The 139,188-nt window shown below is 51.0% G+C and overlaps 6 protein-coding genes and 3 long non-coding RNA genes across 14 annotated transcripts; 5 read left to right on the top strand and 4 right to left on the bottom strand.

The window, feature by feature from the left end:
- Positions 1-8,621: 8,621 nt before the first annotated feature.
- LOC132416216 (uncharacterized) lies at positions 8,622-18,332 on the bottom strand. The gene is made up of 4 exons (XR_009517496.1): positions 18,301-18,332; positions 16,536-16,722; positions 15,484-15,571; positions 8,622-9,564 (listed from the first exon to the last, which is right to left on the bottom strand). It is a non-coding gene; the product is annotated as an uncharacterized lncRNA (long non-coding RNA).
- On the top strand, positions 12,558-26,300 carry ATP4A (ATPase H+/K+ transporting subunit alpha). Its single transcript, XM_059999347.1, has 21 exons — positions 12,558-12,725; positions 12,834-12,893; positions 13,779-13,982; positions 15,154-15,267; positions 15,506-15,758; positions 16,028-16,296; positions 16,992-17,190; positions 17,573-17,682; positions 17,769-17,903; positions 18,430-18,622; positions 19,679-19,854; positions 20,339-20,475; positions 20,563-20,713; positions 20,809-20,977; positions 21,069-21,223; positions 22,498-22,621; positions 23,088-23,233; positions 24,826-24,959; positions 25,378-25,479; positions 25,568-25,659; positions 25,873-26,300. The coding sequence occupies exons 1-21, from the start codon at positions 12,558-12,560 to the stop codon at positions 25,899-25,901; spliced, it is 3,120 nt and encodes a 1,039-aa protein (XP_059855330.1). The 3' UTR covers positions 25,902-26,300.
- A 2,910-nt stretch (positions 26,301-29,210) lies between these two features.
- Positions 29,211-31,033, bottom strand: TMEM147 (transmembrane protein 147). Its single transcript, XM_059999485.1, has 7 exons — positions 30,847-31,033; positions 30,697-30,766; positions 30,143-30,202; positions 29,921-30,057; positions 29,699-29,783; positions 29,487-29,608; positions 29,211-29,404 (listed from the first exon to the last, which is right to left on the bottom strand). The coding sequence occupies exons 1-7, from the start codon at positions 30,921-30,923 to the stop codon at positions 29,281-29,283; spliced, it is 675 nt and encodes a 224-aa protein (XP_059855468.1). The 5' UTR covers positions 30,924-31,033; the 3' UTR covers positions 29,211-29,280.
- A 79-nt stretch (positions 31,034-31,112) lies between these two features.
- On the top strand, positions 31,113-38,122 carry LOC132416214 (uncharacterized). Of its 2 annotated transcripts, XR_009517494.1 has the most exons (4): positions 31,113-31,246; positions 31,565-32,587; positions 34,541-34,679; positions 37,969-38,122. It is a non-coding gene; the product is annotated as an uncharacterized lncRNA (long non-coding RNA). The 2 variants fall into 2 exon arrangements; XR_009517493.1 differs by lacking the exon at positions 37,969-38,122 and having other exon boundaries at positions 34,541-36,832.
- Positions 31,258-40,913, bottom strand: GAPDHS (glyceraldehyde-3-phosphate dehydrogenase, spermatogenic). Its single transcript, XM_059999521.1, is given in 12 exon segments — positions 31,258-31,469; positions 31,562-31,660; positions 32,720-32,881; positions 33,042-33,193; positions 33,340-33,421; positions 33,828-33,946; positions 34,027-34,097; positions 34,100-34,119; positions 36,960-37,067; positions 37,245-37,340; positions 38,080-38,197; positions 40,766-40,913. Coding segments are annotated over 12 exon segments (1,167 nt in total). The 5' UTR covers positions 40,833-40,913; the 3' UTR covers positions 31,258-31,396.
- Positions 40,914-45,373: 4,460 nt separating this feature from the next.
- LOC132416151 (dermokine) lies at positions 45,374-67,697 on the top strand. 2 transcript variants are annotated; one of them, XM_059999431.1, is made up of 12 exons: positions 45,374-46,377; positions 47,801-47,866; positions 47,975-48,019; positions 56,126-56,185; positions 56,669-56,767; positions 59,934-59,981; positions 60,169-60,216; positions 62,975-63,031; positions 63,349-63,396; positions 65,572-65,643; positions 66,672-66,851; positions 67,390-67,697. In XM_059999431.1, exons 1-11 carry the CDS (start codon positions 45,451-45,453, stop codon positions 66,741-66,743), a joined length of 1,542 nt encoding a protein of 513 aa, XP_059855414.1. In that variant the 5' UTR covers positions 45,374-45,450; the 3' UTR covers positions 66,744-66,851; positions 67,390-67,697. The 2 variants fall into 2 exon arrangements, with proteins under 2 accessions (XP_059855414.1, XP_059855417.1); XM_059999434.1 differs by lacking the exons at positions 45,374-46,377; positions 47,801-47,866; positions 47,975-48,019 and adding an exon at positions 54,917-55,545.
- A 5,871-nt stretch (positions 67,698-73,568) lies between these two features.
- Positions 73,569-77,231, top strand: KRTDAP (keratinocyte differentiation associated protein). 2 transcript variants are annotated; one of them, XM_059999515.1, is made up of 6 exons: positions 73,569-73,694; positions 75,071-75,112; positions 75,209-75,250; positions 75,428-75,472; positions 76,343-76,390; positions 77,064-77,231. In XM_059999515.1, the coding sequence occupies exons 1-6, from the start codon at positions 73,608-73,610 to the stop codon at positions 77,100-77,102; spliced, it is 303 nt and encodes a 100-aa protein (XP_059855498.1). In that variant the 5' UTR covers positions 73,569-73,607; the 3' UTR covers positions 77,103-77,231. The 2 variants fall into 2 exon arrangements, with proteins under 2 accessions (XP_059855498.1, XP_059855497.1); XM_059999514.1 differs by lacking the exon at positions 75,209-75,250 and having other exon boundaries at positions 73,576-73,694.
- A 9,793-nt stretch (positions 77,232-87,024) lies between these two features.
- Positions 87,025-113,118, top strand: LOC132416213 (uncharacterized). Of its 3 annotated transcripts, none has more exons than XR_009517490.1 (4): positions 87,025-87,202; positions 109,705-109,906; positions 111,160-111,374; positions 112,806-113,118. It is a non-coding gene; the product is annotated as an uncharacterized lncRNA (long non-coding RNA). The 3 variants fall into 3 exon arrangements; XR_009517492.1 differs by lacking the exon at positions 87,025-87,202 and adding an exon at positions 104,476-104,606 and having other exon boundaries at positions 109,705-109,916; positions 111,235-111,374; XR_009517489.1 differs by lacking the exon at positions 87,025-87,202 and adding an exon at positions 104,476-104,606.
- FFAR2 (free fatty acid receptor 2) lies at positions 100,235-103,137 on the bottom strand. The gene is made up of 2 exons (XM_059999456.1): positions 103,042-103,137; positions 100,235-101,980 (listed from the first exon to the last, which is right to left on the bottom strand). The coding sequence occupies exon 2, from the start codon at positions 101,971-101,973 to the stop codon at positions 100,984-100,986; it is 990 nt and encodes a 329-aa protein (XP_059855439.1). The 5' UTR covers positions 101,974-101,980; positions 103,042-103,137; the 3' UTR covers positions 100,235-100,983.
- Positions 113,119-139,188: the final 26,070 nt, after the last annotated feature.

The following is a 139,188-nucleotide window of genomic DNA, read 5'->3' on the forward strand; positions in this document are numbered from 1 at the left end:
TGTTGCCAAATCTTGGCCCCCTATGCATTGATGCCGAATAAAAATACGGAGATAGAGGTTTGGAAGATAAGAAGTAGAGAGGCTTTTTATTTTCTTTGTCAGGCAAAGGGAAGACACAGTAGACTAGCACCTCAAGAACTGTCCCGCCCCCATCCTGGGGAATTACAGAGGGTCTTATAGGTGGAACTCGCAGTCCAGGGTAAGCGATAAGGATCAAAGTGGTGAAGGTCTTGCATTCTTCTTCTTCTTGCAATATTTTAAAACAGTCACTGCTGGCATCAGGCAGCCTGGTAATTGGGTCCGTTCATCCCTGGGTTACCGGCCTCCTGGCTCCTTTCTGAAATGTAAACAGGTACAAGGGGTGATTAGCTACAAGAGAATGCAGCGAGAGTAAATTCTGGGTGCAGGGTACAATTCTTATGGAATCAGAGAGTAATTAGCTTTGTTTAGCTTTGTGAAGGACAAGTCTAGCTACAAGTGTGTGTTAGTAGTAACAGCTAAAGAATAACCAAGATTACTTAACTCTTTCAGGCCTGTTTATGCTGTTTCCCCAGCCTGTTCATTGTTGCTTATTTTCCTTGTTTATCAGAAAAGTCTCATTTCTATTTTTGCTGCAACAGGTGCAGACAAAGGATTACAGAAGTGACGAGAGGGTTAGAGGGGTGCAGAGAGTAAGTAATCATCTAAAGCAGTGGTTCTCAAAGCCTGGTCCCTAGCCTGCAGTAGCAGCCTCACCCGGGAACTTGTTAGAAATGCACATTCTTGAACCCTGCCCCAGAGCTAAGGAATCAGCAACTCTGGGGATGGGGCTCAGCTTTCCGTTTCAGTAAGTCCTCCAGGTGACTCAGTTGTATGCTCAAGTTTTAGCATCCCTGGGCTAAAGTGACCATTTAATTTAACCTCCAAACTGAGCACTTTTTAGACTAAAAGGGGAGCGCTCAATAATTTGGTAGGACCAGGCTTAACTAACTGGATAGCACCCGCAAACCAGGATGGAGCACGTTATTGGAGAGCAGGAATGGGTTTAGGGAGACAGAAGAAACATTCAGTGTTTCTAAGTTACTTGGTGGGTGTTATAGGGCCAGTGGGAGTGTTATATGGAGCCATTGTGGTGTCACAGGGTCCGTTTTCCCGTAGTGGTGGCCAGGGTCATTGTGGGGCAAGTATTTCCAGCACCTTCCTGTTGGTGGGATTGATCCTGCGAGTCCCCGTTACTCAGCATCTGCTGACCTTTCTTGGTCCCTCTGTACACCCCACCCCCTCTGCTGGAGTCCATGGCTGCTGTGGCTGATGTCTGGGCCACAGAGTTCAAGGTCACTGTGATGCAGCCGGTCTACAAGACAGCCTTCAACATTCCTGTGAAGGACTACACGCTGCTGTCCATTTTTTCAGTTTTCTACTTCTTCCCACTGGGGATACCTGCCAGGGTTCTCCTGCTTGATGGGTGGGGATGAGCCATAGTTCTGCCTCTGCAGAACACCCCCAAGCCTGCCCCCTTTCCCCTTCCACGGGTGCCACAGGAGCTGGCCCCTGCCCAGCTCCCCCTCCTCTCTAGTACTAGCCCCAGCCCCTTCTCCATTCCACCCTCCCTGCTACCCTGGGATTTGTCCCGACCCTGTTCACCATCCTGCTGACCCTGCTTCTTCCCTCAGATCCCCGTGTGCCCCTTCCTGCCTGGTCCTGCCCAGGCCCCCTGCACCGTCTCACTCCATTGCTTCCTCCTCTCCTCCGCCTCATCCTTCCTCCCCTGATCCTGATCATGGGCTCCAGGTTCTCTCCAGGGGACCCTTCCTTTATTTTGCCCCTTTTTAGAAAAACATCAGGCTTTCTTCACCTCCACAGACATGGAAAGCAAACAGTTGGAAAACAAAGTCAGAGCAAAGAAAAATTCGAAGTTGGCCTTGGGCTTCAGCAACGTGGCCGTGATTCTAGGCCAGTTAGTGCTCCTGTTCATCTTTATGCCACAAGACAACTCAGAACACCTAGCGGAACCATGAGCCGGGAGACCTTTTTGGCATATGCCCCGTGCCCGTCATAGTACCAGGCCTTCTTGCTCCCCTGGGAACTTCTGGACTTGGATTTGGACAGTAGTACCCTGTCCCTGCCCCATGGAGGAAGTCTTCCCTCTGCCACCTCTTCTGGGAGCAGTCCACGTGATGCCTTCTGCGTGATTGTGTATGTGTATTTGTGTGGTTGGTATATGCCTTTACACGACCCCATGTACTAACAACTCCTATTAGTATCCTGGAGGCTTCATCCTTCATTCATTCAACAGGTTATTGCACACTTCCTGTGTGCTAGGCATTGGGCTAGGGCCACAGGAGTCAGTGCTGAACAGGACAGATGAGGCCATGGCTTCAGAAAATATATGTTATCTTGAGGGAAGTTAGAACATAAATAAGGAAATGCAACTTAACAAGGTTACTTCGGACCATCATAAATAATATAAAGGAGGCTGGAGGATGGGAGGGAGACACATATGATAACGCGTTCAGGAAAACCTCTTTTGGGGGTGTGTGAAAATTTATTGAAGTGTAGTTGATTCACAATGTTGTGTTAGTTTCTGGTGTTCAGCAAAGTGATTCAGTTATACAGATATATACATATAAGTATATATACTTTTTCATATTCTTTTCCATTATGGTTTATCACAGGATATTGAATATATTTCCCTGTGCTATACAGTAGGACCTTGTCGTTGATCCATATAATAGTTCACATCTGCTATTCCTAAACTCCCACTCCATAACTCCCCAACCCCTTGCCAATCACAAGTCTGTTCTCTGTGTCTGTGAGTCTGTTTCTGTTTCATAGATAAGTTCATTTGTGTCATATTTTCGATTCCACATATAAGTGATAGCATATGGTATTTGTCTTTCTCTTTCTGATTTACTTCACTTAGTATGATAATCTCTAGGTCCATCCATGTAGCTGCAATGGCATTATTTCATTATTTTTTATGGCTGAATAGTATTCCATTGTGTGTGTGTGTGTGTGTGTGTGTGTGTGTGTATATGTATATATATATATATATATATATATATATATATATATATATATATATATATATACTATCTCTTTTTTATCCATTCGTCTGTGGATGGACATTTAGGTTGTTTCCATGTCTTGGCTATTGTAAACAGTGCTGCTGTGAACACAGGGGTGCATGTATCTAGGAAAAGCCTCTCTTAAGAGGTGACACTTGAGCTGCGGCCTGCCTGAAGCATGAGAAGGAGAGGGCTATAGAATTACCAGGAGAAGAGAGAATCAAGCAGACAGAACACCAAGTGTAATCTTCCCGAGGTAAGAAAGAGTAGGAAAAGGGGAGAAGCCAGCAAGCCTGGAGGATAGCCACGGGAATATGTTAAGAAGTCATGGAGGATAGCCACAGGAATATGTTAAGAAGTCAGTGTGGAATGGTGAGCAGGAACATATCACCCAGTGCCATGAGGTCATGGTAGCCATGTTCACGGTGTGGAGTTTGGATCTGAAGTGTGAAGGGAATATTAACCAGGATATATTAGGAGATATTAGGAGATATTAACCAGGAAAGCACAAGATCTGACTCCTCTCTTAAAAGGTCCAGATTCCATGCCTGGAGGATGTAGAAGGTCACGGCAGAACGTTTTCCTCCCTAACGATTATGAATAAAAGAATAACTAAAAATTCATATTTTAAAGTCATCGAAGAACTATGGAACGTAAAGGGTAAAATCTCAAGAAGCTGAATTCCAGTGAATGAAGGATCCATCTTAAGTAAACAGAAATCAGACAGTTTTTCTCCTTTCTGGGGATTTTTGCCAAATGTTGGCATAGGTGGGTAAAGGGTTGGGCCTGTGACAGAGAGACTGTTCTGGGGAAAGAGAAATGAGAAAAGCTTTTTAAAGTCAAACGGGCTGGTGTGGCAGGTTGAAGGCTGGAGTGCACAGCCAAATGCACAGCTGAAAAATACAGGATCGGAAATTAAGTATTATTTTGCTGGGCTTAACAACATCCTGGATGCAGTAGAAAAGATCAATATATTCAAACCAATTTAATAGAAATTATCCAAACTGCAGCACAGAGAGGAAAAGGAAGCAAAAGGATCACACTGTCTGAGTGCTATCAGACACTCTCTAGTTGTCTTAACATAGTTGTAGTTGGAGTCCTATATGTAGCGGAGCTCTGGTACAGAACAGATTCAATATGTGAAAAGATAACGGCTGAACATTTTCTCTAAATCATGGAAAAATGTTAATCCAGAGATTCCAGAAGCTCAGAAAGGTCCAGAGAGAAAATCGTTAAAGCAGCTGTATCCATCAGGATTCTCCAGAGAACAGAATAGAGATGAGATAGAAAGATAGAGAGATAGAGAGAGAGAGAGAGGGAGGGGGAGGGCGAGAATGAGATTTATTTTAAGAAATTGGCTTATGTGATTGTGCGGGCTGGCAAATCTGAAATTTTAGAGTATACTGGCAGCCTGGAAATTCAAATAAGAGTTGACGTTGTCATCTTTACTCCGAAATGCATAGGGCAGGCCAGCAGCGTGGAAACTCAGGCAGGACTTCTGTGTTACAGTCTTGAGGCAGAATTCCAGGAAACCTCAGTTGTCCCTCTTAAGGCTTTAACAGATTGGAAGAGCCCCACCCACATTCTGAATGGTAATCTGTTTTACTCAACGTCAACTGATTGTAAATGTTAACCACAGATATGAACTACTGTCACAGTAACATCAAACAACTGGGCACCATAGCCTAGCCAAGTTGATACATAAAATTAACTAACCATCACAGCAGCCACAGAGAAAAGACGCCCTGAACTTCAAGGGAACAAAAAAAACCCCTAAAACGATCTTCTTTATTTTTCTGGTTTTATTGAGGTATAATTGACAAACAAAAGTGTAAGGTATTTAAAGTGTACAACGTGATGATTTGATATACATATGCATTGTGAAAGGATTCCCCCATCCATCACCTCACATATTTATTTACCTTTGTGTGTGTGTGGGAGGACATTTATATTTGACCCTCTTACCAAATTTCAGTTATACAGTATAGTGTTATCAACTAAGGATTATCTTCTAATCAGAAATAATTGAAACCAGGAGACATTAGAATGACATTTTCAAAGTACTGAAAGAAAAAAGCAACGCTGTTCCTCCGCTCTCATTCCTGATTGGCTGGAAAGACAAGAAGGAATACATAGCCTAGGAATTCATACCAGCCAGCTGCTCGTCCAGCCCTACCATCACTTTGTCCTCCTTTCATGATTGGCTGACATGCACAGGGTGTGTGTCCTGGACAGATCCGCCGTCCTGATTATGCTGGCCCTGCCCACCCCTCTGTTCTTTTTTACCAACTGGCTGACAGTTGGTATGGACTGGCTTACTTTCCTGATTAGGCTGATCCAGTCTCTCCTTTTTTTTTTTTTTTTAAGATTTATTATTTATTTATTTATTTATGGCTGCGTAGTGTCTTAGTTGCGGCACGTGGGATCTTTGTGCGCTAGTTGTGGCATCTGAGTTTTCTCTCCATAGTTGTGGTGAGGTTCCAGGGTGCGTGGGCTCTGTAGTTTGCGGCCAGCAGGCTCTCCAGTTGAGGCGCTGGAGCTCAGTAGTTGTGGCACGCGGGTTTAGTTGCCCCGAGGCATGTGGGATCTTAGTTCCCTGACCAGGGATTGAACCCGCATCCCCTGCATTGGAAGGCGGATTCTTTACCACTGGACCGCCAGGGAAGTCCCCAGTCCCACTTGTTGATTCTCCTCTTCTGATTGACTAGAAGTTGGAGGAAGTCTTATCAAAGATGTTGCATCTCCTCACCACCCCCTTCCGGAATTTTGGCTCCCAGTTTAGACAGTTAGATCAAGAGACCTGTATCCCTCATTTTGGCTTCTGAACCCCATTCTGAACTTTGCATACTTCTCTATCCAAGAATACCTTTTCTAACCCTATTTTCTCAACTTCCCTGTCAGGCATGGGGAGTGGGGAGTCGGCCTGCCCTAATCATAAAATGCAGCCTTGAGTTCTCACGGTTTCTATCAAACATCTGTGAGTTTTGCCTTTGACTCCTCCAGCCATGCCTTCATTCAGCAAATAGTGAACCACCTGCTGTGTGCCAGGTTCTGTGTTGGGTCCTGGGGGCTCTCAAAAACGCAAGACATTGCTGAACCAACCCTCCTTCATGAGGCTCCCTTATCCTTTGTCTCCTGAGCACCTACCCTCGCCCCTTTCCTGGTTCCCACAGCTCTCAGACTGTGCTTTCATCTTCTTTAATAGTGTGCTTCCCAGAGTTGTGTCCTGGCCCTGCCCTCCTCTCCTTGCCCCCCAATGGCCCCCCACCCCAGAATACAAGGACACGGGCAGGCAGGACCGTGACTGTTTTGCTCACTGCAAATCTCAGTGCTCAACAAAAAGTTTGGCATGTAGTAGGTGCTCGGTAAACACTCCATAAATCATTGAATGGAGGTTGGTTTTCATATGAGGCCTTTTTGTCAAATGGTGTCTGGTATGATTCTGTGTATCCGCAAGTCTGTGAGGACCCTCCAGCCAGGCTACCTGTGTTCAAATCCTGGCTCTGCCACTTACTAGCTGTGTGACCTTGGCCAAGTCATTTAACTTCTCTGCCCCTCAGTTTCTTCATAGTGAAACAGGAATAAAAACAGTACTTTCCTGATGAGGTTATTGTGAGGATGAAACGAGCTCACACGTATAGTCACTGAAGACAGGGCTGAGTGCGAAAGTTCTCAGTGAGTGTCAGCTGTTATCCTGGGTTTCCAGACACTGTGTCTGTGTGTGTCTGTCCCGCTGTTTTATGTTGGGGACTTGTGTCTTTGATGGACAAGGAACATTATCCCAAGGCAGGACCACGTGTCCATGTCAGTATTTGTGACTATGATGGCTGCTGCATACTGTTGAGTGTCCCAGGGACCCGAGATTTATTCATTCAACAAAAGTTTGTTGTGTGCCCACTATTTGCTATTCTAGGCACTGGGGATACATTAGTCAAAAAAACCAACCAACCAAACAAACAAACAAAAATAGGCATGAGGTGAGCCTGCCCTCATGGAGCTCACATTCTATCAGGAGGATTCAAAAAATACAGAAGAACCCAGATAAATAAGAAAAATTACATAAGTTAGAAGGTGATAAATGCTATTGGTGGGGGACAGTGGAGAAGGTGATGGAGATGGAGAGGGCAGGAGGGAGACCACGGGTTACAATTTTAATTAGGTTAGTCAAGGAGTCTCACTGGGAAGACAACAGTTGTGTAAAGACCCGATGGAGGGAGAGAGGGGGCTGTGCAGAATCTGGGGGAAGAGCATTCCAGGAAGAGGAAACAGCAAATACAAAGGCCAGGAGGCAGGATGCTGTTCACTGTGTCTGAGGCACAGCAGGGAGGCCAGTGTGGCTGGTGTGGACCTGGGGGTGGGGGAGGGTGGGAGGAGGTGAGGTCAGGGAGGAAACAGGGCAGCTCACCAGGACCTCGCGTCCCAATGTGAGGACCTGGCTTTTAGCTGGAGTGAGGTGGAGCCCCAGGAGGACTCTGAGCCAGGAGGGCCCTGGTCTGACTCAGGGGTTCACAGGCTCCTTCTGGCCTCATGTGGGGAGCAGACTGTAGGGGCGGGATGGGAGCAGGGAGACCAGGGAGGAGGCTGCTGCGAGAGCCCAGGCAGGAAGGGATGGAAGTGGAACCAGAGTGGGAGCAGAGAAGGGAGAGATGGTTGGATTCGGGATGTGATTTTAAGATCCCAGATAAGGAAGCCTGGCAACTTCCTGAGGACAGTTGACCTTTACACTTCTGGACAAAGGTGGGAAAGGAGCAGAACACAGGAGACCTGGCTGCCAGCTTAGCCAGGCTGGGGTGACCTTGCCCCTCACTCCTTGACCCACTGCCTGCTCCCCTGCCAGCTGGAAGAAGAAGGGGAAGCAAGGTGCCTGCCTACTGGACCCCTAGCATCAATCTTCCCAGGGTCTGGAGTGGGGGATGCAGGTGGGGGAAGGGTGACCTGCCCAGGAGGCGAAGGGCATTGCTGAGTCCACTATCTTATCAGAGACCAAACACAGACAGAAAATCAAGGTCACAATGAGTTCTTTCACTCAGCAAAGGCCAGCCTGGGCCGACTCTGGGCTGGGTGGTGCAGGCACAGAGTGGTGACTGAGGCATCCTGGATCCCATCCTCCAAGTCCAGCGGGGAGGTGAAATGTCACCAAATAGCGACAGCCCAGACTGGTCAGCTTGTGAAGGAGGAATTAAGGGTCAGAGTGGTCAGGGCTGGGAAAGGGAAGCCTAGGGGTCTGTGGGAGCTCACGGTGGGTACCTGACCCAGCCTGGCGGGTTGTCCCAGATTTCCTGGAGGAAGGGACATCTGTGCTGGAGCAGGAAAGACAAGAGGTAGTTGAACGTGGGGGGGACACAGGGCGAGTGTTTCAGTCAGAGGAAACTGCACGTGCCAAAGTCTTGAAACGATTTTTTTTTTTTTTTTTTTGGCCTCGCTGCGCGGCTTGAGGGATCTTAGTTCCCTGAGAAGGGATCGAACACGCGCCCTTGGCAATGAGAGCGAGGAGTCCTAACCACTGGACCGCCAGGGAGTTCCCTTGAAATGATCGTTTTGACAAGCGGACATCCTAAACCATGGAGGGGAAGTGGCACAGGGGAAGAAGGAGGGACAGCCAGGGGTCTGATTCCAGCAGGCCTTGTAGGACGCTGAGCCCCTAAGAGTGTTTGTGGTCACGATTCTAGGAAACTCTTGTTCAAATTCCCCTGAAAACCGACTCAAATGTTTGCCATCCATTTAATAGTCTGTCCTCTAACAGTCAGGAACATTTTTTCCAATTCTGACCATTAATTGTTCTCAAAAAATTCTCCATGATCCGTGTGCCCCAGGCTTAGAGAAATCTTGCTCCGTCGTGCTGAATGGATCGTGTCACGCTTGCGAGATTCTTGTGAGAAGTCTTTGCCCCCGAATGGTGCCGGCAGCTGCCCGTCCCCTCTCCACATGGCACAGTCCGCCCCGGCGCCGCTTCAAGTGCCAACGTTGGCGCACCTCCCGCTTTATCCAGATCCTGCCTGTGGGCAACCGCCTGTGTCCACTCCTGAGACAGGGTTACGGTTGCTTGGACACGCAATGAAGGAATAAATGCACAAGCAAAGATCCTCCAAAGACACAGAACTTGAAAGCTGTGTACCATCTGAAGGCTGTGTAATCAGGGGGGCTGAAAAAAAAAATTTAACTGGGCACTGACCAGTCAGAATGGATGAGGCCCTGAGGCTAGAGCAGGGTCAGGCTGGGCCGGGTGTGGAAGGTCTGGGGGCTCAGACGGAGGCTGTGTTTCCACTGTTTGAATCACCAGTCCAGCTGAGTGCCAACTGTGACTGTGTCAGTGTTTTTTGTTTTTTGCGGTACGCGGACCTCTCACTGTTGTGTCCTCTCCCGTTGCGGAGCACAGGCTCCGGACGCGCAGGCTCAGCGGCCATGGCTCACAGGCCTAGCCGCTCCGTGGCATGTGGGATCTTCCCGGACTGGGGCACGAACCCGTGTCCCCTGCATTGGCAGGCAGACTCCCAACCACTGCGCCACCAGGGAAGCCCTGTGTCAGTGTTTTGAATAGAAAATAAAGAGGTCATAGAACAGCCCTCTGGTCATTACCTCTTGATATCCCCCAAATGTCCACCCTGTTCCAAACTGCTTGAAGGCTCAAAAATAAAGCCCTCCCTGACATGATGCAGGACACACATCTTGGCCGTGCTTCTGCCAATCACGAGAAGCCACGGGCAAACTCAAACCGAGGGATATTATACAAAATAACGGAGATAGCTTCCAAAATGTCAAGGTCATGAAAGGCAAGGAAAGACTGGGGAAATGTCACAGATTGGAGGAGACTAAGGAGCCAGGACGCCGAAATGCAAAGTGTGGTCCTGGATAGGATCCTGGACCAAGAAAACGACAGGAGAGGAAAAAATGGGGAAATTCAAACAAATTCTCTAAGTTAGTTCATAATGTCATATCCATGTTAATTTCTTGAATTTGGTCATTGGACTGTGGTTATGTAAGAGAATGTCCTTATTCATAGAAGACACATGCCTAAGTATTTATGGATAAGCAAGCATCCTGTCTCTAACTTACTCTCAAATGATTCAGCCAAAATCTATCTATGTATCTATCTATATAGCACAGACATGGTCAAGTTGTTAAATTTAGGTGAAGGGTAGGCAGGAGTTCATTTTACCATCCCTGTAACTTGTAGGTCTAAAATATTTAATATAAAGCATTGAAAATTAACATAACAAAACTAAGAAATGAGAAAAACAAATGAGACAGGGACCAGAGAAGGAGAGTCCCTGAGTTTGACAGAGGTCTGCACAGTATCACAGGTCAGCCCTCTGCCTCCAGTGATGTTGCCTCGGTCTCTCCATCTGTGACTTAGGTTGTGGGCTTCCCTAGTCTGTGCAGGCATGACTGCATATCTGCCCCAGGCCCTGGACACAGTGAGAGGCACCAGATGAGTTCCCAATGACTGAGACTTCCTGAGGGCCTGGCCGGTGCTCCAAGTTTGCTAGTGAATGTTCCCAACCACTCGAAGAGATAAATCCTGTTTCAATCCAACAGTGACTATTGAGCAACTATTGTGTGTCTGAGAGCACTGTTCTGGGTGCTGTGTATACAGCAGCAAACACAACCAAGTCCTGGTCTTCCCTCTCATGGGACAAGATTGACACCAAACAAATGAGATACAATGTCAGGTTGGGATAAAGGGTGTGTGTAAACAGAGTGAGGGGATGGAGCCTGATGGGGATGCAGTATTATAACTGAGGACTCTCTGAAGAGGTGACATATGAGCTGAGACTTGGAGGTGAGCAAAAGCCATGCTGACATCTAAGGAAGAGGGTACCAGGCAGCAGGAACTGCAGGTGCAAAGGCCCTGGGGCAGGAATGACCTTGGCCTGTACAAAGCACAGCAAGGCCAGTGCCAATGGCTTGGCAGTAGAGACAGCTGGGGCAGGTGAGCTGGAGCCAGAGCTTGCAGGAATGATTTTGGAGTTTATTCTGAGTGAGAAGGGAAGCCCTTGGAGGGTTGTAAGCAGAGAAGTAACACAAGCTGTTTTACACATGTGACTCAGAGAGAGAAGCCCCCAGTGAACGAGTGGACTCATTGTAAGGGCAGTGAGTGTGACTTCAGCCCTGCCTCCTCTCTTGGGGTTTCCTGCAGCTGGGTGGTGGTGGGGAGAGGCTCGGGCTGCTCCCAGGTGACCTGCGCCAGAAGAGAAGGACATTGCCAAAGCAATTATCTTATCAGATCTACCCACACTTGCCCCTGGAGACACGTCCACCCTGTGAGGCCCAAGCATGAGAATATCAAGGACCTGCCATTCCACCAGGCCAGCCCCTCACGTCTGCCCATGGAGATCCCTGACTGGAGGGGTTTCGAGGGGGTTCCCAGACCTCAAACCTGGCACTAAGCACCAAGTTCAAAAAGTCCTTGCCCTACTCTGCACCGTGGTTTCCCCACCTGGGCAGGTTGGGGTGGGGACAGGGGAATGATTGAGGGCTGTGATGGCTGTAGCTGGAGTGGGGCATGCCTCTGGGGTCCTCTGAGCCTCAGTTTCCCCCTCTGCACAATGGGAATAATAGTGCTGCCTTCACAGGGGTTTCTTGCAAGGACCCATGAGAACACATATGTGAAGCACCTGGCACATGTTTGGCAGTGCTGCTGTGAAGTGTGAGTGTTTTCACTGATGGTACCATATGAGAGCCAGGCTCCGGGGTCAAACCTGGGCTGGAATCCTGTCCCTGATACTTAGTCATCGCAACCTTAGGCAAAGTCCTTGACCGCTCTGTGCCTCAGTTTCCCCATCTGTATAATGGGGGCTAATAAGAGAATGTAACTTTGCAGGGCTGTTGTGAGGAGCTAAGGAAGCATTCAAGCAAAGCACACAGGGCAGACCCAGCACTGAGCAAGTGCTCCCTGAACTGACAGCTATTACAGCGCCTGCTGTGAGCACCCCCCCCACCCCTCCTCCAGGTGTCTGGCGCGGCTTCGAAGAGGACACTCTGCAGCCAATCTGCCTGGTTCTGCGTCCTGCCTCCCACGTCCTAGCTTGGGGACATGGGCAAGTGACTTCACCCCTCCGTGCCTCCGTCTCCCCATCTGTAAGGGGAGAATGGCACTCACCTCAAAGGGTAGTTGTGAGGTTAATAAATTAATACGTGAAAGCCCTTAGCACAGTGCCAGGCACATAATGAGTACCATATGTTTGCTATTCCTCTTGTTAGTACAGCTATTCCCAGTGGTTCCCTGATCTCAGTGACAGGTTGCGATGGGGTCCGGGCAGGTAGAGCAGCCCAGTAGGGAATGCCCAAGCTGCCCGGGCCTGGAGGTCACCCCAAGGAGCCCCGTGATCAGCTGTAATCAGGTCCGCCCTGCTCCACCTCCTCTCTCCCTGGGTATATCAGGGCTGGTCCAGGTCCCAGGTTCCGTCTCCGGCAAAGGAGGGCGGCTGCACCGGGCACCATGGGGAAGGCAGTGAGTAGGGTCAGGGGTCGGGGGGTGGAGGTTGGAGGCAGGGGTTCCAGAGGGACCTGATGCCTTCCCCGTCTCCCAACCCCCAGGAGAATTACGAGCTGTACCAGGTAGAGCTGGGTCCTGGTCCCAGTGGGGACATGGCAGCCAAGATGAGCAAGAAGAAGGCGGGCAGTGGAGGGGGCAAGAGGAAGGAGAAGCTGGAGAACATGAAGAAGGAGATGGAGATTGTGAGCAGAGGCCCCAGGGGGCCTGGTGGGGTGGGGGGCGGGGTGGGGCTGGGCAAGGGGAGGGGTGGGGACCCGCGAGACAGTGAGTGTTGTGCCTCCTCCATGCAGAACGACCACCAGCTGTCAGTACCCGAGCTGGAACAGAAATACCGGACCAGTGCGACCAAGGTGAGCTGGGGCAGAGGGAGGGGTGGGTATAGGGAAGAGGAGCCGGGGGTTGGGGGCGCGGGGGATGGGGGGAGAGGGAGGGAGGGAGGGGGGAGAGGGAGGGGGAGAGAGAGGGAGGGGGAGAGGGAGAGTGTGGGGGAAGAGGGGGGAGAGAGAGAGAGAGAGGGAGGGAGAGAGGGAAGGGGAGAGAGAGAGGGGAAGAAAGAGAGAGAAGGGGAGAGAGAGAGAGAGAGAGGGAGGGAGAGAGGGAAGGGGAGAGAGAGGGGAAGAAAGAGAGAGAGAGAAGGGGAGAGAGAGAGAGAGAGAGAGAGAGGGAGGGAGGGAGGGAGAGAGAGGGAGGGAGGGAGGGGGAGAGAGAGAGGGAGAGGGAGAGAGAGAGTGTGGGGGGAGGGGGGAGAGAGAGAGAGAGGGAGGGAGAGAGGTGGGGGAGGGAGAGAGAGGGGAGAGGGAGGGAGAGAGAGAGGGAGGGAGGGGGAGAGAGAGAGGGAGGGGGAGAGGGAAGGGGAGAGAGAGAAGGGGAGAGAGAGAGGGGAAGAGAGAGAGAGAGAGAGAGAGAGAGAGAGAGAGAGGAGGGAGGGAGGGAGAGAGAGAGAAACACATTAGGAAGGGCCAAACAGACCAAACAGAGAGAGAAGATAAGAGAAGCAGATAAAAAGAGACAGAAGAGAGACAGAAACAGCAGGAAGAAAGACACTGAGAGAAAGGTGGGAGAGAAGAGAGACACAAAGAAGGGATGGGGAGAGGGGCGGCAACAAAGACGGAGAAAGAAAGGAAGAGGCGCAAGGCAAGGGGTGGGGCAGGGAGAGGGAGGCAGGGAAGGAGAGCTCTCATTGATGAGAGGAGAGTCCTTAGTGACCACCAAGACCCCACTCCTCCCGCCCCCAGGGCCTGTCTGCCAGCCTGGCCGCGGAGCTGCTGCTGCGGGACGGGCCCAATGCCCTGAGGCCGCCGCGGGGCACCCCCGAGTATGTCAAGTTCGCCCGGCAGCTGGCGGGCGGTCTGCAGTGCCTCATGTGGGTGGCCGCTGCCATCTGCCTCATTGCCTTTGCCATCCAGGCCAGCGAGGGCGACCTCACCACGGACGACAATGTGAGTGGCGGGTGCTGGGGCCAGACATGGGACACAGGGACCTGGGGGACAGAGGACATTGAGCATGGGACTCAGAACACAAATGACATATGATGGGGATATAGAGAGATGGAAAACATCTCTAAGACATGGGTCACGGGGGCCAAAGGACATTGGGATATGAGACAGACCAAAGGACATAGGTCACAGGGGACGCAGGAGAGACTGTGTCACAGAGATAGAGGACATAGGCAGGGATACAAAGACATAGACATGCAACACTTAAGATATGGGACTTGGGAAACAGAGGGCATGGGACAGGCCAAGGACAGAGGGCGCAGGGGACACTGGGACTCACACGTGGGCACAAGGGCATGGGGACACAAGAGATACAAGACTCAGGACACAGTACATGGAGAGACATAAGATATTAGACATGGGAGCACAGAGAAATAGAGAATAGTGAGATGGAGGACAAGAGGACATTGGATATATGACCGGGGTCAGGACAAGGGACATGGGGATGTAGGGACATGTGACATTGGACAGAGGCTTGAAAAGTCTTAGGACATGTGACACAGAATGGGGACTCAAGAGTACATAGACATGGGGAGACATCGGACATAGGCACCTGGAATTTGAGACATGGGACACTGGTCATGGAGGACACAGAAAGCGAAGCATGAGATCTGCAGCACACGTGGAAATGGGGATGTGAGGGCACAGGAACTGTTGGAATAGGGGACACAGAGGATGGCACACAGATGATGAAAACACAGAATATGAACCTTGGAACACAGGGAATTTAGGACACGGGAACATGGGACAGAGGACTGTGGGGAACGCAAGACTTGGGGGGCACAGGAAAATGGAACACATACCACCAAGGTGCATGGTGACATGGGGCACAAGTCATAGGGTATGGGGCCACAGAGCCAGAGGAAATGGGATGTATGGACACAGGGACATAAGACATAGAGAATACAGGGCAGTTGAATGTGGGATATGAAGAACATGGGGACAGGGACACAGGTCACAGGAAATAGTGCCTGAGGCTTCCTAGTAGAGTGGGGGAAAACCACGGAGGTGACCTTGGAGGAAAACTACCAGGGCACCAGAGAGCAGGCAGGTGGCCTCAGGCAGGGAGCTTCCAGCCCCGAGTCATAACCCAGCCCCTCTCCACCTCCGCCAGCTATACCTGGCCCTGGCCCTCATTGCTGTGGTTGTGGTCACTGGCTGCTTCGGTTACTATCAGGAGTTTAAGAGCACCAACATCATCGCCAGCTTCAAGAACCTCGTGCCCCAGGTGGGTCTCCAGCCCCTGGCCACTTGAGGTTCCAAGTCTCCACAGGGGCACTGGCAGTCTCCTGGCATCTCTCTGTGGCCCCTCCCATCAGGCCCAGCCCGGCCTTCATCCCTGGCCTCCATCTCTCCCCACAGGTCCTCACCTCTCCCCACTTTTCACCTCCCCACCTCCCCACTGCATGCAGCAACTTCTACCCCCATTCCCTACCCTGCTCACCTCTGGTGCTCTTGCCCCACAGCAAGCAACGGTGATCCGAGACGGGGACAAGTTCCAGATCAACGCAGATCAGCTGGTGGTGGGCGACCTGGTGGAGATGAAAGGTGGGGATCGAGTGCCAGCCGACATCCGCATCCTGCAGGCCCAGGGCTGCAAGGTGGACAACTCCTCGCTGACCGGAGAGTCTGAGCCGCAGACCCGCTCGCCCGAGTGCACGCACGAGAGCCCCCTGGAGACCCGCAACATCGCCTTCTTCTCCACCATGTGCCTTGAGGGTCCGTGAGGTCCCCACCCACCCGCCCAGCTGACCACGCTGCCTCCATTGCCCCCTTCTGCTTCCTTCCGAGACACACTGCCTCTCTACATCGCGTGACTGCCAACTCTTCGGGTCACACCGCCTCTCTAGCTCCCACTATTGCCACCCCTTCCCAGGTCACGCTGCCCCCGCTGCCTTCCACGACTGCCCCTCCTTTGGTTCACGCCACTGTGCGTGCCCCCAGTGCTGCCCACCCGGCGCTGAGTCACCCTCTTGGCCCCACTGCAGGCACCGCACAGGGCCTGGTGGTGAGCACCGGCGACCGCACCATCATCGGGCGCATCGCATCACTGGCCTCGGGAGTAGAAAATGAGAAGACACCCATCGCTATCGAAATTGAACATTTTGTGGACATCATCGCAGGCCTGGCCATCCTCTTCGGTGCCACATTTTTCATAGTGGCCATGTGCATTGGCTACACCTTCCTGCGGGCCATGGTGTTCTTCATGGCCATTGTGGTAGCCTATGTGCCTGAAGGGCTGCTGGCCACTGTCACAGTGAGTTGGGGAAGCAGAAGAGCGGTGCAGTGAGCTGAGAGGCCTGTCCATCTGTCTGTTCGTTCATCCGGGCTTCCCTCCATCCTCTCCCTATCTGTCCATCTATCCATTTTGCTCCCATCCACCCACCCACCTTCCCGTCATCCATCCTCCCCCATCCATCCTCACCCCAATCCATCCCCCCCATCCCCCCCCATCCCCATCTCTCCACTTATCCCATCCATTCAGGAAACACCCACCGGGGCTACTCTGGGCCATGTCCTGTGCCACACGCTGAGGACTCAGAGATGAACGGGCAGGGGCTTTGACAGGAGGCGGCTGAGGTCCAGTGTTGAAGGCTGTGGGTAGCCTTCAAGAGTCAGCACTCAGTCCAGGGCCAGCCCAAGGGGAGGCTCAGGAAATGTTAGTTTTCTCATTTTGATTGTGCTGTAAGAGAAATTATGGAATCTCAGCTAGGGCAGCTTAGAGCAGGGCCTGGCTACGTATATCTGGTGGACAGATTGGGGAGGCATCCCAAGTGGAAAGCACAGGCTGGACGAAAGCTTGGAGGCAAGAAAAAGCCTACTCTTTGCAGGGGGATGCTGCATAGGCAGTACTGTGGCTAGGGTAAAGGATCCCCGGTGCCGGGAGAGGAGGGACGTGGCACTGGGAGCAAGGCCTGGTCCCCAAGCCTGCATTTCTCACCCTTCCCCCAGGTCTGCCTGTCCCTGACAGCCAAGCGGCTGGCCAGCAAGAACTGTGTAGTCAAGAACTTGGAAGCAGTGGAGACACTGGGCTCCACGTCAGTGATCTGCTCTGACAAGACGGGGACCCTCACTCAGAACCGCATGACTGTGTCCCATCTGTGGTTCGACAACCACATCCACACTGCTGACACTACAGAAGACCAGTCAGGTGTGGGGGTGGGAGGAGACAGCAGCTGGGCAGGATCTGGTAGATGGTGGAGACCTAGTGGGGAGCTCTGCGGTTACTGAAGGGAGCCTGGGGAGGGCTTTGCATTAATGGAGAGGGGGCTCCATCTGATCAGGCGAAGGGCTGCGTCCTGGGTCTAGGGAGGGGACTAAGCTGCAAGTCTGTGAAGGGGCTTGGTACTTATTGGGTCTCATGGGAGACGATACTGAGTCTGGAGAGAAAACTCATACCCCAGGACCCAAACCCTGGGTTTGGGTCCCACCCAGGTCTGGGGCGGGGATCCAGTCCTGATTCCGGGGGGCGGGGCTCGGTTCTGGTATGGGAGAGCTCCTTCGCGGCCCCAGCCTGGATGCCTGACCTCCAGGGCAGACGTTTGACCAGTCCTCGGAGACGTGGCGGGCGTTGTGCCGCGTTCTCACCCTGTGTAATCGTGCTGCCTTCAAGTCGGGCCAGGACGCAGTGCCCGTGCCCAAGGTGAGAGCCGGGGCGCTCGGGGGAGGGGATCCCGGAAGCCTCCTGCTGCAGCCGGGAGCGCTCCTGACACCGGCCTGCGTTCCCAGCGCATCGTGATCGGGGACGCGTCGGAGACTGCGCTGCTCAAGTTCTCGGAGCTGACGCTGGGCAATGCCATGGGCTACCGCGAGCGCTTCCCCAAAGTCTGCGAGATCCCCTTCAACTCCACCAACAAGTTCCAGGTGTGTACCAGCCGCGGCCGGCCCCGCCCACGGTCCAGTCCCGCCCACAACAAGCCCTGCCCACTTCAGGCCCCACCCACATTCAGGACTGGCCTGCGGCTGGGCTTCACTCTCAGTCCCCTCCCTCTCCACAGCCAAACCCCACCCACATCTCCCGTCCCGCCCACCCACATCTCCCGTCCCGCCCACAGCCAAACCTCACCGAGGTCCCGGGCGTTCCACCCGCTCTCACTTGTCAGGCCCTTGGTGGGGAGAAGCTCCTAATCCAAATCCCGCTCCAGTCCAACTCCGACCCAAATTCTGCCCGTTCCCCACGCCCAGTCCCCTAACTAGGCCCCTAGGTCCGCCCCAACCCTCAGCCTCTACCAAGGACCTGCCCACCAAGCAAGCCCCTCACCCTCGGTCCCAGCCTGACCTTCCCAGAGCTATTCCGGCAGCGCTTGGGCGCCGTCAGCCCCGCCGTTCCCCAAGCCCCGCCCCTCCCTCTTGACCTCGCCCACAACACCGCCTCCTCCTCCTCCCACAGTTGTCCATCCACACCCTGGAGGACCCGCGCGACCCGAGGCACGTGCTTGTAATGAAGGGGGCCCCAGAGCGCGTGCTGGAGCGCTGTAGCTCCATCCTCATCAAGGGCCAGGAGCTGCCGCTGGATGAGCAATGGCGGGAGGCCTTCCAGACTGCCTACCTCAGCTTGGGAGGCCTGGGCGAACGCGTCCTGGGTAAGACCCCCAAGCCAGGGTAGAGGTTAAACCCGCGTGCGAGGAGGCGCTAGCACGGAGCCTGCCCGACCTTCCCGGCCCAGCCCTGACCCTGACCTTTCCCATCATTGCTTGACAGTTGACCTGCCCCAGTCTACACGCTCAACTTTGACTTTCCCTATCTCAGTCCTGAACCCTGTCCTCAATGCCTACCTTGACCCAACCTCTCCCAACCTGTTCTCACCTGGGTCTTACCTATCCTGACCCAACCTGTGATCCCTTGATTTTCCCCAGCTCTTGCCCCAGCTGATGACCTGCCCTTGCTTTCTTTCACCTCTGCCTTTCAGCGTACTCCTCTTGACCCTTTGACCTCCCCCCCCTCCCCGCCCGCCAATTTTTGTCTCGGTTCCTTAAACTTCCCTAACCCCTGCCTCAACTCCGGAAGGCACAAACCTGTGGTCCAATTTCTGGATCTTCCACTTTACTTGGTGTGTGACCTCTGGCAAGAAACGTCCCTTCTCTAAACCTGTTTCATCATTTGCAAGATGAGGATGCTAGTAGCCTCACAGAGCGGTTGTGGGGATGGATTCAGATACAGTTGTCCCTCAGTATCTATGGGGATTGGTTCCAGGACACCCACCACACTCCCCCACACCCTTACCCGACAGATACCAAAATCTGCAGATGTGCAAATCCCTTATGTAAAATGGTGGAGTATTTGCATATAACCTATGCACTTCCTTCCATATACTTAAAATCGTCTCTGGATTACTTATAATGGCTAATACAATGTAAATGCTATGTAAGTAGCTGTCAGTGTGTGGCAAATTCAAGTTTTACTTTTCGGAATATTCTGGAATTTTTTCCAGAATAGTTTTGATCCACAGTTGGTTAAGTCTGCAGATGTGGAACCTGTGGATACAGAGGGTTAGCTGTAATGTGAATGAAGGATTCAGCACAGGGTCAGGCATCCATAGGTGCTCGGTGCAAGGCACCTGGTGATTTTACTCATCACCTGGCCTTGCTATGAAAGGGTTCACCCAGGACTCCTCTCTGACTTCCCTGTTTTCTGGTCAGGCTTCTGCCAGCTCTACCTGAGTGAGAAGGACTACCCACATGGCTATGCCTTCAACGTGGAGGACATGAACTTTCCAACCAGTGGCCTGTGCTTTGCGGGACTCGTATCCATGATAGACCCACCCCGGGCCACCGTTCCTGATGCTGTGCTCAAGTGCCGCACAGCAGGCATCCGGGTATGCCCCTGGGGAGAGGACCAGGCAGGGGTGAGAACAGAGGATGGCAGTGTTTGGGGATGAGGGGCCCTGTGACAGAAACCCACCCGAAAGTGGCTTGAACCACAAAGGAATATATTGGTTCAAGAACTGAAAAGTTCTGGGGAATGAAGCTTCAGGTATAGCTGGATCCAGGAATTCAATGTCTTTAGGAACTTGCCTTTCTCCACGTCTCAGCTCTGCTTTTCTCTCTGCTGGCTTTATTCTCAAGCAGTTCTCCATTGTGGTGGACAAAGGTGACCACCCTCCAGCAGCTCCAACTAACGTCCCACCTGTTTAGCCACCCCATCGAAAAAAGAATGCCTCTCTGACAGTTGTACCAGATTGGGTCACATGTTCATCTCTGAACCAATCACTATGGCTGGGGCTGGGGGATGTCCACTGGGGAGGACAGGGAGAGTGGATTAATCTGAAGGGGTCAAGGGTCTGCTGGTTCCCCTTACAGGTGATCATGGTGACAGGTGACCACCCCATCACAGCCAAGGCCATTGCAGCCAGTGTGGGCATCATCTCAGAAGGCAGTGAGACAGTGGAGGACATCGCTTCCCGCCTCCGTGTGCCCGTGGAGCAGGTTAACCGGAAGTAAGCCCCCTTCAGCCTTCCTTATGGTTCTTCCCACACCCCACACAGACTGAGGCCCCAGCGATGCCCTCCCACCTCCCTCCCTAGGGATGCCCGCGCCTGTGTGATCAATGGCATGCAGCTGAAGGACATGGACCCATCAGAGCTGGTCGAGGCACTGCGTACCCACCCTGAGATGGTGTTTGCTCGTACCAGCCCCCAGCAGAAGCTGGTGATTGTGGAGAGCTGCCAGCGACTGGTGCGACCCTGCTGATGAAGGCAAGCACGTGGGCTTGGCTGGCCCTGGGCTGCCCTCTCACTGACCAACCTCCCACCTGTACCCACTGCCTGCAGGGTGCAATCGTGGCTGTGACGGGGGATGGTGTGAATGACTCCCCAGCCCTGAAGAAGGCAGACATTGGCGTGGCCATGGGCATTGCCGGCTCGGATGCCGCTAAAAATGCGGCCGACATGATCCTGCTGGATGACAACTTTGCCTCCATTGTGACAGGCGTGGAGCAGGGTCCGGGCTGGGTCAGAGATGGGGGCAGGCGGTGTGGGCACAGGAGGAAGTGGGCTCTGAGGAGACTGAGGTGCCTGCTGTACTCCCACAGGCCGACTGATCTTTGACAACCTGAAGAAGTCCATCGCCTACACACTGACCAAGAACATCCCTGAACTGACGCCGTACCTTATTTACATCACCGTCAGCGTGCCCCTGCCCCTCGGGTGCATCACCATCCTCTTCATAGAACTCTGTACCGACATCGTGAGTCTACATGATGCCCCAGTGCCCCCCACCCACATGGTGCCCAGAGACATATGCCCACAGACAGGTGTGAGGGACAAGAGACCACCAGGGAAAGTCTTGAACTCAGAGTGATACAGATGTGTGTATACCAGACAGCCAGATGTGGACACACAGGCAGGCAGGAAGGTAGCCACGGACAGAATTACAGACGGGGACACATAGGTGGACACTCAGATAGGCAAGGACAGATTCATGGACACACGTGGACTCAGATATGGACACTCAGACAAACAGAGATTTTACAGACACGGATATCTGGCCAAACTTGGATCACAGACAGACATCCCTCAACAGACATGGACAGATAAACAGCATCAGATAGACTCCAAGGCAGAGAGACAGAAAAGATCCTCAGGTCCAGCCACAAATGCAGCCAGGTGCACGGCCACGTCACATCTTTATTCAACAGCACTTACATAATGTCTGCTCTGGGCCAGGCACACATTAATTACTTAATTTTGTCCTCATAACTACTCTATGAGATGAGCTTTATTTCTTTATCATACCCATTTTACTGATGAGCTAACTGAGGCTTAGACAGCTTGAGCGGCTTGCCCCAGGTCACACAGCTAATAAGTGGCACAGCAGGGATTCAAGCCCAGGTATTCAGGTACCCCAGAACCTCTGCCCTCAGTCAGTACACTCTGCTGCCACTCTGTGTCCACAAACAGATGGGGTGGGGGACAGGGAGGAGGACACATGTACACAGAGAGACAGAAGAGATTCAGAGATAGAGAGTGACAAAGAGAGATATAGAGACAGGAACACAGAGACAAAAAAGCAGAGGCACAGTCACAGAGAAAGAGACTGGAGATGGGGACAAAGAAATGAAGAAAGTAAGGGACAGAAAGAGAGAAAGAGCGCGCAACAGGGAAACAGGCCAAGACCAGAGGACCCTAGAGAAGAAACAGACAGAGAGGAGGACAGAGAGGAGGGGGGCCAAGAAAGGCAGAGACAGAGAACACCCAGTAGCAGAGATAATGCAGATGCTCTGATGGAGGCGGACACCAAGACAGATGGGCACACACATGTGGACTGGATATGCTGACATTCCTGACAAGGGCCAGCTGGACCCAGGCTGTCCAGGCAGGTGTGGCTGTGTGGTCACCGTGGGTCCTGCCTCCTAACCTCACTTCTGTCCCTGCCCACTGCAGCGGGGAGGGGGGCTCCAGAGAGTCAGGGACAGGGGCCCAGGCAAGCCATCAACCCCAGTTCCTTCCACTCCTGGCCAGTTCCCCTCTGTGTCCCTGGCGTACGAGAAGGCCGAGAGTGACATCATGCACCTGCGTCCACGGAACCCGAAGCGTGACCGATTGGTCAACGAGCCCCTGGCTGCCTACTCCTACTTCCAGATCGGTGCGTGCCCCGGGGTGGGGCGTGGCTCCTCTGCAGGGCTGCTCGCCTGCCGTGGCGTCTCTAACGGGGGCTCTGCCTTGTTCTGGATCTTGGTGTCTGCATTTGACCCTGGATCTCTGTCATTCTCTGAGTCTGTGTCTGCACACAATGGTCTCTATGGTCCCCAGTGTCCCTTCTCTGTCCCAGGCCTCATTCTCCATGACCCTGTCTCTGGGTCACTGCCTCCTGTCTTTTTTGGGTTCTCTGGGTGTGTCTCTGTTCCTGCCTCTCTCTGTGTCCTGTCCCTTGTGTCCCTGTCAATCTCTCTTGGAGTCCTTGTCTCTGTCTGTCTCTCCATGTCTGTCACTGTGTTCTTGTCTGTCTCCATGCCACTGTTTCTGTGTTCCTGTCTCTGTGTGTGTGTCCCTGACCCTGTCTCTCTGTGTCTCCATCTGTGTCTCCCTGTGCCTCCTTGCCTCTCTCCCAGGTGCCATCCAGTCATTTGCTGGCTTCACTGACTACTTCACGGCCATGGCCCAGGAGGGCTGGTTCCCTTTGCTGTGTGTGGGGCTCCGGCCATACTGGGAGAACCACCACCTACAAGATCTGCAGGACAGCTATGGCCAGGAGTGGGTGAGCCCCTGCCCCATCCCATGAGTCCCGTGACTCATGGGATGCCACCTACCTTGAGTGTGGCCCACACTCATTCCTCCACGTGAGACTGAGCTCAGCCAGAGCCTCCCAGACACCCAGGCTCTCTGCCAGTTCTGGGGTGAGGGGCCTTTCCCACCACTGTCCTGAGCTCCGAACTCCTGCTTCTGATGACCCCAGCTGCACATGGGTCCTCTCTGCCCTGACAGCAACACATCGTCTCAGGTGTGGAGCCAGTACCACCCCCCCCCACCCCCCACCCCCATTCTGTTATTTTCCCCGCAGCATCACTTACACAGAGTATTTGCATGTGTGGCTGACTTCAGTGAAAGTCTGGAGCAGAGAGGCTAGATCTGGCTAGCGGGTGTGTTTAGTTTGCTCTACAGAGCGACAGATCAGGATATTCCCCTTAAACATTTACTGTCATGGTTAAGAATATAGATCTTAGGGCATCCCTGGTGGCGCAGTGGTTGAAAGTCCGCCTGCCGATGCGGGGGACACAGGTTCGTGCCCCAGTCCGGGAAGATCCCACATGCCGCGGAGCGGCTGGGCCCGTGAGCCATGGCTGCTGAGCCTGCGCGTTCGGAGCCTGTGCTCCGCAGCGGGAGAGGCCACAGCAGTGAGAGGCCCGTGTACCGCAAAAAAAAAAAAAAGAATATAGATCTTAGAGCCAAACTGCTTGGATTCATTGTCTGCCACTGCTCCTCACAGCTGTGTGACCCTGGGCAAGGTATTTTGCCTCTCTGTGCCTCAGTTTGCCCACCTCTAAAGTGGAGAGCATAATAATATACTGATATTATCTCAGTGATTTTCACCGCGGTGATTTTCACAGTGTGGTCCCCAGACCAGCAGCATTACCTGGGAACTTGTTTGAAATGTAGATTCTCAGTTTCCCCCTCAGACCTCTGGGATCAGAGACTCTGGGGGTGGGGCTTGTGTTTTAACTAGTTCTTCTGGGGATTCTGATGTATGTTGAAGTTTGAATACCACCAATCCACCTCTTAGGATTATTAGGAGGATTAAATGAGATAATACATGCGAAACACTTGGGACCTGGAGCATAGTAAGTGTTCCTTACACAATTAACTGGTATGTATAAAAATAGTGATACTGACGAAGTGGACTGAATAGCGGCTACCCCCTTTGAAAGGGCATGTGTCGTGTTCCTCAGAGGCCCATCTGGCCCACTTTGGTCATTTTTGCCATCTGCCCGGGTCCTGGAGTCACTGGACTTTGAAAATCCTGCCTCAGGATTCGAATTCTCTTTTCCCAGGTGCCTCCTTTCGGGTGCCCGGGACATTCTACATCACTCTTTTCATTATGAAAGCAACTGGCCTGGCCTACCGCTTGCCCAGGCAGTGACGGCCAAGCTGCACTAGGCCAGGCTTCTAGGCCCCGCACTCTGGGGCCCTGAAAACGTGGCAGATCCTGCATCTCTCCTCTGCCCCCACCCCAGCCTCTGACGCAAGGAAAGGAGTATTTAGGGGTTCGTGGCCCTAGGCCCCGCAGGCCCGGCTGCCTGCAGAGGCTCTCCGCCTGGGTTCAGGCTGCTCGTGTTCTCTCCTGGCCCACAGACGTTCGGGCAGCGCCTGTACCAGCAGTACACCTGTTACACCGTGTTCTTCATCAGCATCGAGATGTGCCAGATTGCCGACGTCCTCATCCGAAAGACACGCCGCCTCTCTGCCTTCCAGCAGGGCTTCTTCAGGTGTCCCCAGCTGGCCCCAGCCCCGCCCCCACCCTGCCCTCCGAGCCCTGGTTGCAACTCCCAGCAGGTCCTGACCAGGGCTTACTGCAGCCAGCAAACCCCAGCACTGGATGTGCTGATGTGCCGGTGCAGGTGCTAACGTTCCTTATCAATAGCTGGCCAATAGCTCCCACCTCATGCCTCTCAACTGGCCCGTCTATGTTTCATCAGCTAACGGGGTGATGCTGACAGAGTTGGTGTCCACTGCTGGAGAGGCGCGGGCCATGCCAGTGTTCGATGTTTAGAACATCTCCCTGCTGCCGCTATCTGACCTCCTCTGACCCAGTACCCTGATTCCCATCCGGTCCCCAACTCCTCATGGCCTATCTTTGTCCTGTGTCTGCCAGTCTGAGCCTCTCCCATCCTGCCCCACCTGCAGGAACAGGATCCTGGTGATCGCCATCGTGTTCCAGGTCTGCATCGGCTGCTTCCTGTGCTACTGCCCCGGAATGCCCAACATCTTCAACTTCATGCCCATTCGGTGAGGGGGTTGTGAGCTGCATCGGGGTGGGCCTGCAGGACACAGACCTGGGGGTAGCCTTGACCTTGCCATCTCGCCTGTGCCTCAGGTTCCAGTGGTGGCTGGTCCCCATGCCCTTTGGCCTCCTCATCTTCGTCTATGATGAGATCCGGAAACTTGGAGTTCGCTGCTGCCCAGGGAGTGAGTGTGGAGACTGGGGACCTGGGGATGGAGGGCTGAAACTTTCTCAGAGCAGCGGCCCTGACCTTTGATTTCCAGTACTTGACCTCCAAGCCCTTGACCCTCCATATCAAACCACCACTGAGCTATAACCTCTGAGCCCCTGGCTCCCCCCCACCCCAGCCCCGCCCCAAATCCCCCCAGCACTGAGTCTCCTTTCTCTCTCTCTCCCAGGCTGGTGGGACCAGGAACTCTACTATTAGAAGGACCGCTGTCTTCAAGTCATCTTCGAATCCACCACAGTAGGGGTGGGGGTGGGGGACACGTGGGACTCTCCGGACAGCCACCAAAACATCTGAGCAGTCAAGAGTTCCAGCCCCACCTGTGTCTGCTCTTGTGGCCCACGGCAACTCAACCTTGGGGAGTCCCTCCCCACTCCCCTTCCCCATCCACCCTCCCGGAGGAGCAGTCCCTAGGCCCAGTCCTCTGAGCTGGCCTCAGGGAAGCCCCCTCCTGAATGGTGGGGGGACTTTGAAGGGGAGTGGGAACGAGCAGCTCCCGTGACGTGGCTCTGTCCTTAGGACTCCAGGCCAGCAAGAGGGCTGCGTGGGGGGTCTTCTTTAAAAACACACTCATGTCTGCATGATAGCAATAAACCAGCTCACGTCCACTGTGTTTTTATTCAGTGCTGGGCATCGTCTTATTAAGTGTTTTTTCATGAGCACCTTTGATCTCCCACAGCCCTACAACTTAGGGGCTATTTGTTCCCGGCTGTATCTCCAGTTTCTAGAACACAGCCTGGCACATAGTAGGTACTCAGTAAACGCTGCTTCGGGGAGTGAATTCCCATCTCTTTGCCTAGGTTACAGCATTTCTAGGCGAGCTGGATGTGGCCACGGGCCCTCTCCAGAGAGGTGCCTTTAACCGCTCCACTAGCTGAACACCACCTCTGGGCTCTCCTTTCTCAGCACCCACTCTCCCTCTCTGGTCAGAATCCTTTCCACCTCAAGCATCCCCTCCCCCCTTCACAGGAGTTTCCTCTCTGATTCCACTTATGCCTTTGCAGCTGCAATGGGCACCCTATCACTGGTTAGTCCCAACCAACTCCTGGAGGCCACGTCACAGGTCCCCTCCTCACACCCCTCACCTGAAGTTAGCCCTCCAACTCCCCTGTTGGAGACTCCCCTGTCCACAGCACACACCCCCCCCACCTTTGCCACTGCTTTTCCCAGTCCCCTTTCTTGCCTCTCTTCCCCTTTCTTTGACGAGTCTCTCTGGCTGGACCGCAGGCTTCTCCTTCCTCATCGGCACAGTGCCCCCTTCCCCACTGGCCTCAGTTCTGTCTGCAGTGGTGCCCACATCTGTCTCCAGCTTGCCCCCAGCGTGTTCGAGGGGACCCACACTGGCCTCTGCATCATCCTCCAGACCTGATCCCACCCACTGTCCCATCATCGCAGCTCCTTCTCCCTGGGAAATGTAATGAGCCCTCGGGGAGCTTACAAACCCCAAACTTGGGTTACCCTGGGCTCCTTCACTCTTTCCTTTCTCACTGGTCATCTCCCTACTCCCCCCACCCCCACCCCACCTGGCCAAATAAGCTGGTCACCACCTGTCTACTCTGCTTCTAGCCACTCTCCTCCTACCCCTGCCGGCCCTGCCCTGGTCCAGGCCGGCCTTCTGCCTTGAGTCTCCCCATCCACCCAGCAGCCATGAGCTCTTCCTAAAGCCCAAACTGACTGTCCTTCGCCTGCCTAGAACTCTCCGTGGCTCCCCACTGCCCAGGCTCAGAGCCTTCTGTCATCTGGCCCCTGCTGACTTCTGCAGTCTCACAAGCCCCTGCCCCCCGAACTCATTCAACCAGCTCTTGCTTCACTGGAAAGGCCAGGCCCTCTCTGACTTCAAGGCCTTTACACGGGCCTTGATACCTGCTTTCTTCTCTGCTCCACTAACATCCTCTTGGTCTCAGCTCACACATCCTCTCCTCCAGGACAGACATAGCCCTCTTTTCCCATCACAGCCCTGATCACTGTAGTCTAGCGAATCAGGCCCACCAGTCCCACCAAGCTCCACCCATCACAGCCCTGATCCCTCTGGCCTGTGCTCCCTGATTGTCCCTGAGCCCCATGACAGCTGGGACTGTTTCACAGACAGGTGGCCACCAGTAAGGGGCCTGGATCAGAGTGCCTGCTCAGCAAATAGTTGTTTAACAGTCATTTCTGCAACCTTCACTGTCCCAATATGTGCAAAAGGCTACATGGGGCATAGGATGGCGGTCCGGGGAAAGCAATGCCACTGCATATCCACCGACGTGGGCTGGGGGAGCGCCCCATCTACTCCCTTTTCATATCAAACTCAGGGTGACCTCTCACCTCCCCACCCAAGACCCCTGTGGACCCTGTCTTGACTAGGAGCGATGAGGAGGAGGTGGGGCTAGATGGTGGTTGCCCCACCTTAGGGTAAATGCTCCCTCTGAAAACACCAAGACTCACAGCAGAGCTGAACAGAGCTGTGCTTGGTGCCTTCCTAGGCCCAGGGTCAAATAACATTATCACAGGACCTGGACAGCCTCGTGGAGGGAGGGAGGGGGCACCTGCCCTATCCCATGCCCTGGGGGATCCCACTGGGAACACCAGGACTGGGGAGCACCTTCCCAGGTGGGCAGGACTTGCATCCAGGTGCAGCTTAAGCATGACATTCAAAGCCCTGCTTCTAATCCATCCGCCTCAGGGATGGGGAGAGAAAGGGGCAGGAAGCTGGCCCTACTAGACCAGGGAAGGGCTGGGATGAGAAGGGTGGCATTCAGGACAACATGCAAATTGGTGGGCTCAACAGCTCTACTACTGGGCTGCAGCTGTCTCTGTACTCCACCCTAAGAAGACTCAGGCCAGGATTTAATCTGAGGATCTCAGGATCACAAAATAGGCCCTCAAGGGCAAAACCAACAGTCAAGTCACTGGACTGTTCCTGCGCAAGGAGGAGCCCCAGATGGCTGTAAGCAGGGAAGGGTGAGCTAGTAAGACTGAGGTTTCAGAGATCCCCTTGGCTGCCATATAAAAGGTGGATGGGGGGAATTTCCTGGCGGCGGTCCAGTGGTTAGGACTCCACACTCCCATTGCCGAGGGCCTGGGTTCGATCCCTGGTCAGGGAACTAAAATCCCACAAGCTGCGTGGTGTGCCCAAAAAAAAAAAAAAAAAAAAAAAGTGGATGGGGTTTGGTTTGGGGGCTGGGAACCTAGGAGGTGACCAGCCAGGGAAGGGCCATGTGGGAGAGGGCCAGGTTAAGGCTGTGAGGAGAAGCCCCCAAGAACCATCTCTTGGATTCTAGCTCCCCTCTATCACCTGTTCCCTGAGGGCCCTGGTCTCTGCCACTGCTTAAAGACTGTCTGCTTCAAGCCCTCAGTCAACTTGCGGAAAACAGGAAGCAAAGGAACTGGTCCAGGAACACAGGACAGATGAGTGCTGGCTTGTCTCCCAGCTTGTCTACCTGGCTCCAAAACAAGGGCCTCTGGGACCCAGGAGAGCACACTGTTGGTAGATAGTTCCAGACAGAGAGACAGAGGCAGAAACAACTTTCCAAATACTGTTTACTTCACTGAAACCTGGAGACAGGGAAAAGGTACGTGAAAGTCTGGGCCACCAAGCCTAGGAGTGCACGTTGACAACAGCAACATACAGGGCCAGGGTGCTGAGGGCCAGCAGCCCCGTCACCACTGCTCGGGCCAGAAGTGCTGTCCAGCTGCCCAGGGAACACAGGTGGACGAAGGTCCTGTGGGGAAACATCGCATTGAAGAAGGGAGAAGAGATAATCCAACCCATTTGGGCCCATCCTCGAGCCCCACCCAGCTCACTCCATGACGAAGGCCTTGTAGACGCTAAGGAACATCAGCAGGAGGACTGCTGGCCGGAAAGTGTGGTACAGGTCGTAGCGTGTTATCATCCACACCTGGGCAGATGCGACGATGTAATGGACCTGGAGGGAAGCGGGAAGTCAGGGCCAGGCCTCAGGAGGAGCAGAGTCACCAGCAAAAAGGCGCGTGTGTGGGAAAGCAGGACTGCGTACCAGACTGATGTTGGAGTCAATGCTCATCTGGATGTACTTCCAGTCAAACTCAATGCCCCGAGCTCCAACCCAGAGAGGGATGCAGCTGAAGAAGGCAAAGGGAAGGATTCTCCAGTACCCAGACACCCTCAGCACCCAGAATCTGAGCCCCCACCCTCCGGCACCCCCCTGGAACCCAGGTGTCCCTTCTCAGGAATCTGGGCTCCAGGCTGCTGCACACACCGGGACATAATGAGCTCGGCGGTGGCCCAGCCCAGGGCAGCAACCATGATCTTGTATTCCCCCTTGCCGGCATTCCGGGACATGACAAGGTTTAGGCCTATCAGGTCTGCCACATCCACGCTGGCCTTCATGAACTCCTGTGGGTCAGGTTGAGGCTTGAGTAAGCACAGGTGCCAGGGGGCCCCACTCCTGCAATCCCTCCCCCTCCCTTGCCCCACTCACCCCAATGAAGTCATAGATGCCGCCTTCCCAGGTGGGAAAGAAAGTGGCCAGGAACAGCATCTGAGACCAGAAAACAGAGAGGTCACCTCAAGGTGAGGGAGACCAACCACGTGGGTTTGGTGGGAAGTTAGTGTGTTATGTGGAGGGCAGTACACTGGGGTTCTGGGGGCCCATGAGGAGAGGGACCACCAGATGGCGGCAAGAAGGCAGGAGCAGGGGAGGTTGAGGGCAGGGGCTTGGAAGTCTGGGTTCTGTGGTGATCACAAGGGATCAGGGTCAGGTCTGAAGGTGCTGGGGCTGGTTACCCACCAGGGCAGTGGTAGCAGTGCCGGTGGGACCTTGGGGGTTAGTTAGAGGCTCTTAGCAGTATCCAAACCCTTCTTAGTCATACAATTGAATGTTCTCAATGTTACTAAAAGTGCTATACAAAAGTTGCTTGCGGACCTCTCCTCGGGCTCCAGCCCATCCAAGCCCGGCTCCTCCCCGGGAGGTCTGGGCGGGGTGGGCGGGGTGGAGGGGGCGAAGCCCTCGCGCGGCACAGCCGGCGCCCTTACCTTGCACAGCTGCACGAAGAGGTAGGTGACCCCGGCCTGGACGCACTTCCAGAAGGCGTTGTACTCGGACCTGCGGGAGCGGGCGGTGAGGGGTCGGCCCGGCCTGCGCCCCCCTGCCCCGCGGCCGCCCCGCAGCTGCCCCGCACTCACAGGCCGCTGCACTTGTAGGTGATGAAGTAGGGGAAGTAGGCCAGGGCGAAGCAGTTCCCGAAGTGGAACAGCGTCATGGCGCCTGCCGCCCGGCTCGCCGGAGCGCACCTCTCTGCCTCGGCTGCCTGGCGCCCGAGCCCGGGCCTGGCGCCCACCGGCCTCTGCCGCGGCGCGCGCGGCCTTCTGGGAGCCGGAGTCCGCGGCGCGGTGCGCTAACGTCACCAGGCTCCGCCGCGGTGCCCGGGCGACACGCGGGAGGCCGAGCCGGTTCCTGCGCGATCCCGACCCCGCGGGAGCCGCTCTGGGGGTCAGGGCGCGGGGCCTACCGAGCGCGTGCGGGGTGGGCCTGGATCCCGGACCCGACCCCGCTGTGACCGGCGCAGAGACACGGGGCGCAGCTGTGAGCCCTCAGGGTTTTTATTTCACCGTTGGCCCAGCGGCGCGGGCCCCTCGCGCGGGACGCCCTCTTTCTCCCGGGGGGTCGAGGGCGGGGACGGGAGAGACGGGTACCGGCCGGGAGCACTGGGAAACTGAGGCGGGCCAGCCTGCTTCACTTGTCTCGGCTGAACATGTAGCGGAGGAGGTCCACCACTCGGTGACTGTAGCCATATTCGTTGTCGTACCTGGGGAGGGAGGGATGGAGGGGATTCAGGGGATCCCTCCCGACCACCCCCAGCCTCCCTTCACGTTCTCTGACCCCTTTCTTCCCCCTTACCAGGAAATGAGCTTCACGAAGTTGTCGTTGAGCGTGATGCCACCCTTAGCATCAAAGATAGACAAATGAGTATCGCCAACAAAGTCCGTGGACACGACCCGGCCATCAGTATTTCAAAGATAAGCGTGGGTCGTAGAGCAGGGACCTCCAGGAGCTCAGGCTCGTGGGCACACTGTCATCCATTCATCTACAGTATCTGATGGAGCCGCCCTCTGTCCAGCTGCGGGGGACAGGGTATGAGGAAGACAAATGGGGGCTATTCAGGTAGGGGACTGGCCAAAGGATACAGACTGAAAACAGCCTCTGATGCTGCACCAACAGACATCTCTTCCGGGGAAAAATGCACGTGGAATGTGGCAGCGAGAGGCCCTCCCTGCGGGGAGGCAGTGAGTCTGGCTCTGGACGATTAGGAGGATCTGGTCAACTCCAGCCCTCAGCAGGGTCTCAGGTGGAAAGAACTGCAGCACAAAGGCCCTGGGGGTTTGGCCCTAGCATGGTGGAAGGCTACAGGAAGGTTTTCAGCTCTGGGGGTGATGTGATCTGATTTCTTTAAGAGATCCTGGCAGCTGTGTGAGGGTGGACCTTCAGGAGCTAAAGCAGGGAGACAGCACCAAGGTGGACGGACAGAACTGGCAGTACTGGGAGCAAAGAGATGTGATACCCATTCCTCACAGGGAAGGCATCTGGCTGTGGCCGGCCCCGAGCAAGTGTTGAGAAATGGGAGCCCTTGTCTTGTTCGCTAAGCATATATCGAGCACCTGCTATGTGCCAGGCCCTGGGAAGATGGCTGGAGCTATGGAAGTGAAAAACGAGGCCCAAAGTCTCTGCTGTCTTGGAGTGTACATGCTAGCAAGGCCCACAGTGACTGTGAAATGACACTTCAGGTAAGGAAAAGGGCCACAAAAAGAACATCTCTCTGAGATGAGAGGTTGAAGTAGCGACTTGGAGAAGGTGAGGACAGACTATGTGGCCACCTGAGGGAAAAGCTTTCCAGACCAAAGGGGCAGCAAGTGCAAAGACTCTGAGGTAGGGGAGAGCTGACCTTCCCAGCCCTGCAGTTCCTATCTTGATATGCTGCAAAAAGCTCCTTGGCAAGTGGAAAATCACGTTCCCTTCCCAGAGGGCTCTTCCCAGGGTCCCTTCTGCTCAGCCCCTACCTCATCCTCAGTGTAGGCAAGGATGCCGGCCGTGGGCCCCTTGGCTTCTGCTTTTATGGCCTCCTCGATGCCTGAGGACGGGGTAGGCTGGGCCAGGCGGCAGGTCAGGTCCACAGCAGACACGACTGGGGTTGGCACTCGGAACGCCATTCCAGTCAGCTTCCTGGAGAATCCCACATCGGGGGCGGGAGTCAGAACCCAGGGACTTCATCATTTCCCCCTTGTCTCTGCTTTCTGCTCAGGAGACACCTCCAGGATTGGGGGCTAGTCCAGTCCTCCTGGGTTGCACCCCCCACCCTTGTTGCAGCTTCATGCCCTCATACCCTTGGAGGTCTTGGATGACTTTGCCCACAGCCTTGGCAGCCCCTGTGGGGGCCGGGATGATGTTCTGGTGGGCACCCCGTCCGTCTCGCCAGGCCTTCTCCGATGGCCCGTCCACTGTCTTCTGGGTGGCAGTGTAGGAATGGACTGTGGTCTTGGGGAAGAAGAGGGCTGAGGTGAGGCCTTTTTGCCCCCAAGCTCCCACACCGCTTTTTCCCAGGCCCAGGGTGGTGACCCAGGGGTGGAGGCTGGCAGGGCTCCCAGCCGTGCCTCCTACCCCAGCCCCTCTCCGCACCTCACCATCAGCCCTTCCACAATCCCAAATCACTCATGGATGACCTTGGCGAGGGGGGCCAGGCAGTTGGTGGTGCAGGATGCATTGCTGAAATGGCCTGGGTGTGCAAGGCACTGTGAGGTAAGTCGCAGAGCCACCCTTCCACCCTTACCTCCTTTCAGGGTTTGCACCCAGGCTTGGTTTTGTGAAAAGTCAGGCTGGGGATGAGGGACCATTGGGGATGCCGTCAGACCGAACGAGGCACCAGAGGTGCAGCTGGGGGAAGCTCCCCAAGCACGTTCTCCAGAAGTCGTGCAGTTCTAACAGATGGTTTTAGGGTAACATTAACAAGATGGCTGTTAAGACTTTGGGGAGGAGAAGTGCATTGATGTGAAAAGAGCACCAGGGGCCGAGTGGGAGTGGGAGTGGGAGTGGGGAGGGTGAGTCGGATTCCTCCCCACCGCAGGCTGGCTTGTCCTCCAGGCACACACTTCAGAATGTTGCTGCCCATTGCCTGACAGTTTTCACGGAGCCGGGGTTATAGTCCTTTTCGTTCACCCCCATGACAAACATGGGTGCCTCTGGAGAGGGCGCGCAGATGACCACACGCAGGGCACCTGCCTCAATGTGGGCCTAGGGAAGGCTCACAGGTGTCATGAGGTGCTTCAAGTGCCACACCCCCTGGGCGGCCCTGGGCACCTGTCCCGACTTACTGTAGTTTCCTCTAAGGACAGGTGCACGCCTGTGGCCTCCACCACCACAAAGGGGCTCCCGACAGACTTCCGGGGATTTCGTTGGGCTGCTTGCTGTGGAGGGGCGGTAGCACCGTGAGTCAGTCTCTCGCCTTCATAGTCCGTGGCCTTCACCATTTGAAAGGCTGACCAGACACCTTCCTGCCTGGCCATCTGTTCCCCTCACCGCACACACCCCTAGCTGCCCCAGATGGGTCCGACCCTGCTGGCCTTTCCTCTCATCGCTAACCCCCCGAGTGGGCCACTTTTCTTGACTGTACCTGCTATGCCTGGGTACAAGCCGCCACCTCCCCAACTCAGGCCGCAAGCCCCGCCTGGGGGACCACCTAGACTACTCCCAGCCAGGTCAGGCCCTTACTACATATGCTGCCCAGGATGTAGACCCCAGGAGGGTGAGGCCTGCCCTACTGCTTCTGGCTTCAGCCCTGGCAGCTTCATCACAGCCCTCCTAGCCCTTCTTCTCTTGACTCCTCAGCTCCTGCAACAGGGATCCTGCTGCCAGAGGCCAGGCAAGTCCCTGAAAACACACAGCACATCCAGAGAGCAGCTCCCAGGGGTCTGAAGCCTTGAGGCGGCCCTGGGGCTAGCAGCGGCTAGTGGTTTATATTGGAAAGGTAAAGGAGATTTTCTGTTTCTTGTTTTATCAACATACATTTTCCACTCGATATCAAACATTCATGTGTGAAATATATTAAACATCTACTATTGCTGTTTTCTACTTGGCTTTAGCAAGCAAACAATACGTGGGTAAACTCTATACGAATCTTTTCCCTCAGCTTTTATCACAGCTGCAGTATTTGCTTTTGTGATTGTTAGTGTCTGTCTCATCTTCTAGAGCACTCCATGGCAGCAAGGCTGGGTCTGCTCCCTCCAGAGGGGTTCAGTCAATGTTTGTGTGTGGTTTCTTTTTATTAGCCATTCTACACATGTTTACTGAACACCTGCCATGTGCCTATGTGCTGAGTGCTTTACCTGTATTGAACTCCTTTAACCCTGATGACCTGAGGTAAGTACTGTTATTACTGGCATTTTTCAGAAGAGCCAGGACAGAACTGAAAAGAGTAGGGGCAGAGCTGCCTGGGAGCACAGGCAGGCTGGCCCTAGGGATGAATGAATGAGCAGCTTCCTCTCGTCTCCCTGGGCCACCACACATGGTTCTTCATGCTCCCTGGTCAAATGTCAGGTCACACTGCATCATCTGACCCAAGTAGCTCTTCTCTGATGCCCCCCTCATTTCCTGCCTTCCAAGCTGGGGGAAGGGCACTTCAACAAATTCCTTTGTAGCAGTTGTTGAGCGGGCATGGGGCAGAGACTCGGTGCCCCTGGAGACCCCAGCCCCTTCCCCTAGGCTGTCATGGGCCCTGCCCTCCTGCCCAGGGGCTTCTTTTGAGGATTCTGTTCATTCTTCAAGGAAGTACTGAGTCTGCCCCGGGCCAGGGCCTGCGCCTGCGGGTGCCAGAGCAGCAGGGGTGCCACAGGCTGACAGGGCCCTCCTTGCCAGGAGGCTGCGTGAGCCCTTCCTGGTGCTCCTCACACGCCTCTGGCCGTGCTCCCTGCTGTGGCTGTGGTGGATATGCTGAGGAAACAGGCTTGGGGAAGTTCATTGCCTTGCCCAGGGTCACCCAAGTGGAAAGGGTGGAGCGGGGCAAAGTACACACACAAGCAACGCAGCTCGTGCTGACGGCCTGGAGGATATCCGAGGATATCCGCAGTGGCGCAATGGAGAGCAGTGGGGAAGGGGGAAGACGCGCTGCAGTTGCCAGGGAAGGTGGCACCTGAGCGGGGCACACAGTGAGGGGGCGGCTGTGTGGGGACGGGGCAGCGCTGGGAAAATACCCCAGGTGGCAGCAACGATGGCGCCCAGGCTGAGGAAGGAAAGGACCCAGTGTGTCTGAGTAATGACTGCTCTGCTGGAATTTGGAATTGTTTTTGCTGTCATGATTTCAAATTTGGGTCAAGCAGCTTCTCCCATTCTCACTGACTCTCCAGTCCCCACCTCCACCCACCCCTGACCACCTGACCAGAAATAAACAGTGGGGCTGAGAGTGGACCTGCTGGGAGGAGTGCTGGGAAGGCTGCAGATCTTGCCTGGGGCTGGAGAGAGCTCACGAGTGTGCGTGTGCAAGCGTGTGTAAAATTGGAAATTGGAGGCAGCCACAGGGCCGGCAGTGGCTGATAATTTACATTAGAAAGATAAAGTAGGTTTACTGTTTCCCATTTTTATTTTTTTTGGTATTTTGAAAATGTATTTGAAGCTTATTAAACATCCAGTGTTATTGCTTTTGACTTACAGATTCTAAACATATCTTTCAGTGAAGGAGTATTTGTATCAGTGAGAGCTATGTGAAGTGGGTTTTAAGAAGAGCTGCTGGTGCAGGGTCCCGGGAGGTTGGTGGCCAGTGTCGCTGAGGTGACAAGGGAAGGCTGGGGAGCAGGGCATATAGTTGGTGGGAGGCCCCATCAGCAGCTGGGATTTTATTTGTGGGGTGATGGGAAGCCACTGGAGGGTTTAAGTGGGGGCGTAATCAGGTCCAGTTGATGTTTTGAAAAGGTCTCTGTGGCTCCTATGTAGGAACTGAGTGGGAGCAGTTGGCTAGATGGTGATGCCATTTCCTGGGCAGGGAGATGAATAGATTTGAGGGTTGAAGGATAATCAAGAGTTGAGTTTTAGACAGGTTGAGCGGATATGCCTGAGAGAAAACACGCACATGTGCGTTAAATAAAAAAGTATTTTGAGTACAGTGGGCCCCCTCTCCAAACCAGTACCCAGAGGCGTGTGCACACACAATTTGGGGGGTTATGAACCCCATGTGAGAGTCTGGAATCCCCTTCTAGTCACCTCTACATCCCCTGCATTAGTATATTGCAGGCTTGCATAAGACAGCCGCCCTTACCGCTGGAAGACGCTGATCTCATTGTTACCGACGGCCAGCCGTCCATTCCTGTATTCCACGCTCCCCTTGTATTGGCCGTGGGTGGAGTCATACTTAAACATGTACACCTGCAGGAGACAGAATGGCTCCTAGTCTTGGGCTGGACGGGGAGCAAGCATTGCCAGGGAGTCCCCACTTCAGTGACGGTTCCACATGGCAGCTGAGCGCCTTCCACAGAGCTCCCCTGAACCCCTTCCCCACCCTGGTCCCACTCTCCCCGGTCCTGCCCTTTGTCTGCTGCTCATCATGTATTCTGGGTCGATGAACGGATCGTTCACTGCTACCACCTTAACACCCTTCTCCATGCAGGCACGCCGCACCAGGCGACCAGTGCGTCCAAATCTGTCCAGGAACGAAAGCTGAGGGGGTTGCCTCAGAATCCTCAACCAGCACGCAGAGGAGGGGACGAGGGGGAAGGGGGTGACAGAGGAGAGTCCCACTCAAGGGGACTGGGTGGGGAAGAAGGCAGCCGTCCCTGTGTGGGCCAGTGTCTTGCCCAGATGACCTCACCAGCCTGTTCACTGCTTTCTGTGCTTCCTCTGACCATCTGTCCTCTACCCCTATTCCCAACCTTGTAGCTGGGTGGATCTTGTAGAACTTCGGGTCAGATTATATCTCTTGACCTGAAAACCTCCACCACTCTCTAACAGTAAAGCCAGGTCCAGACTCCTTACCACGGTCCGCCAGGCCCCTGCCAGCTTTCCGCTGCCCTCCCTCTTCTCCCTTGCTTGTGCCACCCCAGCCATGCTGAAATCCTGCCCGTCCTTATTACACTGAGCTGCCACCTACGCCCCACAGCCATTGCTTGCTGCACAGTTGTCACTCAGGCCTTACTCCAGTGTCACCTCCCAGAGGCCTTCCCTGAGTTCCCCGGCCTAACACTGCCCTCTTCAGTCTTACTGTACTTCCCACCGGAATGTGAGCTCTCTGAAGGTGGAGCCCTGTTTACCTTATCCCTGTGTTTTTCCAGGATGGGCAGAATGAAAGCATTGCTGAGACATGAAGAAATGCTCCAGTTAGTAACTGAGGAGAGGCCGGGCCCTAAAGCTTCAGGAATGGCTCAAGGGCCGGGGCGACTCACCCATTGATGCCAACAGTCAGCTCCCGAACCACAGAAACCTTCTTAGGTGCAGGAGGTGGAGGTGGTGGGACTTGCTCTTTGATTGGCTGGGGCTCCGGAGGGGGTGGTGCTCTGGTCACTGTTGGGAGTGGGGGAGGGGCAGTGAGCCGCACCATCACTGCGACAGAATGAGCCATCTTTGCCACCCAGAACCTGCTGCTGGCTCCTGGCCCTGAGTGGCCAACCATATAGCCCAGTGTTTCCTAAACCGACCTGATCAACAGAATGAGCAGGGGGTGGGCTTGTTTTAAAATATCCATGCCAGGGCCTCTTCCTTGGAGATTCTAACTCAGTGGGTATATATTTTTAACAATTGCTTGGGGGTGATAGTCTCTGTGCCTCAGTTTCCTCCTCTGTAAAATGGAGATGATAATAGTACTTCTCTCAGAGGGTCACTGTGAGGATTAAATGAGTGATACATGTAGTGCTTATGATAGAGTCTAGGAAACATTCCATGTACGTTAATATTTCAAAGATCATTTCCCAAACTTGCCTGATAATTGATCTAGTCCAGTGGTCCCCAAACTGTTCTGGTAAGAATCACCGGGAGGCTGATTCCTAGGGAAATCTGACTCTAGGTAGGATCCTGTTTCCAACAAGGTGATGCTTACCCTCAGAGAAGTTTAGGAAACACAGGTCTCTTGTAACATATGAAACAAATGGAAACCCATGTCAGCTTCTGCCTCTCCGGACACACAGATCTACACCCATGCTGCACTGGGAGCACCTGTGCTTGAAGCTATGCCACCTGAGCTACAGGTGAGGGCTTCAGGTAGGGAGGAGAAGCGTGGAGACAGCAGTCAGGGGCCTAGCTGGTAGAGAAAGCCGGGGGTCAGGCCTTGATGTCAGCTCTGGCTCAGCCACCTGCCAGCTGAGTTGTTTTGAGCAAGTTAATGAAACTCTGGCCTGTTTCTTGATGTCACATCTGACCCTCCACCTGGGGGCTACTGTAAGGACTCAGTGAGATCTCAAGGCCCAGGAGGTGCTGATTTTAATAGAGGGGAGAAAGTCTGACATGAAGTGTATTCGTGAGGAAAGGGAGAGGGAAGGGATTGGAGAGAGCCTGGAGGATGAAGGTAGGAGTTGCGCTTGGCACCAGAATCAAAGGCACCTTGGAGGGGGTGGGGTTAGGAGCTGGGGGTCAGCCGACCTGTCTCTCTCCCTGGTCTCTCCAGGCTGCCACAGGCCTTGTGGCGTGAGGCTGGGCTGTGCGTGTTTCCAGTAGCACTACAAGTTCATAAAGGTATTAGTCAGTGTTTACTGGTGGTTATTGGTGACCTTAAGAATGTTTGTATCCCTGGGGGTTCTGTTTCTGCTCTCATGAAAAGGGGAGATTTGTCCATATGGGTGAAGAGTGGGGATCTGAGCCCACTCAGTGACCTTTCAAAAGAAAACCCAGGTGGTCCTTCTCTCACAACTTCCCCCAGCCTTCCCTTCTCCCTTTGCTCCAGGGTGGGGTACATGGGCTGGAGGAGAGCTGCTGCGCTGGGAAGGAAGAGCCCGGAGGAGCTTCAGTGATGAAGCATCAGCCGGTAGGTGAAACACTGGATCGGGTGTGCTCTCTACCAATTACAACATCGCTCCCATTTCCCGGGTGCCGCCAAGGGCTAGGTGCGGTGCTGAGCTCTCCACATGCATCAGTTCACTGAGTCCTGTGAGGTATGTGCTATATACCCACTTTACAGTGGGGAAACCGAGGCCCGAGATCACTGAGCGAGTGATAAGCAGGGAGAGTTTTCAAGGCCCACAGCTGTTAACCTGCCTGCTGCTGCGTCTAGCAGGGTCTCCAGGACCCTGGAGCCCCGCCCAAACCCCGCCCCGCGTCGGCCGCGCCCACCCCTGCGTTGCTGAGGCCGCCGACTGCCTCGCCCGAGGCCAGGCAGGAGGCCGGGAGCGAATGGGGTGGCCCTCCGGAAGGCCTGGATTCGTCTGGCTGGAGCGTGGAGCGTGTGCGCGCACCTCTGGCCGGGGGAGGTAGGGCGAGCAGGGACTCCGAGTCCCAACTCCACTATTCCCGTGCTGAGACCCAGAAACGTGCTTTGTGTCCTCTTACATCTGGTGGCCGCTCTGTAAAATGGGGACACTAAACACTGAACTCAAAGGTGGTTGTGAGGCTTCACAGAGCGCACACCTGTAAAGTGCTCGGCACCTGGCGGGCTCAAGTGTCCTCGCTTTGTGCGATCCAGGGAGGACAAAGTCCACCGATCCCCAAGCGGCTCTTTCGCAGCAGCGTCAATTTTATGTGAAACCTCGCTCGCCCAGGTACTTCAACAACCAGCGGCTGTCCTAGAGGTGTCCCCTCGTAAACCCGGCTCCGGCCTCCCTCCTGGCCCCTGTTTCTACCCTTCCACCGCGCTATTGGTGCAAAACCCAACCTGGGGGCGGGAGTCTTCGTCCCCTCCACCATCGCCGTAGAAACCACTTTGCCGGCAAACCCGGTGGTGAGGAGGGTGGGGCTGGAGGGAGCAGGGGCAGCGGCTCCGGATGGAAGAGCCCCGGCAGGCAAGGCCACCCCCCGCATCTCCTGCCCGGCTCCCGGTGGACACTACTGGTGCGCCGCTCGCCGCCAGGTACTCAGACCCGGCTACAGGAGCTCCCCGACCGCCCTTTCCTCCCCTCCCCGGGGTCACTCCGCCGCCTCCCTCACCTGGGCAAGGCTGTCGCGGGAGCTGGACAACGGTGACATTGGTGAGGGTGACGTCGCGTTTCGACATGGCCTCCTAAGGTTTCATGGCCCAGCCAGCTGCCTCGGCACCCGCCGCGATGTTACTGCGAGACGGGGGCTCGGGGGCTGGAGGAGCTGGAGCGTCTTTCCGTGACGTCACAGTCCAGTGACGTCACAAGAGGAGGCGGCGCGAAGGCCCCCTCCCAGTTGAGACCTGTGGCCGTGTACCACCGTTCCAAGCCCACCCCTGGCGTCTAGAATGGAATCCAACATTTTACACTGGTCTTCAAAGCCCTTGCTCTGCTGTCTTCTTTCTTCTTTCTTCTCCTTGGGCACACCGGCTCCATGCCGGTCTGGACCCTCTTCTGGAATTACCCTAGCTATTTCTTTGTGCCTGGAAGTCCTACCCAGGTCTTCCCTTGGCTGCCTCTTGGTTTCCCTCAGGTGCCGCCCTTTGAGAGGCCCTCCTAACTCCACATCTAAAGTTCTCTCCTTTCTCAGTCGCTATCTGCCATCAACCCCACTCCCTCCGTCTGCCCGTCGTCCGGGAAGCCTTGTCTGACTTCCCATCCTGGGTTAAATATTGCAATGTGCATAACTGCTCTAGGGTTACACTCTTTACTTTCCACGCAGCATATGTCTCTCTAAAAATCATCCAGTTTATTCGTTAGCTTGCCAATTGTATTTGCCCACTAGAGAGTGCTTGTCTGCCTCCCTCACTATTTTTTTTTAGAAAATCAGTTTTTGTTTTTTAATTAATTATTTTAATTTATTCATTTTAATTTATTTTTGGCTGCATTGGGTCTTCGTTGCTGCGCATGGGCTTTCTCTAGTTGCATCGAGCGGGGGCTACTCATTCTGGTGGCTTGTTGCAGAGCACAGGCTCTAAGCACGTGGGCTTCAGTAGTTGTGGTGCACGGGCTCAGTTGCTCCGTGGCACGTGGGATCTTCCTGGACCAGGGCTCAAACCCATGTACCCTGCATTGGCAGGCAGATTCTTAACCACTGCACCACCAGGGAAGCCCATGCCTTCCTCACTTTTATACCTGTTGACTAGAAGAATGTTTGGCACTTGAAAGGTACTCCCTCAATAACTAGTACCAGAATGAATGAATAAATGTCACCTCCTGAGGTTTCTTCTTCTTTTTTTTTTTTCGGTACGCGGGCCTCTCACTGTTGTGGCCTCTCCCGTTGCGGAGCACAGGCTCCGGACGCGCAGGCTCAGTGGCCATGGCTCACGGGCCCAGCCGCTCTGCGGCATGTGGGATCTTCCCGGACTGGGGCACAAACCCGTGTGCCCTGCATCGGCAGGCGGACTCTCAACCACTGCGCCACCAGGGAAGCCCCTGAGGTTTCTTCTGGTCTCCAATCTTAGAGCAACCCCCGAGTCCTATCCTCTCACAGCACTCTGTTCTCTTCCTTATGGTTTTTCATGTAGTTTTCCAGGATCAAGTTACTGACTTACTTGTTCATTGTCTCCCTGTTGGGCCCTCTTTTCTGTTTTGTTCACCACTGGTCCTCCAGCTCCTAGAACTGTGCCTGACACAAAACAGGCTTTCAGTAAACATTAGCGGAAGAACAAATAGACAGACGGCTCCCATCCCCCAAAGCATGGGAGGTGGGGGCTTGCTTGCGTATCTGTGACACACAGGCAGGCACCTTCCCCTGCAGGGCCAGTTGGCACACAGCTGTGACCAAGATTTAGGGGCTGTGGGATTTAGGCCAGGAAGGAGTCATCATTCCGGAGAGAGGTGTGGAAGCAAGAAGGGGCAGAATGACATAACCTCTTCTTTCGCCAGACCTCCATGAGAACTGAGTTTGCTAAGCACCTGCCATGGCACAGAGTAAGGGTGAAGCGCTCCTGCTTGGATGGCCCGGGAAAGGTGGAACTGAAAATGAATTGAGTTTACAGCGGGGGAGATTTCAATGAACCAAGACCGAAAAAAACAGAACAAAGGGGGACAAATTTAACATGTATAATCAAGATGGGGGAAAAGCGTACACAAATAAAACCCGGACTGAAAAGGGACCAATTTGGTACGGCTTTACAAGAATAGATATGAAAAGCTAGATGCAATTAAAATTGTCTTAGAAAATATGAGAGATCAAAACTGGTACAAAAAGAAATGGCAAATCTGAGTAGGCCAATAACAAGAGTTAAGATGTATCTTCCCAAAGGCTGATTCAGATCCCGATGATTTTATGGGCAAGATTTGCTGAAGCACGGGGAAAGAAATATTTGCCGTTCTGCAGGACCTGCTGCAGAGCCGAAGCAGAGCTGGGAAGCCAAGTAGCAGCTCCTGTGCTGAGAGGCTGTGGGTAGGGCACGCGCTCTGAGGCCCCGTGGAGCGGCAAGCACACCGTGTATGAGCACATCGCATATTGCGTGCTTTGTGGGCGCTGCGGTAGCTCAGCTACTGAAACCTCCTCTATTCGCTCTAGGAAACAGCACAGCCACGTTACTAAAACCAGCAGAGAAAGGACAACTCCGGGCTAATCTCATGTACGGAGATAGATGCCAAAGTCCTGAATCAAATAGTGGCAAATGGGAATGAGGCACTGAGGAGAGGGACGGAGGCTGACAGAAGATGGTAGGGTGGGGCAGAGAGAGAGGTGGAAAAGAGACATGGAGTACGTTTCGAAGGAAAAATCCCACCTCTCAATCTCGGGGCGGATTAGAATTCTGAAGCTCACCCTTCCCTACCCAGCAATCTCCTGGCATGGGAAACTCCCTCATTCAGGTGCTGGACAAGGGCAGGAAAGTCACACCTAAGGTTGCCCAGAGATTTGACTTTGTCCCTGGACCGTGAAACTGGGAACAGATTTGGCGAGCTCAAGCTTGGAGAGGTGGCACAGTTAGTCACCCTCTGTAGACAGAACCTAGAGATGGCAGAAGCTTCTGGGTCTCTGGGTCTGGGAGGTGGTTCTGGGTGGAGCCAAGTGTCCAGGATCTAGGATGGAACCTTGGGTCCTCCAAGGGGAGTGGGCCTTGTCACCCTTGTTTGAGCAAAGTCTGAAAGCATGTGCAGCTTCTCGTCACACCTGGGCACCCACACATATAACTCTGCTGACCCCACTTGCTCACACCCTACACATTCCTTTGTGCCTGGCCTTTCCACCAGCGATCCCACCACCACCCCCTCTCCCAGGCTCTCCTCTTGGCACCCAAACCAAATATCTTTTACCCCTGCACCCAACTGTACCCACCCACTGGCCCCTATCCTTCTGGTCTCAGGCTCCCTCTGAACTAGCTCGACAGACCTACCAACGACAGACCTACCAACCACCCCCTGCCCTTCCCTCCGATGTCCCTCTCCACACCTAGGCCACACTCTCAGCTGTTTCACTCTCCAACCCTTGCCAATATGTCAACACTTGAGGCTTCAGCTGGGACTTAGGAGGCCTCAGGGGGAGGAGGGCAGGAGGGATGAGCTCCTGGCCCTCAGCCCAGCTTCTGGCTGACAGTCTTCTGCTGCCCTGGGTCTTCAGCCCCTCCCCACGACTGCCTCAACTGGCTTTTCAGGAGACACTGCGTCCTGCCCCTGCTCATGGCAGTCAGCCCCCTGCCCTTGCCCAAGGGCTGGGAGGTAGGACAAGAATGTGATCCTGGCTCCAAAACCTGCAACCCTCAACAAGGGACCTTGTGCTGCTCTGGGGCTACAGGCAACCTTCCCTCCAGCACCCTCTGAGACTCAGGCTCAGGCCTGGACTTTCTTCCCCTGGCATCTTCTAATCCATCCATTTGTTCAAATGTTTACTGAACCCCAGGCAATGTTCTTGAAGCTGGGGACGTGACAATGATCAATACAGAAAAAGGCCCTCTGGAAGTTTACTATCTGATAGGTGAGACAGACAATAAAATAATTTCAGATCGTGGTAGGAGCTATAAAAACTAAAGGATGATATTACAGAGTATAGCTGTGGGACGGCCAGGGAAGGGTCTTTTTGGGAAGGTGACATTTGAGCCAAGAAGAGAGTGAGGAGGAAACCACCTTGTGAAGATCTGACTTCTGCATTCCAGGCAGAGACAACAGCAAGTGCAAAGGCCATGAGGCAGGAATGAGCTTGGTGTGTTTGAGGACCAGGGAGAAGACCCGTGAGGCCGGAGCATAAGAAGTGTGGGCGTTGGGGGTCAACAAGAACAACAAACAACAAGAACAAGGTCTGATGATTCCCTCAACTCCCCGGGGTTGCTCCCCACCCCCTGACTGTGCCTCCCACCCTTCCAAAATCTTGCTGCTGGGGAAACTGGATCCTTAGGTCCCCGGAGAGGAGTGAAGATGCTGAAGAACCAGGCCTGGGTCCCAGGGATGGAGGGTGCCTGAAGGTGCAGTTGGGAGAAAGGAGGCCTGGACAGTGGGTGAGGAATAGAAAGGGGAAGTGATTGGAAGGGCAGACATCTGGGCTCCGGGGTGGAGGGCCTGAGCTGGGCAAGGAGCAAAGATGCCATGTGAGTCTTCTCCATTTATGACTCACCTACTCTTCCTCCTCCTCTTCATTGCTCAACCCCAAATCTCCCTGGGAATTACCTCACTGACTGGAGATCAAGTCAGTGCCTCACAGGGTAATTGAGTCATGAGGGGTGGAGCAGAGGAAAGGAAGCAGAGGATAAATAGTAGCTTTGCCTCCCTGGCCCCTCTCTGCATCCTCCCCACTTCCCCAACAATATGCATCTTGCCAGTTTGCTCAGCTCCTGCTTCCTCTTGCTGCTGCTGGGACCTTTGCCTGGATGGGCGGCCGGTGCTGACCCCGTTAAGAAGGTCACTGAAGGGATCAGCAAAGGGCTGAGCAATACAGAGAGAGAGGTGGGCAAGGCCCTGGAAGGCATCAATAATGGAATCCCTCAAGCTGGAAGGGAGAAAGATTTTAGTGGACTCAACAGTGTGGGGAGCCAGGCCGGTAAGGAGCTGGACAAGGGCGTCCAGGGGCTCAACCACAACTTGGACAAGGTAACCCATGGAATCAACAGTGTCGCCGGACAAGCAGGAAAGGGAGCAGAGAAGTTTGTCCCTGGGGTCAACAGTGCTACTGGACAGGTTGAGAAGGAGGCAAACAAAGTGATTCAGGGGGTCCACGATGGGGTCAACCAGGCAGGAAATGAGGCAAGTAGGTTTGGCCAGGGGGTCCACCATGCTGGGAAAGAGGGAGAAAAAATAGTCCAGGGGGTCCATCATGGAGGTAATCATAATGGAGAGGAGGTGGGAAAGTTTGGTCAGGGGGTCAGCCACGCTGCAGGGCAGGCTGGGAAAGAGGGAGAAAAAATAGTCCAAGGGGGGCATCATGGAGTTAATCAGGCTGGAAAGGAGGTGGGAAAGTTTGGTCAGGGGGTCAGCCACGCTGCAGGGCAGGCTGGGAAAGAGGGAGAAAAAATAGTCCAAGAGGGGCATCATGGAGTTAATCAGGCTGGAAAGGAGGTGGGAAAGTTTGGTCAGGGGGTCAGCCACGCTGCTGGTCAGGCTGGAAAGGAAGTGGAGAAACTTGGCCAAGGTGTCCCCCACGCTGCTGGTGAGGCCGGGAAGGAGGAGGACGGATTGCATCAGACGGTTCATGATGGGACCAACCAAGCCGGCAAGGAAGCCAACCAGCTGCTGAATGTAGGTGAACAGGGGTGGGGAAATGGGGAGAAGGGTGTTGGGGAGGGAGAGGTTAAACCCTTGGGACATTTGGGGCGCCCAGGTCCCTATCATTTGGTGAAAGAAGCTTGGGCAGCTCTGTAACCGTGTCCTCCTTCTCCCTTACAAAGGAGCTGGTGGTCAGCTGGTCAGAAGGATTAAGCCATCTTATCTGCAAAGCCCTGTATCAGAGAATGGGAATGGGACCCAGCCCCACCTTCAGGGGCTGCCTCCTAGTTAAGGAGATCTAAAGGGAGGGACGTGAAGCCTCTCCTGGGGAACAGGAAGCGGTGACTGAGGCCAAGGTCTATCACGGTGCGAAGAGAATGAGTGTTGAGAAAAGCCAGAGCATCAGCTGGAGCTTGAGGAATAGCTTTGGGAGAAAAGCCCTGTTCTGTTTAATGTTCATAACAAGCCTGTGAGGTAGGCGGGCTGAGGACTCCCTGATTCTCAGGTAAGGAAACAGAGGCTCAGCGAGGCTTAAGGGATTTGCCAAGGTCATGTGGCTAGCACACAGCTCTGGAGAATCACAAGTCGGAGTTCCTTCTCTTCCTCCCCACCGCCCCACCAGAGGAGGCCTTCTGGAGGATGTCTGATCCCCACTTACATAGGGGGAATAGATACCGGAGCCCAGGAGAGGCAAGCAGAAGCACGCACAGCGTAACAGGCTCCAAGGAGGAACAGGAGAAGGCTGACTCCCGCCTGCCCCAGGTCCCCACTCCCCAGTCTCCACGAGGACTCTTTGGGACACCGTCTTGAGGACTGGCCCAGGCCTCAAAGCCCATAGCTACAGGGGCTACCAGCCACGGAACCAGAGAGGCGTGGGGTGGGGAGGAAGAAACTATGTAGAAAGTGTGCAGGGTGAAGAAGGGGCTCTGAGTTAGATGCCAGGATTCACCAAATAGGGACCGAGAGAGGGCTGTTTGTTTGGGGATTTGAGGCCGGCAGCAGCAGTGCAGCAGGGGAGACACTGCTGAGTGGGGAGAGGATTAAGGACAGGGATCCCCGAGTTAGGGATCAGGTTAGCGTGTGTGTAGAAGGGGGAGCTTTGAAGTCAGGGCTGGGGTTATACTATGGTCCTGGTATTTGCGTGGCTTCTCTGGGTTCCCTTTCCAGTTGGGCCCCTTCTCAGTGACTGAGAACATCTCATTAACTGAAAGAAAAGGGAATTGAGGGAAGACTAAGCAGTAGGGGCAGACGTTCTTCCTGGCTTCTCCTCCCATCTCTCACAGAATTCCCACAGCAACATGGGTTTCCTTTCTGGACAGTGAGGGGCAGGGGGTTAGCCTATGCCTTCTGCCCCAGCCCCGGTCGCCCTAGGGGAAGCTGGCCACTGGGGAAAAGGAACTTGGGAGACCCTTAGGGTCTGGGGGGGGTGTAATGACAGCCTGGGCTTCATCCACAGGGCAGTCCTCAAGGCAGATTCACTCACCAGAACGGAGGGGCTGCAACCACAACCTTAACATCTGGAGTAAGTCTCGCGAGCACAGGGTGGGTGGGGGGCGGTGGCGTGGAGGCTCTCCTAGGAGGGCTGGTGCGACAGATGCTGGGGACTAACCTTCTTGTCCTTGAATTTCAGGCTTTGGTCAACAAGCCCTTCATTGACCTTTCAGTTCTGTGGAAGGTGAGTGCCCACGTGGTTTCTACTTCCTACTTGGGACATGCTCTTACATCCTCTTCCCGTTGCCTGTTCACTGGCAATTGCACTGTGGACAGACACTCAGCCTCTGCAGACACCATCCAACCCATTTTCCAGCTCTGGTTTTCCTTTCCTCACTGCTCTTTGCCCTTCACATCCTGCTTTCATCTTTCGGGCCCTTTCCGTTCCCACTGAGGCACAAAAGTCCTGTGTACATCTCGGAGCCAGGAAGGGAGGGGCTGCTGAAACCCTCCCCTCTGTGTGCCTGTCCCCTCTCCGAGGCATCTCCTCTCAGACTCCCTCCCTGTTCTGTGCATCCCTCCGCTGCTCTGTCCCTGCTGCCTTGTAGCAACGTGCTGGGTGGCGGGAACCTGTAGCTCTGTCCTCTCCCTGGTTGACAGCAACCTACCTGCCCCGCCAGCCCAGGAGAAAGGTTCCTGTGGGATGCTGGTCCTCCCTCTGGGCCCAAAGGAAAGTCCTAGCTCTTCTCTTTGCATTTAGTACATTCAGATGCCTGAGCCTGGGGCAAAAGGGTGAGGGTGTGTAACAGCCCTAAGACTTGCCAGGAACCCAAAGGCACACCCTTGTTTGTTCCCGGGCTGTGGAGGTGGCAGGGGATCCTCTCAGGCAAAACACACAAGGCTTCTCTGTCCCTACAGAGGCCCCTGGCACCTCTGCCTGGGAGGACCGTCTCCCTATTCTTCCTGAATCTAGGTGCCGCCTTCCGTATGTTCTTCCCCAGAACATAAGCAATTCCGGAGCTAGAGTAGTCAGTCTCCCTCCCATCTCTCTAGGGTGCATGAGAGTAGAGTTCTTGCGACTGTGTGCCCTGCATCCACCCCCTCTCTCCTCTCTTCCAGAGCCTCACCAACATCATTCTCTAAACTGACGAACTGGCCTTGTTGAACAGACTGACATTCCTGTTGTCATATCAGCTGAAATGACCCGAAGAAACCGGGGGGAAGTAGGAGGATAGATTTCTGGAGTCCCTTAAGGGGCTGTACTGAGATTTGTGGATAATACAACACACTGTACTCTCATCATGGTTCACTGTGCTCCCTCAGGAGGGATTCGTGGAGGGGAGGCTTGTCTTTTCTCCTCTTGCTTCTTCACCGGAGACGCTGGGGGGTCCGATGCACAGGATGGGTTGAGCTGGAGATTTCAGGCTGATCCGATGGAAGAGGGCCATCACAGGGACGAGCCATGCTTCACTGGTGCAAAATTCATGCTCAGCACGGGGAGGAAATTCGTGCAGGGGAAGCCCCTCCAGGCCAGTAGCGGGGGCAGAAGCACCGGGAAAAAGTGGCAGGAACCTTGGTGAAGCCCAAGGGGGTAGCATCCTCATTCGGGAGTGTGGCACCAAAGGGATATCAATAGTCACTTGTGTGTATTGTGCAATCAGGGCATGCGAGGCTCCCTGCGCTTTACCTGCATGACCTCACCGAATCCTCCCAACCACCCAGTTAGGTAAGAGGTGCTGCTATTGTCCCACGTTATAGAAAATCCCATGGAGGCTCACGCAAGTTAAGAAACGTGACTAAGGACACACAATAAGTGGAGGGAGAAACAGCCTAAGAGCTACCGAGGACATTCTGAAAACGAAGAGGCCTCTCTCCTGTTTAGTATCAGTAAGGAGGAGACTCAGAGAATAGGAGAGAGGAAAGACTTACATGTGGGAGGTCCTCTCTTGGGGACAAGGGCCAAAGGCTCAGGGGGGAAGCCACTCTGATGACAGGAGGCCTCTTTACAAGGACAGGAATAGTGACACAGAAGGCCCGGCTCAAAGCCCGGACCAGTAATGATAGCAACCACTACATCCTGAGCACTTCGTAGCTTCCAGGTACTGTGTGAAGGGCTGTTCCTACTCTGTAACCATTTAAGCCTCCCACAACCCGAAGGCAGAAGTTCCCTTATGATCCCCATTGTATGGATGAGGAAACTAAGGCTCAGAGGGGCCAGGGCACTTGCCGGGGGCAACCCAGGAGAAAGCAGCAGGCCTGTCTATTGCCAGAACCTGACCTTGCACGGTCACCTGTAACGTCTCTAGAACACTTGCCAAGCACGTGCCTGAGCGCTAGAGACCTACATTCCAGTCAGAACCGTGCGCCTGTAGGCCGCATCCTTCCCCTCCAGGGGCCACCATTTCCTCCCATATAAAGGGGGGTGGGTGTCTGCAGGAGAGGACTGCAAACATGGCTTCCAGCTCCAAAATTCCATCAACCGTGGGACCAGAAATAAGAGACAGTGTTCTTGCCCTTTGGGGAATTTACAGGCTTCGTGGGGAGATGAGGTGTATAAACAGAACATGAAAACAAATACAAAGCGGTGCATCACTAAGGACTAAATGCCACAGCAGGGAGGGGAGGGGCCTGACGTGCACAGTAAAGGTGGCGCTCCTGGCGCTTTATGTTCTCCTTGTTTTTCCTTATCTGTAGAATACCACCATTTTTTTTTAAGTTTTGTTTTTTAATTTATTTTTTACTTTTTTTTTTTTTATTTTTGGCTGCTCTGTGTGGCTTGCGGGGTCTTAGTTCCCTGACCAGGAATTGAACCCGTGCCCCCTGCAGTGGAAGCACTGAGTCCTAACCACTGGACCGCCAGGGAAGTCCCCAGAATACCACCATTTTAATCACATGTGTTGCTTCTCTCCCCTGGCAATATTTTACTGCAAAGATGAAAGAATTTTATAGTGGCTACCTGCATACCCGCCACTTAGATTCCACCCCTAGCACATGACTACGCTTGCTTTATCGCGCTTCCACTCATCACACACCTAGCCATCTAGCCACGTACCGATACATTTTGGATGTATTTCCTAGTAAATCGCAGACCTTTGTTTCATGCATTTCAAGAAGCAGAAGTGTTCATTCCTACCACACATTTCCTGAAGGTCTACTCTGTGCTGGACGTCTTTGCACCTGGACTGGAGGAGTCCCTTCTGAGAAGGGAATTCTTCTTTCAGAAAGTAAAAGCTTTCATTGATTTTATTGTATGCCCATTTTCTTGCTTGGTTGGGGGTCCGGGAAGTGCCAAAGAGATATAGGATAATGAGTATGCGCTGGAGGTCAATCCTGGGAGGCTTCTGGAAGAGAAGAGCTGAGCCAGGACTTAAAGGTGAAAGCGGCATGGCTCAGTCCTGCCTTGAGGCCTGGTGGGCTGCTTCCTCTGCTAAGAGCGTCCTCCCTGCCTCTATGCCTCTGTGTGCCCCACCTCCCCGAACCTCACCCAACCTGAACCTAGGGACGCCTCTGTTACTCTCTCGTGGCATGCTGATACCGGTCTTCACAGTGCTGTGACAAGCTGTAATTATATACTTACCTGTTTCATGTCCATTCTCCCCCTAGACTAAGAGGTTCCAGAGGAGGGGTCGAGGCCGGGTACACTTGTCTGGCAACTAGTAGAGGGGAGCCTATTGGCCTGAGCGGACTTGGGAAAGGCCTTGGAATGAGGGTGAGCAAGGACCTGTCACCTGGGCCAGACAGGGAGAGCCAGGCGAGGGCATGAGAGGGAGAGGGCAGTTTCTGCAGTTGTGCAAGAACAGGGAGAGGAGTCTGGGCGGGACCCTCACAGCCATCTTTTATTGGGTGTTCACTCTGGGCTAAGCACTTACAGACATGATTCATTCACCCTCACGACCTCCCTCGAGGTAGGTCCCACGATTATCCCCTTAGACATGGTGAAGCCGAGGCTCAGAGAAGGGAGAGAGTTGAGGGAGGCCACGCAGCTAGTAAGCACTGATGGCCAGTTCCTCGTCCAGAGCAACTACCTGCTGGGGACCTCTGCTGGAGGGGCGGCAGGCTTCCCCCGTGACCCTGGGGTGGGGGAGGGGCTACTTCAAAATAAGTCCCCTTTACCAAGTTCAATCTGACCCCTTTACCTGGGTCAGATTCTGACAGCTCCATTTTTTTTTAACCATTTTAATTAATTAATTAATTAATTTTTGGCTGCGTTGGGTCTTTGTTGCTGTGCACGGGCTTTCTCTAGTTGCGGCGAGCAGTGGCTACTCTTCGCTGCGGTGCGCGGGCTTCTCATTGCGGTGGCTTCTCTTGTTGCGGAGCACGGGCTCCAGGCGCGTGGGCTTCAGTAGTTGTGGCACGTGGGCTCAGTAGTTGTGGCGCACGGGCTTAGTTGCTCCACGGCGTGTGGGATCTTCCTGGACCAGGGCTCAAACCCGTGTGCCCTGCAATGGCAGGCGGATTCTTAACCACTGTGCCACCAGGGAAGCCCAGACAGCTCCATTTTACCATGATCTTGTATATGATTTTGTATGTTTGTTTAACAGCTCTAGGCCTCAGTTACCTTATCTGTAACATGGGAATAATATTTATCTCTCGAGGTTATAGTGAGGACTACGTGAGATCATGCATGTGAAAGCACCTAGTCTTCTGTTTGGTTCACAACAGGTATTTAATAAATACGCCTTAAGACTGATTTGAGGTGACCCCTCAGGTCCAGGGATGTCTGAGGGTAGTTTTTCCCAGAAGGTAGAACATGGGACTGCTGGTGGCATGGGAGAATTTAGGTGGTTCGTGAGGATGGCTTTGAATAAGTCTGAATCACACAGTGAGAAATTTACTCTTTTCTTAATTCTCTTTGAAGCTTTCTGACTAGGTAAAGAGGAAGACTCCATTTCTGTGCTGGTGTGCCTGGAACACCTCTCTCATACTTGCTAATCTCCCTTTTTAACAAAGAGGGTACAGGAGCTGCCGCCAGCTATAGTGTAATACGATTGTTTGCTTCTCACTTTGTTTTTCTGGTTCTTTCTATATATGGGCCAGTGAGCCTGGCTTTCCACTTAAGAGTGGTGATATAAAGTATTCTCTTAAAATATACTTAAGAAAGTAAGCTGGCTTAAAGAAAAATATTAGTAACAGAGAAGGGAGAGGGCAGCTCTACACCATGGTGAGGGTGTCCCGCGAAGGAAGTGTGGGAAGGAGTCCTGGAGTCAGTGAGCACACACACCACCTCCTGCCCTGTGGTCCTGCCCCGCGGGAATGGGAAGCAGCAGGCTCAGGGGGCTGGGATGTCCATCACCAGCCCCGGAGGCCCCAGATTTCCTCCTGCTCTCTGCCCCTTACATGGCCCCGGAGCAAAATCCAAACTAATTCTGTCCAGGGAAGAATGAGGGCGTCGAAAAGCAGGGGAAGGTCTGAGACACGGAGATGACAGAATACGCTGGAAGCCAGGCTCAGGAATGAGACAGGCTGGGCTTAGCTTTGCCTCTACCGCATACTCACCATGTCCCCTCTGAGCCCCAAGTTCTCGGTCCCTAAATGTGGTGTCTGCTTCTCCACTCCCAGGAACCCCAGGTCCTCCCACTTGGCACTGCCTTGGGTCACTGGGACTGGGACCCATCGCCGAGTCATCCCATGGGGAGGCAACAGGCTCTGGAGTCAGGGAGGCCATGGGCCCCGGGGTGGGGGATGCTCTCGCCCGTGGGGTTGAGGAAGCGGCCCACGCTCTTGGAAACACTGGGAGTGAGGCTGGCAGACAGGCTGAGAATAAGACCGATTCTCCCAGGGCTGTCTGAGCCTTAAAGTGCCTAGTCCGGTGCTGGGCACATAGAAAGCCCTGGATAAACTGCAGCTACAACGATGATGATGATTTTTATTGTTATTACCCCCACCACTATTATCATCATTAAAGAGTCAGCGATGGAATAATAAGGAGCTAGGAAGGAGCAGCGGAGGACAGACAGGGATTGTGTTTACATCGTGAGAGGTGATGGGTGTTACAAGTTGGGGTGAAGGTGTTGGGGTGGAGAGAGAGACTGACGGAGAGACGCTGAGAAAGGTGGATAGAAACCGGCCCCTCCTAACTCGGCGATGAGTCCCAGCGATACAAGGCAGTGCCAAGTGGGAGGACCTGGGGTTCCTGGGAGTGGAGAAGCAGCCTCGCTCGCTGAGCAGCGATGAGACCTCGGGAGGCTGCCCGAGTTCTGCATCCTGAGCTGGGCCCAGGGGAGAGGGCCACTGGCTGACCCGGGGCTCCTGCCCCTGTGCTGACCCCTCCTCCCTTGCCAGTGCCACTCTGGCCCCTCTGGGAGGGCTGGGGGCAGCAGTGGGGTGCGCTGGTGTAGTCCCAGCCCTCGCGGCAGGCCGTGAGCTCACACACGTGCCCCCACCAGGCCCGGTAAACAGGATGGGTGCCTGGGTCAGCAGCTCCCTCCCTAGGTCTTCCTCGCCCCCTCATTCCTTGGGGGTGGCCCGCCTGCCCAGCTCCCCAGCTCCACCCAGCTTTCTCAGCTCAGAGCAGCCGGGATGCTAACTGAGGCGCCCCGATGACCCCTCTCAGGGTCGTAGCCACTTCCTTCCCCGACAGATGCCTGGCGTCCCCACTGAGGGCGGTCTCCTGGGTCCCAGGCTCTCTGTGGCTGGAAGGTGTGGACGTGTGAGGCAGTCACCTTTAGGTGGCAGTATGGGAGGGGAGAGAGATGGGAGAGACAAAGGCCGATGGAAACGGAGAGGAAGGCTGAGGAAGGGCACCTGCAGCGGCAGGTGGCGTCCTGCCATTCTGGCGTCCCCGACCCAGGCTGGCTTACACCTAGGGTGGGTCCTATCCCGCTGGGTTCCCTACCCTCGCCCCCCTGATGAGGTCCTGCCTGATTCCTCTCTCCTAAGTCCCCCCCCCCCACACCACCTCTAGAAGACACTACCAGCCTATCACCTCAGATGCGACCTCCTACCCTGCGCCCCAGACTCCTGGGGTTGGGAAATGGGAACACTTTGGCACCGGTCTCATCCCATTTCCCCCTCCCTCCCTGATGCACGGGCTCCCTCTCTGTTTCGACACAGGCTCTCAGGCTCACAATTACAGCTCACCTATGGGTGGCTGGGCCTGAGTCACTGTGGGGAGGGACTCTGGGCTGCCCAGCCCTGCCACCTTCTTCCAAGCTACAGTATAAGGAGTAGCAGCGGGGACAAGGGCTGTGGGAAAACAGGAACATCTGGGAAAGGAGAGAGAAGACTGCAGACCTAGAGGAAGGGAGAACGAGAAGTCAGAAGGAAGGAGAGAAGGGAGGAGGGCACGCAGACCCAGGGAAAGAGAAAGGGCAAGCGAGTAAACTTGGGTGGGAAGAAGACACTCAGGAGAGAAGGAACGAGGCAGAGATGAAGCTACAGGGGTGTCTGGCCTGCCTCCTGCTGGCCCTGTGCCTGGGCAGTGGGGAGGCTTGCCTACTGCTGAGTGGAGGGGAGAGCTCTGGAGCAGGGGCCATGGAGACCACTGGACACGGGGCGGGAGAGGCCATTGGACAAGAAGTGGGAGAGGCCATCAAGCACGGAGTCGGGGAGGCCACTGGCGGAGGGGATGGAGAGGCAGCGGGTTCTGGAGTTAAGGAGACCATGGGCCCCGGCGTGGGGGATGCTCTCGCCCGTGGGGTTGAGGAAGCGGCCCATGCTCTTGGAAACACTGGGAGTGAGGCTGGCAGACAGGCTGAGAATGTCATTCAGCACGGAGTGGACGCTGCCCACAGCTCCTCGCAGGGGATGCCTGGCGGCAACGGTGCTTTGGTGAGTGGCTGGAAGCCGGGTGTGGAAATGGGAGGCTGCGGGCAGCTGGGTTGAGAGTCCTGGGAAGCAGTTAATAGGAGGAAGGGCTCCCTTATTGGTGGCTGTCTGGGCCAGTTTCCTTCTACGTTAGGCATCCCTCCCCCACCACCGTGAGGTCTCTCTCCACCTGCTTCTCCCTGTCGCTTCTCTATCTGAGTTGCTCTGCCTGTCCTACCCCATCCCAGAGGGAGGTGGCCACACACACTCAGTGCGGCCACGTTGTTCTTGCAGGGAATCAATGGGCAGCCTCCATCTGGAGGCCATGGCTCCTCTGGCTCTCCAGGCAATCCTGGAGGTCCAGGGATTCCCTGGGACCAGGTGTATTCTGGAGGCTCAGGTGGCAGCTTTGGGACCAACTCTCGGGGAGGCTCCTGGGGCCACGAAGGCTATGGAGGGGCGTTCAACCTAGGCACCAACACTCAGGTACATCAGGACATCACCCTGGCCCTGATGCCTGCCACCTCCCTCCCTTCAAGCCCACACTTTTGGCGTTTCCCCCGTGTCCTTCCCGATCCCATGCTCAGTCTCACCCTCCCTGCAGGCAGATGTGGCCCAACCTCCTTATGGCTCAAGGAGAAGCAGCGACAACCCAAATGCAGAGGTAAGAGGAAGAGTCGGAGAAGAAGAGGTGTCTGGATGCGTGTGATAGAAAGTGGGAGAGACGAAGAGGAAAGAAAGATGGGCAGGGGAGAGGTTGAGGGAAGAGGCAGGTCGGACAGGGGAGAGAGAGGTGTGGGGAGGAGACTTGGAAGAGTGAGATGGGCGTGGAAGAGAGATGCGATGGGAAAGAAGGCCAAGCCAGGGAAGCAGGAGAGCCTGGCCTGTGGGGATGGCTTTGACTGGAGCCTCAAACCTCACCCGTCCCCTTCCCTCTGCAATGCACCAACCGCCCACCATCTGGCTCAGGTGGAAGCTCTAGCAACTCTGGGGTAAGAGGACAGGACAACCTGGGGCATTCTGCAGAAGTTCTGCTCCTCTCAGACTGGGCGGGAAATAGTCCTGAGCAAGGGAGGCCGGGGAGGGAGGAAAGCAATCTTGGTGTCCTCATCTTTAGACCTCACTCTGGTCTCTTCCTGACCCTCAGGGAAGCAGCAGTGATGGCAGGAACAGCGGTGGCAGCATCAGTGGCGGCAGCAGCGGCGGCAGCAACAGCAGCAGCGGTGGCAGTTCTGAGCTCCACTGGGTAAGTTCTCCTTTGTTGAAGGCAGAGGTTGGGCCCCTGGTGGTCCCTGCTGAGGAAACCCACTCCGAGGTCTTCCCGAAAGCTGCCAGCCCCAGGGTAGATGGCGTCACCGGAGTTGTCATCCTGGGCTCCCTCAGCTTCTGTTCCCCACCTTCCCAGCCTCACCAGGAAGTGTGGCTGAAATGTGCCCTCTAATTTCCAGAAGAGGTGCCCTGCCTACGGTGCTCACTCTAGCCCCTTGTCATCCACTCCCTGATGCCGGGGATGCCCTGTCTCCCGTCTGATCTCTAGTTCTGCAGGCGTGTCCACTTGGCGAATTGGACTAGAGCTGGGGTAGTGGATGGAGCAAGAGAGGTGGGCACAGGGAAACATGACACTTGTTTGGGAAGCTCCCAGGAGGATTGGGGCAGAACCGCACGTGGAAACTTAAGGACATTTACAGAGCTGAGGTGTGGACGCTAACAAATACAGTGTCCCTACTTGAGGGGTGAGAGGGCCAGGAGGGGACCAGTACCTGGCAGCCGGATTGGGGTGGAACTCCCATCAGGGGTCCTGCTGAGAGGGGGCACAGCTGACTTCCTTGGGGATCTGGGCAAGGCCTCAGGCAAGAGGAGGGTCTCAGGCAAGAAAAAGCCAGGTGTTAATTTACTGCTCCCTGTACTACCTGCTTCCCCTCCCCCCACCTACAACTGACCCTTCGAAAACTCTAGAAATTTTGATCAAGGCGGTTACTCCCAGGTAAGGATTCTAGGGGTCCCTTCCCCTTTCTAGGTTCCAGGAGAGGGTGAGGGGTGAGGAGAGGCAGGAGGAGGGCCGAAGGAGCCCCAGGGTGCCAGGGTCACGGCTCTTATGAAGTTGGTCTCCAGTGGTTTTTCCACCCCTGGCATGAAGTGGAGGTTGGACGGCAGCAGCTCAGAATCCCCCAATTACCCCACATCTCCAAATACACGTGGCCACACCTACCCTTCTCCGTGCCCCGAATAACTTCCCTCTGTGACTGACCGGCTGAAGATGGGACAGTGTGGAGCTTGGGCAGGGCGTTAAAATATCATAGTGCCTATTATGGGATGACTTCCTATTTTGGGAATGATTTGGGCCCTTCCAAGCCCTTTGGAGACCCCACATGGACTCTCGCTTTCCCTTGCTGGGATACAATACCAGCTCCTCCTTGGGTAGCAGGGGTGGAAGTGGTGGGAACAAACCCGAGGTGAGCGTCTGGCGAAGGCGTGTCTGTGCAGATCTGCCCCGAACGGTGGGAAGGAAAACAAGAGGCGTTGAGGGATGGGCGGGGAACGGGCTGACTGCCGCCGGATCGGCGGAACCGGGCCAGCCACGGAGTTAAAATGCTGCAGTCTGGGGACTGGACTAGGTGTCTTCGTGGGACATGAGAGTTTCTCTTTCTCTCTCCCACTGTGCGATAACCCACGCAGTGAAGTCCACGTGTCCGGGGAATCCGGGGGCAGGTGAGAGGCGAACTTGCAGTGACGGCAGCTCATCACCGCAGCTGTGTGCCCTCCTCAAGGCAACTCCGCTCCGGCCCCCCCTCCTAAGGCTAGCTCTGGTTACAATCTAGAGGGAAGAAACCAAACACATGCTCCTGAAAAGACTAACCAGCTCCGAAGTAATAATTAATTGCAGATCCTTACACGATATACCTCACTTTATACCACAGATGGGGCTGTGAAAAATCGTATGAAAACCAATCCTTCTAGAAACATGATTGTTTCAAACGTCCTATACCCTGCGGGTAAACAGTATTCGGGTGACTTCTTTGAAGGACTTTGGAAACAGTGTTTCGAGAGTGTACATGGAAACAGTGTTTCGAGAGCGTACATGGAGACTGTTTCGAGAGCGTACATTTCCCTCCTAGTTATTCTGGAAATCTGCCTCTCCTTCAGCAACTGCTGTGCTGACAGAGGAAGTGTTGGCTAAGGCTCACAGGAATCACCTAGAGGTCTTGTGAAAATACAGGTTCGCATTCAGCAGGGCTGGGGTGGGGCTGAGATTCTGGTTTCTAACAGGCATCCTGGAGAGGCTGCCAGGCCGTGCCCCGGGGTTGAGTGGGGCCCACGGGGTGAGGAGCACGCCTAACGGGGAGGAGGAGGCGAGGGGTGGTGATGCCACCCTGGAAGGCTCTCGGGAGAGCTCCTTGCATATCAGGGATACTAACCTTTCCTGGGTAGACAGGTTTTAAGGAACCCTCTCCCAGTTCGTAATTCTATTTCTAGTTTTATACTACGAAAGTCTTCAATATATCGCGAGGTGGAAAAACAGACAAAAATGACAGAATCATCAAGGGGATATTTTTTTAAACCATATTTAAGAAGGCAGGGTTGACAAGTGGAAAGGCAGTGAACTTTGATTCAGAAGATGGGGGTTCAAACGCCAGCTGCGTTACCTGTCATCTGTGTGTCATCAGGCAAGTTGATTAACCTCTCTGAGCCCAGGCTCCCTCTTGGGTAAAATGGGGACAGCAAAGCCTAACTTGTTCACCCCCCTCAGTTACTGCAGCGCTTTCTGCATCATAATCACATCAGCGTGGTTCAGAGTCCCAACACTGGAGTCTGACACGGAGACAGATGCTGAGAAAAGCTGTTGGACAGCCCTACGTTTCAGTTTCTCCATCTGTACAGTGGAGGCATCTCCACGTGGGAAAGTGGCGGGTGGAGGCGCAGTGCCCCGCGCACAGTGGGACTACATATTGGCTACTAGCAGTGTTTGGGGGGGGCAGGGCATGGGGGGGAGCACGAATATGGATATGATTCGAGGGACTGGGTGGGGTTATTCTGCTGAGCAAGTAGCGAGTCAGTCCAGGAAGGCTTTCTGGAGGTGGGGCTCTTAGGTACTGTGTTGAGAAGAGGAGAAGGTGGCTTGACCAGAGGCGGAGAAGGGTGGGCCAGGAGTGGGATGATAGGTGGCAAGTACGACAGGATGTAGAGCCTTGACCATCAGCTCCCTTTTCCCCACCCAGGGGCAAGGGTCTAGCGGGGGAGGGGAAGCTGTCAATAGAACCAACATCTTGGTGAATGAGGACGTCACTCCTCCTTGGGCTGGGACCGTGGTGTCAAGCAACCCCTGCCTCCGCCCGACACCCACATCTCCTGCCCCTGCCTCGTGCTCACAGCGTGGGTCCTTACTCTCATCCCATTTCTCATCCGTCCCTTAGAACTCTCAGCTGTTTCCTGGGCTCTTCGGCTTGGACACTTTCTGGAAGGTGAGTTCGACAAGAGTGCTCTGCTCGCTCTCCTTTGCAAAATCAAACCTCTGTCCCTTGGTCCCACAGGCTGAAGTCTTCTTTCTATAATGACTGTCAGCAGTGGCCCTTGACCTCTTTTGTCCTGGGGCCCTGAGCCAATTACATGATGACCCAATTTGGTCATTCTCCTTCTTTTTCTCTGCAGAATTTAAAATCCAAGCTGGGTTTCATGAACTGGGACACCATCAGCAAGGTAAGGGCTGGAAGGCCGTTCATTCTGATCTTTGTGGGAGAAGGGATATAGAGAAGAAAGCTAAACCCTTGCTTGGTGAGCCAGGGAGCAATGAGGATGGTCACGAAGACAGCATTCCAGCCAGTGCTTTAAAAAGAAAAGATGAGGGGCTTCCCTGGTGGCGCAGTGGTTGAGAGTCTGCTGGCCTGATGCAGGAAACACGGGTTTGTGCCCCGGTCTGGGAAGATCCCACATGCCGCGGAGCTGCTAGATCCGTGAGCCATGGCCGCTGAGCCTGTACGTCTGGAACCTGTGCTCCGCACAGAAGAAACAACAACAGTGAGAGGCCTGCGTACCGCATAAAAAATAATATAAAATAAAATAAAAGCGTACTGCAAAAAGAAAAGATGAAAACAAGGAGGAAGGACAGCAGAGACCTGAAAAGAGAGGGGGAACTTGCAAGCAGCTGGGAGTGGGGGGACGAGGAGGCAATGGGCCTCTTTCATGTCTCAACATGCAGACCCGAACTGGTCTGAACCTCAGTGTCCCCTTTGACACCAGAAGGTTAAGGGGAGAGTCAGTAGGCCTAATCCTCAGGGGCCAGACGCAGAGGTAGGGGACGGACCGAATCATCAGGCGAAGCTAAAAGACCACCTGAGGACTGACGCCCAGAGAGATGGGAAAAGGAAGCGAACACGCCGAGAGCCTGGCGATGTCGTGAGTCCGGGCCCTGCACATATGCAATGTTAGGAGTCGCTTGGGGCCCAGAACCTGCTTCTCCTTCCTCCCCGCCCACCCCTTCCTCCTGCAGCGGAAGCCCTGGCCAGGCTGATTTGACACCAGAATAGCAGAGGTACCTCCAGAGCAGAGGGTGTGGACTGAGAGAGGAGGTGAAGGACAAACAAACAATGCAGATACCAAAGGCAGAAGCTGCAATCTGCGGCCCACTGACTGTTTGATTCATTTTTAAAGAACAGTATGGCAACACCGGGCCCCTGTTGGTCAGACTCCCACCGCCCACCACAGTTCTGCTAGCCACCCGCCTGGCTCCTGTGAGCAGTGTAGTTTCTGACCCTTCACGTAAAAGAAGGCAGACTTGGACCCCTGCCCTCCAGAACTTGTGAGGGAGGGGGTTGGTGCCAGGTGGGGAGGCAAAGGAACAGCCCTCAGGAACGTCACTTTCTGGCAGTAAGGTGGGGAGTGAAAGACAGGAGATGCAGAAGCTCCCAGCTACAGCGGAGTCCTGTTTTGGATGCACAAAGTAGACTGTTTTGTTCTGTTTCGTAAAGAACTGTCTCTGGTAGGGGTGAGACGCCCTACCATGGACCACGGGGAGCCCAGGCCCCTGAGCATGGGGCACTTAGGGTCTGATGGGAGAACCAGGGCACACACAGATACTTCCCAGAGGGCCAGAGGACTGACAGCCAAACGTTTTTGCACATCCAGGGGGGCAGTAAGGGGAGTGCTTGCAGTCAGGCGGCATTCATTTGGGGTGGCTCCCCCGAGGATCGGATCTCCTAGGGAAGGGGCAGCACAGAGGTGGGCAGAGAAGAGGATGGAGCATCCCCAGCTCCTTCACGGCGGAGGGAGGGGCGACGAGGCAGCCGAGGACTTCAGCCAGGGTGAGGAGTAAGGAGGGGGGACCAAACGTTCCTGGCAAGTATGGGGGCGGGGTGGGTTTCAAGCCCAAGCTGGACTCTCTGGATTTGCCCCGATGACAGCCGTGGGCCAAAAGGTCCCTGCGGATTTCCGGAGCCGGGGTCCAATCTACCCTTGGCTAGGTCCACGAGTCCCTGAATTCCTAGTCATTGACCTCCCGCTTAGGACTTATTTCTTTGCTCAGGACCAGAGGAGTTTTCACACCCCGTGACCTCCAGATGGATGGGGGCCCCACCCATTCTCTTTTTAAAAAAATTTTTATTTAATTTTAATTTTAATTTTTGGCTGCGTTGAGTCTTCGTTGCTGCACGTGGGCTTTTCTCTAGTTGCGGAGAGCGGGGGCTACTCTTCGTTGCTGTGCGCAGGCTTCTCATTGCGGTAGCTTCTCTTGTTGCAGAGCACGGGCTCTAGGTGCGCGGGCTTCAGTAGTTGTGGCACGCGGGCTCAGTAGTTGTGGCTCGTGGGCTCTAGAGCACAGGCTCAGTAGTTGTGGCGCACAGGCTTAGTTGCTCCGTGGCATGTGGGATCTTCCCGGACCAGGGCTCGAACCCATGTCCCCTGCATTGGCAGACGGATTCTTAACCACTGCGCCACCAGGGAAGTCCCCCTGACCAGGGAAGCCACTGTCTCCCCACTAATCTCAACTCTGGTCCTTGAAATAAATATCAGCTCTCCCACACTCCTGGTGTCTCCTCCTTTCTTACATCTCCACTGTTGTTCCAGGAGGGGTTAGGAAGGGGAGACTTCAGCCCTACAGCTTTGGGAGATGGGCTGGAGGTGGCGTGACAGGTGCAAAGGTGGGCATGTCAGGGGCAGGTTCTGGTCCTGAGGTTTTGCCACAGCTGTGTTCTGCCTGAGGCCGGGGGGTAAACGGGGCTAGAGAAGAATGGTGTCGTGTGCTGTGTATGTGGCGGAGGGGTGGTCAGTGGCTCCAGAGACCTAGCTTCTCTCTCCTTGTTTCCAGAAACAGTTTTCTGGTGTCCCTAAAGACACCCAGCTCCCCCTGGACCTTAGTCACAGTGAATCCTGTAGGCTGAGGAATGGTGGTCGCAGGAGCAGAGGGGCTTAGGTGAGCAGGGGTCAGACTCCCTGCTCACCTGTTCCCCACTTTCATCCACAGAACCAAATCCCAGACCTCAGAACTCGCATCTTCCTCTACTTCTGTCGACTCTGGGAGGTAGGAGAATTCTCCGTCTTTGAAGAACTGAGGATCCTGGTCATCCTGTCCCTTTCCCCTCCCTCCCTCAAGGCAGCTACCCCTCCCTCCAGCCTACTTGTCACAAAATTCCCCCTCTTCTCACTTTTGAGATAGGTAATCTCAGCCAAGTCTTATCACCAATGCCACCAGAAATGCTGACACCCTCAGTCTCCGGTAGGCTTATCTTTATCTAACCCCAAACTACACCCAGCGCCAAACTTTCCCAACCAGCTGCCCCCCTCCACCCTTGGAATTCTCTTTCCTCATGGCCCACTCATCTCTCCTTCTCCCTCCAGAAGTTCAAACAAAGCACTCCTTTCTTGAACTGGAAAGCAATTACTGAGGTAAGGGCAGTGGGACCCCTCATTTCAGGGTCGGGAAGCTCAGCTCTGAGGACGTGGGGTTCTGGGCCCTGGGCAGTGGCTTGCAGGTTCTGTTCCGGTTCCTCCCCATCCCTGCTGAGGGGGGGTGCCTTGCTCCCTTCCCACTTTCCCCCCTTCCCACTTTCCTCCCTCTGCGCAACGCCTCACCAGTGGAGGTGGGATGGGAGAGGGAAGCTGTGAGTCACTGAAGAAGGAGCAGAGTGGGAGGTCCTCCCTGGGATAAAAGCCGAGGTCCAGGGTTAGGGCCTCCACAGGCACAAGATCATGAAGCCAGCCACTGTCTCCGCCTGCTGCTGTTCCGGCTGGGCGTGGCCTGGCTTGGGGGAAGCCACAGCTGCCGTGAGCAGGTGGAGGGGACCATGGGGTGGGGAAGAGGGAGGGACCTGGGACTGGGGCCAACTCTCAGAGCTGGAAAGGGGTCACTAAGGAGGAAAGTTGAAGGGCGGCGGGAGGGCAGTGTGCATGGGGGGAGGACGGAGGGTCATGGTCGAGTGCAGGCAGCTGCAGGGGGTCTGATTATCTGGGTTCTGGGAAGGATGGGCAGGGCCTCTGGGTCCTGTCAAAGGCCACACGTCCATTCCGCATGGCCAGTGGCCTTCGGGAATCAGGACGCTTGGGCACTGAGGCAAGGGCTGCCCACTCACTTGTCCATGTGGGCACGTGAGGCTGGACAGATGGGGCCACATTGTCTGATTTTTCAAGAAAAGCTAGAAATCTGGTTTTCAACTAATTTAATTTAAACATGTGGACCAAGCAAAAAATGTCTGGAGGCCTACGGTCTACCAGTTTGTGCCCACGGTGTAAGGCCTAATAGTGGGGTTGGAATTCAGGTATGGGTAAGGCAGAGAGTTAAGCCAGACTTGGGAAGAACATTCTGACCCTGAGAGAGAGAGAGAGAGAGAGAGAGAGAGAGAGAGAGAGAGAGAGAGTGTGTGTGTGTGTGTGTGTGTGTGTGCGTGTGTGTTTCTAGTAGAGAAGTGACAATGGCAGGAACTAAACTTCCCTCCTACTGAGGAGATCTTCCTCTTGCCTCGATCGGGGCAGGGGAGGTGGCCAGCGCACCTGCAGTGCTTCTTAACGGGGCTCCATCTCCTTTCTTGTATTTCTCCCCTTCCTTTCTCTCCTTTGACCCAGAGCTAACCTAACGTACTCCACTTCGCCTCTATGAATAACAGACCATCCTTCCAAGGACCGTATAGAGAACAGCATTTGGGAACAGGGATTAAAAGGCCTGTGAGGGGAGCGGGGTTTGCTGCAGGCAGAAGGCGGGCTGGGGCTGAGGTGCCCAGCTCTGCCCCGGGAGCTTGTGCGGGTACCGCTCATTTGTTATTCTAGCTCCGGCTCCAGGTGCCTGGGTGGCGGAGGTGTTGCCAACCCGTTCTCTACCCTGGCTGCCCAATGCTGAGTGTAGAGATCTGTCCTGTGTCTATCTGGGCCATCAGTTTCCTCCAGGCCTTCTCTGTAGGCAGCGCTTATCACAGACCGCTGAGAGGGGTGGGGTGGGCTGGGCGGGGTGCTGGGGCTCTAAAGGGAGGGCAGAGCCTGGGTGGTGGGATGCTGGAGCCTCGAGAGTCCAGCAAGGCCTGAAGCACCACGGAGCCACCCTCACCGTGGCGCCCTCTCCCTTTGCATCCGTGCGTCATCGGACCAGAGGAGGGTAGGCGCTGCTGGTCAGGTGAGCCCCTCCCTCAGGAGGCCCTAGAAGGTCCCTGGTTCCTCTCAGCCTTGCTCCCGGGTCTGGCCAATCTGCAGTTCTCTCTCCCCATGCCCCCCGTTCTGTAATTTTCTCAGCCTGGCACAGGATGCCAAGATGTGGCAGCTGTAACTTCTAAGGTAACTGCCACACGACCACCTGATTCAGACTTCACTTCTTTCCTTGGTCTCCTCGCCTCACCTCCCCAGGGACACTTGAGGAGCTGGGAGAGGTGGAGAGGGACGAGAGAGGCAGGGCCATCTGGGCTGGGACCATAAAGCGAGGTGAGGGCGTGGGCTCTGGCTCAAGGAGATTCTGTAGAAGAAAACACATGACACAAGGAGGGGAGGAGGCAGGGGCTTTGAGAAAGGTCCAGCCAGGGCCGGGATGTGGGAGCAAAATGCCTTCATCCCTTCTCTCCCGCCCCCTGCTTCCTTCCGCAGAACTACGATTATAACCAGCAGAAATACCCTACTGCCAGTGGGGGGCAGCACTCAGCCCAGATCCCCACTAAGGTAAGGCTTGCAACCTTCCTGACTCCCACTGCACGGGGTCTGCCTGGGGGTGACAGGGGAGGCCTTCACTGCCAAGGTCCTCTGGGTAGGCTAGCTGAGGCTGAATCCTGTTCACTTTGATAGTCATGTCTCCCCACCCCTGTGCAGGGGGACTCCAGCTCCCTGAGAGCAGTTTGGAAGAGAAGGGTAGAAGGTTCACACCCACTCACTCAGAAAAGGTTCTAGGGGAGCCGTGGGTGCATCGCCTGCCATGGAGAAAACTGGGACCCAAATCCTCTCAGTGAGGAATATAAGGCTCAAAAAAGAAAAAAAAAAATCACACGACACACGGCAAAACAGACAGACAGGTTTCCTTGGTCTGCTGACCTTTCTTGGGGAGAGGAGGCCAGCCCAGAGACTCTTGGTTGGTGGGAAAATAAATGCTTCCTTTCACAAAGGAGATAACAGGAAAAACAATGTGACGATTTTGTTTTATACGGGTGCAAAGAAAACAATCTGATAAATTCAGTAAATGAATGTGCTACATACTAATTAGGCTGGTTAGAAACGCACAAACAGGCAGTATTATCCCTCCATCTCTCAGAGTAATAAAGGGAGAGAAGTCCTCTCCCTCCCCTCTCCTTGGGGAGAGGACTTCTACTGAGAGATCAGAAACTAGCTGCTGACTGAAAGGAGGTGAAGGTGTAGTTAACACTACCTGTGGGTATCCACTTCTGCCCATTGCTCGTGGCCAATTTCTATCCCCCTAGCAGGCAGAGGGAGGGCAGAGGGAGACCTACCTTTCCTCTTTTCACCCCCCTTGGTCAGTGTGTGCTCAGGGACCATATTCAATATCATCTTGGGTAAAATGCGCTCAGGGTGAGATATCTGCTGTGGCTGAAGGGCCACAATCAGACCAAAGGACATTTGGGGTGATCCTGACCTGAGCCTGTCCCCGCCATGGGCCCCTCCTGAGCCCTAAGGACATGGTCGAGAACAGAGAGGGCACGGAGGTCCTCACCTCACCTCCTCTGATCTTCTCTTTACAGTGCGGAGTCACGGTTTCTTCCTCGGTAAGTACTGGGGCAGAGAAAATCCGGCTGGCGAGAGAAGGGGTCTGAGGCCAGAGGGTGTGCCGGGGACGGCGCTCTGTCCACTCAGACATTCTCCTCGTCCTGCAGGCTTCCCAGGCGCGACCTGACCTGCTGCAGTGGGTGAAGTTTTGGTAGGTGAGTGTCAGTGAGCTGTGCAAGGCTGCAGCCAGGAGCTGAGGCCCGCCGCCCCGGGGGTGGGTGGGGGGAGGGAGGGCTGGGGGCTTGGCCCTCCTTTTGCTCTGGGTGGACACACTAAAGGTATTAAGGAGGAGACCCCAGCGTGGGGTGTGGAGAAAAGCTCATGAGAAGATGACCTAGAACACTCGGAACACCCTCTGAGTGCTGGGTGGTGGCCTGACAGAGGCAGGGCCAGAGAACAGCAAGGCAGGCTCGGTTAAGCAGTGGGAACAGGATAGGCATTGTAGGGCGGGGGCGGGGGGGACTGTAGTGAGGGGAACCTTTCGGGTTTAAAGGCTCAGAGGCAGAAAGACGCGAGTCGCCGGTGGGGAAGAGGTAATATTTGCTTTAGGGAGGAGTGAAAGTGAGGGGACCGCAGGTGACATAGGCAGGACACGAGGGAACTGTGGGCGCAGAAGTTGGGTGAGAGGATGCCTGGTTTCAGCAGCTCTAGGAGTGGCCGTGTTCTACCATTTTCTCTTTTCTTGTCTTCTAGAAAATCACTTCCAACTGCGACTGAAGCCCTGAAAACCACCAGTCATCAAGGGACCTGACTGTGCCCCTCCCCCAGCTCTTGGTATGGGTGCTAACACCTGCTTTTTCTAGGTTGGGTACCTATCTGTCTATCCCTTGTTTCCTCCCACCCACTGTGGTGTCTCCTTGACCGTCAGCCTCAGTGGATACACCAGCCATTGCTTCACCTGCTCCATTTTGTGACCTGAAGTTACCGTGACAGAAATTCAGGAGGCGCGTCCTACTTTAGAGTTTCTCTGTGGAAATAAAACATGAGTCTTGTTTCCCTAAGACTTTGGCAATTTTTTTTTTTTTTTTTTTTTTTTTGTGGTACCCGGGCCTCTCACCATTGTGGCCTCTCCCGTTGCGGAGTACAGGCTCCGGATGCGCAGGCTCAGCAGCCATGGCTCACGGGCCCAGCCGCTCCGCGGCATGTGGGATCTTCCCGGACCGGGGCATGAACCCGTGTCCCCTGCATCGGCAGGCGGACTCTCAACCACTGTGCCACCAGGGAAGCCCAACTTTGGCAAATTTTATTCTTTAATGCTACACTGATGGCCTGGATCAGGGAGGAGGGAAGAGGGAGGTTCAGGGGCAGGTAACTCGCCTTCTTCCTGAGAGGGGTATACAGGATGGGCCGAGAGAGAGAAGACTGGGACGTCCTGATGAGAAGTAGTGGATCTCACCGAGCCTGGGTTTCTCCATCTGTGAAAAATCATCTTTGCCCAATTTACATGTGACTAGCAGGCTTACTGCACTTGGAGCAGTCACGGATGTTCCGCTGGCCTGAAAAAGCCACAGGGGAGCTACTGAAATCAGGAGGTGGGAGTTAAGGGGCTCTTCCAAGAGAGGAGACCCATCCTGGAGGGTCAGGGCAGGGCAGAAGGAAGTGCGAAGGAAGAGTGTGGGACCGGCAGAATAAGCCGCAGCCTCAGCCCCGTGCACACGCCAAGGTGTGGACAAGGGTGAGTCTGGGTTGATGTGTTTAGGAAGCTGGGGGGAGTGGCGAGTCCCCAGTCCCTCGTCACATGCCGTAGAGGCTCTCCAGGAGACAGAGGGGTGGTGAAAAACTTCTACTCCATTCATGCACCAGGGAAACAGCCAGAAGCTGGGGCTCAGGCTGAGCCCGGGCTGATCACCAGCGGAGGAGCCCTGGGCACGGGGCGGGGAGTCTGTGCTTAGCGTCTCTGAGCAAAGTCCCGCCAAGCCCACACAGTGAGCCTAAACGAAGGGGCCCCACCGCTCTCTGACACCTCGGAGGTCCTTGACCGCCTCTGGCGGACCCAGGAAATGAAAGGAGGACGGGAAGCACCCTGCCAGCTTCAGTGACGCCCTCAGAGATTGCAAGTTCCCCGAGGGCACGACCGCTGTCTGCCTCGATCACTGTTGCGTTCCCGGGGCTTAGCACAGGGGCTGGCACAGGGTGGGCCTCAAACGGTTGATGAATAAATGAAAGGAGTCGGGCCCCAAAAGGACTTGGGGGAACCAATTTGATGTGCATCCTCTTCTCACTTCTGTCCTTAAACTGCGGCTCCTGCCTTCTGTTCACCTTGGGTTTCACCTGGGAAGGGAGGGCCTTGCACTACCTCCTCGCAGCCACAGGGAAGAGAGCGCGGTCCGTCCCGGGGCCTGAGGCTCAGTCCTTCCCGCTGACTGACAGCGGGCTTCCTGGGGTGTGGGGTGAGGGCTACAGACTGCTGGACCTCGGGTCTCCACGTGCCGGTCCCTGAGGGACTGAGGGAGAAGCTGAAGGGGTCAACATTGTTTCTGGACTTGGGGCGTGCCTGGTCCAAAAGGCTGAAAGCCACCCTCTGAAGTTTAAAGCACAGGCTAAGGCCCTCAGGTGTGAAGGACTCTCATAAAACGGCAGCCTCCCCTTTGTCCTGCCGGAGCCTCTGAAGCAGCTTCACGGCGGAGCCTCCGACGTTCGATTTTCCCCTAACGTCCATTGTCCCACGGCAGCCGGGGAGTTTCCCCTGCTCAGAATCCCCCACGAGCTCCATTAGTTGTAGAGTAACATCCCCTCGGCGTGGCTCCGCACCGTTCACCTCTGCTTCCAATGTCAACCTGGACCTGCTGGGAAAGGCTCCCGAGGAACACCACTGCTACCTGTCCCTGGAACCCGAGATCTTCAGAAGGTTGAAACTTTAACGACTTTTGGTCTAAATTCAAAACCCCAAGCCAGCTGAACCGAGGACACCTACCCAATCGCTCTCACGTCACCTTGTTTTATTTTCTTCACAGACCTTGTCATGTTCTCGAAATGATCTTGTTTCCTAATTTTTTGTGAGGTTATAATCTGTCTCTCTTTAACTGGAACACAAGCTTCACAGGACAGGTACCCTGTCCATCTCGTATCCTCGGCACCAGGAGTCAAAATGGCTGCATAATAAATATCTGGGTTAGAGGATGGAAGGAGAGATCAGAATTAAGGGGGCTCAATCCAGGAGGTCTTCCTGGGAGAAGTTTAAGCAAAGCATGCACAGGGCAGAGGGTGGGCGGTGAAGGAAGAAACCAGACCTGCTGGGCAACGTGATTGCTTTCTTGGGTGTGACCCTAACCCTGGCAGAGGGAGAAAAGGACGGGACAGGGATGCCCTGGGCTCTGCCCCCCAGTAGCCCACACCCCAGCCCCCTTTCTCTCCAATGATTCTAGGCTTTTCCCCTAGATATTCGCCAAGACCCTGAGGCCCCAGTGTGCATCCCTTCAAAACCCCGTTCCCTCCCTGAACCCAGGAGGCTGGCTCCCAGCCCCTAGGTGTGTCTGTAATGTAGCAACAAGGCTGGGCCTGGCCTCCTACCCACATTCAAGTTCTGGCAGATTTGGGGTGGGGTGGGCGAAGGCCTGTGGGAAAACAGGGGTTTATTGGTATTCTCGGAGTGGGAACTAGATCAAGCAGACTTGGAGGTGGGGTGACGCAGAGCCAGGTTCTGTGCCTCTGTCCGACTCCACTAACCCTCTGTGATGCAGCCGACGCTGAATCCCAGGTAGATTCTCCTGCCACCCGTTACTCCAACCGCTGGGACCCTCTGCCAGTGAGGATCCCCCTACCCTCTCTCCCCCAGCCTGCCCCACCGTTGGACACTGCACACTCGGGGAACACAAACTCACTGAGGCAGTTTAGGTGGGGGAAGGGGAGGGAACTGGGAGAGAGACACCAGACTCTAGATTAGCATTTACAGCAGAAATCATGTAAGGCCAAAATTACCCTTGAAAATGCCAAATGGAGATCGATCATAAGTCTAGCCCGGCCAGTTCTTTTCCTCCAGAAAAAGAACAGCATTCCTTTGGTTGTGCACATGAAGGAGTAGGCGTGTAGTTAGTGGCATTATATAAAAGAACCCATCTTTAAACACTAGAACTTCACACACTAGAGCTAGAAGACTGTCTTTTAAACACACACTTGCTGTGACAAGATGCTCATACTATAAGAGGCATCTGGAATCTGAGTCAATCGCAGGTTCACCCTGAGACGTATGCTCATTGAGTACCATCCATCTCTCAGTTCTCGGTTTTCATTTGGCAAGAGCATAGCTTAACCCACTGAAACGAATGCATGTCTGCTCGGAGCTGCCACCTGTGGCTGTGCAGGCTGCACACCACAAAAGGATACCTGGTCGAGAGGACAAAAGGGGGCTACCTGCAGCCTTGCTCCCCGACTCTCAGGGCATGGGTCTCATTCATACAGGGCGCCAGGTGGGCTGGCCGAGGCCCTGGGTAGGACACAGTACGGCAAAGGGGCAGTACAGGTGCAGCCTCTGGAACTCTGGGGTTCTAACACTGGCCTTGCCACGCCCTGGCTGTGTGACCTAGGGTGAGTTATTTAACCTCTATGTGCTGTGGTTCCCCTGCCTACAGAATGTGGATAACTGTTAGTACCTGTCTCACAGAAGCACTGTGATATTTCAGTGAGATCATGCATTTAGAATACCTAGCACAAGGCCTGCCCCAGAGAACGACATCAATAAATTGGCTAACGTTATTATTAGCCGCATTAGCATGAGGAGGAACAAGGGAAACAGGGAAATGAATTTGTTGGAAAAGTAAGCTGGAGCCCAGCGGATGACGGCGTTGGGCTCCTCTGTTGCTCTGGAGTTACCCGGGCTGCAGTGCTCCTCCACTAGCAGGTCTGATTGGACTTCATCACCGAATATCAGCTCTCCTTTGTTGATCCTTCATTCTGCTCATGCTTCATTCAACTTCGTTCACAGTTGACGCTATGCCGACAGAACGGCGGTGAATGAGCTCTTTCAGTCCCTGTTAATGAATTGGTGAGAATTCATTACACATAAAAACTTGTGTCCTCCAGAAAAACCTTTTGGGGAGGCGCTCCACCCATCTGTCACTTTCTCACTCGTCCCCTCTAGGAACACCAGCCTTGTGTGACGTCTGCGTGACACGGTCATCTGTGCTTAGCGAGTTTTCCTCAAGCACCGTCTCCTCAGGTAGCTCTGCGAAAGGGGACGTACCGTTAGAAAAACGGAGGAGGCTTCCTGAGGCCGAAGAGGGGCGGGATGCCGGGGACTGGGGAGTGGGGGCAGGAGGAGAATCGAACTGAAGTACCAGGTTCTGGGGCTCATGAAGACTGTTGGCGGATAAGCCCAGCCCGCTACGCCTCCAGGCCTGTTATCTCTGTGTATTGCATCAGGACGGGGTAAAGAGCCCACGCTGAAATGAGGTGTTGCTTTGTCCTGGCAGCACCTGTCTGTGTTCCAGCACCTCCCTTTTACACCAGGAGCCGGTTGGGCCACCTGAGCCTCAGTTGTGGAGAACGTTACTCGATTAGGATGTTCTGTCACTTTGAGGTGATACAACTGTCAAGCTGGGGGAGTCGGGTGGGGAGCAGAATCAGCTCAACGAAATGGTGTGGGTGCTCAAAGTTCAGGACCTAGAGCCCAACTGGGTAGCTCTAAGACCTATTTTTGCTCTTTTGTGTTTCTCTATTCTTTCTTTCTTTTTTTCTTTTTTTTTAATTTTTGGCTGCGTTGGGTCTTCATTGCTGCACAGGCTTTCTCTAGTTGCGGCACATGGGCTCAGCAGTTGTGGTTTGGGGGCTCTAGAGCTCAGGCTCAGTAGTTGCGATGCACGGGCTTAGTTGCTCTGCGACACGTGGGATCTTCCCTGACCAGGGATCGAACCCGTGTCCCTTGCGTTGGCAGGCGGATTCTTAACCACTGCACCACCAGGGAAGTCCCTGTGTTTCTCTATTCCTTGCCTTCTTAGCTCAAGACAGTTACCTCTCTGAAGACCCAAGAGTGTAAGATGGGCAGCTGGATAATGGGTCCGGCCCCAAAGGAAGAAAGCACAACTTGGTGGAAGGATGCTTGAATTCTAAGATATCCAACCTAGCGTATGCTGAATCCACCTCCACTGTGTAAAGGCATGGTGCTAGGGCATGGTGATGTATAGGTGATTAAGACATAGTTCCTGACCTCAAGAACTTGATATTCTAAGAGGGAAGAACACAAGTTACTCTAGGTACAATGCCAGAGAGATACAAATGAATTGCTATGGCAATTACGAGAAGGGAAAAGTTTGGGAAGGGGGATGACAGATGATGGGAGACATCTGGGAAGCTTAATCCAGGATGGATGTTGGGTTCTGAGAACAAGAGATGAGAGAAGGGCATTTTAGGCATAAGGGGTAGCATGGGCAGCTGCTTGGAGGAGGAAAAAGAGGGATATCTTTGGTAAGGAGTCCAGTTTGGCCAGAATGTGAAGTATGTGCAAAGGGAATGAAAGAAGGAAAAGTTAGAAGGGTGGATTGAGGTCAGAGTATGGAAGGCCTTCAATGCCAGTATAGGGAGTTTAGACAGAATTGGATAGGGTGGGAAAAAGCCGGAATTATAAGAGAGGAACGAAGAGATATAAGGCAAAGTGACAAAGACAAAAGGAGAGGTTGCTTGGGTGCCATGGCCAGTCTCTGGGAGGGACAGGTCCAACCTGTCTCCATCTCAGCTCCATTGGCATGAAGAACCCCATTGCCAGCCTACCTTCCAAGTGCCCAGGGCAGAATGTGAATTGAGAAATCCAAGGCAAGTGGGAAACAGTCCACACCTCCCCTTCCCAGAGCCCCAGGGGTGGGCGACAGGATCTGGGGGTGAGTCAGTAGGGTGGGGACCCCAGTTCTGTTCAGATCTGCCTCCCTGGGAATATAAAGGGCAAGCCTTGCCTTGCCTCAGAACACCCCAAACTTGACACCATGAAGATCCCAGTTCTTGCTGCTGTGGTTCTCCTCTCTCTCCTGGCGCTCCACTCTGCTCAGGGGGCTACCCTGGGCAGTTCTGAGGTGAGCACGTCACCTGGGTTCTCTTTCTCTTATACCTGTTAGCTGACTCAATTGGTCACTGGATAAGTGGCTCTTATCTTTGGCTATTACCAGGGGCTGAATGAGAAGCTGGGGCTCTGAGGAAGGGAAGAAAGGAGGAAGGAGACAAAGCTTTCCTGGGAAGGGGCAGAGAGGCTTATATTTCTGGAAAGGGTGGTAAAGTGTGGGGTAGAGGCTGGACATCCTGAGAGGAGACAGGGGCTGAAGTTGGTCGTCTGGGTTCAGCCCCACATCTGTTTTGTTTGTATCCCTGGGAATGGCTCTCAGGTGGCTAGAAGCGCCCTGCTACCTCTGGAGCTTAGGCCATACCAAGAATCCTTAGGAGTCAGTCTCCAGCCAGGAAAAATCCTGAGGTCCCTCTCTCCCCACCTTATCGCACTGTGAGGGGGATGGGGGAATGCGCATGTCGGATTTGCAAGTCTACGATAGGGGTCACAGACTCCACTGCTTAGGATCCCAGCAAGTGATGTCCGTGCGCAAGAGGGCTGGTGGGGCCTCAGGGGAGGTGGAATGAATTTGCCCAACCTGGAAGGGGACAGTCTCTATGCCATCTGACTGCTGCTAAGTGGGAAAATGTGCCCAGTGTGGCCGGAGTTTAAAAATTTTCAAGAGAAACTGGAAATCGGATTTCTGAATTCTTACTAATTAAAAACCTTTAATTCAAATTAAAAAACAAACAAGCCAAATTGTGATGAGATCTAAACATTTGGGTCTAGGCTGTAGGCTACCTGTTTGTGACCTCTGTTGTGGGAAGGAAGAAATGAGGGGCAATGAGGCTGGGCAGCTAAGGTCGGGATGGCAACAGATCGGAGGCACTGAAGTACGGGGGTGGGAGGTGGGCTTCCAGCTGGAGCAGGGAGACGGAGACTCAGACTCTGGTGGCAATTCAAGCCACAAAGCAAACCCACCTCCAGAAGTAAAGGCAGACAGGGCACCTCAGAAACTTGGCCCCCACCTGCCTTCCAATCTCCTGTGCCCAGCTCCGTGGGCTGAGCGTGGGTGTCTCGGGAACACCCCGAGTCCACAGCAGAACTGCACTAGCTCGTTTTTCTTGGGAGGAATCCTCCTTCTCCGCCCTCTCCTCCTGCTGCCGACGGTGGATGCAGGCCTGGGCTCCGACTTCTCTATCTCCCCCGTGCCACTCTCCCATCCCTTCTCGACATGTGTACATCTGTCAATCATCCGCCACACTGGGACAGAGTGGGTTAACGGAGGCGCCATGGTGGAGAATGGGACTGGCCTGTGGAGGGGAGCAGAGCTGGCAGAGAGGGTTTGGGGAAGGGGATTTGCCATCATGTGATCGATCATTTGTCTCCTTTCTCCCCTTCGCTTTCCAGGAAGGAATCACCATTGGTAATAATGTGGCAGGAATCAAGGAGGTAAACCACCTGTTTTCCCACCATCTGACTACGAGTTCGTCCCCCATCTGTTCATGTTCCTAAATAACTTTCTGAACACCCTGCTGCTTTGCCTAGACGGCTTATGCCCAGTTTCCGAACACTGAAAAGTCGCGACCTGTAAGTTTAATTCTTTAATTCGGCCCCCATATATATCCAAATCCTAAAGGAGATCGAGGCCTGAGTAGAGAGCTTGCAGAGCTGTCATGGTCCTTCACCTTTCCCAGAGGGCTAGGGGCTAAGCTCTGTCCTTCCCTGGAACTGATTCTCTTCTGGTCTCTTTCTCTCTCTGCAAAGGTTCTTAAGGGTAATGAATTCCTGAACTGGAAGGCCCTCTTCGAGGTAAGCAATTGGGCGCCCTTTTTCTCCTGACGGTTGGTCCGGGTAGTGGCAACGCATTCTAGTCTAGCCCTTTTGGTTCTTTCCTGGGAGGGAGTAACTGTCCCACTTAGATGCTGCCCAACTGAAGAAAACTTCCCGGGGAGGCTGTCGTGGCCAGACCTTATTTTCCTAACGTGGCCCACAAAGACAATCTCTGAAAAGGAAAAACTTAATCAGTCAAGAGTTTATTCGAATTCCCTCATCCTCCAGGAAGACACTGAGGCTCTAAGTTGGGTGACTTACCCAAGCTTAGAAGGCTAAGTCAGTGGTAGCGCTGGAATTAGAGCCTGTAGTGCGTGACCCGCACATACTCGCTACATGCCCTCTTGCAAATGTCTTAACTTCTCTGAGCCACGGTTTCCTCATCTGTGATGTGGAGACAATGACAGTACCAACATCAAAAGACTGCTATGGGGCTTCCCTGGTGGTGCAGTGGTTGAGAGTCTGCCTGCCGATGCAGGGGACACAGGTTCGCGTCCCGGTCCGGGAAGATCCCACATGCCGCAGAGCGGCTGGGCCCGTGAGCCATGGCCGCTGAGCCTGTGCGTCCAGAGCCTGTGCTCCGCAACGGGAGAGGCCACAACAGTGAGAGGCCCGCGTACCGCAAAAAAAAAAAAAAAAAAAAAAGACTGCTGTGAAGACCAAATGAAATCATGCCCATAAAGCAGTCAGTATAAGGCAGGCACAGAAGAAGTGCTCAGGAAATGTTAATGCTTACTGTAATTATAAAACAATGACACCGTCACCGCTACAGAGTCTTCAGCAAGCGCTTACTGATCCATGCTCACCTGACCTGTAACACATCACTCTCATTCTCTTTTTCTGTTTTAGTCTGTCAAAAGGAGACTTCCTTTCGTCAACTGGGATGCTTTTCCTAAGGTAAGAGGCAGTGGGCATTAGGATAGAAAGGAGGCTGGGGGTGAGGGAAAAAGCAGAGGATCTCAGTGGGAGAGTGGGGAAAGTGAAAGGAGGATAAAGCTTCTTCTGATCAAAGCTAAGTAAATCACACAGAGAAACACATATATCATATGATATCACTTATATGTGGGATCTAAGAAAAGGCTACAAGTGAACTTACCTACAAAACAGAAATAGAGTTACAGATGTAGAAAATAAACTTATGGTTACCTGGGGTGGGGGTAAAGGTGCGGAGGGATAAATTGGAAGATTGGGATTGACATATACATACTCACTACTATATATAAAATAGATAACTAATTCAGACCTACTGTGGAGCACAGGGAACTCTACTCAATACTCTGTAATGGCCTATATGGGAAAAGAATCTAAAAAAGAGTGGGTATATGTATATGTATAACAGATTCACTTTGCTGAAACTAACACAACATTGTAAATCAACTATACTCCAATAAAGATTAAGAAAAACAAAGCTAAGGGAAATCGCAACTACTATAACTCAGAGGAGAACAGGAGCTTAGACTGGGGCAGAGATTCCTTTCCACCAGGGCGCCACCCTATCCTGGGCTTTCTTAGGACTCTGGCTCCCCGCCCCCAAGGGTCTCCAAACTGACCGTACCCTCTCTCCCCACAGCTGAGAGGAATGATGGGTAAAGCTGCGGATGCCCAATGACCAGCCCCTTCGAGACCCAGCACTGCTGATACCACTGAAAGAGGGGGCCAGTGTGGGATCTGATCACCATCCTATCTATGATCACTCTTTGCTGCCTCAGTAACTCCAATAAAATGTTTTCCAAACAAACGGCTCCCGTATCTGCATCTCTGCCCTTATCCTACTGGGCTCTAGAAAGGAATTAAGATGGAGTGAGCTCCAAGGCTGATAGGCAGAAATCTTGACTTCTGAGAGGGTAGGAAGTAGTGAGACAGGAGAAAGTGGGAAGGGCAGGTATATCAAGCCGGCAAGAGACCCCTTGTGTCTTAGCACCTTAGTACTAGTTGATATCCTTGAGAAGCATGAAGCGGTGAGTGGTTTGGTAACATCCTCAAGGAAGCAATCCTGCCCCCTGAACTCCTGGCACCCTCCCCGACGTGCCTTCTGGGAACCTGACTCCTCTGATGGTGGCAATTCGGTATAACAGAGCTATCTGGAATCCAAGCCTCAGGACCCAGCTTAAATCATAAGAGTTCATCTGAAATCCTGTTTTTAAAATTAAGTAGGTTATAAATAAAGAAAACTGGTGGTGTGACCCTGGGTCTTTCTAAGCCTCCTTTCTTTATCTGTGAAATGAGTGTGGAAATAAACAAGAATGATAATAACTACCTTGAAGTTTTGTTATGAAAGTCAAATGAGATAAGGTATATACAGCCCTTTGCACAGGGCCAGGCATAGAGTAGGTGCTCAACAATTGCTTGTTTTCTCCACTAACCGCTCCCCTCCCCCAGAGCTACCACTCATTATTCACTCACTCACTCACTCACTCACCAATCCATCCATCCATCCATCCATCCATCCATCCATCCATCCATTTACTGAAAAGGTCTAGAAATGTGGAATGGATTCAGTTTCAGTTCCTGCAGGTGTACTCTGTATGGAATCTGTGTACTCTGTGTGCCTGCTCTGTGTACTTAAAATGTTGAATTAGTTGGGATTTTTTCTGGTTTCTCTTGAAAACTGGGAAAATGAAAAAACAAGGGACCCGCGATTGGCTTAAATCCAAGTAATAGCTGCCCTCTTTACCTAGGACGTGGTCTCCAGATCAGCAAAGTTCCACTTGTCAAGTTTCATTTATTTAATTGTCTTTTGGCTCTTACAAGCAACTGAATTTGCGAATTATGGTCTGTAGCTTACTTGAAGTGGTAGACTACATAGGGAAATTAAACTTGTGTAGGGGGAGGAAAAACTTCCTTCTACCCTCTTAAATGCTGCAGCTGGCCTAATAATTAAACTGACATGAGACAGATTAACAGGAGAAAAGCAAACAAATTTAATTTTTTTTTTTTTTTTTTTTTTACATACACACAGGTGTCTTCACAGAAGGAAAATGGAGACCCAAAGAAGTTGTTAGGTCCAAAAGCCTGTAAGGTGCATACCTTTTTACAAAAAGAATGATAAATTGTGGGGATGTGACAAAGCAAAGGCCCTTGGACTAGGGGCAATAAATCGTGGCTCAGTGACTAGGAAGTATGTGAGGGAAACTAATGGAAGATAAGGGTTATTTTAGTAAGTTTGCTTATACAGACCGGAGTCAACTCCCAGTCTCTGATGATAAGAATGTCCTTCTCTTCCTGGTACAGGGAGGGCACCTTTCTCAAGGAAAAATTTACATCCTGCTCTTAGATAGAAAGGGGGAGAGCCCTTCCTGTATCTGCTGTTTCACAAGTGTCTTCAGCTCAAAATGATCAGTAATCAATAATTAAAGAAGAATATTTTGGGGTGGCATGTTCTGAATCCCTTCACTTGGTTCCAGCTTTCAAGGAGCTTAAAGTCTAGATGAATAAGACATGTAAATGTTGTTTATACCCGTCCTTCTAGTTAACTTACAACAAGAGACACACACACACTAATGAGAAGCAACTTATAAATGAGCTCATTAATGGAAAAGAAAAAAATGGAAAGTGGTCAAATGTCACAATCAATTAAAATATTTTGCAAAGACTGAGTGCTCATAAACTGGGTGATAGGAAATGGAGTAGAGGAAGAAGGAGGGGAAGTCCTTAAGCTACATTTATTGAGTGGCTAGGTTTTAGGGGAGGACACAAGTCATCACAGAGAAGGCAAGAGTACCTTTGAGATAAAGCAGTTCTCAAAGTGTAGTCCTGGCATCAGCAGCAACAGAACCACCGGAGAATTTCCGAGAAGCAGAAATTCTTGGGCTCTACCCCAGATCTACTAAATCAGAAACTGGGCGCGGGGCCCAGCAGTCCATGTCTTAACAAGCTCTCTAGGTGAGGCTAACGGCTGGAGAACCACCAAGAAAGGAAAGCAAGAGAATGATTAATGCAAAATTCAGGATAGTGGTTACCTCGTAGGTGGAGAGACCATCATGTGACAGGGAAGGGGCACAGGGAGGCGGATGGAAGTGACAGAAGGCTTCTATTATTAATGTTTTAATTTTTTCCTTAAACATATCAGAGGGGAGGAAAAAATATCTTTTCCTTCTACCCTTCGAGGTTCTTGGCTCGGTCTCTGTGACGAAAGACAGGTTAACAGGAGAAAAGCATATAAATTTATCTAGTATAAGTCTCACGTGACATGGGAGCAATCGTAAGTAAATGAAGACCCGAAGAAGCAGTCAAACCTGTATGTTTTTGTGCTAGTTTTTTTTTTTTTTTTTTTTTTCGGTACTCGGGCCTCTCAGCGCTGTAGCCTCTCCCGTTGCGGAGCACAGGCTCCGGACGCGCGAGCGCAGCCGCTCCGCGGCACACGGGATCCCCCCCGGGACCCCCCCCCCCCGGACCGGGGCACAAACCCACGCCCCCTGCATCGGCAGGCGGACTCCCAACCACTGCGCCACCAGGGAAGCCCTTGTGCTAGCTTTGATGGAGAGTGGGAAGTCATGGGAAAACGTGACAGGACAAAAGGGATATGAGCTCAGTGTAGGAAACTGGGGAAACTTAGCAAGGTGTGTTCACTAAGATTCCTCTTGGGGCGTCCCTCTATCTTCGAGACAAGGATGATCCTTTCCCCTGGGTAGAGGGAGGGCACTTCTCACATGAGGGTCTTATGACTTGCTTCTAGGGAACGTCAGTGAGTCCTTCCTGCACCTATTTTCTCGAATTCCTTCAGCTTGAAATATTCAATATGCTGAGGCACCATATTTTGGGGTAGGGTGTCCTGAACCCCGCCAATACACATTTTATACATACTTATGTATGCAGCGTTCCACACCAATATGTGACCAAAACAAGAAAATGGCTTTGAGTAATTTGTGAGTGCTGGGGGGATGCAGAGTAAAGAAACAGCTGGAGTCTAGGAAGACCGGAAACTGGAGGAAAAGAACTTGCAGACATGCTTGTGTAAGTGGGTAACGGATGCACTCTAGATCAAGTGAAACTGACAAAAATGTACCAACATGGGTGAGATAATTCAGAGGATTCAAAGAACAGAAGACAAGATACCTGTTCTCTCTGGGGAATGTGTAGGATGAGAAAGAAGCCAAGAAGTAGCCATACTTCACTCTACACTTTATAAAAACAACCAATGCATTCTGTGTGGACATTATGCCACTCATTAAATAGGATGTAGAGATATATGTTGAAATATGGAACAATCTCGAAGATATAGTAGAATGAAAAAGAAAAGGGGGCAGAGCAATGTGAATAGTATATTAGAAAAAAAGATGGTGCAAATGTATGCTCTTATATGCGTAAAGTATCTCTAGAGTAAAACTCAGGAAGTAACAGTGATCACCTCTGGGGACTGACGTACTCGCACTCTGTGCCCTTTTGGATTTTATGAAAAAAATACTTTTTACCATGTGTACATATTCAAAAGGATAAAGTAAAAAAACAAAACCTTAATAAAACAAACACACCAAAAAACCTTCTACATTTTAAGGTGTCAGGGCCTAGCCCGTGAACTGGTCCTGCGTAGACACTTCTTACTGAGTGAATGATACGGATTTCCCATACGTTTACCACACCCTTCTGCTGCTCAGAGTGTGGTCCTTGGACCAGAAGAATTAGCACCAGTTGGGCTTGTGAGAAAGCAGAATCTCAGCCCACCCCAGAGCCAATGAATCAGAATATGCATTTTTATTTTTATTTATTTATTTTTTGCAGTATGCGGGCCTCTCACTGTTGCGGCCTCTCCCATTGCGGAGCACAGGCTCTGGACGCGCAGGCTCAGTGGCCATGGCTGACAGGCCCAACCGCTCCGCGGCATGTGGGATCTTCCCGGACCGGGGCACGAACCCGTGTCCCCTGCATCGGCAGTCGGACTCTCAACCACTGCGCCACCAGGGAAGCCCCAGAATATGCATTTTAACAAGACCCCTCCCCCCCCCCCCCGCCCACCCCCATAGGATTCAAATGCACAGTGAAGTTTGAGAAATACTGACTGCCTGAGGCATTATGTTAAGTGCGGTGCAGAATGCCTTCAAGGAGCTTCTGATCCAGCTGCAGTTAAAGGAAGTGCATAGGTAGAAAGCGCGGGATACAACTAGAAAAGGTGCATTTAGATTCGGCAGAAGGGAGAAATTCTTTTGGAGTCAGGGTAAAAAAAACTAAGGGAGGGACTTCTCTGGCGGTCCAGTGGTGAAGACTCTGCGCTTCCACTGCAGGGGGCGTGGGTTCATCCCTGGTCAGGGAACTAAGATCCCACATGCTGTGCTGCGCGGCCAAAAGAAAACGAACAAACAAAAGCCCTCCAAAAACTAGGGGAAGTAACCTTTGAGCTGGGCATTGAAGAATATTTGAAAAATATTTTTTAAAAAAGTGTACTTTTGTTCTTTTGGAGCAAGGGGGAGGATGGTGGAGGGTCCCCCCAGCAGGCAGAGCAGAAATGCAGAACTGGTAGTGCAGCATACTGAATTGGGGACATTGTAATTCAGCCTGGCTACGGGGTAGGGGCTGAAGGCTGGAAATGCAGGTTGGGTCTGATGATGGAGGGCCATGGATACAAGGCTGAGAAATTTCCACCCCATCCCGCGGTCAGTGAAGAGATTCCTGCGGGTGGTAACAATCACAGCAACAATAGCCACTCTTACTTGGTTCTTATCACAAGCCAGGCTTCATGCCAAGTGCTTTGCATGTATTATCTCAGTTGGTCCACATAACAACGCTATTAGGTTGGCACCAATATCCCCATCTCACAAGTGAAGAAACCGAATCTCAGAGAGATGAAGTACTTTGTTTAGGCTCACACAGCCTAAACAGAGCCAGAACTAAGCCCGCATGGACCTAGGACATTACCCCCACTTTAACTGGAGTTGTACAACATTCATTTGCTTTATAAACTGGGGTTCTATATAAGATTTTGCTGGACAAAATGCTTCCATTTCATAAAAAAGTTTGGACATCACTGCTGAGAATGATGGGCAGCTGCTGAAGGCATTTAAGGCATTATAGCCTGGTGGTTAGAACACAAGTTTTCAAATCAGTCAGATCTGGTTTCAGATTCTGTTCCTACCACTTTACTAGCTATGTGACCTCTGGGTGACCACGCTGTTGGGGCCTCAGTTTTATCATCTGTAAAGTGGGAATAATATCAATACTTTATAGGAGTTAAGAAACACTCAATAAATGTTAACCTAACATTCATATTAACAAAGGGTAGCTGTTATTAGTACTCTCTGTAACTCCAATCAGATCATGACCCAGATAGATTCACACTGAGAGAGCTAATATTCACAACTGCATGCATTTGCTCTCTCCTAACAGATGAGGAAACTGAAGCTCAGACAGGTGAAGTGACTTTCCCAAGGGCATCCGGAGAGGAAGCAGCTGAGCCAGGTTTTGAACCCAGGTTCTGTTAGACTCCAAAGCCTTAGAGCTTTTAATAATTCTAATTTCCTGTCCATAACACACAAAAAGAGCGCCTACCATGTGTAAGATATTGTGTTAGTACTTTACATTTGTGATCTTATTTAATTCTTACAACTTTATGAAGTCAGTACTATAATCAAGTCTGTCTTATACAAAGGAAAATAAAACTCAAAGGGGCAAATCATGGCTCGGTTTAACTTTCTGTCAATGAAGTTTCTCGTCAAATTTCTGAATGATAAAACCAGGACTGAAGTACAGAGTTGTGCCTACGTGCACCCCAGCAAGCGCCATCCAAGGGATACACTGGAAACTTGCAAAATATGCAAAGAGGCAGGTACCCGGATTCCCACAGCAGCAATGCTTGCAATAGCTCAATGGTGGAAACCACCTGTATGTCCATCAACAAGAGAATGGATAAATAAAATGTGGTATGTCCATCTGGTGGAATGGTAGATATCCAGCAGTGAAAATGAGATAGAGTTACATGTATCAACCAGGCTGAGGTTAAAAAATGTTAATTGAAAAATGCAAGTTGCAAAATAGTACCTGCAGTGTGAAACCATTAATACGAAGCCTAAAAACATGCAAAGCGATGCTATGTGTTTATGGGTACATCTACCTGCCGTAAAAGTGTAAATACCAGTGGGAAGGATTTTCACTAACTTGAGGATTGTGTTCCCTCTGGGAATGGAAGAAAATAGGTTCAAGAAAGGTACAATCAGGCTTCAGCTCTATCTATAACGTTTTAGTTTTTAAAACAAGTCTGAAGCAAATAGGTCAAAATGTTAAGATGGATAAAGCTGAGGGATATGTACGCCAGGCTTTGTGAATGTGGTTTCCCCTATTTTTATGTATGTTTGAAATATTTCATGTTAAAATATTTTAAAGCAACAACAATAAAGACACCTTAATTTCAACCTGCCCAAAGCCCTTCAGCCATGAAGGGGTTCTGTGGCTGACACCACACTCCTCACGCCACCTCCTAAGTACAGTGGGTCCTGAGAGCCTGGTTTGCTTCGTTACAAACGCCCACGACACTGGCACTGTGGAGGCAGCCCAAGAACTTCGACAGAGGAAATGTCCTCAGATGTTTCTGAGAAGTGAACACAACGTGGCACCCTTGACAACTATCATGCTATTAAGACCTCCCACTGCATTTCCCAACGCCCAACAGATAAACCTACAGCAGAATTCCTGGGTGCTCCTCTCTAAAGCCAACGACAACCCAAACAAACAAAAAGCCCCCAGTCCTCTCCCACTAACAGGCCCCTCCCATTCCTCATATGAACCTGAGTCTCCCAGACCGGGGACTGGAGTACTGGTCCTCAGTGCCTCCTACTGCAGCTGACCTCTTTCACAACTGCCGTCCCACCAGACCCTCCATCACCCGTGGATACACAGTCACCTCCCAGGAGCCCTGAAAGCTCCTTCTTTTACGTTAAATCAGATCATGCCGTCTTTCCACTCTTGACGCTCCGATGATTTCCCGTTACTTTCAGAATAAACCCTACCAACTTTACGATGGGCCTCTTCTCCTATCTCCCCGACTTCCCTGCTCACTCTGGTCCAGGCACCCAGCCTCTCTGGGGCTCCTCCAACAGGCCCAGCTTGCCCCCTCCCTACATGACTCATTCCTCACTGCCCTTGCTGCCTCACTTCATTCAGTTCTCTTGAGATGACAGCTCCTCTGTGAGACCTTTGCAATCTGACCACACTACCTAAAGAATCACCTGCCCTCGTGATCCTCTAATTCTGCTTGATTTCTTGTTATAGCATTTATCGCTACCAGAAACATCTCTACTAACTTGTTATCTTTAGGGTCCTCAAGAGCTGCACCCTCCAGTGCAGCTATCCACTGTCCACATGTGGCCATGGAGCAGTTGAAACGGGACTCGTCCTAATTGAGATATGGGGCAACTGTAAAACATGTACAAAAAAGAGTATACGTATCTCACGAGTATTTTTGTATTACATGTTGGAATAACATTTTGGATATATTGGGTTACAGAAAAGATATTAAAATTTACGTCACTGGTCTTTTCTTACTTTTATCAAAATCTGGCTATTAGAAACTTTTAAATTACATATACGGCTCACATTCTGTATTTTAGATAGAGCTAATCTAGAAGAAGATCAGTGCTATGAAGATAGGAACTCTTTTGCTGCCCACTGTATCCCTAGCACACAGTGCCTGGCACACAGTAGGCACTCAATAAACACTTGTGAATTGAATGAAGGACCAATCCCCTCGTCCATGCCTAAGCTTACATGCACAATCAAATACCGTTCTTTCACTCCCCCTCCTACAGGCGAGGAGCCCTACCTTAAAATTCCCCAGCGCCTCTCATGTGATTCTCTGCATTCCTGATACAATGTGTCCTCACGGGGTCACTGTGATCATCTCAACCAGAAACCCTCCCCCACCATGACAGACCTCACTCCCTACATACAGCACCCTCATCACTCATTCTCAGCGTAGCATCAGGAATCAACGTCCATCTAGCATTGGTGACCTGATGAAAAGGTCCCTCAAGACTTCTGATGATCACAGATCCCCCTTACGGCTTATGGCCACGATAGCCCTCCTCACTAATTCCCAACAGAACCTCTGGGGCTCCTCCCCTAAGGAAGTAGGAACCAGAAAACTAATTTTGACTCCCTAAATTATCTCCAAATCAGATTATTCAGAGTTACAAAGGCAGGCTGGCTGGATTGAGACACCAAGGTCTCATTCACCATACAACTTAAAAACTGTGTCCTGGCAACTCCCTGGCAGTCCAGTGGTTTGGACTCCGCGTTCTCATTGCTGAGGGCCGGGTCGGGGAACTAATATAATCCCACACGCCACGTGGTGTGGCCAAAAAAAAAAAAAATTGTATCCCTTTACCAGGCCACCTTGTTATTTCTTATCAATCAAATCGTCTGCACCATGATATTGCCCTGGATATATTTTTGTATAATTCATTCAGTGTAAACCTTTGCGACATGGCACGATATTTGTAACACGTTTTACCTTGGCTTTGATTCATTTCTCAATATACCGCAGAGAAACCTCCCAAGGTCTCTCCTGACCTGAGAGAAGCCCCGTCCAGCTCCCTGCCCAGGAATAAATCCTCCTCCCCTTGAGCCCCAAACTTATTTCCATCTTTTAAAATTGATTACATGTTGAGATAATATACTTTGAACATGTTGGGTTAAATAAAATATATTAACGTTAATTTTATGTTTCTTTTTACTTCTTATAATGTAGCTATTAAAAAATTAAAAATGACTTACATTGTATTTCCACTGGAGAGTGCCAGGGTTGATAGAAGGATACAATGCAAAGCTCTTAGCCCAGTGACTGACACATAATAAATATCTGATAAATTCTCTAAATGCATTTTTTACAGGTTGCTTCCACGTGAAAAGTTTTTTTGCTGTTTATTGAGGATGCAGCCATGAAAAAATTTGAACTGCCCTGTGGCGCTCAGCTCTAACTGGGGAGACACACAATAGGTAAGTGAACACAGAACAAGGCACTTTCAGATCATGATAAATACTCTCTGAAAACGAAACAAAACGGGCAGCGGAACAGCAAGAATTGGCAGTGTCTCTTTAATTAAGGTATCAGGGAGGTCTCTATGAGCTGGTAACATTTGAGCTGAGACGTGGATGACTAACAAAGTAGCTGGCCCTAAAAGGCTTGGGGGCAGGGGTTCCAGGCATGGGGAAGAGACTCTGTAAAAGCCTTGAAGTAAGAATGAAGCTTCTATAATTGAGGAACGGAAAAGAGCTCTTGTGCTCAGGAAAAAGTTAGTAGGAAATGAGCCTGCAGAGGTGGAGGTGTGGTGGCAGGCTGCTCATAAGGGCCCAGTAGGCTGTGGTCATTGATATTTGAAGTGTGACAGCGAACTTTTGTAGCCATGTCCACCCAGTTCTTGCAGAGAATGAAGCCCTAACACTCTAAGGCATCCATTGCATGTCATGAATTAGGTCATCCCCTATTGTATTAGCAAGAGAATGGTACTAGCCAGTATCATCCTTTGGAAAATTGAGTAAACAGTCACTCATTCCATTCTCTGCAGGGCTTAGTTCTCTCCCAAGACCCTGAGAAAGGCTGCATGAGAGGATATTTAGCAAGAGATTTGAAAAAAGATCACTCTGACTACAGCGTACTGAGTGGAGGGCGTAGGGGCCAAGAGGCAGGAATGGAAGCACGGCGATCTGTGAGGAGTCCTCCACTGTGGCTCAGATGAGAGATGGCAGTGCCTTCCACTGGTACTGCAGCTCGTTAGTGAGAAATGAGTATGTATTTTGGAAGCTGGAACCAACTGGACCCAATGCATTAGACATGGAGAGGAAAAGGAGAGAGAGAGAGGAAGGAGTCAAGGATAACTACTGAGTTTTTGGTTTAAGCAACTGGGTGGATGCCAGTGCCATGAATGGTGATTTGGATTCTAGTTCTGCTGGGGGACCCAGGGCAGATAAGTGACTTACTCTCTGCTGAGTCTCAGTTTTCTCATCTGTAAAATGGGGGTTGCCATGGAGGTTTGATGAGATCATGCACGGAAAGCACAGGTCTGGCACATGGTAAGCACTTAAACTGCTGTTATTATCATCGTGATCATTCTTGTACAATTAGCACACTGCAGCAGTTAAAAGCAAGGGCTTTGAAACCAGTCGGACCTCAGTTGAGTCCCTGCATTGTTATGTGACCTTGGCAAGGTCAATTCATATCTCTGAGCCTTAGGTTCTTCTTCTGTAAAGGGGATTAACAGCAATATCCTCCCCTCAGATCCAGTTGTGAGGATTCAGTGAGTCCTGAATATGAAATGCTTAGCACTGGGCATAGTACATAGTAATTGCTCAGTAAACAGGGCCTAAGTGCTAGAGTAATTTGACTTTTCTTCTGTGTGTGTTTGGGGGCAGAATTATTACTTAAAATAAGCCTTTTTTAAAAAAACATCTTTATTGGTAAAATAAGTATATATATATATTTTTTTTAAAGGGAACTTTATTTTTATTTATTTATTTATTTTTGGCTGCATTGGGTCTTCATTGTTGCGTGCAGGCTTTCTCTAGTTGCGGCAAGCGGCGGCTACTCTTCATTGTGGTGCGCGGGCTTCTCATTGAGGTGGCTTCTCTTGTTGCGGAGCATGGGCTCTAGCCGTGCAGGCTTCAGTAGTTGTGGCATGCGGGCTCAGTAGTTGTGGCTCACGGGCTCTAGAGTGCAGGCTCAGTAGTTGTGGCGCGTGGGCTTAGTTGCTCCACGGCATGTGGGATCTTCCCGGACCAGGGCTCGAACCCGTGTCCCCTGCACTGACAGGCGGATCCTTAACCACTGCGCCACCAGAGAAGCCCTAAGCCTTTATATTTTTATTATGAAAAATATGTGCTCACTGGGAAAATGCAAACAGTACAGAATTATGTAAAGTAGCAGGTGAGAGCTGACCTACCTCTCCTTCCCCTAACTCCGTAAGTAACCACTGTTGGCTGCTGCATAGCCTTTCCCGATTTCTCTCTCCCTCTCTCTCTCCACCCCCCCGTCACACATACACACCTGTGTGCATGCACGTTCCCCTCTTCTTCTGGAAGCAGAATAAAACGATGGCTGAGAGCTCAGCCTCCAGAGTAACACAGACCCAGGTTCTAGTCCTACTGCTGCCACTTTAATTGCCATGAGATATTGGGCAAGTGATTAACAGTCAATCTAAGATTCAGGTTCCCTTTTTGTAAAAAGAAAGGCCATGGCAGTACCGACGTTGTGGTTTGGTAAGGAATAGTGTGTGCACAGGGATTAGCACTATGACTGCGTGTATGAAGGTCTCGGACACTTAGCTGCTACTATTATATACATAATGGATCATACTGTTTACTGTATGCTTTTATGCAACTCTTTTTTCTTTCCTGTTTTTTTTACACTTTAGAAAGTTTTAATTCCTAGCTTTTTAATGCTCTTTTGCAATCCTTTCTTCCTTCCTTCCTTCCTTCCTTCCTTCCTTTCTTTCTTCCTTCCTTCCTTCCTTCCTTCCTTTCTTTCTTTCTTTCTTCCTTCCTTCCTTTCTTTCTTTCTTTCTTTCTTTCTTTCTTTCTTTCTTTCTTTCTTTCTTTCTTTCTTCCTTCCTTCCTTCCTTCCTTCCTTCCTTCCTTCCTTCCTTTCCTCACTGTAGAAAGTTTTAATTTCCCTTTTTTTAATTGAGGCAAAATTGGTACACAAACTTCAGGTGTATACTATTATAATTTGACATCTGTATGCACTACAAAGTGATCACCACCACAGGTCTAGTCACCATGTATCGCCACACGGTTGATCTTGCGTCTGTTTTTGTAGCTAAGATGTCTTGAGCCTCTTTCCACACCACGACTCATCAAGATTCGATGCAGGGTTAAGGAGTTGGACCCCTTGTCATCTCCTCATCCCTAAGTTTCTGCTTCTGAGAGATTCCTGGCTGCATGTGAGTAACAGAGGCCACAGCCTCTGCGGTGTCCGGGCCTCCCAGGATTCGGAGGCAGGTAGTAACCTTGTCTACCCAGGAGGTGGCAGGCAGAGTCCAAGGGAGGACATCAAGTAGCGCAAGGAGAGTGTGGGGCCCTCACAGCCTTTCACCCCTGTGGTCTGTACCCTTGCAACTTGCTGTGGCTTCTGAAGTTGAACCTTGTCTTCTGCGAGGGGGTCACGGCCCCTACTTTCACTTTTCCTTGGGGCACCTCAGGCAGACTTCAGATGGTCCAGAGACCAAGCTAGTCTTAGATCCCAATATACTGATGTCATCGTTTTATAGAACCTGCTGTCTTGAGTATTTTGTAACTGGCTTTATGATTGTAATATGTTTTTTTATTTTCATCTTCCCCCCATGCCCCTGCCACTGCCGTCCTTTTTTGGAGAGCGTCTACTAGTTTTGGTAGATGGTTATTTTCGTCCCAGCTCTCTCCCACCATACACGTACTGCTCTTTCGTTCTGGGACTTATTCCCTCTTCTTCAATGATCTAAGCTCCCTCCTAGTACCAATCTCTTCTCTATGCTCTATTAATTCAAACAGTCCTACTTTTCTTCTTTTTCTGCTCCAACCGTGTCACAAAACTCAGACATCCTCTTTCATCCTCTTTGCTCAAAGGTCCTTGGATTACTTACCCACGTCTGTACCAGTTTTCCTCTTTGTGAGAGAGCTTGTCTTGGATTCTTGAGGACCATTTCCTTGAGAGGTGATAAACCTTTAAAGTCTTATTTGCAGAGGAAGTCATGGGAGGGGTCAGACAAATGACAGTGGCATGGGATGAAAGGTCAGGAACAAGGTTGGTGATTTCTTTGGCGCAGGACAGGTCTTGGCAAGGGTCATAACTGTATTAGGGCCAAGAATAATTTGTTTCCTATCTGGCCCATGGGCTGCTGTCAGGATCAAATGAGATAAGAGTCTGAAACCACTTTGTAACATGTGAAGCATCTGATAACCTGTTAGGTATCATCAGTCCACAAAATCACCCACATCCCACCCACGCTGTGGCAGGAAGAGCGTAAGATGGAAAGTCAAGAGACCTGGGTCTGCTATCCACTCGTTGAGAGTGCGGAGCAGGCTTCCTGCTCCAGCAGATTGGTTCAGTCATTTGTTGAACACCTGCCTGTGTCATGGATGGTTCTGCGTGCTGGGGACGCACAGGTGAACAAATAAGACAGGTTATCCTGAAACCCACATTCAAGAGGGGGAGACAGTCAATAAACAAGTAAACAAACAAATAACAATAATAAAGAAGAAATACTTGAGGCTAACGATGGTAGATTGAATACCCGTGTCTCCTTTGGGTCCCTTCTGAAATCGTACCATAATGACAGTAAAGAGATCTTTCTGAGAGGCACTAGGCCCATAAGGACGGGGAGAAGAAAAGAGGATACGATGCCACCAAAATTTTGGAAGCCCATGAGTGAGTGGTAACTGGTAACTGACTTGGCAGACCTATGAGAGTTGGATCTCAAGCCAGTTGTAGGAAAAACCAAGACTCAACCCAGTTTCTACTGCAGGGCCCACAGAGAGCTCACGAACTGGTGGCAAGAGGTACCTCTGGAAACGGGGGTGAAGTGCAAGCTAACATAAGGGAGAGTGGTTGAAAGTTTATTTGGAAAGAGCCCCCAGAGCTCTTCCCCAGCTTCCTGATGCAAGGCAACTGCTCCTCATCTAGGAAAAGACTGGAGTTTTATTCTCTGGGGCGGAGAACACAGAGGGTTTTTGGAATGTGGGACACCAGACACACTAGGAAGAGGGAGCAATGTAATGTACATCAGAGATTAAAGGAATGCTACATGTTGAGACCTTCCAGCTGTCTTTTCCATGTGGCTCCTAAATTTCTGGCAGTCCAACTTTCACCCTCCAGGCGGGAGATGAGAAGAATCTTTTCTGGGAACTTTGGTCAGCTCAAGAGGAAGACCCCTAAGCATTGACATGGGAGGTTCCCCAACTAAATGACCCAGCTGAAGCCTAACTCATGGGCTCACAGCTTCCATTCCTTATTTAATACCTATGGCAGGCAGCCTCCAAGACAGCCCCAGCGATCCCACCTCCTTGTATTCACCCACTTGTATAATTCACTCCCCCTTTCAAAATGGGCTGAGTGGGAATTCCCTAGTGGTCCAGTGGCTAAGACTTGGCGCTTTCACTGCCATGGACCTGAGTTTGATCTCTGGTCAGGGAACTAAGATCCTGCAAGGGGCAATGTGCCGCCAAAAAAAAAAATGGGCTGTGAAAAAGTGATGGAAGATCACTTTGAAGATTAGGTTTTTAAAGACTGCCTTCCTTCTTGTCGTCTCTTGCTTTCTTGCTCTGGTGGAAGCCAGCTGCCCCGCAGAGAGGCCCACACGGTAAGGAACTGAGAGAGGCCTCCAGCCCATAGCCAGCAAGGAACTGAGGCCCTCAGTTCAGAAGCCCTCAAGGAACTTAATTCTGCCAACAACCATATTTTTATGTGAACATTTTCAAATATGATAACAAGCAGATGGAGGGCTTCCCTGGTGGCGCAGTGGTTGAGAGTCCGCCTGCCGATGCAGCGGACGCGGGTTCGTGCCCCGGTCCGGGAGGACCCCACGTGCCGCGGAGCGGCTGGGCCCGTGAGCTATGGCCGCTGAGCCTGCGCGTCCGGAGCCTGTGCGGGAGAGGCCACAACGGTGAGAGGCCCGCGTGCCGCAAAAGGAAAAAAAAAAAAAAAAAAGCAGATGGAATAGTACAATAGAATCTTAACCATCACCCAGATTCAACATTTATGGAGATTTTGCCATATTTTCATTCCTCTTTTTCCCTTTTCTGACTTTAAAGCAAACCCTAGACACCATGTCATATTATTTTTATATACTTTGCATATATCTCAAAAAAGTATTATTCTCCTTCCTTCTTTTCAAGATGAGCAGACAATCAAGGATTCGCAGATGTCTGATGACAACTTCTGACCTAAAGAACAGAGGCCAGGGGACTTTCCTGATGGTCCAGTGGTTAGGAATCCACCTTCCAATGCAGGGGACGCAGGTTTGATCCCTGGTGGGGGAAGTAAGATCCCACATGCTGCAGGGCAACTAAGCCTACGCACCACAACTAGAGAAAAGCCCATGCACGGCGGCGAGGAACCTGCGCACCATGGCAGAGACCCACTGCAGCCAAAAAAAAAAAAAAAAGTAGAAGCCAGTACCTAAAAAAGTAACTTGGAACAGGGAGATGAAAATTCCTTAAAGAGATAAGAGCGGATATTATAACCATGAAACAAAGTCAAGAATAAAAGAGAGTACGTGGATATGAAAGGTGATAGCAAAAAGGAAAAATTAAACAGAAGGGCTGGAAGATAAACTTGAGGAAATCTCACAGGAAGTAGAGCAAAAAGATGAAATGATGGAATATGGTAGAGAAGGAAAAATTAGTGGGTCAGGCTAGGAGGTCCCATGTCTCCCAAATAATAGGAGTTCTAGAAAGAGAAAAGAGAGAAAATGAAGGCAAGGAGATAATCACAAAATGTTTTAAGAGAATATCCCCAAACTGAAGGATACTATCTTGCAAATTGAAAGAGTCCCAGTGCCTAGTGCAATGGATGAAATTTTAGAATACTTGTGAGAAAGGTAAAGGACCCTACAAGTTTCCACTAAGAAAAAGATAGACCATAAACAAGGAATCAGGAATCAGAATGTCTTGGGTACTTTCAACAAGACTGGGTGCTAGATGGCAATATGGCAAAGTCTTGAATATTCTGAAGGAAAATGATTTCCCATCTAGAATTCCACACGTAACCCATATCAGTGAAGCATGAAGGTAGAATGAAGACATTTTCTGACATGCAGAGTCTCAAAACATTTATTACTTTCTAGAGAAGCTGTTAGAGGACATAAACAAGGGGAGAGAAACAAGAGCAGAGAAGCAAAAGACGTCTCAATTTAAAAACGTCCAGGGGTCAGCTGTACACCTGGCATAAACCACCACCAGTCAAGACTGGAACAGGTCAGAAAGTTCTTGGAGAGATCTCTTCAAGAAGATGAATCTGTCTCCTACTAATAACTCTGAAGGTCTTGAGAGGAGATAAGACAATTGGCAAAGAGTTCGGGTGAAATCAATGATAAGTATGTAAAAAACTGAGGATATGAAAAATAAGGCAACTACGAATTCTGGGGTGGAGGGAAAGTTGTGCAGGGTATAAAAGTAATCATAGTTTACTATAGAGCTCCATTATTTACATAGTCACAGTAATGTAAACATTGAGTATTATTCTAACACAATTATGATGTAAGTATATTATGAATATACAGAGTGGGAAGGGTGCATGTGTGTTTATGTATTGGGGAGAGCCAAATCCACCTCTGACATTGGGGTAAGTTCACAGATAAAACCTTATATTGAAAAATGAGAGAGTATAGTAAAATAAGTAAGTTCCTTACAGACACGAGGGATAAATATTCAGTTGAAAAAAGGTGAAAGCCGTTGTCTCCAGGAAGGGGTAAATGTTTGTGGTGGGGCAAGAGGGTGAGCGATGCTCTTTTTCCCAGCAAACTATCTGACTCATTACACAGTGTGCATGTATACCTTTTATAAAAATAACAAGGAAGACCAAAAAATAGATGATATCAGACAGTGATAAATGCAGTAAAGTCAGTAACTCAGGATAATGTGAGTGAGTTTATCAGAGGGAGGCAGTTTTGGACTGGGCTGTGGAGAAAGTCCCATGAGCAAATGAAATTTAAGTCACAGGCAGCCTGAAAGATGAGGACTCAGCCATGTGAGAATCTAGAGGAAAAGGGTCCAAGAAAAGGGGGCGGTAAGTACAAAGGATCAGAGGGCAAGATCTTAGCAAGTTGTTGAAAGCGCAAAGGAAGAATAAAGTGAGAAGGAGGAGGTGCCGGGCAGGAGTTGGGGGAGATGAGCTTTGGCAGATGGACAAGTGTCAGATCAGGCAGGGCCTTGCTGGCCATGGGGACACCTTGAGTTTTATTCTGAGAGCCATGCATGAGCAGCAATTGGAGGCCTCTATGCAGAAAACTAGAATTACATTTTTAAAATACTGCCACGTATAAATATCTATAGGGTGTGAGATACCGTTCTAAGTGTTTTGTATGTATACTATTAAACTCACTTAATCCTCATGATAGCATGAAGATGCGTTAGCCCTTTTTTTTTTTTTTTTAGTCAGAAAACTAAAGCACAGAGAAGTTGAGTTGCACAGTGTAAGCCAGGGTTCAGTCCCAGGTACTGTGACTGCTGCCTCCTGGAAACCCTTGTGGTTAGTCCAGTGGAGGAGAAGGTCTAGATATGGTGATTCTCAGCCCTCTAAGCTCCCCAACACCTGGGAGCTGTAACAAAATAAAGTGCCCAAATGCACTGGCATTTTTAAAAGCTCCTCAGTGAAGCCAGATCTCAGTGCAGTTGAGAATCTTCAGACTAGAGACTTTTGAAGATTCCCCAGGGTTCCACAACTCTGTCCTCACACCGCCATTTCTGTTGCAGGCGGCATGGGATGGCTCCTGGTTACTGCCGCGGCCTCCCACCCAGGCTGTCTCAGAGCCCAGGCATCCTGCCTCTCGCCAGCCACCACTCGTTCCCAAGAACCTGGCTTCCCGTGCTGGTCTCTGCCCTGGGTACTCAGGTGTCTTGTTCCACCGCTGCTTCCTTTCTTTCCTCGGAGTCTCAGCTGCCAGTCTCCACCTCCCTCCCCAGCGTCCTGTACCAAACTACTGCACACCACATGAATCATGTTTCCTTCCCTCCTTTCTCTTCTGCAGTGAGGTAACCGATTGAGAGAGCGAGCGTGCCCGTCTGTCTAGTTTTGAGAGGGAGTCTGGGGTCTGCACCAGGGGTCAGAAGACCGCATTGGTGAGGGTTGGCCCATGTCACTTGACAGCTCTGAGCCTCAGTTTTCCGTGTTGTTAAGCAGGGAGAAGATAATGTGCTGTGTTTCCTATCGGAAACCTCAAGACGCCCCTATTATCTGATGCTCGCCTATCTTCCAGCCATCACTCAGGCCCAGTCACCCTGACCTTTCCGGTCCCTGTGCAAATTCATCTCGTTCAAGCCTTGCACTTGCCTTGAACCTTTTGCTCGAAACATTTTCCCCCCCAGTTCTTGGCTTGCACGATTCCTTCTTGTCATTCTGGCCTCAGCTCAAAGGGCACCTTCCAGTGGCCTTCCCAAGCCACTCATTCATTCCTCAAAGTCATCCCCTGCCGCGACTCTGTCTTACGGTCTTCACAGTCCTTAGCGTCTTCTCAGAGTGTCTGTTTATTGACTCCCTGTCTTTCTCTACCACTGGAATGTGAGCTGCATGAGAGCAGGGGCCTTGTCCTTGTTCACTGCCACGTCTTTAGCACCTAGGACAGGGCCTGATGCGTCGTAGGCCTCCGTATACCTTTGTGGATGAATGAATGCCCACGTATGATGACGTGATGTCTGACGTGGCACTTTAGAGACTCGAGCCTGCTGTACGTGAGTGTGGGCTTTTTATTGAAAACATCTGGATCTGGGAGCAGTATGTTTACTTTCCTAACACTGTTTCCTAGAGGCTGATTGCAGTTAGGCTGACAGACAGCAGGGGACAACGTTTGGGGAGAGGGAGCCTGAGGTTAGGATAGAGCTGAGGCTCGCCCCTCCTTGGGTGAGCTGCTGGTGGACAGCTGACCCCCGCCTGCCTTGGTTCCCCACCCCTTCACATCCTCTCCCTTATCAGACATTGGAAACTTTGCCAAGTAGGTTACTGGACTACTGCGTCTGAGGGCTTAGAGACCTCTGTCCCAATTTCCTGGTTGAATGCACAACTTGTAGATGAGAAATGTCCTCGTTTCCGGTGACTAGAGAAAAATAACGAAAAGGAAAAAAACGGGGCAAAAGTATTTAACCACAGCAGGTAGAGAAAGCTGAAAAGAGAGAGAGAGAGAGAGAGAGAGAACTAACAGAAACCTGAAGGTAAGGGGCAGGTGAGTTAAAGGGAGTGGCGTTGCAACCTTGGCCGTGTAGTTACCTTTAGACTGTCTCCGGGCCCACCCATGCCTGCTTTCTCTGACTGCAGCGATCCCCATGTGGTCAGTTGAGAATATCTGAGGAAGGGACACAACAGCGTCTTTTCCAGAAAGGGGAAGTGAAATAGTCAATGCCAGTTTCCCCTTTCCTGCTGGTCGGGCCCCCAGGTCAGTCTCAGGCAGCTCCCTCTACCCCTGTTTCCCGGTAGCGGCTGTAGGCCGCTGTCTGTGTTATTCATTAACCAGGCACTCATATTTCTGTTTACCCATCTGTCACCCCGCAGGGGATTCAGAGGAGCCCCGCAATCTAAGCAGCCCCCCGGATGCTCTTGGATCAGGCCCAGTCAGCCACATTTAGCTAGTGTTTATCGTGTTGAGAGTCCCGAGCCAGAGCCTTGTGCGATGCGTAGCCAGGGAGAGAGAACGTTTTCTCAAGTAGGATGGGGCCCGTCCGCCACCTGAGCGTGTGTGCTGAGCGGTGCCTCCGGTGACGTGCTGGAGCTGGCTTGCAAGAGCTGATTATTAGCATCGCTTGCCAGACCCACGTTCAAGTGTCTTCACGTTGGTAGAAACTGGCCCTGGAAGGAGTGTGTGTGCCACAGAAATTGGCAAGTACTGCAAATCAGGGCCTTTGCTACCCTCCAACCCCCGCCCCCTGCACCCTCATCTGAAGAACCAGCATACACTGGGGACCTCTGTTTATCAAAGGCCTCCTCCTCCTTGGTTCCTGGACAGCCAATTCTAATGAAAGAGGAAACAGTCCCACTTTCAGGGAGCTCCCAGCCTGATGACAGCCCTCCGTGTTTGCTAGAATACTTTGCGGTTCTTAACTCTGTTGTATATATTATCTACTTGATCCTGACAGCCATCTCCAGTGGTAAGCACAGATGCCAGAGGGATCATCTTAAAACGGAAATCAGATGATTTCACTGTCTTGCTTAAAACCCTTGAATAGCTTCAAAAGCTCTGGCAATAAACTCATACTTCTATCTGGGGCCTAAAACACTTAGCGTCGTCTGGTCCCCCCTGACTTCCTTGACTTCCTCTTTCACTCTCTCCCCATTTCACCATATCCCAGCATCAACGTCACCTGAGACTGTTAGAAATACAAACTCTTGGGCCCTGTCCCAGACCTACTGATTCTGAAACCGTGGGGAGGGAAGACTGTAATCTATGCTTCAGCAACCGCCCCCTGTGGTTCTACTAGATGCCTGAGTTTGCAGACCACTGCTCTGTCCCCACACTGAGATGGGGGCAGCATCTCTCTGCCTCTGAGATGCTAAGGTTTTCTGCCTCCTTAGGGCTTTTGCACCTGTGGTTACTGTTTCTAGAATGCTCTTCGCATGGGCTATGTGGTCAGTTGGGAATTTCCGAGGAAGGGACACAACAGCATCTTTTCCAGAAAGGGGAAGTGAAATAGTCAATGGCAACTCCTTCTCATTGCTCAGGCCTCAGCTGACGACCACTGACTCCGGAGAATCTTCTAAACCGTCTCAATCCCTCGTTATACTTTCTCCCATATCCCTATTTTGGTCCATTTGTAAAAACCATTTGCCACATTCTGAAATTCTTCAAAATTCTTGTTGCTTGTTTACTTGCTTATTAACTATTTTTTTTCCACTAGAATGGAAGCCCCAGGAGGGCAGGTACCTTGTCTCTTATATGGTCTGCATCCCCAGCCCCTAGAAAACTATCTGGCTTATAGTAAATATATAATTAGATAAAAATCAGTACATATTTGGTGAACAAATGAATTACTAATTTCCCAGTAAAGAGATGGGCTATGTATCAAATGACTTGATGGAGATCAAATACTTGTTAGTGAGTAGCTAAAACTTCACCCTGAAAGTCTCAGACCAGGTCCAGAAATTTTCTTGCACTTTTTAGCAAGAGCGGCCGTGTCCCCAAAACCCTGGGAATCTCTGAGTTGGAAGGAGTCTGGTAGGTGACTGCTTCAGCCCTTATCAGATGTGTGAGTTTCCTCTATGTTCTAAGATGAGTGTCTTCTACTTCAAAATTCCTGGAGACTGGGGAGTGATTACCTTGGTTAAGTGATTCCCCTGACTGTTGAAGATGTAACTCCCTGCGTCTTTTGCCCGTGATCTTGTTCTTTGTGGGGCTGCAGAGAATACATCTTCTATAAAATGAACCTAATCTTGGTCCAGCCACATATTCAGCATTCTCTTACTTGTTTCTCATATGTTGGTGAAAAAAGCAGGCCCTTCAGAGTCTGGAAGACCTGGATTCAAATTTCTTCTCACTACCGACCTTGGAAAGTTCTCTTAATTGTCTCAGGCTCCTTCTGTAGAACAGTGCCTGGCATTTACTGTATATTATTATTATTATTATGTTTTAAATCTCCAAAGCATTTTGGTTCACTTTTCTGGGCTTGGTTCCTTGGGTTAATTTCCTTTTTAAAAATGTGCTGCTTAGTACTTAGTGTGTTCCTGATTAGATCTCAGTGGAGTGGTTGTGTCATCAACTTGTTTAGACTCAGTTTCTTTTAATGCCACCCAAAATCAAATCAGCTCTTTTTTTTTTTTTTTTGGAAGGTGTAATATATCACATATGCATAGGAAGCCTACAGTCAGCTGAAAATCCCAGATATTTTTCTGACACGTTACTGTCAAACCATCCTATATAGTTGACTATATATTATTTCCGTCATTTTAAATATTCTACTTGCCATGTCTCTTTTAAGTGGGAGAACACCTTTGTTTCACACAGGTTGGTATCTTAGAGCTAAATAACACTGTATAGTTTCTCAGCAGTTTTATCTATGCAGTCTCATTTGACTCCTCAGAATAACCCTGAGAGGCATACGGTATCCTCATTATGATGCTTTGGAAACTGTGGCTTGGAGGTTGCGACTTGCTCAAGGTCATCCCACTGGTAAGCGGAATCAACACTGAAATCAGAGCTCTTACGACACCAGTCTGGTGTTGTGTTGAGGAAGAAACACAGAAAATGAGCTCCCTGTTCAGTGGGAGTAATAAGGAAAGTCTTTCCGAAGAAAGTGAATGTTGAGTAGGGTTTCATAAGAGGGGAAAAAGCAAAGAATCTGAGGATGAGGCAGTACGGGGTTGAGGTGAGGGGGACTTAGATTCAGGAAAAGGTCTCTGAAGGATAATTTCTTGGGCCCCTGAGCTAGGCCAGTGGTTCCTGACCTGAGCTGCCCTTCATAATCACCTGGGAAGCTTTTTAAATCTCACCTGCTGCAGCCCCACCCCCAGAGATTCCAAGTCAGTAGATCTGAGGTGGCTCCTTGTATTATTTTTATACCTCTACGTGTTATTCTGATGTATAGCCTCTGCTGCAAACCATTAGGTGTTGGAGAGCACAGTCTAGGGGTTCTTCTTGCGGAGAACTGTTAGGCAGGTAGAATTGGGAAGGGAGAGAGGATACAGAGCAGGCAATGGGATGGTAAGATATGAGTTCCTGAGAGGAAAATTTCTGATGAAAGGAAAACTCTGCAAGTTTCTAAGCTGGAGGATAACATGTGTTAAGCCTCTGTGATACACCAATAACTTTGAGCTGGGACTCGCCTCAATCCTCTTTCTGAGTCCAATCTCTCTATTCATCAATCTAAATAGGAATCCATCCCTCCACTCTTATTGCACCTTTAACATATTTCTGTGGTTTCAGATGCACCATCCTCCCCCTTCACTGCTGAGTCTAGTTCTCCATCCTATTTTTGCTCTCCTTGTGCTTGCAGAAATGTTACAAAAATTGTGGACGCTCTCTTCAGAGTTTTATAAACTTTATTTTAATTCTTTTTTTTTTTTTTTTTTGGTCATGCCACGCAGCATGCAAGATCTTAGTTCCCCAGCCAGGGATGGAACCCACGCCCCCTGCAGTGGAAGCACAGAGTCTTAACCACTGGACTGCCAGGGAAATCCCTAATCTTTATTTTCAATCGGCCAGACCAGGTTTTTTCCTGTGCTCATCAGTGTTGAGCTCTAACTGATGGTTGCCAAGCTGGGTTCTGACCTGCGCCATGGAGGGAGAAGACAAGACCCAGACCTCAGGTGGCTCCCAGTTTATTGGGGGAGACAGGTACACACATGGAGACGACTGGATCATTCTTAAAGAGCAGCAGGTCAGATGGATATTGCCGACACCTAGGTCATTATAGCTCTAAGCCCCAGTCCTCCCTCCTAATCCCCTTGGTTCAGAACCTTCCTGCATCTTCTTTGACCTCATTTAGAATTTCTCTCCCATCTCTTTCCCAGTGGCTTCATTCTAGCACCAACAACTAGACCAGTGTGTAGGTGTTGTTTCAAAGCTGGTGGCAAGGTTGTTTAGGGCTCTCTGCTTCAGCTACCAGCCACCTCACACGGACAATCGGCATTTGATTTCTCTACATTGCTTCGGAAACTCTGGTCTGTTAGTGCTGCTATGCCCAACTGTTTCTTCTTTCGTCCTGGAGCTGTGCTCCTTTGGGAAGGAAAATTCAGTCAGGAAAGGATACAGAGCTGGTGAGAGAGATTTCTTTTACAGTCCCCGTCGTGGTTTGGGTCTGAGGATTCCTGAATCCGGGCCAGGAACCCGTGTTCTCCCTCTCCCAGCCTGCTCAATTCATACAAAACCCAGAGTGCCTCCGAAGGTCCAGGGACATCCTTAGTCTGTGGTGTAGTCAGAACTCGGCGCTCCCTCTGTTTGACTCACACCCCTGTCCACATTCGCCACTTCTGCTGTCTCTTTGCCTCTGCGTCCCAGCAGGGAGGAGCCCCGAAGCCGCAGTGCCTGCAACCCTTTCCCAAAGGCTCTGCGCACGGCTGAAGAAGAGAAATAGAAAAGCAAGGGGTCCAGACTGGCATTGAGGGAACTCAGTACCACGGCTTCTGCCCGCCACGGGGGGCTCACATTCGTGTGGAACCCCACCAGGTGGGATACGTTATATGGCCCAAAGCACACCAGGAAATTAAGGAGGGTCACCACAGCCAGCCCCACGGCTCGGCGCCGCCTCTGGGCCCCCACGTGGGGCTGGGTGAGCATGATCCACACAAAGCGCCAGTAGCAGAAGATGGTGACCGCCATGGGGATGAGGAAGAGGACGAGGAACAGCTCCAGCCGCACGGGAATCACCACCTTCAGCTGCTCTGCCGTGAAGTTCTCGTAGCACGTTATGCTACTCTGGTTCGTGAGCCTCTGGCCTGAGTTGAGGTACTGAGTGATGATCACTATGGTGCAATGACCAAAGGACAGGATCCAGGAGATCAGAGCAGCAATCACTCCATACAGAGGCCGGCGGGACAGCTTGTACCGCACGGGGAAAGCCACTCCCAGGTAGCGCTCGATGCTGATGGCCGCCAGGAGCCACACGCTGCAGTAGATGCTACTGTAGAAGCCAAAACCCGTGACAGCACAGACTAGCTCAGGCAGGTACCAGACGAAGTCAGACGCGGCCTCTACCATCCTGAAAGGCAGCAGCAGAAGCAGCAGGAGGTCCGCCAGCGTCAGGCTGAGCAGAAGGATGTGGATGGGCGCGGGGTGCGGCTGGCGGACGCGCCCCACAAAGGCCCGCAGTGCCAGGAGGTTGGCAGGGAGACCAGTGAGGAAGATGATGATGTAGGCTGTGAGGATCAAGGAGCTTTTCAAGCTGGGCATGACTGTTCTGGAAGAGGATGAAAAAGGGCAGGGTCAGGAGGACCACCTCACAGCCTGCAGACCCTGGTCGCGCTCAGTCTGTGGACATCCTCCCAGGCACTCTCCCTTTCCCAGGCCAGGGCTTTCTGCTCCCACCACTGCACACACCACCTGCCCGAACTGCTCAGAGCAATTGTTGACTTTGCCTGGGGCCGGATATTAAGCAGTAGCTATTATGTTTGCCATCGTGTGTCTCTGGGGGAGGCCAACCCTTGGCTTCCCAAGGGAATTCCCCCTCCGGTTTTCCTAGCCTTTCTCCTTCTCTTGTCACAGATACAGGAAGTTAGTGTTAATCAGTTTCCAGCTTTCCTTAAGGCCTTTCCTCAGCCAGAGACCTGCAGAGAGAAAAGGCAAACCTCACTACAGCAAGGAGGGAGCTGGACAATGTCTCTCAGGAGAGCTCGGGCTGTGAAAACCCAGGCCCCGCGACCCGTGCTCCTTCCTCCTCAGGACCCTGCCACACGCCCAGGATGCAGGTGCCCAGCCCCCAATCCATCTCCCTACCTCTTTTCCTTCTCCTTTTTGCAGAACACAAATTCTCCTCCACCTTTCCCTCCCCTGTCCAATTCTGGGACTATACTGAAAAGGACTATACTGAAAAGGGGAAGTAGGGAGGGGGCTCGGGGAGGAAGGGTGAGCCAGCGCTGTCCTCTGGGGCGTTTCCTCCAAAGACTTGAGAGGATATTCAGAAAAGCACATGGGCAGTGACTGGCTCAGGAGCTGGGTGTTTCGACCATAAACAGAGGAACTCTTCTTGATGAGGTAACCGTTTCTGTCTGGTTCGTAGCGCTCACTACCCACACACGGTCCGGGCCCTCCGTCCTCTCTCCCGTCTTAGGGCCTGGCCCGCGATTCCTTGCCCCCCCACCGGCTCCCATTTCTGGATGTGATCCTTGCATTCAGTTTCCGACAGATTGCATCCAGCGCCAGCCCCACCCCTGTCCCCCAGCCCCAACCCGTTTCCCTCCAGTTCCCATCCCCGGCATCGCTTCCCAGGGCGCAGGTACTAAGCCAGCTGCCTTGTCTTGCCTTTGTTTCCGGAGAGAGGGCTTCTTGGGATTAGTCCTGAAGGAAAGTCTGAAAGCTTGTGGAAAAGAGGAACAAAGCTTTAGCCGCTGCGACCGCCCATTTCACACAGGAAAAAATTGTAAGGAACCTGGCCGGTAGAAAGCTTTTATACCAGCTCTAGTCACGTGACCAGAGAGGAGAAGATCAGTAATTGAGCGCTGTCTCCTCTCGAACCCAGTGGAAAGGGTTCCAGCGTCTTTGTTCTCCCCACCGCCCCACACCAAGAGATCCCCACTCTGATTTCCAAACTCAGATTTTCCGTCCTTAGTTTCTGAATTTTTTTTTCAATCCCAAACATTTTTTTCCCCCATTTCCCAAGTCAGATGATCTCATCTTCTTCTCTTTTCTAGGTGATTTCTTCTGTAATTCTACTCAATCTCAGAAAAGAGGTTTTATGCTTCCTTTTATTCTTCAATTTTCCTCTTTCTGTATAGTTTCCTGCCCTCTGCCCCCAACAGATGTCTTTTGCCCTCCCGGTCGAAACAGATTGCTTTCTCCTAGCCTATGTCTTGTTGGGGTGGAAATAGCGTGGGATTTAGAGTCATGCAGATGTGGGCTCAAATACAAATCCCTCCCTTGTGACCTTGAGGCAGATCAATTTTCTGAACTTTAGTTTCTTTCTCAGTCAAGTGAGGATGGGAATACTTACACCCCAAGACTTCTGTGAGGAGTCCCTGAGATAGCGTGTAGAAAGCATACAAGCCAGTGCTTCACACGTAACGGATGCAAAAGTAGAAGTGGTCCCTCCACCCAAGCCTGCTGGACAGCTTCATAGAGAGCGAGCCACCTGGTAGAAGGGGCTTAGGGCACAGGAATGCCGTCTAGCTTCGGAAAGCGGCAGGGATTCGGGAGAGCTGGGCCCAACCTCCTAGCCACCCTTGTTCTTTTCTCGCTATTTCTCCCTCTCTGACTTTTGAAACACACATCTGAGGCAACAAAGATACATTCTAGTGGAGGGAGATAAGTAATAACAAGCAAATAGGAACAGAGGAGTGATTGCACAGTGACAGACATTATGAAGGAAATGAAGCAGAGTGATGACAGGGAGAGTGGCGGTGGTGTGCCGGGGGTCGGAGAGATACTGCTGAGCTGAACTGACATCTGAGAGGTTGAGCTGAATTTGGGGAAGGGACTGTGTCAGGTCCCGGAAGAAGAGTGGTCTGGGTGGAGGAAACAACGAGTGCCAGGCAGGAAGCACCTTTGCACGTGGGGGGAACAGAAATGCCAGTGTGATTGGAGCGTGGTGGGCCAGGGTGAGACCACGCAGGGCCTTCCTGATGACAGAAAGGAGCTGGGGTTCCATTCATAAGCTGCGTGAAGTCACTTACGGGCCGTAAGAGGAGAGGGACGGCTTGAGAGTTGAGAAGCTCACGCCAGCTCTGTGTGAAGAATGGTCTTCAGGGGAATGAAGTTGGAAGCAGAGCGATCAAATAGACGTTCACTGCAGTCATCTAGGGACGGTTGATGACGGCATGGATTCAGGAGAATGTAGCAGTGGAAATACAGAGGATCCGTTGCGATTTGGGGTACGTAACTTTAAATAAATAACAGTAAATGAAGGACTTCAGAATGCCAGAGAGAATGGAACTCTCCTGGGGAATTAGAGGGAAGATGATTCTAGACCAGTACATCCAAATGGACTTTGGATTTTGTTGCTCCCTTAAGCCAGTGCAGTTCAGCCTACTTGCATGTGCGTGTTAGGCTTTTTGAGCCCCTGGAGTGGCCTTACGATAGTACGAAGGTGACAGTTTATGCCCTTCCCCACTTGCATTCTCTTGTTTTAGCCACCACTTGTCCAGGCTTTCTCTATCATCCCAATAGTGGTGTCCTCCACCTCCGCGGCCATCTCCAGTGCAGGTGCAGTACTGAAGAAGAGAAATAAGGAACAGGTCAGTACTAGCATCTTAGGAGTACCCTTCAGACCCTGTCTCTGTTGGCCTCTGTAGTGGGCATCCTGGGTTTTTGCCATGCACTGCTGGTAACCATACCCCAACCTTCCTCTGCAGAGACCCCTCCCTCCTTCACTCTCTGTCCACCTGCTTACCGTTATCAGACCGGACTCTTGGCCAATAATATTATACCAGCTGTGGTGGTGGAATAATGGTCCCTCCAAGAGATAATCACATCCTAATCCCCGGAACCTGTGAATGTTACATTACATGGCAAAGAATTTTAAAAAAAGGATTTTACAGGTGTGATTAAGAGAATTATGATAGGGCTTCCCTGGTGGCACAGTGGTTGAGAGTCCGCCTGCCGATGTAGGGGACACGGGTTCATGCCCCGGTCCGGGAAGATCCCACATGACCCGGAGCGGCTGGGCCCGTGAACCATGGCCGCTGAGCCTGCACATCCGGAGCCTTGTGCTCCGCACGGGAGAGGCCACAACAGTGAGAGGCCCTCGTACCACAAAAAACAAACAAACAAACAAACAAAAAGAGTATTACGATAGAGAGATTATCCTAGATTACCTGGGTGGGCCTTAAACATCACAAATGTTCTTATAAGAAGGAGGCACAAGGAGATTTCAGACAGAAGAGGAGAAGGCAGTGTGATCACAGAGGTAGAGATTGGAGCAATGTGGCCATAAGCCAAGGAATGTCAGCAGCCCCCAGGAGCTGGAGGGGGCAGAGAATGTGTTTTCCTCAGCCCAGTGATACTCATTTTGGACTTTTAGCCTCCAGAACTGTGAGAGAATGCACTTCTGTTAAGCCACCCAGTTTGTGACAATCTGTTACAGCAAACATAGGAAACCAGCCAACATTTATTGCCCATTCAAATGATACTATGTACCAGGCACTGCACTAAGAGTTTTGCAAAGACGAACTCATTTAATCTTTCAACGCTTCTGTGAGGTTGGCATACTCATCCCCATTTTACAGATGAGAAAACTGAGATATAAAGAGGTTAAGTAATTTGCCTGAAGTCACACAGCTGGTAAATAGAAGAGCTGAATTCTAAACTTGGGACCCAGGCAGTCTGGCCCTGGGGTCCACAGTGGTCACCACTGCGCTGTACTCCGCACTGTACTGGGAGGGTCCAGGTTAGAACCAATTTCCCTGGCATCCCCCAGGAGTCCTGTAAATCCCACACAGGAGGACACAAGGGCACAGGCAAGGGTGTAAGGTCATGTCATCTGCGTCCCACAAGGAATGTCTGCACGGTCTCCAGCCTTCCTGCCGGTGGCCCTCGCTCTTTCCCTGAAACCATGAAGGAATGACCTTCATCCCTAGTTTCCTAGGATCCACAGGCATCTCTCAGCCTTTCAGATGTTCTCATTCCTGCTGTAACCTCAGATCCCAGATGCTGTGATCTTACATTGGTCCCTCCCTGTCTCTAAATATTTTGGATACACAGGGAAGAGAGGGGAGACACCGTTTACTGTTGCTCTCTACTAAGTTTGCTGTGTCATTTAGCATTTATGAGCAAGAATATTTAAAAGGTCCTGGATATAAATTGTGAAATAGAAATAAGAACTTGGGAGAAGGCTGTCCCTTTATTCCTGGCATCTTGAAGAGGTTGTTGGACCTTTTCTTTCCTGCCTGATCCCTCTTCTCCACTGCTGTCCCTGCAGAGCTGACCTTCAGAGCAAGAATTGGATTAAAAAGTCCCCCACTTCCTGTCCCCTTGGCTACCCACAGCTTCCAGCCCAGACCACTGGGTAGCTTTCATGGGCTCACGCTACCCTTGGAAAAGAGCAGAAGGCCTCCGGCTGTCACCTTGGATTGCCTTTCAGTGTTGACCCTGAGTCAAAAAGGAGAGGCGGGAGAGTCTTTGGAAGTAGAAGTGGGACAGATTCTCTTAGTAAAGCTGGAAGTGCTTGCAGTCAGGTGCTGGCTGATCCTGCAAAAGCTGAGCCAACTCAGGGAAAACCGAATGCTCTGTGTTCCTCTTCTCAGCCCGACCTTCCTTCTGCTTTCCTCCCTTAACCTGCTTCTGTCACATATGCAAGTCATCTTCCGCTAGTAGTTGTGGCATCACTGGAGTTTACCAGGGTAACTGCAGTTTGCATTATCTTAGGAAACTTAAGTTAGACTGCTGATTCTCAAGAAGGGTGGGGAGAGTAGCAGGAACCCTTGGGGGCAGGCAGGGGAAATGATAGGACATGTGGCATTTCCCAGGAGAGGGGAAAGCCCTGGTTTTCTTAATGCAGTTTATAGAAAGTACAGTTTGTGTTGATCAGAAGTGGGAGTTGGTTGAAAATAGATTGAGAAACAGTGAAGTAGTTGATATAATACTTTACTACTGGCTCTCAGAAAAGTTTAGATGAACCAAGATCCTCTGCCAGCTCCTTCCATCGTTAGAAGAATTCAGGTCCCATAGTGAGCGGTGAATACTTATCAACAGAAGGGAGGAGGGGACCATGCAAATGAAGTCTTCTTAGTTTAGCAGGTGTCTTCAGGGTCCTCCTTTTTTTTTTTTTTTTTTTTTTTTGCCTTGGGCCCTTGTGATACCACGACCCGAAGCCACAGTGAATTAGCACCTGAGAGTCCCCTTCTGTCTTAAGAAGTCTTTGCCACCGTGCATAAAGCTAAAAAGCTTGTATCTTAGTTGGGGACTGTCAAATGTGCCCAGAATGCCAAATGACAGAGACTTAAACACGTAGAGCTTTCTTTTTCTCATGTCACGTGAAGGAAATAGGGAATCCAAGGCTGGTGCAGCTGCCCAGGAGCAGCCCTCAAAAACACACGCTCCTTCTAGCTTTTCTGTTCCGCCATCCCTAGATCTTGGCTTTCTGCTTCGTAATCTTAAGAAGCATCTATATTCTGAGCAGGAAAACAAGGCGGGGGACGGGACAGAGAGCAAAAGACACATGAGAGCCAGATCTATCCCTTTTAAAACTTTTTTTAAATAGACTTTATTTTGTACAGTAGTTTTAGGTTCACAGCGAAATTGAGCAGAAGGTACAGAGATAAACCACACCCCACACACGCATAGTTTCCCCCATTGTTGACATTCCCCACCAGAATGGTACATCTGCTGCAGTTAATGAACCCGCACATCATTATCACCCAATCTACCCCTTTTTGAATCAGGAAAATTATAGCTTTTCTAGAAGCCCTACCCAGCCAATTTCTGCCTAGTTCTCATTTAGCACTGTATCTCATGACAACTCCTGGCTACAAGGGCATCTGGGAAGATGATTATTAACTGAGCACTTTCCCAATCTGACAAAATTGGGTTAGGAAGAAGGAGAGAGTACCAAAATTATATAAATCTGGAATAGCAAATATGGAGAGGAAGAATACTTCTAAGACTATAGTATCTATCATGGCCATAAAAAGGTGTGGAATTTTAGGGAGGGTTTTTAGAAATTGTTTTGATTGAAGGGAAACATATACACAATAAAGAGTACCAATCTTGGGGGTAAGCTGATGACTTTTAACATATATATACACTTGTGTGACCACTTGACTGGATGAAGATAGAGACCATTTTCAGCACCTTTATAAGTTCCCTCATGCCCACCTCAGTTAGCAACCCTCCCACCCCCGAGATACCCACTATTGCAGCTTCTACCACTTAGAGACGGATATTAACCATCATAAATGTTGGAAGGAAAACAGATGATGGATGGAGAAGAACAAAAGGGAAGAATAAGGCCAAATAAATGGCTGCTTTTGTGATATTGCTGCTCTCCTTTGCCTCCTAAATTATTCTAATTCCATTTTGAAAATGGAATTTTAAATGTCATCAGAAAAAGTCATCAAAAACTGAAGACCGAAATTTTAGTTTTCTGGAAAGTTGATATATGCTGAAACTTCAATCAGTTCGGACTGGATTCCATTGCACATAATGTAACAACCCTAGGTAATTAATAGTGGTGTAAATAAGATAGAATTATATTTCTCTGTCACATAAAAGCAGCCTGAAGGTATGTAGTCGAGGACTGTGCTTGGCAGCCCCAGGCCTACTTCGGAGCTCTCTAGGCCTCTGCTCTTCCAGTCCTAGGTGGCCTTCGTCCTCGTGGTCAAATATGCAACCTGGAACTCCAGCCATCACATCTATGTTCCTGGCAACAGAATAGAGGAAGGGAAGAAGCGTTCACTCCTTCTCAATTTAACAGACTTCTTAGAAGTTCCACATAACACTTCTGCTAATAACTCACTGACAGGAACTTAAGTCACAGGACCACGCTACCTGCAAAGAGGTCTGGGAAAATGGTCTTTTAGCTGGGTGCAATGTGCTGTTAAAAATCGGACTTTTTAATAAGCGGAAAAACTGGTAGTCTCTTCCAAATTGCACTTCTGCAACTTTTGCAGGTGAGGCTCCTCTTCCCGCAATTCCGCCACCTTTGCATTGCATCCCCGGGGGCCTGTTGTGTGCCCAAGGAAGAACCCATCTCAACCTATACCATCAGATCTGGCCTTCTCAGGGAAAACAACCTCAGCAGATGGGAAAGAATGTCCTACACAGAGCATTGCAACCAGCCACACTATTGTCAGTTTCTACGGCCCCTGGAGTCCCTCCTAGGATTGGATGAATATGATTCAAACCATGTTCTGATAGCAGCAGTCAGTTTTGTCTTAGGGACACAAGGTTAGATGTAAATAGTCTGTTAGCACACCAGCCAGCTGTCGCTGGGCAAAATTTAGATGACTTTTATTTGTATATTTTTTGACACAGGTGTCATCTGTTTCTCGGTCAAATAACCTAAGCACAGCACTGTAGGATAGGAGCCAGGAGCATGGCCACTGAAGCAGCAGCCACCCCACGTGGTTGGTGGAGGGACAGCCCCAGTTGTCCAGGAAAGCCACGCTGCTGTATCCTCAGTGCCCAGTCCAGCTGAGAACCGTGGGCCACAGAGCGTGCTGCGGTGGAAGCAGAGGTGAGACTAGGTAAACGCGAATGCGGCCGCGTCTGGACTGGGCCGTTGAAGGGGTGGAAGTGGCAGGTCCTGGCAGCATTTGGCTGAGGACGTGGATGAGGCTGCCAGGCCGGTCATAGATGCAGAGACTTGTGGAATCAAGTGAGGCTCTCTGACAATGTTCTGCTTGAGTTGAGAAAAACTAGGATAAAGTACCTCCCTGATATTATGTGCCTTTTCGCCACCCTTGACTGACTGAGCTTCTACCATTTGCTTCTTTGAAACATCTGTCAGTGCTTCCTTTCCCTCTCCCTCATACAAGGGTTAGTGACGTCCTCGATGCAGTATAGAGGCTACTTGTCAGAAATCCCATCCAGTGTCTCAGGGAGGGGCTGACTACTCAATTGCCCCGATTCCTCTCCTTGTTCTGGGAGAGACAGCAGTGAGTAGTGGCTTGAAGTGAAACCTGAGTTCCCTGCCCAGGAATTGGACCTGGGTAGCCTGGATGAAAACCAGGAATCCCAGCCGCTAGAGCACCCGGGACGAGAGGCTAGAAGCAAGGTTCCCCTGGCTCTTGCCCCGTTTGAAAAATGAATTTCTCAAAGAGACAAAAACTGTAAAGTCCGGTACCAAGTTTATTATTGAAGACACAGCACAACAAGTGGGAGAGCACACAGAGAAACAGTTTATTTAAGACGGAAGCAAGGCACAAATACACACCTGGAGAGAAAGAGTATGGGCGTCCTCCCTAATGAGGAGGAGTGCAGTAAAGAGGCCGTCAAATCATTTACATAGCGGCAGTTCTTCCGCGTCATTGTTTCCCTTTGGCCAATTATCTCGTTTCTTTTCCACACCTGACCTGCCCTAGGACCCTCCCAATACGCGTGCGCATCTTTTTGCCAAGATGGAGTCCAGCACAGAGGCCTGTGGGAGGTTTGACAGCACTTATTATGGGGTGGTGCGCCCTCCCTTTTTTTTTTTTTTTTTCTGCGGTGCGCGGGCCTCTCACTGTGGTGGCCTCTCCCGTTGCGGAGCACAGGCTCCGGACGCGCAGCCTCAGCAGCCATGGCTCACGGGCCCAGCCGCTCCGCGGCATGTGGGATCTTCCCGGACCAGGGCTCGAACCCGTGTCCCCTGCATTGGCAGGCAGATTCTTAACCACTGTGCCACAAGGGAAGCCCCGCCCTCCCTTTTTGACCCCCGAGGAGCCTTCCTGTGCATGTGCCTAACCTCAGGAGTGATAGATGTGACCATCTTATCTCTTGACTCAGCAGGGCTCAGCTCCTGCCACTAACTTTGCCCTTGGAGCATCCAGGGAAAGCAAAGCTCCAATTTACCCTGCTCGACAGGCTCCAGCTGTTCTGTCCAGGGGCCCATCTGCCTCCTACCTCATCCCGACACCTCAGACTTGCCGCTTCTACCTTTCCCGGACAAGAAGTGTTCCTACAAGGATTTGGAAGTTTCAGAAGTGCCCTCCTGCCACATGAAGGTAAGGTGATGACAAACATGACTGTCTGCAAGCCGTACCAGTGTCAGATTCTGGCTAACTCTCCCAGATGCCTCTTGGGCTCTCTCTAGAAGGGTGAACTGGGTTTGAGGGAAAAGAGGAGTTGGATGGCCCTTTTCTCAGTAAGATTGTTCCAAGTAGCGTTCTTTGGCAGTCTAGGATCACAGCCTGTGCAGACGGAGTGTCTCTTGTCCTGAGGTCCCAGCCGGGATCTCAAGGCTGGCCCTACCGGCCGGGAGTGTTTTAGCCGCTGCACGTGCCTGCAGCATGTAGCTGAAGGCTGGGGTCAGCCCTGCTTGAACCACAGAACGTGAGAGTGGGAAAAGGCAAGTTCCCAAAGCACCAAAGGAAGGAGTTCTATGTCAGGACGTGCTATGCTCAGGTCCTGTGCGACCCCCAGTCTGCACTGTGATGTCCCCCCTTCTCGCTCTCTCTAGAATGTGTAACGGAATACTCCTAACTGGCAATGACATCGTAACAGCTCACCTTGTATCTGCTCATTTCTTTGTTTACTTAAACTCACAAACCCTGGTCCTTTCAATTATACCAGGAAACGTGTGTTTCTTACCGCTGATTGCCACATACCAGTGTGTCTCAACATATCTTTTGAGAAATGATGAGTTAAAGGACCAGATGAGGAGAAAGACATACCGGCCTGGCTGGGGACGGACCACTCTGCCTGGGGCTCCAGTGTGGCCTGGCAGGTTGTTGCTCAGAGTGGCACCTTCCACTTACAGAAGTCTCAGTGCTTATGTGGTGTGTGCTCTGCACCCCACTTCCCCGAACACTGACAGCAATCGGGGTGCTTCCCAAAGTGCTCCCAGGGCAAGTCGCCAGGCTTCTGGGAGGGGGTGTAGGTGTGTAAGCACCTTGCTGGCTGTTCTCTTCTAGGGCCACAGAGTTTTCCCATCCACAGGAGTCACTGGTCAGAGAGGAAGAGCACTTGGTGAGCTCTTCCACAGCTGGCACTCGGCCTCCCCTCAAGTCTCTGCCCCTGTGAACTGATCTCTCAGAATCCAAGTTCTGACTGTGCTCCCAGGCCTCTCTTTACATCCACAATTCACATAACCCAGATTTTCTTCCTGTTTCCTGTTACTGTGTCTGACCCCTTCCTTCTGTTCTTTCTTCACCTCCCTTCCTCTCCACCCCAACCCAGAGCTACGTTGCATTCACCAAGTTCCTGTTCCTTTCTCAGCATGATCCAGTCAAAGCAGGTTAATCTCTCCAGTTTTGCATCACACGGCATTCTTTGGCCAGCAGAGTAGATTTCCTAGAAGTTGGGGTGCTGGCTTTCAAGTCCAGGGGCTCCAGCCAGCCCAGAAAGGCGTTCTGAGTCGAGGCAGGTCCACTAAGCCCACTGCTGTCTGGAGAATGAGAGTCTGCAATTGTGCTCACACCTCCTCTCTTTCCCAGGTCCTGTGCCTAGTTTCTGTGGTACCTCCTTCCTTCTCTCCAGCGTCATGCGCCCCGGACAGCTGTAGCTTCCCCAGATGCTCCCACAAGGCTCTTGGATCAGGAAACTGAGGGCAAGGTGACAACCAGATCATGCGTTTCACCTCTCCGTGAATGAAAGGGGCCGGAGCACCAAACAAGACAGACGTCGTTCTTGCCTTCATGGGATTTACATTCCAGTTGGTGGGGATAGGGGGAGAATACAACAGTATCTACGTGAATAGAGAGGATATATATATATATATTGTGTGGCACATTCTATGAAGGAAATAAAATCAGATGGTACAATAGAGTTATGGTGTGCGTGCGGGGGGTGAGAGGGCTTCAACTGAATGGTGGGGAAGTGTTCCCTGAAGGGGAAGCAGAGACTTGAAGGAGCCCTGCTGGGGCTATGGAAGAGCTGAGGGAGGACAAGACAGTTTGTGCAAAGACCCTGAGGCAACACAGAGCTCAGTGTGTTGGAGGAATTGAAAGGAGGCCAGTGTGGTTGGGGCAGAATGCCCCTGAGGGAGACTGAGGGGAAATGAGGTCGGAGTCTCGACAGCGGGGAGGGAAGGCTCACAGGTAGTGCAAGGGGAGGATTCGGGTTTCATCCCCAAAGTTATGGGAACCCGTGGAAGGGCTTTCCGCAGAGAAATGAAATGATCTGATGTGTGGTTTTTGAAGGCCCCTCTGGTTACCTATTGGAGTACAAGAGTGTCTTGCTCTGCTGTCTGTCAGGGCTTTGATTGCCCCCAGGCACTGGGGAGGCCTGACGATGTAGGGACCCCCACGGGGACCTGGCGTCTGTCATTCACCCCTCCATCTCCCTCTGTCTCCCCGCCTCACTGGCCTGCTGCACAGGCCCACTTTCCAGACTAGTAGGAACATAGAGGAGACACTGTCCTTTGTGTCTCTTGACTAACTTTACTTGCATCATTTTACTGTTATTATTTTCTACAGATGTTTGTGACATTCTGATTTTAAGTGAATGACACAGACTCATGGGCGAGGAAAGAGCGGGAAGGAGGAGAGTGGCTTTTCTCCTTGAGTCTTTTCTTGCCACCCTTGCTGACTATGAATATTACTGAGGAATCTCATTCTGGAGCAGAAGTCAAGCCACAGGTGGTTCCCAGGATCCTTAGACCCCTGCTGTTACCTCCTTTCCACCCATGGTTGCCTGGGGACGGTCTGTTCTGCTCCTGTCCAGGTGTTAAGGCTGGATAAGCAGGGAGAGAAGGACCAAGCCGGGGCGTCGCTGGCCTCACCTCCTCCCCCTTTTACAACCCTCTAGGCTGATATAGAATGAGAAACGCTACACTGCCTGTCACACCCCAACCCTGTCCAGTGCTTTCCTGAGGTCAACAGAGACTTGTCCTGAAAGCACGCCCTGCTCTGGCCTGCAGAGTATTAAGAGACTTTTCCATAGGCCAGCGTTTGTTTCCCAGGCCTGGCTGACGCATCCCCTTTAGTCTCTGAGGAACGGAGGGTGGTAGGGGTATTTGGGGAGAGAGGGTATGGTACGCGATGGAGTAACCACTTTGAAAAAGCATATTTGATATAATTTTATATTTCAAACCCCAAAACAGTTGTTTTATGATGTGGACCAGTGAAAGTCAGCTTCTGCTTCATTTTTACTAAAGGTCAAGGGGTACTGAGAAGACAAGATGGCATCTCAAGCCCAAGTCAATGGAGGGAGCTGTATCCAGGGCTAATTGAGGCAAAGCTCCAAGCTCCTCTCCAGAGCCCATCCCAGCTCAGCACCCCCTTCATTGCCATCACCACACATAACCCATAGGGAGATGTATGCAGGAGTGAAACACTCAAGTTTTAGGGTCATCAAGTTATATTCAAATCTCGGTTCCCATCCCATTTCTGGCCGTGTGTTCTTTGGCAAGTTACCTAACCTATAGTTAACCCACTAAAGCCCTAGTGTCTGGAGTTGAGAGCATGGACTCTGGAGCCAGCTGTGTGGCTTGGAGTCCTGGTTCTGCTACTTGTTAGCTGTGTAGCCTTGGGCAGGGTGACTCATCTCCAGGCCTCCCTCAGTTTCCTCATTTGTGGAATGGGAATAATAACACACCTGCCTTATAGGGTTGCTGTGAGGATTGAAGTGAATGTGTATAGGTATGCATACACGTGTGTGTGTGTGTGTGTGTGTGTATACACGTGTGTACATTTATGTATAAATGTGTGTATGTAAGTGGGTGCCTGGGGCATAGCAGGCACGTATAGTACTGGCTGTTACTATTATTATTTTATCTTTGTTTAGCATAAGACTAAATTGTATGTGAGAAAAATAAGTCGATTTCTTAAAACTCCGTAAGTAAATCATATTGCAGGTGGTGTGGGGACACAGAAGTTGTGATACTGCTGTTTGATAACTGAAGGGAAACGCGAGGCTGGACCACAGCGTTCTATCCTCTCCTTCACATCTCACTGCTTCCCGCTGACTTCTCGATCTTTTCCTGCTACTTCTTTTCTTTATTGGATTTTTCTATGGTGTCGCTTATGGAAGACCAGCCTCCTTAGGTCTCTATTGAATTCTTCTAGCCCTCTCATCCTTCCTACTCCTCCACCTGAAGAATTATTCTCATGAGGATTCCAGAGTCCCATAACCACTCTCCCCTCCAAGAGGGGAAGACACCTATTGTATCATAGATACAGCAGTTCTCAAAGTGTGGCCTCTGGACCGGCAGCATCAGCGTCACCTGGGAACTTGCTGGAAATGGACATTCTTGACCCCTCACCCTACACCTGCTGAATCAAAAACTCTGGGGGTAGAGCATTGCGATTTGTCTCTTAACCAGCCCTTCAGGAGATTTTGGTGCACGCTAAGGTTTGAGAGCCACTGTCCCAGAGGAAGAGTAGGTCCAGTGGCTTTGTGATGTTGTTCAAGTTCACAGTCCTGTTCTGGACACCTGGTGCTCATGTGAAACTGTAAGTCTCAGTTGTGAACACAGGGACCAGAGGCAGAAGGGGAGGTCGAAAGGGAGCCAGCTGGCCACTCTGAATGACTTTTAGCCTGGTTCCCTTCTGAACCTTCCAAAGGTAGAGCTCAGGCATGTCAGCCAGGCAGTCGGGGAGACAGGCAGGATTCCCATGTGGGCTCTGTCTGGATCAGCTGTGAGGTCCTGGGGAGTCGCTTAACCTCTCTGGGCTTCCTTGTGGGTTGTAGCCCTGTGTGAATAGAGCAGGATTGTTTGGGGGAGTAAGTGAGGGAACATTTGCAAAAACACTTCACGAGACTGAAAATAGTCCTCTATTGTAAATTGTAACCAGACAAGTAAACTCCTTCCTGGAGTGATCCTCAACTTTTTTCTGGTGGCCACACGTGGGACAGGTCATGCTCACGTGCTGGACAAACTCCCAGAGCATTCCAACTGCAACTTCTCCCGTTCCTCTCTTGCTCAGCAGAGAGAATGTGGACAGCTTGAGTCAGAAGTTCCAAGGAGCAGAAACGATGTCTCTCTGCCTCGTGGCCATGACCTTGTCAGTCTCCTCTGCCTCACGCTAGCCCCATTCAGCACTGTGCAGTATTCCCATTAGCATCTCGCTAACCCTCCTCTCTTCCCCCCTCCCTGGTTCCGTCCATCTCTTGGAAGTGAACCCCTTGCCTTGTCCCCAACAGCGTGGCCCTCTCCTGAGTCCTTCTACTCCATGCCATCAAAGACCCTTTCCCAGAGCACGGGCAGCCACCTAAGAACTGAACTTCACTCTGACTTTTTATTGAGCGAGAGGGTGGCGGCCTCCAAAAGGAAGTCTCCAGGCTCCTAGCGAGGCGGCAGAGCTGGAGCTGCCTCTCCTCATCTGGCTCTGCTCCGGGGTCAGGCTTTTCCCAAGATCGCCGTGCCGTTGGCAGAAAGTCAATAGTTGATTACTTCTCTGTCTTTCCTCAGGAAGCCCTGTCTTGACAGCTCCATCTAAAGGCGTCCTCTCCTCCTTATTACAATACTCCGTTGTATTTTCTTCGTCGTGTTTTACCAAGATCTGAAATCATTTTGTTTGTCGACACTTCCTGGTGACTGAGAAGTGCTGCTCAGGTCGCAGGCTTGGTTTTATGATGCTCCGGTAAAAGCCCTTTGTTGTGCCTAATAATTAGAAACACGCACGTAGGCATGCTTTCAGGTTAAGCAAACAAGCATTTTTATTTTATTTATTTATTTATTTATTTTTTGCGGTACGCGGGCCTCTCACTGTTGTGGCCTCTCCCGTTGCAGAGCACAGGCTCCGGATGCGCAGGCTCAGCGGCCATGGCTCATGGGCCCAGCCGCTCCACGGCATGTGGGATCCTCCCGGACCGGGGCACGAACCCGTGTCCCCTGCATCGGCAGGCCGACTCTCAACCACTGCACCACCAGGGAAGCCCTATTATTATTATTATTATTTTTGGCCGCACTGTGCAGCATGCAGGATCTTAGTTCCCCAGCCAGGGATCGACCCTGAGACCCCTGCAACGGAAACACGGAGTCTTAACCACTGGACCGCCAGGGAAGTCCCTGGAGTCTTTTATTCGTTTGGTCACATAGTAATCGTCTAACGTGCGTCTCATTCCTGGAGAGTCCAAATGCTAGACCTGAAAGGATGTACCAGTATCCTCCAACTCCAGGGCACTTCCAGAACGTAAACCTCGTGCGAGCTGGTAGCTTCTCTGTCTCGTTGACCATAGTATTCCCCGCACCTTGAGCAAGGCCTGACGTGGAGCAGATACTCTGTACATATAGATGAATGAAAGAATGAAAGACAAATAAGGATGCGGGCTGGTGTCTCCATCTCTGGAGAAAGGAGTGCGCCTTTTTCTTCCTGACACCCTGCAACGAGAGCCTTTTGGGAGAGCTAGCATCATGGTTTAGAGCATGTGAAACCTTTAGAACAGTGCCAAGCCCACAGGAAGTTCTCTATAATATTCCCTGTTCTCCGCGACCCAGGCAGAGGCCCCAGCAGCCTCATTTCCCTTCCCAGGATCCTAACATTTAGCCCTTTAGTGTTCCTTGCAGCACACCCAGTGGATGTTGGACAAAATTCTGTACTGCTGTCTCTGAGTCCCACCCACCGGCTCCTGTCTTTTCAGGAAGCTGGTGGAGTAAAAGGAGCACTGGACCTGGAGGATCAACATAGATTCTGCTTCAGGTGTGAACATTGCCTGGCTGTATATCTTTGAGGAAGCTACTTAGCTTCTCTGGACCTTGGAGCCTCGCTGATGAAAAAGGCATAAGAAACCAACTTCAGTGATTATCTTATGACTCAATTGTGATTATATGTGTGGAAACACTTTTAAAACTGCAGAACAGGAACTTCCCTGGTGGCGCAGTGGTTAAGAATCCACCTGCCAACGCAGGCGACAAGGATTTGAGCCCTGGTCTGGGAAGATCCCACATGCCGCGGAGCAACTGAGCCCGTGCGCCACAACTACTGAGCCTGAGCTCTAGGGCCTGCAAGCCACAGCTACTGAGCCCGTGTGCCACAGCTACTGAAACCCCGAATGCCTAGAGCCTGTGCTCTGCAACAAGAGAAGCCCCCGCAACGAGAAACTCACGCACCGCAACAAAGAGTAACCCCCGCTCGCTGCAATTAGAGAAAGCCCACACGCAGCAACGAAGACCCAACGCAGCCAAAAAACATAAATAAATAAATTTATTTTTAAAAACCCTGCAGAACACACTTCTTCTGATTTAAGTTATTGTTGTTAACCAAGTATCTGATGTATTAGAGCAGTGAAGGCAGTCCCCAGCAGGCCCAGGACTATGAGCCGTTCCTTGTCCGTGTGCTTTGCCTCTAACCCTTGCATGTCCAAATGCAAATGAGTTGGTGAAATTACGAGAAAGATAGCTTCAACTCTGCTCTCATTTATTTTTGAAATATCATAAAAGATATATTTCAGAAACATCCATTCTTCATTATTGGTGACAGATTATTTACCAACTGTTTGTATTAATATCTTGGTTCTAAGGGACAGGAAGTTGCCCAGGCTGATTAAGGAAAAATGGGAAGTTTGGGCTATGGAATTGAAGAGTCTGGGGCAAAGCTGCTTCAGGAACGGCCCGATCCAGGTGCTTAAACAAAGCTGTTGGTCATGTGTCTCCATGTCTTAGCTCTGTTTTCTTATGCCAGCTTCATTCTCAGGCAGGCCCTTTCCAAGTAGTGGCAAAGGTGGCTCCCCAAAGTTCCAAGATTACATTTTAGCAGCCTAACAACCCTGTGGAAAGAGTGTGCCTCTTTCCAAATCATTCTAGAAGAATCTAGAAATGGTTGACTCTGGATGGACTGGCTTGGGCATGAACCCAAGTCTGGGTGGCAGGCCCTCCCCTGCAGCTGGTTTGGAGCCAGCCTTTTACCCCCAACCCCCCACCCCATGCCACATGGACTGAGAGGAGAGAAGGAGTGATTGACTAAAGGAAAAGTGGGATGCTGTTACCAGAAGAAGGAGGAAAGGATGCTTGGCAGGCAAGACTCCAGGTATCCACTCACAGCTGGTCACCACAAAGGAAACAGGCTCAGCACAGAGGTAAGGACTGTTAGATATAGGCCAGCTGAATACCAGGGCGTTTCCGTACTCTGACGAGGAAGACCAGTTCTGCTAGGTGCCTCCCCACCTCCATTTATGTAATCCCTCCACCAGTTTATCTCAAGTCCTCACTCAGTTTTCTTGACCTTTCCTAGTCTGGCTTCACCCGTCCACTGGCAGTGAACTCCTCACCTTGTGCCCCAACTGGGTGACCCTGGGTCACTTGGGCCTCTCATCCTTTTCCTTTTCTGGGTCAGATGTTAAGGTGCTTTCTCCCAGGCACTTGCTCTGTGTTTTGGATGACTAGCCTTATCCCATTCCCGAGCAGATGGCTCTCAGAGTTCAGCCCTGAATGGACATTTACCAACTTGTGGAACAAGGTGCAGAGACACAGGTACTTTCTGCCATCTCAGGGTCTCCCAGGAGCCAAGAACATTTACGCTTGAACTTGCAATGTGTCAGGAAGGGGAAGTTCAAGAGTTGAGCTCTTTCTCAGGTCACTCAGCCCCGTTTCCCCCCAAACTCTGTTTCCACAAATCTAATTTATCTTCTCTAAATCTCAAGCCATGATTATTCTTTCACATGTGGTTCTGCTTTCATAATTCAGATATCCTGTGTTGCATCTTTTCCTGGGCTAACCAAACGAACTTGCATATGAGTTTGCTCACGTACTCCTGTCCCTGCCCCTGCCCTCACTCCTTGTTTGGTCTGTCTTCCCTAGTCAGAATCCAATTGAATTGGCTATTCCTCAGCCCTGTCTCACAAAACCACTCTAGAATCCCTAGACACATGAGTACCTAAGAAGAAAGTGGGGCCACGTGTTCAACTGTCCCCAGAGGGCTGGGGTCCTGACACAGCCCGTCACTGTGTGCAGGCAGGGCCTCTGATTCTGTCTCCCAGTGTCCCGTCCCCTGACTCTGCATCACCTCTGCCTTTTCCCCACCTCAGCTCTGCTTAAACCACATCGATCCAAGATGACTCCAGTTTCCTTGGAAGCCATTTGACAAAAACACATAAATACAGGATAGATTATGCTTCACGGTTCCACAGGAACTGTGTCTTGTCTGGGCCCATGTTATATGGCCCAGAAACAACAGAGGCTACGTTCTCATCCCCACGAACCAGGATGCTTGACACTGCCACCCCCCTAGATCCTCCCTCAGAATCCCAGCATCTTATTTTCCTTTTACTCCATTGTCAATCTGAGCTCTCCTCCAGGACCCAGACTTTCTTCCAGTCACCATTTCTCCCCAGCACAGGTACACTTCCCATATAAACAACAGAATGGGGGGAGAAACCCCTCTCTGCTACATTTAATTGTATCATTCTACCTTTATGCTCTCCTTGAATGTTCCTAACAATCTGGATTTGGTTAAGAAAGATGAGGAATGGGGAGAGGGACCACTCTCCTTTACCCCAGGGGCCTGGAAAGGTTCTCTGCCCCACTTTGCCCATGTGTACATATGTATATGGACATACACACATAGTCCATATACACGTACATGCCATGTGTTTGTCTGGCGCATATGCCAATCTACTGGGTTACTTTGAGGGTCTCAGGCCTCATCTGAGCTCCTTTTCCTGTTGGCAGGTAGTGCATGCCTGGTCTGTTCCCTCCCAGTTATGACCTTATGTTGACTACAAGCCCAGAGTTGGAAGAAGAGCTCGTGGGAAGGAAGGCGGTAGTGGTAGTGGGGTTTCTGTACTATGAGTCTCTTTTTTTGCTTTGCAGAAAGAGCTGGATTTATGCTCTCACTTTGGAGAGTAGTTGGCAGTTTCTGCTGAAACTGAAGATGCGGATGCCAGGGCTCACAGTATTTCCCTCCTTTGAGGAATTTTCCCACAAGTGTACGAAAAGACACGTGCAAGGATGTTCGAGGCGGCGTTGTCAATGCTGGTAGAAAATCTTCAAGTCCACAAATCATTTCACTCTTCCCCGCCTTCCTCTTATCACTCTGCACCCTGCCCCTGTGGCAGGGCTTCCTCATGGGGGTGATATTGTAAATGCTAGAGTTGGGCTCTTTGTAGACTTCCCGTAAGCCATCGGTTCTCCAGCTAAGTGGGGATGGGGGCATATAGCCTCTGCCAGGTGAGCTGGTGAAGATCTCAGAGGGACATTATGCAAGCAGGATGGAGTGGGTGGCTTGAAAGTACATGTTTAACATAATTTTATATTTGCCAAACGATAATACACTGCACAATGCCCCAGGAATTATTTATTTTATCAGCAGGTGCAACAGTAGTTGCATTGAGCTAGATTATATGAACTAGATGTTATCAAGTACTCTAACTGCAAAATAGGGGCTTTCACTGTGGCTTTGCAAACCTCCCACGCGTAAAGCACACTAAGTATGCTCATAAATTTTACCCTGATGAGCTTTTCTTAATCGTTTTTTTTTAAGGATACTTTTTTTAAGATTTTTTTTTGATATGGACCATTTTTAAAGTCTTTATTGAATTTGTTACAGTATTGCTTCTGTTTTATGGGGGGTTTGTTTTGTTGTTTTTTTGGCCACGAGGCATGTGGAATCTTAGCTCCACGACCAGGGATTGAACCTGCACCCCCTGCGTTGGAAGGTGAAGTCTTAACCACTGGACCACCAGGGAAGTCCCCTTTCTTTAATCCTTTAACCCCTTTCTTTAACCTTTGCTGACAAAAAATCAAATGTACAGTTTTTTTCAGGATGACACTGGCAAGTATAATTAGTATTGAGCCTTCCCCTTCCTCCAGGTAATATAACTTCTAAGATCAGAAATTCTATCTATATTTTAGAACAGCATATCACCACCTAAATGAAGGTGAAGTAATCCTGTCCCATAAAACAAAAAGAAAAACTCCAGTGCAAAAAATCTTTAGAACAAGATTCTTGACTAGCATAAAGTGATGAACATGTTGGCCTGTGCAGAGCAATTATAAATTATTTATCTAAACCAGTTTTGTTACTTTCTATCTTGTGATAGAATTGTTCTGGTTTTTACATCTCACTTAATACATCAAAAAGCTTTGCATTTCACCAGGCAGACTTTAAACTCACGTCTATGAAAGTTTAAGTGGCATTAAACTTTAACTATGAAATTTTGAATCATTAGATGCTTAAACACCAAGTAGCATGATGTTTTATGTCTGTGCAATTGCATTCATCAGAACGAGCATGTTGGTCATCTTACTGGACCAACAGTTCTCAAACTTGTTGATCTCAGGACCCTTTCATACTCTTAGAAATTACTGAGGACCCCAAAGAGACTTTTTACATTTTTATAGATTTTAGATGTTGACATTTACGAAAGCTATTGACATTTACCATATTAGAAATTAAGACTTTTATTTTTTAAATATGTATTAATTTATTTAAAAATGATAATCGTTAGACCATTATATGTTAATATAAATAGCATATCTCCATGAAAATAACTTTGTTTTCAAAAAAAAAAACTACTGAGAAGAGTGGCATTGTTTTACATTTTTGCAGATCTCTTTAATGTCTAGCTTAATAGAAGGCAGCTGTTTTCTCATATCTGTTCTTCATTCAGTCCATTGTGATATCACGTCAGGTAGTCTCTGAAAAACTCCGTTGTACATTCATTTGTGAGAGAATGAGATAAAAAAAAAAGGAATTAGTATCTTAATATCATTATGAAAATAGTTTTGATCCCACAGATCACTGAAACGATCTCTAGGCCCCCCAGGGGGTCTCCAGACCACATTTTGAGAGCTGCTCTACTAGATTCACATAGTTAGATGCCATCTGGATTGGTTTTTCCTCAATTTGTGCTATTTAAAGGGAAGAAGAAAGAAAGGGAGGAAGCAACTAAGGCACTCCTAATATATATATATATATATATTTTTTTTTTTTTGTGGTACGCGGGCCTCTCACTGTTGTGGCCTCTCCCGTTGCGGAGCACAGTCTCCGGACGCCCATGAGCCATGGCTCATGGGCCCAGCCGCTCCGCGGCACGTGGGATCTTCCCAGACTGGGGCACGAACCCGTGTCCCCTGCATCAGCAGGCGGACTCTCAACCACTGCGCCACTAATATATTAAATATCTTTTAATTAAATATCTTTTAATTAAATATAGCCCCTAATATATTAAAATATCTAAAATAACCAGTAAAGTAATAAAACAGGACATAAAATATCCAAGTCAGTGATGTGAGAAATCAACATGAGAATGATATGAGAAATGAAAAGAAATAAAACAACTTAATCCCAAAGGATGGCAAGGGAAGTAAAAAAAAGAAATATTAAAAGGTGAGGAACATAGAAAGCACAAAATAAGATGGTAAATGTTTCTTTTCTTTACAATTTATTTAAATGAATGTGTTCACTGTGGTCATTCATCTGACCAGTACACTTATTATTAGGCCATGCGTGACATGTGTGTACATTTCAGTATGATACACAGGAGACGAAGGCAACATAATTATCTTTAGTTCTCTACCAAAGTGATTTGTGCCGTTTTACTATCTGCATTCGATTGGCAACAGAAACTTACTGGAAAGGTCAAGATTGCCAGATAGGGCTGCTCTCATTATCTTAAAATGCTAAGGGAGGGGCCTCTTTTCTCCATCTGCATCCCCAGCCATGCATAGCTGATTCCCAGGTCAGGAATCTCTCGGGAAACCCCCTTTCAGCTTAGAAAAGGGTGGTGCCTCCTGGGGTGACCCCACTCCTTCTCATGGGATGTTAGTATTGAGTCTAGGTACGATTGGCTCTTCTGGAAATGACTATTTTGAAGTCTGTCCTTAGGAAAAAACCTAGCATAGTCCCTTGCATATAATAGGCACTCAAATACTTGTGGAGTGAAAGGATGGAAGTTGGATGCGCCTGTAAGAGCTTACTAGCGGATGATACAAGCAAAGAATAGGTCAGAACCTGTGCTTTTTGCCTTCTCTCTTTTATCTCCATTCTGTGGCCCAAGTCACGAGTATTGGGACATCACTGGTGCTGGAGTCTCAGGGGAATTCAGACTAAGTTGTTTTACAGAATCACAAAGCTTCAGTGACCGCACACAGCTGCCTCGTGGGAGCGGGCAGTGCAGCATCTCAAGTCCAGCTCAACCAAGTATACCTCAGAGTGATTCACACAAATGTATGCATGCGAGCTTCCTCTCCACGATGCCATACCTTTCCCCAGAGTTCCGCTTCCCAGTCATCAAAGGTCCTGAGCCCTAACCCTGTGCATGGGTGCTGGGGACATGAGTGAACAAGACACAGAGTTAAACAGGTAAACACACAAACCAGGGGATTTCAAGTAAAGGAAGGAAACAAACAAGGAAACCTAGAGAGAGAGTCTGGCCTAGGGTTTTCTTTAGGTAAGGCTGTCAGGACAGGCTTGGGCTGAGGAGGGATATTTGAACCAGTGAGAAGGAACCAGCCGTGTGGAGAGCATTCCAACTAGAGGGGACAGCAAGTACCAAAGCCCTGCGATGGGAACAAGCTCGCTGTGTCAGGGGCCAGTGTGGCTGAGCCTGGAAGACAGGTGGGGCTGCTTGTTCTCTGGGCTGTGTAAGAAGACGCGGGGGTGAGCCTGAGAGTGTTGTGTCATCTGGAGCTGTTTGACCTTGGATGACGGTGTCTCATCTGTTGATCTTACCTTCCTCTCCGGGGCTTTGATATGTCCCGATAAGCTTCTGCAGCCAGTCAGAATCTGACAGCTCCCTTCTGGTTCAGAGCCCTCCTGACACCTTGACAACACAGAGCCACCACTGCCCTCCTCAGCAACCTGCGACAACAGGTGGGGTGACAGTCAGATAAGGGGCTGCTAAAAATGGAGTGACTGGGAAACGTTTTAAGATGATAGGGAACAGAAGTGTGAAGCCCAGCACGTGCAGACAGGGGAAGCAAAGAGAAATGAGGAACGTGGGCCCAACCGGGGAACTGGGCTAGAGTTAGTCACTGCTCTCGTTCAAGCTGGGCCCCAGGACAGCTTAGCTCACTGCAGTTCAATGGACCTCCTTTGAAACCACAGGAACAGTCTAAGATCAGGAAACCTCATCTGTAAGGAAATTGAGTTTCCCCAGACGCCTCCACCTGCCCAGCTGGTGCCTGCCCAGGCCCTCACTTCCAGCACCTCAGGAGTGGGACCCCAGGTTGCCTAGACCTTGCCACCCATCATTCCGGTTGCTCAGGCCCCAATCCCGAGAGATACCTTTGACTCTTCAGATATATCTCTCAGGCTTTGACTACTCTGTCAGCAAGTCCTTTCCACTCTATCTTCAAAATGTATCCCAAATCCAACCACTTCTCACTGCATTTACTGTACCACCCCAGTCCGGCTGTCATCACCATCTCTCACCTGTGTTCCTTCATTATCTCCTGTTTGGTCCCTTTGCTTCTGTTGTCCCCTTCAGTATGCTTTCCACACGGTAGCCAGAATGATCATTTTAAAACATGAGTAGGTCTGTCCCTCCTCTACTCAAAATCCCACAGTCTCCCCATCTTACTCATCAAAGCCCTAGTCCTTACAGTAGCCTCCAAGTTCAACTGTGTTGGCTTCCTGCACCCATCACTCTCTGACCTCATCTCCTACACCTCTCTCTCCCCCTGTTACTTGGGACACTTCTCTGGGGGGTGCAACTTAATGACATCTCTCAAAATGAAAAATCCAATACCATCTGATCCAATAGTTGACATTCATGAGTTTATTATATGGATATACTTCTTCATGTGTCCAAAGAAGTATATTCGTCACAGTGTTTTTTGTTTGTTCTGTGATAATAAAAGACTAGGAACAACCTATGTCCATCAGCAAAGAGTCTGGTTAAATGAAAACTATGGGGCGGGCTTTCCTGGTGGCGCAGTGGTTGGGAGTCCGCCTGCCGATGTAGGGGACACGGGTTCGTGCCCCGGTCCAGGAAGATCCCACATGCCGTGGAGCGGCTGGGCCCGTGAGCCATGGCCGCTGAGCCTGTGCGTCCGGAGCCTGTGCTCCGCAACGGGAGAGGCCACAACAGTGAGAGGCCCACGTACCACAAAAAAAAAACCAACTATGGGGCACCCAATCAGTTGAAATACCCAGCATCTGTTACAAATAATGAGGCAGGTCTACTTATGCCAATGTAGATCTGACTCCCCGGTGTATGGTTAGATGAGAAAAAGCAAGGTGTGAGAATAGTGAGCTGTAAGAGAGAAGGGACGTACACCCACACACTCACTCAGTGAGTCCTTCCTGAGACCCCCCAGGTAACAGCACTCGTTGATGCTAGGGAATCAGCTGTGAACAAACCTTATTTCCCGGAGCTGACGTATTATCGAGGCAAGACAGGCAACAGATTGATTAACAGATAACGTAACCTGAAGCTGGGGGCCTGGCTGGCTCTAAGAAGGAAGACAGAGACTGGAAAAGCAGAGTAAGGGGGCAGAGAGTGAGGGCAGTCCGAGAAGGGCTCTCAGAGGAAGTGATAGTTGAGCAGAGCCTCGCAAGAAAGAAGAGTATGAGGTGTAAGAACGTCGGGGGTCGTTCCAGGCAAGCTCCGATATAAGCCACAGTGTGTCAGAGGAGGTCGGGGAGGCCAGAGCGACGGCAAGGGGCCTGAGAGAGGGAGAGTCGTGGGCATAGAGTCAGGGCAGTGGGCAGGGCCCAGAGTGTGTGGGACCTTGCGGCCGGAGTCAGGATGTAGAGTGACATCCAGGGTATGATGGGCAGAGGTGTGATGTAACCTGTTTCAGATTTCCTAAGGATCTCTCTGGACGCCGGATGAGGAGTAGATTGGGGGAAGGGATACCCATGGAACTGCTCACAGTGGTGTGTCTCTGGGAAGGGGAACTGGGTATCGGGGTAGAAGGGGGACTTACCTATCTCCATGTAGGCTTTGTACTGTAAAAAAATATGTTTTTTTCTGAGTGTGTGTGTGTGTAATCTTACTCAAAAAATAAATCAAAAGCAAGAAAAAATATTCATAGCTAATATTTATTGGGCATTTATTATGAACTATGCTGCTTGTCACAGTGAACCCTTATGATTAATGAAGGTGAGCCAGTCCATGTAAGTGGCCAGCAGTGCGGCCCACACCACTCGGCCAATGCCTTTTCTTCTGTTGAGCTGCCCCAGGTGGGAGAGTGGAGAGGCCCAAAGTAGGCATAAAAAAAAAAGGGCAGAGCTACCAGCCTCACAGCCATTGGATCTCTGAACCACATCCCCAGCCAGACTTTGCTTTATCCAGTTTCTGCATTTTTGCCAGGTGAATGGATTTCAAGCAGTGTCTCTTTGCTGTTTTAACGCAGTCCCATTTTTCTGATTACTAATGGGTTGAGGATCTCTCGATAGAATGCAGGCTTTCTTAGCTCATAATCATTGTGCTGGACGGTGTCTCAGTGATGGCTCTTAACTGAAGCAACAGAGGCCAACTCTACCTAATTTAGGGATTATCTGATAAGATGTTGGATAACTTAGAGACTTGTCAGCAAGGCTGGAGAACCAGGCTTGGAGAATAAATGAAGTTGTGCAGCTAGGACCACATTAAAATTCATGCCTCTGACCCAGTCCATTAAGGATACAGAAGCCCTTCCCCCAAACACACACACACACACACACACACACACACACACACACACACACACACACTGAAAACCTTGGGCCCCAGAGCCACATTCTGTTCACACCATACTGCCCTCCTTTTCTGTACCACTTTGTAGCCTCAGATTCAGAATTTGGGCTAAACATAGCAGGGCTGCTCAGAAAATAAGGGCCCAAAACTATCAGCTTCTCCAGTGGGAGCTTGGTGAGAATCTTCTCACCAAGATTCAAGGTTTGTATGTGGGAGTTTCCTAAACACGGAAAGGGTTTCAGTTGCTAGGCAACCAAAGGACGACCAGAGGCTTACAGCAGAGCCTCTCAGAGGTCAGGATGGTCCAGACCACTTCCATATTTAGAGGTTCCTGGTACATGAAAAAAAAGTGGCAAAATGCCCAAATGGGATTTAATAGTGGGGCAGCATTCCTAACAAGAAATAAGAAATATGATTGTACCATTCACAAAATAGGTTTAGGATTTTGGGTTTTTGACGGAATTCTTTACAGTATAGAGCCAGAAGTGGGCCACAGGTTTAAAGATGGGTCCTGTCGAGATATTCCTGCAACTGTGTATTTATCCTTATTAAGTGTTCACATCAGAAGAGTAAGTATGAGGCCTGGGCCAGGTGCCCTCCAGGCTGGCGCACTTCCGCGGGCCCTGGTGCGGGCAGATGGTCCAGAGCCGCTGTGCTCCGGGTACAAGATCTCCTCCCGGGGCTTCCCTGGTGGCGCAGTGGTTGAGAGTCCGCCTGCCGATGCAGGGGACACGGGTTCGTGCCCCGGTCCGGGAGGATCCCACATGCCGCGGAGCGGCTGGGCCCGTGAGCCATGGCCGCTGAGCCTGCGCGTCCGGAGCCTGTGCTCCACAACGGGAGAGGCCACAGCAGTGAGAGGCCCGCGTACCGCAAAAAAAAAAAAAAAAAAAAAAAAAGATCTGCTCCCGGGTAGCAGCTCCTCCCTACAAGGGCGATCTGGTCGTGCCGGCCTCAGACGAGAGCTGCCCTAGAAGTTGTGCAGATGCTACATACCAAAGACGCAAATTACTGCACCCTGGGGCCGTCTAAAATGAATATAACCATGTTATTCAATGAGCTGGGCTTGACAAGCTCAAGTAAACCTTAACTTTATTCTTCCCCTGCACCCCTTCCTCCTATGGCTAGCATGGCTCCTTGGGTGCCATGGCTTCTTCAGACGCTCTTAGACAATGACAAGTCCAATCCAGTTAAATAATCTCATAGCTCCAGGCCAGTGTAACATCAAAATTCCCAATTCTATTTTTTTAACAGATTTATGTTATATGTTATTTATTTATTTATTTAATGGCTGCATTGGGTCTTCGTTGCTGCGTGCGGGCGTTCTCTAGTTGTGGCGAGCGGGGGCTACTCTTCGCTGTGGTGCGCGGATTTCTCATTGCGGTGGCTTCTCTTGTTGCAGGGCACGGGCTCTAGGCATGCGGGCTTCAGTAGTTGTGGCTCGCAGGCTTAGTTGCTCCGCGGCATGTGGGCTCTTCCCGGACCAGGCCTCGAACCCGTGTCCCCTGCATTGCCAGGCAGATTCTTAACCACTGCGCCACCAGGGAAGCCCTCCCAATCCTACTCTGAGTAGCGCTTCTCCTCCCAGCTCTGCAGTGCCTCGGGCTCACAGCCTGCAGAGGTGGGCCGGACACGGTCCTGTTTCTCTTCCTTCACTCCACCTTCTCTCCTCTTCTCTCCTACTTCTTAGCTCTGCTTCAGACCCACTTAGGGTCCCGCCCTGTGGGCAGAGAGGAGGTGCTAGGGGCGGCAAATGTTTGGCTGGCCTGGTACAGTTAGGACCTGGAGCAATGCCCTCTGCCTGGGACAGACATCTAGTGCCAACGCATTCTCCCATGGGGACCTTTCGCAGGTTCTTGGACGTCCCTGGTCGGCACCTTGGATGGGGGGTGCCTCCCCGCCTTGGTCACATTTGACCCATTCTCAACCCCTGGGTATCCCCTCTGTAGGACTGCATTGTTCCTCTAGGCTGACCCTTGGATAGAATCATTTATAAAATGACTTTAGGCTGGTTTCTCAGCAAAGGGCCTTCATTTGGCCCAAGGGAGCCACACACATTTAAAGGTCCCATTGTTGGTAGAGCAGCAGCTCACTCCAGTGTAGCCTGCTCTCCCGTTTTGCTCTGCCAGACCCAGCGAGCCTCTTAGGTTTTGATTTCTCCCAGCAAGCATCTGGCACTAGCCCCTGTACCCCCTAAACTTCAGGGGCATATCCAGCTCTGCCAGTGGCTGTCTTGAAGTCCCTCTATTGTTATTTCATCGGCGAGTAGGAAGCTCGCCCTGTTCTTCCCACTGGGGTCAGAACGTGGCGCACTCACAGCTCTCCCAAACAGTCCTCACTCTCTGCCTCTTCCACCTCCCAGCTCCTGGTATTTGGCCAGGGGTGAGTCTCGAGCTACCGCTCACGAAACTGGTTTCCAGAGTCTGCATGGAAGGTCTAACACCATCGGGCTGTGGCGATACTTGGTATGTGTTGATTGACTTTGGCTGAAACTGAAACAGCATAGGTCCTCCTTTTTATGCCCCGTATTCAACTCATAGGTGTGATCCTCCATTCTGTCGTCTGTAAAGAAAGCAGAATGATGCCAACCCCTCAAGATTATTTTACAAGTTAAAGGGATCATCCCTGGGGGAAAGCTTTATCAAACTGTGAAGCACTCCACCTGCTCTGCTGTCTTTGCCAGAAAGCCTCACAGGCTAGCGCAGTGCTCTCCATCTTTTTCGGCCACACTATGCAGGAGGAATTACGCTCCCATGTGTATGTAACACCTGCCTTCAGGGAGAACAGTTTTGAACGATCCCTAGTGCACCAGTTATAACTTCACCTCTTCTCGCTAACTGAAGAATGCTCACTGAACAGTGAGCCAGACTCTCGGCACTTACAGGGACAGCCTTGGCTCTGTGCGTTTTGTTTTTTTTTTCTAAGTTACCATTTTAAAATTCCACTATCTAGCTGTTGTGATAGGAGGCTCCTCCCCCAAAAGCACGACACTGTACCTCAGAGGCTGTTGCCATGCATCTCAAGGGTTCACAGGAGCCCTTTAATTTGGGGGAAATCCTGTGCCTGCTCTTTGGGGGCACCCGGAGACCAGTCTGGGAAGGGACCAATAGAGCATGCCAGAAACCTGATTTCCTTTTGAACTCATTGCTGATGATTCCGTGTGACTGTTCCCAGGAGACAAGACAGACAGGGCTCTGTCTGGGTGCGATGATCCTGTTACTTACCCTGGGGATGCGTTTTCTATATTATATCAGTGGGAGAAATGGTGGTGCCCAAGGGCATGTGCGGGCCCCTCCCTGCACAGGAGGTAATGACCCTCCCAACACACATCTGTGCATCTGCCCTGGTGGTCGGATTTTTAATGGCCTGCCCTGCTCACATTCTCCCAGTGACACCACACCCATTTTTCTTAGAGAAAACACTTCCGCCTTCCCTGCTTGACATTTGAGAGCAGTGTAGCCACTTCACCCCTCCTCACTCCAGGGGTGGACACTTGGAGGCCTGAGTGGGTGACGTGATCCATCCCCATAATCCCAGCTGACCTCACAGTGGCCCTTGGGAGTTTTCAGGCAACTTGAATCTCTGCGCCCTATTCCCTGTTCTAGCTTGGTCAGAATCAATGTGATGAATGTTTTTCCAGTACAATTTCTTTATTTAAAAAAATTGCATAGGGCTTCCCTGGTGGCGCAGTGGTTGAGAGTCCGCCTGCCGATGCAGGGGACGTGGGTTCGTGCCCCGGTCCGGGAAGACCCCACATGCCACGGAGCGGCTGGGCCCGTGAGCCATGGCTGCTGAGCCTGCGTGTCTGGAGCCTGTGCTCCGCAGTGGGAGAGGCCACAGCAGTGACAGGCCCGCGTACCGCAAAAAGGAAAAAAATTTAAAAAATTTTTAAAAATTGCATAATAATACATGAATACATTCTTATTGTAAAAGAATCCAACAATACAGAAGTAAAATGTGAAAGGCAGCTTCACTTCCCCCTGACACTTTTCCCTTCCTAGTAACCTCTCTTTTATTTATACCCATATGTGTACATATATAAATATATAGTTCTAAAAAGTACATAAATGGAACCATGCTATATGTAATGTTCTGGAACTTCATATTTCACCATGTAAAATGCCTTAGTAATCTTTCCATGTCAGTACACATAGATCTACTGTATTCTTTCTGATAGTTACATAGTATTTTATTTTAGGACCATCCTATAATGTAAGCAGTCATTCAGGGTCCATTTTCACTTTTCAGTTCCTTTGTTATAACAGACAGTGCTTTGGTGAATACCTATCTATCTATCGGTCTATCGATCTATCTAGACCCGTGTGAGTAGTTTAGTTAGATAGAATTTTTAGAAATGTAATTGATAGAATTCCTGGGTCAAAGAGAGGTACTTCTTTAAATTTTTGGATAGATATTTTCATATTACCTTCATGAAAATGTTCAGTAATGTACATTCCCACCAACTGTGTATGAGAGTACCCACTTCTATGCACCTTCTCCAATACTGGATTTTTTTTTTTTTTTTGGCAGAACTGTGCGGCATGTGAGATCTTAGTTCCCTGACCAGGGATCGAACCAGTGCCCCCTGCAGAATCACAGAATCTTAACCACTGGACCGCCAGGGAAGTCCAACACTAGATATTTTGAATCTTTAACATTTTTGCTCATAGGATGGGTAAGAAGGATGGTATCTTGTTGTTTCAGTTTACATTTTGAGGATTCTTTCAACTTAGGTGATGCAAGTCCACTTCATGTAAATATGGGAAATGATGGAGTATTCAGTAAATAATACTGGGGTAGTTGACTGTCTATTTGCAAAAGTTACAAATAGACAACAAAAGTAAATTCAAGTGTTTTAAAGATTGAATATATTTTTCAAAAATATAGAAGTTGTATAGACATTATACAATTTCTTAAGCTTTGGAAATGAGAAGGCTTTTTCCTAGTGTGATATAAACATAGAAGTCATCAAAGAAATGACAAACGAGCACATTAAAAATATTTTAAAAATATATAAAGCTATGGAAAAATTATTCACAAAATAAGACCACTGTCTTTCTACATATATAACTGATAAAGGGTTTATATACTAACATTCAAAGAACTTCTGCAAATCAAATAAGAAAAAACCAAATATAGAAACATAAATTACTGGATTTCCCTGGTGGCACAGTGGTTAAGAATCCGCCTGCCAACGCATGGGACACGGGTTCGAGCCCTGGTCCAGGGAGATCCCACATACCTCAGAGTAACTAAGCCCGTGTGCCACAACTACTGAGCCTGTGCACCACAACTACTGAGCCTGTGTGCCACAGCTACTGAAGCCCACATGTCTAGAGCCCACGTTCCACAGCAAGAGAAGCCACCGCAATGAGAAGCATACACACTGCAATGAAGAGTAGCCCCCGCTCGCCGCAACTAGAGAAAGCCCGCGCTCAGCAACAAAGACCCAACACAGCCAAACATAAATAAATAAAATAAATAACTTTATTTTAAAAAAAGAAAGAAAGAAACATAAATTACTATATACAATATGCAAATATTTTCTACAATTTTCATCCAAGAAATTAAAATAGTACTGAGTGTGATGTTTGATTTTATGTTTTCCACTTTGCTGGGCCACAGTGCCCATATGTTTGATCAAACGTTGTTCTAGATGCTTCTGTGAGGATGTTTTTGGGGTGAGATTTATGTTTAAATTGACAGACTTTGAGTAAAGCAGATTCCCTTCCATTAACGTGGGTGGGTCTCTTCTGATCAGTCAAAGGCTTGAATAGAATAAAAAGCTGACCTCTGGGCTTCCCTGGTGGCGCAGTGGTTGACAGTCCGCCTGCCGATTCAGGGGACGTGGATTCGTGCCCTGGTCCGGGAAGATCCCACATGCCGTGGAGCGGCTGGGCCCGTGAGCCATGGCCGCTGAGCCTGCGCGTCTGGAGCCTGTGCTCCCCAACGGGAGAGGCCACAACAGTGAGAGGTCCGCGTACCGCAAAAAAAAAAAAAAAAGGTGATCTCTCCTGAGCAAGAGGGAATTCTCCACCAGACCGCATCTGCATCATCAGTTCTTCCTAGTCTCCCAGCAGACAGCCTTTGGAGTTGAACAGCAACTTCTTCCTGAGTCTCCAGCCTACTGGCCTCCTCCGTCAGATTCTAGACTCACCAAACCACCACAGTCATATGAGCCAACTCCTTAAATAAATCTCTTTCGATGTATACACACTGTGGTTCCATTTCTCTGGAGGGCCCTGACTAATACACTGATTTATTAAATTTTAATTTTTTTAAAAAAATTAAAATCTGATATTTTTCCTTGTTGGCAGGATTATGGAGTCTCTTATAGACTATTAGGAGAGAGAAGATTGGTTCAGCCAGGGAAGGTAATTTGTCAATATTTATAAAAATTTCAAATGTACATACTGTTTAATACAGCAGTACCACTTTCAGGAAATGTACCAATGCACAGCATTTATGTAAAAGGATGTTCCTGGTAGCATTATTTATAATAGTGGAAAATCAGAGATTCTTTTTATTATTCATTCATTTGTTTATCAAATACCAAATGCCTGCTCTGTGCCAGGTTCAGTTTTAGGCACCTGGCTATACCGTAATGAGTAAAACAGACATGATGACTGCTGTCAAGGGCTGCTCAGTCTAGAGGGAGGAATCACATATGAAACGAACAGACAAGTATGTAAGTCAAACTGTCACAGCACCTCAAGGGAGGTGAGGGCTACTTGAAATTGGGTGATCAGGGGACGTCTCTCTAAAGAATGACATTGGAGTGAAAACCTGAAAGAAGGGGGTCAGTCAGCCAAGCAAAGTGTGAAGGAAACTGTGTGCAGAGATTAAGAGTTTGAGGTCAGGTCAGCAGAGTGATATCAGCGAAGGCGTCGCAGGAGCCTGGAGAGAGAGTCAGGGCCAGATGGGCCCAGGGCCTGGTAGGCCAGGAAGAGGGGATCGGAACAGGAAACCAGTGAAAGGTTTTATTCAGGGCAATGACATGATCTAGTTTATATTCTTCAAAGGTTCCTCTGGCGTGGTGTGAACTGATCGCGATGAGGACAAAAAGAAAGACTGGGCTGGAAGCTTTTGCAGTAGGCCAGGTGAGAGGTAATGGCTGCCGTGGAGTTGGAGAGAAGTAGATTCATATAGGATATATTCTGGAGACAGAACCAGGAGGACTTGATGGTGAATTGTATGTGGGTCGTAAGGGAGAGGACATCCAAAACGGCTTCCTGACCACTCTACGCCTATCGGGAGGGCTAAAATAAAAATGCTAAAACACCCCCAAGTGCTGGCAAGCATGTGGACCACCTGCATCTCTCATAGATTGCCAGAGGTAATGGAGAAAGGTACAGCCTCTCTGGCCAACAGACTGAAGGTATCTTAAAAAGTTAAACATACAATTACCATATGACTCAGCCATCCTTCTCCTGGATATTTGACCTAGAGAAATGGAAACTTATATCCACACAGAAACCTGTGCATGAATGTTTAGTGAGTGAAAGAAGCCAGTCTCAAAAGGTTAAAATTATCGGGTTTCGTTTTCATGACATCCTTGGAAAGGTGAAACCATGATGATGGGGAGAAGATCTGTGGTTGTCAGTGGTTAGGGGTGAGCGCAGGATGGGACTCCGCCCCCTTTTTATTTTGATCGTGGTGGTAGTTATAGGAATCTATGTGTGTTAAAATTCACAGAACTGTACAGCTCTCCCTGAAAAAAGTTCCTTTTTAAAGTATGATTATTTTAAAAATAAGAAAATTAAATTGTTTAAAAAAAATGACTCCCAGGTTTCTGGCATGGGCAGAAAGGTAGATTCCACCATTTACAGAGGTGGAATAGGCTGGGCGATGGGACCAGATTTGGGGGATGGAATGAAAAGTTCGGTTTGGACTTGTGAAGTTGGGATGCTCCCTGGACACAGCTGGATACAAAGGAGTCTGGGGCCAGAGGTAGAGATTTGGGAGTCATCAATGATTAAAGCCATGGTAGTGAATTAGAACACCCGGGGAGGACTTCCCTGGTGGTCCAGTGGCTAAGACTCCAAGCTCCCAACGCAGGGGGTCTGGGTTCGATCCCTGGTCACGGAACTAGATCCCGCATGCATGCCACAACTAAGGAGTCCGTGAGCTGCAACTAAGGAGCCAGTGAGCTGCAACTAAGACCCAGCACGACCAAAAAAAAAAAAAAAAAAAAGAACACCTGGGGAGAGAGTGTAGGGCAAGAACAAAAGGGGAGAAGCTTCCAGAACAATGAACAATGCCTTCCAGAGAGTGGGGGCAGGAGGAGGAGCCAGGGTCGAGATGGAGGGATCCGGGGATCGTGGGGTATTAGGAGTACGTCTCCTCTGACTGACTGTCCTCCAGGGACCTTCCCTGTGAGGAGGGCTGCTGAGGTAGACAGGGACTTCTAAATGAGAACGAGGGACTCGTAAGAATGATTTTAGAAAGTCAGCAGGTCTTTGCGGCTGTTTGCCATCAGATCTGGGAAACATTTTTCTCTGAGCCGCGCTTATGGCAAAATGACACTTTCTCCTGCTTCCTTTCCTACCCATCCATCCTCAACACCTGAACCCTCCTCAACCTCCACTGCTGCAGAGGCCACACACTGGGAGCCTAGGAGCTGTCCACAGCCCTCGGTTCTGGTTTGTTTTCACCACACACAATCCTTTCACATTTTGAATGGGTTATCAGCTTAAAAGAAGATAAAATTTCCAAAACAGCAGCAACAGCTGGATCTCCAACTTGAAAGACTGGAAGGTATGGCAACATGGAGTCCACAGCCCTGCGTGGTACCGAGACAGGAGTTGAATTCAGATGGGCCATGCACTGTCCAGGCGGCCATAGGCCTTACTGCTCCCTGCGGATCTCCAGCGTCAAGAGCTGGTTGCCATCGATCACCTGTTTGCACCATGGTTTCTCCTCTTGTGTAACCTGGGCTGTTCCACAGCCGTCCGAACTGCTGCAGAGTGTGGCACAGTGAAAGCAGATGCCTGCTTGACTTATTGAAACTTGAGAAGATGTTTTTGATGATGGTATGTACACCTATCATATGGGCCCAGAGGTGAGGGGTTACCACATTTTTAATCAACTTCTTTTTATTGAGGCTTAATTTGCATTTTAGCATCCATTTTAAGCATAGAGTTCACTAAGTTTTGACAAATCTGTGTGACTCCTACCCCAATCAAGTTATAGAAGATTTTCCATCACCCTAAAATGTCCCTCTGGCATCCCCCCAGCCAATCCCCTCCCTGTCCCATCCCCAACCCCTGACAACCACTATATGCTTTCTGTCACTTAAAGGGGTTCTGGTACCAATTCCAACCTGGGGTGTCATTTCCCCCACGCCACCAAGCAGTTCCCCTGATACCAGCTGAGTGTCCTACAATTCAACTCAATTCTGACACTGTCTACCCAGAGAGAGTGAGTCGCTTCCATGCCCTTTCCCAGCACACCGCTTTCCCCAAGTTGCCACCCAGAAGCTCTCCAGAATCCATCCTTTCTGGTTTTTATGGTGGCTTCATTTACAAAGGTAAGATGGATTAAATCATTGGCCATTGGTGACTGATTCAACCTCCAGCCCCTCTCCCATCCCTGGAGGTGAGGGGTGGTAGGACTGAAAGTTCCAACCCTCCAATCACATAGTTGGTCCCACCGGCAATCAGCCCTCACCCTTAGGCGGGGATCCAAAAGTCACCTTATTAGCATAACAAAAGACACCCTTGTTGCTCTCATCACTTAGGAAATTCTAAGGGTTTTAAGAGCTCTGTGCCAGACATGGGGATGAAGACCAAATATGTATTCATTATCAATGGTAATATCACAGTCAGAGGCTATACTGTTATCTGTATGGGCAGGTTGTTACTTTTTTATTGCCAAGTAGTGTTCCGTTGCATGGCTACATCACAGATTTAAAATCCATTCTCTTTTGATGGACACCTGGGCCGTTTCCAGTTTGGGACTATTATGATTAAAGCTGCCCTGAATATTTGCATGCAGACTTTATGTATATAGAGAGGCTCTCATCCTCCTGAATAATACCTAGGAGGACCCTGCTGCCCGTAACCTCAGAAGGGATGCCCCCAAAGCCCTCCTGTGTCTTTGAACTGGGCGATTCCTCACCAGGCTGGTTGGCATGTGGTCGGCATGCGGCAGCAGGAGTGCTGCCGGTACTGGCAGTCGGTGCGAAAACCTGCTGGCCTGTTTGTTCAGTTCACTTTGCAGTGAACTTTCCTGCTTACATTTTTTTTTTTTTTCTGGCTGACCTCTTGATTTGCAGCAAATAATTTGCTTGTTTTCCAAAGCGTAAGCAAACAAGGAGTTATTTTAGTGGAGGCTTTTAGGGAACACCCTAGAAGAGTGGGTTGTGCTCTAAGCGTAGAGAACTGCTAGAAAACAATTATTAGGAAGGGGTGAGGGGACAAGGGAATCGGTGAGTTGCAAGCCCATGATTGTGCATAAATTACAAGTAGTAAATTAGGTATCCAGGAACACATCTCCTCATCTTCATATGGGCAGGGCATGTGTGATGGTGACTCCATGGGTACGAAGACTGGGTTGCTCTCCTGTTTCTAAGAACACTGCGTAAGGCCAAGTACCCTGCGCAGGGCCAAGTACCCTTCCACAGGGAGCACCGTTCATAATCTCCACCCCACTCATTCAATCCTTTCTTGTTTCCATGGCAATCAAGATCCCGTATTGGAGAACAGTATGGAGGTTCCTTAAGAAACTAAAAATGGAGCTACCATATGATCCAGCAATCCCACTCCTGGGCATATATCCAGAGGAAAACATGGTTTGAAAGGATACATGCACCCCAATGTTCATTGCAGTGCTGTTTATAATAGCCAAGATGTGGAAGCAACCTAAATGTCCATCGACAGATGAATAGGAAAAGAAGATGAGGTACATATATACAATGGAATATTACTCAGCCATTAAAAAGACTGAAATAATGCCATTTGCAGCAACATGGATGGGCCTACAGATTATCATACTAAGTGAAGTAAGTCAGACAGAGAAAGACAAATATCATATGAAATCGTTTATATGCGGAATCTAAAAAAATGATACAAACGAACTTATTTGCAAAACAGAAACAGACTCAAAGATTTAGAGAATGAATTTATGGTTATCAGGGGAGAAAAGGGGGTGGAGAGATAGATTGGGAGTTTGGGATTGATAGATACATAGTGCTATATTTAAAGTAGATAACAAACAAGGACCTACTGTATAGCACAGGGAACCCTGCTTCTACTCTGTAATAACCTAAATGGGAAAAGAATTTGAAAAAGAATAGATACATGTATGTGTATAACT

The sequence above is a fragment of the Delphinus delphis genome, chromosome 20 (assembly GCF_949987515.2).
Source record: "Delphinus delphis chromosome 20, mDelDel1.2, whole genome shotgun sequence".
Lineage (NCBI taxonomy): Eukaryota > Metazoa > Chordata > Mammalia > Artiodactyla > Delphinidae > Delphinus > Delphinus delphis.

Bases quoted from the DNA above. Each gene is read 5' to 3' on its own strand.
- FFAR2 (XM_059999456.1), bottom strand. From the start codon at position 101,973: ATGCCCAGCTTGAAAAGCTCCTTGATCCTCACAGCCTACATCATCATC.
- TMEM147 (XM_059999485.1), bottom strand. From the start codon at position 30,923: ATGACGCTGTTCCACTTCGGGAACTGCTTCGCCCTGGCCTACTTCCCC. The intron at 30,767-30,846 runs GTGAGTGCGGGG...CCGCTCCCGCAG, and splicing joins ACCTACAAGTGCAGCGGCCT to GTCCGAGTACAACGCCTTCT. The intron at 30,058-30,142 runs GTGAGTGGGGCA...CCTGACCCACAG, and splicing joins GCATCTATGACTTCATTGGG to GAGTTCATGAAGGCCAGCGT.
- LOC132416151 (XM_059999431.1), top strand. From the start codon at position 45,451: ATGCATCTTGCCAGTTTGCTCAGCTCCTGCTTCCTCTTGCTGCTGCTG. The intron at 46,378-47,800 runs GTAGGTGAACAG...CTTCATCCACAG, and splicing joins AAGCCAACCAGCTGCTGAAT to GGCAGTCCTCAAGGCAGATT. The intron at 56,186-56,668 runs GTAAGAGGAAGA...CCTGACCCTCAG, and splicing joins GCGACAACCCAAATGCAGAG to GGAAGCAGCAGTGATGGCAG.
- ATP4A (XM_059999347.1), top strand. From the start codon at position 12,558: ATGCCTTCCCCGTCTCCCAACCCCCAGGAGAATTACGAGCTGTACCAG. The intron at 12,726-12,833 runs GTGAGCAGAGGC...TCCTCCATGCAG, and splicing joins TGAAGAAGGAGATGGAGATT to AACGACCACCAGCTGTCAGT. The intron at 22,622-23,087 runs GTGCGTGCCCCG...CCTCTCTCCCAG, and splicing joins CTACTCCTACTTCCAGATCG to GTGCCATCCAGTCATTTGCT.
- KRTDAP (XM_059999515.1), top strand. From the start codon at position 73,608: ATGAAGATCCCAGTTCTTGCTGCTGTGGTTCTCCTCTCTCTCCTGGCG. The intron at 73,695-75,070 runs GTGAGCACGTCA...TTCGCTTTCCAG, and splicing joins CTACCCTGGGCAGTTCTGAG to GAAGGAATCACCATTGGTAA. The intron at 75,251-75,427 runs GTAAGTTTAATT...CTCTCTGCAAAG, and splicing joins ACACTGAAAAGTCGCGACCT to GTTCTTAAGGGTAATGAATT.